This window comes from Oryza sativa, chromosome 12, assembly GCF_034140825.1.
Source record: "Oryza sativa Japonica Group chromosome 12, ASM3414082v1".
NCBI classification, from domain to species: domain Eukaryota; kingdom Viridiplantae; phylum Streptophyta; class Magnoliopsida; order Poales; family Poaceae; genus Oryza; species Oryza sativa.
The window spans coordinates 24,576,690-24,718,253 of NC_089046.1; the positions used below are offsets into that span (position 1 = coordinate 24,576,690).

The 141,564-nt window shown below is 41.1% G+C and overlaps 11 protein-coding genes, 2 long non-coding RNA genes and 2 pseudogenes across 21 annotated transcripts; 7 read left to right on the forward strand and 8 right to left on the reverse strand.

Moving 5' to 3' along the window:
* Positions 1 to 13,395: 13,395 nt before the first annotated feature.
* Positions 13,396 to 18,652, forward strand: LOC4352619 (uncharacterized). Of its 3 annotated transcripts, none has more exons than XM_015762956.3 (11): positions 13,396 to 13,605; positions 14,701 to 14,798; positions 15,304 to 15,587; positions 15,674 to 15,757; positions 15,841 to 16,356; positions 16,470 to 16,602; positions 16,684 to 16,846; positions 16,930 to 17,058; positions 17,146 to 17,340; positions 17,425 to 17,547; positions 18,215 to 18,652. In XM_015762956.3, the coding sequence occupies exons 3-11, from the start codon at positions 15,347 to 15,349 to the stop codon at positions 18,326 to 18,328; spliced, it is 1,698 nt and encodes a 565-aa protein (XP_015618442.1). In that variant the 5' UTR covers positions 13,396 to 13,605; positions 14,701 to 14,798; positions 15,304 to 15,346; the 3' UTR covers positions 18,329 to 18,652. The 3 variants fall into 3 exon arrangements, with proteins under 3 accessions (XP_015618442.1, XP_015618447.1, XP_015618445.1); XM_015762961.3 differs by having other exon boundaries at positions 13,464 to 13,605; positions 14,701 to 14,908; XM_015762959.3 differs by lacking the exon at positions 13,396 to 13,605 and adding an exon at positions 14,046 to 14,102.
* Positions 18,653 to 19,027: 375 nt separating this feature from the next.
* Positions 19,028 to 22,891, reverse strand: LOC4352620 (probable serine/threonine-protein kinase At1g54610). The gene is made up of 6 exons (XM_015763295.3): positions 22,101 to 22,891; positions 21,722 to 22,009; positions 21,089 to 21,643; positions 20,298 to 21,011; positions 20,071 to 20,212; positions 19,028 to 19,571 (listed from the first exon to the last, which is right to left on the reverse strand). Exons 1-6 carry the CDS (start codon positions 22,494 to 22,496, stop codon positions 19,549 to 19,551), a joined length of 2,118 nt encoding a protein of 705 aa, XP_015618781.1. The 5' UTR covers positions 22,497 to 22,891; the 3' UTR covers positions 19,028 to 19,548.
* Positions 22,892 to 26,343: 3,452 nt separating this feature from the next.
* LOC4352621 (uncharacterized) lies at positions 26,344 to 31,975 on the reverse strand. Of its 2 annotated transcripts, none has more exons than XM_015764916.3 (6): positions 31,543 to 31,975; positions 30,770 to 30,934; positions 30,280 to 30,399; positions 29,092 to 29,318; positions 28,228 to 28,963; positions 26,344 to 28,134 (listed from the first exon to the last, which is right to left on the reverse strand). In XM_015764916.3, exons 4-6 carry the CDS (start codon positions 29,314 to 29,316, stop codon positions 26,735 to 26,737), a joined length of 2,361 nt encoding a protein of 786 aa, XP_015620402.1. In that variant the 5' UTR covers positions 29,317 to 29,318; positions 30,280 to 30,399; positions 30,770 to 30,934; positions 31,543 to 31,975; the 3' UTR covers positions 26,344 to 26,734. The 2 variants fall into 2 exon arrangements, with proteins under 2 accessions (XP_015620402.1, XP_015620401.1); XM_015764915.3 differs by having other exon boundaries at positions 30,280 to 30,410.
* A 13,828-nt stretch (positions 31,976 to 45,803) lies between these two features.
* On the reverse strand, positions 45,804 to 48,449 carry LOC9270050 (pentatricopeptide repeat-containing protein At3g29230). Its single transcript, XM_015762977.3, has one exon. The coding sequence runs from the start codon at positions 48,326 to 48,328 to the stop codon at positions 46,493 to 46,495; it is 1,836 nt and encodes a 611-aa protein (XP_015618463.2). The 5' UTR covers positions 48,329 to 48,449; the 3' UTR covers positions 45,804 to 46,492.
* On the forward strand, positions 48,327 to 49,858 carry LOC107279691 (serine/threonine protein phosphatase 2A 57 kDa regulatory subunit B' alpha isoform-like; annotated as a pseudogene).
* A 2,686-nt stretch (positions 49,859 to 52,544) lies between these two features.
* LOC4352624 (chorismate mutase 1, chloroplastic) lies at positions 52,545 to 57,008 on the forward strand. The gene is made up of 6 exons (XM_015763692.3): positions 52,545 to 52,846; positions 54,890 to 55,127; positions 55,196 to 55,282; positions 55,763 to 55,906; positions 56,212 to 56,304; positions 56,521 to 57,008. Exons 1-6 carry the CDS (start codon positions 52,560 to 52,562, stop codon positions 56,746 to 56,748), a joined length of 1,077 nt encoding a protein of 358 aa, XP_015619178.1. The 5' UTR covers positions 52,545 to 52,559; the 3' UTR covers positions 56,749 to 57,008.
* Positions 57,009 to 59,364: 2,356 nt separating this feature from the next.
* LOC9267431 (uncharacterized) lies at positions 59,365 to 62,499 on the forward strand (annotated as a pseudogene).
* Positions 62,500 to 65,078: 2,579 nt separating this feature from the next.
* On the forward strand, positions 65,079 to 69,246 carry LOC4352626 (heparanase-like protein 1). Its single transcript, XM_015765224.2, has 10 exons — positions 65,079 to 65,320; positions 66,194 to 66,414; positions 66,511 to 66,547; positions 66,961 to 67,144; positions 67,307 to 67,455; positions 67,559 to 67,789; positions 67,894 to 68,083; positions 68,168 to 68,293; positions 68,378 to 68,477; positions 68,702 to 69,246. The coding sequence occupies exons 2-10, from the start codon at positions 66,205 to 66,207 to the stop codon at positions 69,092 to 69,094; spliced, it is 1,620 nt and encodes a 539-aa protein (XP_015620710.1). The 5' UTR covers positions 65,079 to 65,320; positions 66,194 to 66,204; the 3' UTR covers positions 69,095 to 69,246.
* Positions 69,247 to 69,670: 424 nt separating this feature from the next.
* LOC4352627 (probable galacturonosyltransferase 13) lies at positions 69,671 to 75,099 on the reverse strand. The gene is made up of 6 exons (XM_015765093.2): positions 74,338 to 75,099; positions 72,896 to 72,954; positions 72,650 to 72,805; positions 71,534 to 72,121; positions 70,858 to 71,160; positions 69,671 to 70,477 (listed from the first exon to the last, which is right to left on the reverse strand). The coding sequence occupies exons 1-6, from the start codon at positions 74,603 to 74,605 to the stop codon at positions 70,187 to 70,189; spliced, it is 1,665 nt and encodes a 554-aa protein (XP_015620579.1). The 5' UTR covers positions 74,606 to 75,099; the 3' UTR covers positions 69,671 to 70,186.
* Positions 75,100 to 77,783: 2,684 nt separating this feature from the next.
* LOC4352628 (uncharacterized) lies at positions 77,784 to 80,423 on the reverse strand. Of its 4 annotated transcripts, none has more exons than XM_015763519.3 (3): positions 80,127 to 80,410; positions 79,881 to 79,960; positions 77,784 to 79,300 (listed from the first exon to the last, which is right to left on the reverse strand). In XM_015763519.3, exon 3 carries the CDS (start codon positions 79,293 to 79,295, stop codon positions 78,213 to 78,215), a length of 1,083 nt encoding a protein of 360 aa, XP_015619005.1. In that variant the 5' UTR covers positions 79,296 to 79,300; positions 79,881 to 79,960; positions 80,127 to 80,410; the 3' UTR covers positions 77,784 to 78,212. The 4 variants fall into 4 exon arrangements, with proteins under 4 accessions (XP_015619005.1, XP_015619006.1, XP_015619007.1 ...); XM_015763520.3 differs by having other exon boundaries at positions 80,096 to 80,399; XM_015763521.3 differs by having other exon boundaries at positions 80,145 to 80,379.
* A 1,303-nt stretch (positions 80,424 to 81,726) lies between these two features.
* On the reverse strand, positions 81,727 to 85,553 carry LOC4352629 (uncharacterized). 2 transcript variants are annotated; one of them, XM_015763867.3, is made up of 5 exons: positions 85,235 to 85,553; positions 85,010 to 85,090; positions 84,366 to 84,542; positions 83,398 to 83,574; positions 81,727 to 82,871 (listed from the first exon to the last, which is right to left on the reverse strand). In XM_015763867.3, the coding sequence occupies exons 3-5, from the start codon at positions 84,538 to 84,540 to the stop codon at positions 82,066 to 82,068; spliced, it is 1,158 nt and encodes a 385-aa protein (XP_015619353.1). In that variant the 5' UTR covers positions 84,541 to 84,542; positions 85,010 to 85,090; positions 85,235 to 85,553; the 3' UTR covers positions 81,727 to 82,065. The 2 variants fall into 2 exon arrangements, with proteins under 2 accessions (XP_015619353.1, XP_015619352.1); XM_015763866.3 differs by lacking the exon at positions 85,010 to 85,090 and having other exon boundaries at positions 81,793 to 82,871.
* A 365-nt stretch (positions 85,554 to 85,918) lies between these two features.
* Positions 85,919 to 89,748, reverse strand: LOC4352630 (uncharacterized). 2 transcript variants are annotated; one of them, XM_015763523.1, is made up of 5 exons: positions 89,465 to 89,748; positions 89,095 to 89,207; positions 88,257 to 88,358; positions 87,423 to 87,530; positions 85,919 to 87,323 (listed from the first exon to the last, which is right to left on the reverse strand). In XM_015763523.1, exons 4-5 carry the CDS (start codon positions 87,526 to 87,528, stop codon positions 86,437 to 86,439), a joined length of 993 nt encoding a protein of 330 aa, XP_015619009.1. In that variant the 5' UTR covers positions 87,529 to 87,530; positions 88,257 to 88,358; positions 89,095 to 89,207; positions 89,465 to 89,748; the 3' UTR covers positions 85,919 to 86,436. The 2 variants fall into 2 exon arrangements, with proteins under 2 accessions (XP_015619009.1, XP_015619008.1); XM_015763522.1 differs by having other exon boundaries at positions 85,919 to 87,530.
* Positions 89,749 to 94,203: 4,455 nt separating this feature from the next.
* On the forward strand, positions 94,204 to 101,763 carry LOC4352631 (protein LEO1 homolog). The gene is made up of 11 exons (XM_015765111.2): positions 94,204 to 94,630; positions 95,033 to 95,388; positions 95,595 to 95,709; positions 96,197 to 96,379; positions 96,848 to 97,024; positions 97,391 to 97,522; positions 97,633 to 97,812; positions 99,162 to 99,293; positions 100,423 to 100,536; positions 100,625 to 100,852; positions 101,389 to 101,763. The coding sequence occupies exons 1-11, from the start codon at positions 94,400 to 94,402 to the stop codon at positions 101,530 to 101,532; spliced, it is 1,992 nt and encodes a 663-aa protein (XP_015620597.1). The 5' UTR covers positions 94,204 to 94,399; the 3' UTR covers positions 101,533 to 101,763.
* A 17,904-nt stretch (positions 101,764 to 119,667) lies between these two features.
* On the forward strand, positions 119,668 to 123,984 carry LOC136354641 (uncharacterized). The gene is made up of 3 exons (XR_010738204.1): positions 119,668 to 119,902; positions 122,138 to 122,233; positions 123,551 to 123,984. It is a non-coding gene; the product is annotated as an uncharacterized lncRNA (long non-coding RNA).
* Positions 123,435 to 126,419, reverse strand: LOC112937310 (uncharacterized). Its single transcript, XR_003239818.2, has 2 exons — positions 126,111 to 126,419; positions 123,435 to 124,264 (listed from the first exon to the last, which is right to left on the reverse strand). It is a non-coding gene; the product is annotated as an uncharacterized lncRNA (long non-coding RNA).
* Positions 126,420 to 141,564: the final 15,145 nt, after the last annotated feature.

Sequence of the window (141,564 nt, forward strand, 5' to 3'; positions counted from 1 at the left end):
ATCCACAACGTCGTTACCATCAGCATCCCTTTCGTCCTCGCCCGTTTGATTTCCTTCAAATCCAGCGTACTGAGCAAAGTCCGGAATATTGTCGTCTTCCACTTCATCTTCTTCCATTTCAACCCCTTACTCTCCGTGGGATATCCAACAGTTATGGCTTGGCATGAAGCCTGACTCAAATAAGTGGAAATGAATAGTCCTGGATACAGAATACTCCTTCTGATTCTTACACTTATTGCATGGACAACAAATAAAACCCTTATGCCTGTTAGCTTCGGCCACTCTCAAAAAATAATGCACGCCGTCAATAAACTCTTTGAACCGCTGGTCAGCGTACATCCATTGCCGATCCATCTACATGAGATGAAAAAAAAATTGTACACAAATAATTATTCATACAATAATGACAGTCATACAATAATTATAAAATAATTACAAACTCTTTCAACAGTCATACAATAATGACATATCATTATTCATACAAAAATTATAAAATATTACACCAAATAATTCGTATTTACTATTTCTAAAGTTTTAAACTAATATTAATGTGTTGTACTTCTTTTAATTTTTATTTTAGTTTGTTTTCTATTATTTAAGATTAACTTTCACTATTTTCCTTTTCAACTATTTTATAAAACCTTCTTTAGCAAATAAACTAAATTTCTATATATTCTTTCTTCCCCACACAAATTTTCTCTCTCATCAACTTACAACTAAATTTTGGAGATAAAAAAGTGTACAAAACATAGCTCCAAATGTAATATGACAAAAAAAAATATTGGAGGATGAAGTTGCTAACCTTTTATGCACCTCCGATTTGTATATAATCACCAAAATAAATTCACTAGAAATTTTGGCATGACCTCCCCTCTTTTTTGAAGAAATTTTGAAGCTTGCTCGGGCAGCTGGAGGAGGAAGAAAACATATATATATATATATATATATATATATATATATATATATATATATATATATATATATATATATATATATATATATAGGGGTGGGACTTTAGTCCCGGTTGGTGTTATGAACCGGGGCTAAAGTTACGATCTTTAGTCCTGGTTGGGGCCTGACAAGCCCTGACAGCATTTGAACCGAGACTAAAGATGATCTTTAGCCCCGGTTTTTATTGCAACCGGGACTATTGTGGAATTTGGCCGACCGACGAAAGATGGTTTCTCCACCAGTGAAATGCTTATATTTTAGGACGGAGGGAGTATATAATTGTGCTGTGAATGATGTTAAATCAGAGAGTAGGAAGATCTTAGGCTAAAAAAGCCATATATATTGTCTGCCAAAGTTATCGACAGGTGGGCCAGGTCAGGTTTGGGAGATAGAAAGTGAGCATGTATGCAATCATGCATGCCGACCGATCGGCTAAAGAAATTAATGGAGTTCTGTTTAGCTACCTCGCATGTGCGTTGATCAACTTATTTAGGACGAGTTTTGAGTGGTAGGAATCAACTTAGGCTGATCTTTAGAAACACTAGAATTTATTTGTTAGAGCGAAAAATGTAAATCCTCTAAAATTTTACAAAATATGCAATTATAATACAGTAGTGCAAAATTTCAGAAGTTGAAGGAGGCCTAACCCCTTCCCATCCCCGTGCCTCTAGATATGAGAGAGATATATTCAATGCCCTGGCCATGGATCGATGGCCATTGAGGAGATACACATGAATTGTGAATATATTATCAATGGTTTTCAAATTCAAATCTTAACTAATAATGCAAATTTTACGTAACAAATTAAACTACAATCCATTTCTATTATGCATCAAAGGCTTGGTGCTCCTTTGGAACAAAGAAAATATGAACAGAGGGTTTGAATCCTAAGGACAGAAATCCTATGAGGCCATTTGAAACAAAGAATGGATCCCTAAAGTTTCCTTTGAAAATCCTATGGAATGAGCCATTCCTTTGAAATTTTGGAGAAAAGCAAACATGAGGTCTTACCTCATGGTTTTCTCTTCTCATGTCTACAATACAATACCTATGTTTTTCTTATGTGACATCCAAACAATTGTTTTAAAGCATTCTTCTGTTTCTATTTTCCGGAAGAATTCGCAAGGCATGCATCTTAATTCTAAGTTTTTTATAACCCTGTGTTTTAAAATTTTGGCGTTACAAAGGAGCCCTTAATTCTAAGAACGAAACAAGTGTTGAAATATAATATCAGTTTAAGCTTTTAAATGAGTGATTTGTTCACATAACTCAAATGAAGCACTAAATAGTACTCTCTCCATCTTAAAATAAAATAACATATAATAGAATATAACATAAGTAAACAAATATGGACATTTTTCTATCTTTTGATTCGCTACTTGCATATGCATTAGGTTACGTTATATTTTATTTTGATTTTAAGACGAATGGACTATTTACGAAACACTTTTATTTTATGATAAATAAGAGGAAAGTAAGCATGCACAGTACTACATCATAATGCAATCAATGATATCACCAGTACAGGTCTTTTCATCATCATTCAAGACTTTATAGAGAGAAGGGAGCTCTCTTGAGAGGCCAGGTGGTATCAACTCTTGTGTAACTAGATCATACCCGTGCTTTGTTGTGAAATATATATGTTAGATATTGGAGAAATAATGAAATGATTTGGATTGAAATATTATGAAAATTATTTAAGAAAGATGATTTAGCATGTATATGTTTAGTTTTAGAATGAAATAAATTGTAGATATAATTACTATATGTTTTCATGTTGAGCTTTATATAGTTAGTGGGTTGATGTGGCATGCTTGCATGTAGATTTTGAAAGTGCTAATAAATACTATACTTGCAGGTTGAGCTTTAGGTGTTTAGTGGATATGAACCTTATAGAAAGAGGGAGCGTATTCTATGCACACAGGCCCTTGCGTGAACACACCGTGTACACCAACTAAAATTTATCACAAAAAATTCTATGAAAATTCATACATATACTTCAAATAGTATTACATCTATGTATAAAGTCGCATCTTCAAATTCATTCTGCATAGAGAGTAACAAAATGGACAAAATTCTAACACAATTACAACCTTAAAACTATCATTTTTTTTTGTTATAGCTAAAATATAATGAATTTGAGGTTAAGATTTTATCCCTAGGTGTAATACTATTGAAAGTACATGTATGAATTTTTTTTTCTAGATTTTGTTGTGACATTTGTTTTTTTAGTGTGTACGTGTGTACACGTAAGAGCTTATGTGTTGCAATAGAGAGAAGGGATCAGTCGCGCGGTTGCACTCGCTGCCTCAATTTATTTGTCCATGCACACGTGCATCTTGTCCACTTTCTTCTCTCCACCAACAAAAGGGAGGCCAGAAGTTATGCATGCATGAAAGGTGAACAAAGTGCACCACCCGGCTATTTTGTGCTCAATAGCTGAATATGAATAATTACTCGAGTGTACAAATGAATTAATTTACTATTATATTTATTAAAAAAGAGATTTAAATAGAATTCAAAATTCTATAAGTACAAATTTTTTATATAAAATTACACCATTTAAAAGTTTGAGAAGCATATGAGTATTTGTTCGTTCATCATTAGTTTTCATAAAGAAAGAAATGGTCTAGTATGAACTGAAGTTGGCGATGAGAATATCTATTTTTGTCCAAAATGTGAATGAGATAGCTCCACTAAGCCTATATTAATTCTTATAACGCGAAGATCTGTCCAACAGGTCCAATAAAATACAATGTAGACGGAATATGGAAGATGGACAACTTTTTTTTTTAATGTGATACAAACACAGGCACTCATATAAATGTAAAGCACAATCAACCTGTAGACCATGTCATGACTGAATAAAGCAAGGGAGTCTCTGCCCGATTCATTACGTTTTTCTCTTACTGATCTAGGATCAATGGCTCCCTTCTCGGTGTCTACCAATAAAAAAAACGACTTTAAAGGCTATATGCCGATCGTGTGTGTTCTCTCTTCCATCTCACTCTCCGCGCCTCCTCTTTACTCAGATTAGCATGTAGAGCATAGAACAAGTATATGCGAATCCGAGCAATGAGCTCATCTAGAAGATTGTTAACATTATCATCGCTACGTGCCTTCGCTACGCCCCTATTCATTTTATTTGTTTTCTGGGGATAGCTTTTCATTTCGAAATGCATATTCTCGTAAGTAGACAAGTCGATCTCGTGAGGAGGAATTATGCTCAGCTTTCTCTTCACTAGTCTGCTTACGCTGTCCTCCCACTTGCTATAAGCTTATAAAGCATGACTCTAGCAATTAGCGTACTACCTCGAAAAGTGGTACGACTATAAGCTTGCCTTTACTATAGTAATAGGCCATATCCTAGTCTACTTGACTTGAGAACTTCTCTATCCTTCTTCTCTGCCAAGCCTAGCTTGCTCTATGGGAATAAGAAAACCTTGCCTTATTAGTATCTCATGCCAAAAAGAGAAAGCTGTCCTTCCCTGGAAAATCGAGTTCTTTTTTGTTTCGTATTAGTAGAATTGCTAGAAAATGTAAGATTTCGTTGTAGAATTCTAAAAAAAAGGTAAGTACTTTTTTTAAGTACATGCCAATCTTTATGGACCTCTACATATCAAAGTCAATTTTCTTTTTTTTTCAAGATATTTAATGCAATGAAAAATTAAAGAACAATTCTCCACAGAGATATGTATATAAGGGGATCCATAGATAATAATGCTATTTGGACCTACATACATATGGATTAGGAATAAATCTATTGTCTTTTATTATGACATTAAATAGTATGTGCACACACAACTCTACCCCTATAAACACATCTAAAGACTAGACGGACATATCTTGAGATTGACAAAGTCAGCACAGGCATCTCGATATCGATGCATACATTGTCTACCACTACAAAGTAATTACTCATAAATACGAGCACCGGCGTGAAGTCTAGTATTTGAAACTAAGTGGGCAAGTTAAATTCACTCTAAGGAACTTAATAAGTTGAAGATGGACAACATTGCATATACACCATAACATATTTTCTCTGATTGTAAATATTAAATTAACCTACGGATAAGTTTATGGTGCAATAGTACCTTTTATGTAAATCTATGTATATAATTTATTTTGTTTTTAAGCTAAGTACGCGTATTTGGTAAATTGTTAATAGTTAAAATTTTAAAAGTTCGACTGAAATTTTGTCCTACGTCAAATATTTATGATTGGATGAAGTACGGATTGTAAATTTGTTTGTGGAAAAACAGTTGTATAAAAATTGAAATGATTACTCAGCTGTCCATGGTTGATCGTGGAAATATTGTAGCTACCTATACTACTCCTTCTGATTTTATTTGTTTGTTGTTTTATAGTTCATTTTTATCCAACCAACATCATATAAAAAGGGAAAGAGGGAGTATTACATGATTCCCGATAGATGGGACCTCGAGAAGATCAGATATGCATGTTTTTTTGCATGGACACTGAATCAGTTGCAGGAATGCGGGCTCTCCAATACTCCGTAGTTAATTTGGTTATTCTAGCACAGAGATCATGAACTTGTAATTATTTTATTTAACTTCCGGTGAGCGATCGACCAATGCTTCGTTAATTCTACAGCAAGAGTTTTCTAGAATGGTTACTTAAAATTCATTTTTTACTCCATAATTGTTAACGCATTTATCTATACCCTCGAATAATTAATACAAATCATTCAGCTTGGACGATGGATGCACTATGCGTGCGGCGAAATGAAGAAGGCAGTAAACGATGTATAATTTTCTTTAAAAAAAATTCTATACGAAAGTTATTTAAAAATATATATTGATATCTTTTAAGTTTAAAATAATTAATATTAATTAATCATACATTAATGTCTTAACTCATTTTCCATATATATCTTTTCAATCTTCGTCTTTAATTTCGGCCGAGTTTAGTTCTAATTTTTTTCTTCAAATTTTAAACTTTTCCATCACATCTAAACTTTTCTACACACATAAGCTTCTAACTTTTCCGTCACATCGTTTCAATTTTAACCAATGCCGTGTTTAGTTCACCCTCAACTATCCCCAACTTCCAACTTTCCATCACATCATATCACATCCAAAACTTTCCTACACACATAAACTTCCAACTTTTTTTTTCCAAACTTCCAACTTTTCCTAAACTTTCAACTTTTTTCATTAACTAAACACAGCCCAAACTTCTAATTTTGGTTTGAACTAACCACATTCTTCTTCTTTCAAACACTCGCTAGCGAGAAGATGTACGTTCATTCAGAGATCTTGCAGCAGGGTTGAATCGATCGCCTGATTGATTCAGCTTGCTTCGATTGCTCGGCCGGACAGTAAAAAAAAAAGAGAAAAAAACTTTGGTCAGGGATGAACGACTGAACATCTGACCATAGTCCAGAAGAAAAGGCATTAAAAGCGGGTAAATATTCTCAGAAGCAAAGTTGCATGCATCACACTCCTCTGGCTCTGAGATCAGGATTCATCACTAGCTAGATTTCATTTCAAAGGCCCTCGCGATAAAAAAAATTGGTATCACATCGGATATTTGACCGAATATCGAAAGGGGTTTTCGGACACGAATAAAAAAACTAATTTCATAACTCGTCTGGAAACCAGAGACGAATTTATTAAGCCTAATTAATCTGTCATTATCACATATAGGTTAATATAACATTTATAGCTAATCATGGACTAATTAGACTCAAGAAGGTCCGTCTCGCGATTTTAATGCAAACTATGTAATCAGTTTTTCTTTTTATCTATATTTAATGCTTTATGCATATGTATAAAGATTCGATGAGTAAAATTTTGCTCATGCTGCAGACAATGGTAAATGCTACTGTGTGGTTGAACTGTTGCACGGTGTCAGTTTACACACATTCAATGTGGAGCTAGCTAGTACTAGCTGGCTAATGTTGAGCTAGTGTTGGGCTAGATAGGTTTCTCTCGGTACTGTAATACTGTTCATGTAGTCGTAGTAAAACCTATAGTGGTGTACAGTTTTTGTATTGGAATGCATGTGATCAGGTGATTTTGAACTTTTACTTCCCCCGATTTTGTAATACATTTGACACTTAACTTTTATGCATAATGTTTCAAGATTCGTCGTATCGAAAATCTATCATTATATGCTAAAAGTCTATTAAATATCCTAAAAATGCTTTAAATCGTCACACGGTACTCTACAAATGCTTCTAAATCCTCACATGATGCTATAATATATTAGAGAAAGTCCTAAAAATCCTGATAAAAAAATCTAACCATTTTATCTCTCTCAAAAAAAAACATCCGGTATCTCCATCCCATGTACATACTCAGTATGCCCTCCACCCTTCGAATTAATCTCCTATCCTTTCCTATTTTCTAACTAACTTCTCATATTTTCTAGCTTAACACTTAATATATAAAAAGATAATAATTAGATAGATCATAACTCTCAAGTTACATGTCCTTTTCTCAATTTGTTTGGATTGTTGTGTTAATTATAATTAAATACATAATTCAAGATTCATATTGCCTATATTTACTACATACAAATTAGATTGTATGACTGTTCTGACTATAAATATTTGAGCAAAACTTGCTTCGGAAGCGATGAATGAATTGAAATATGTGAGTCCACAGTCTAGGCTCTATCACCATCAAGGAGCTTGGAACCGTGATGCATGCATACTCTGGGCTAGAATCGGGCACAGGCGGAGCTGTAGGAGGATATGACCATCGAGGTGGACTCCAACTGTAGCAGCAACATCGACTTCCATGAGTTCTGAGTAATGGCACGCAAGATGATAAGATGATTAGATGATCGACAAGGACCCCGGAGATGATTTGAGGGAGGCGTTCCGTGTCTTCGATAAGGACCAAAAGAGAGCTTCATCTCCGCCGTTGAGCCCCGCCATGTCATGGACAATGCATCGGGAGAGATTCACTGATAAGGAGGTCAGCAAGATGATCCGCGAGGCCGATAGTGGCAGGCAGATCAACTGCAAGTAATTTGTAAAAAAATTTCAAGAAAAAAAATAAAACAAGCAATTTGATTAAAACACATATTCAAAAAATAAAACAAAATTTTCTTTAAAAATAGAAATAAAAATATAACAAGAGTTCATGTAAAATTTAAATAAGTGTTAAAAGAAGAGTCCAAATAATACAATATAATATGAGATTAAGTACAATTTAAATTCCCTAAAAACACTTTAGAATAAAAATGATAAAACACCAATTTGATTTCAATACTATTTTGAAATTAAAATAACTCAATCACTAAGTTCACAACAAAATAAATAAGTTTTAAAGAAAATTTCTATCTTTATTGGTTCACATCCATAACAAATTGCATGTATATGAATCAAGTAAAAAGAGGGACGGGAGGATGGTACAAATAAAATATATTTATTGGCAATAAAAGTATCTCAAGATTTTTTAAGAAAAAAAAGAGAGGCAATGAACACTCAATTAAAAATAAAAATAACTAACTTTAATTTTAATTTTAAATTACCTGTCTCTAGTAAGGCAATGCATGGACTGCCTTACTAGTTTAATGTACATATTTAAAATATAAGTCACACTTAAAGGATCTTTAATAATATATACATCACAACAAAATAAATAGTATTTATAAAGTTTTTCTAAATAAGATGTATGGCTAAGCTTCATATAAAAATCACCTCTTTGTTTGAATCAATCCAATTAATACAATACATGCATCCAATAGAATTAAACATCTTGTGAGTGTATGATTTAAAAAATAATAATTTAGGAGAGAAGAGATGGTAATTAATTACCATACATGCATGCACACCTTATATTATGAAACACCTTTAAAAAGTAGTTGTGCCCTATATTTTGGAATGGAGGGAGTATTTGACATACTCATAGAAAAATGGTATGCTTCGTGAATTCCTGGATTGTATGTGCTATCTGTCGAGCGGATTGTGTAATAAGTGGTTGTAGCTTCATTGAAGCAAAGATCGGGATTTATTTCATTATCTTAAAAAAAATATATAGTATGCTTGTTTGCGTTCATATATATGAATGAGTGTGCACGGGTGTTTAATTATCTGTCTTTCGGAGAGGAACAAAGAGAGAAAGAAATGCAATGTGTGCTCTGAATTATCTGCAAGATTCACGAGCCACAATAATTATAATATAGAGTTCGATTAATTCGATAGTGACATACTAAGTGCGGTATACGCCATGCCCAACTAATCAATGATCAAATGAACCATCGTTTTCTCTCAACAAAATTAATTAAAGCATGCATTCTTTTGATGAATGCATTTGCGAAAGAGAAGCCATTTTTAATCATGTCCCTTTCCATTTAGGTACACATACATGGATGCTTAATTACATGCATGGGACCAGTGATTAGCTTGATTGATTGACTTAGCCCCCATGGCGCATCTTTGACCGTTTGGACCACATCGGACGGTCCCAATGGCACCTGGTGGACAGATGAATTACTGTTGAACTTGACTGGCACGGCTACACATTTTGCAGGGAACACCCTCTAGTTATATAGTTTAAATTTTAGCTTATTTTCTCTTCAAACAATTAATGTACTACTAATAATTGATCATCCATCTAGCTAGTTTCCATTGTTTAGAATAATGCAGTTCTGAATTTTAAAGATTGATTTTTTAGAATAATTTTAGATGAACTTTTCATTTGTGTTCTTATCAATCTTTTAAAGAGTTCTGGGCGGCTGGCCAATGAAAATGAAGAAGAAACCCCTCCCCCCTTCTTAAAATTAATAGTAAAACCAAATACTACAAATCCAAAATCAGTTATGGATTATAATCCACAAATGAGCCAAATGGGTTCCAATTGATGATTAATTAGTCAATGAGTATGATCATCTTAGTCTTAAAATCGGTCATTTCACTGCTAAGAAAACCATTTTCGCAGATGAGGGCAATCAATTTTTCTAGATGAGTAGGCCTCTCAGAGCCAAACATCTACCTACAAAAACGGCAACGAGAGGCAAGATCGTCCGCCTGTGAAGATGAATTTTTGCAGCGACATAAGGCTTTGTTTGGGACACGAGGAAACTTCCATCTCCATGAGAGCTATAAGGACACGTATGGTAATGTGAGATATAAAAGGAGATGAGAAGTTCTGTAAAAGATTAAATTTCAGGAGACTGCATATATTTTGTCAGAATTATCATTTTTGCTTCAACCTTAACTGATAATTTCAGAAAACAACGACAAAGTTAACGATCTTATCATAGAACTGCAACTTGGTTCATCTCATAGGTCCAGTCCCACATGTCATACACATGTACAGTACGCCAACTATTGCAAGTTGTCAATCGTTACGCATCAAACATTTCAGTTAAAATCATAGTTTCCCGATGAAAATATTTGCTATTGTCATAGTTTCGTAAAATGCTCCATTAAAGTTAAAGTAGAGTGGTACTCCCTCGGTCCAAAATATAAGATCCTGTTTAGATGGGATTATTTTAAGTCCCTATCACATCGGATGTTTGAACACTAATTATAAATATTAAACGTAGACTATTAATAAAACCCATCCATAATCTTGGACTAATTCGCAAGATGAATCTATTGAGCCTAATTAATCCATAATTAGCCTATGTGATGCTACAGTAAACATTCTCTAATTATGGATTAATTAGGCTTAAAATTTTTGTCTCGCAAATTAGCTTTTATTTATGTAATTATTTTTGTAAATAGTCTATATTTAATACTCTAAATTAGTGTCTAAATACAGAGACTAAAGTTAAGTCCCTCAATCCAAACACCACCTAATAAGGTTATTTTGTTGGATGTGATATATCCTAGTACTACAAGTCTGTTCAGATTTGTGCTATTAGGATATGTCACATCCAGTCAAAAATCTTATATTTTTGGACTGATGGAGTAGTAACTTTTAGTAGCACTACTTTAAATAGTTTACTTTTAAGTAATAAAATGATAGTGCAAATTCAACTGAATAGTTAAGCACGGGTACTTGTACTGTTGTACACACAGCTGGCAACAAAAGTGAACTGGTACACTCACAGTCACAGAGATCAAAAAAAGGACACAGTGTAGTGTACCTGGACCCTGGTGATGCATGCATGCCTATAAGCTTATGGGATTCAGTAAGATTTTTGTCATGATCGCGAGACACCTTCACCGGTGCGTGGTCTGCACGTTAAATGAAACCCTCTGTGTGTATCGGTAGCAGTAATAAATCCATCCCTCCATTATTTCATCCTCTCGAGCAATGAAATGAATTGCATCAGCCTAGCTGCGCACAAGCTTGAGCTACCGCCCGAGTTTATTGAACCATTGTCCATTTTCATATATTAATTATGCTACCTCTATAACATCGTTTGTTCTAATTTTTTAGACAGACGTTTAACAATTTATCTTATTTAAGAATTTACGTAATTATAAATTTTTTTCAGATGAATGATTAAATACGTGTCTAAAAGTTAACGGTGTCATCTATTAAAATAAGATAAAATATATAGGTTTATTTGGGGGGTTTTCTGGGCTGTTGATAAGAGGATCTAATTTCTATCCCAGCCTATTAATAAGATTGCTAGTTTGGCATAGGGTATGGGTACAACTGTGTGTTTTTAAGGCTGCTTTCGGGAGGAGGGGTTCCCAACCCCTCCTCCCCGGCACGCAAAACGAAGCACACGTTATTACATAATTAATTAAGTATTATGTATTTTTTTTAAAAAAGGATTAATTTAATTTTTTAAGCAACTTTCATATAGAAACTTTTTGTAAAAAAACGCACCGTTTAGCAGTTTGAAAAGCGTGCGCGCGGAAAACGAGGGAGGAGGGTTGGGAACTTGGAGATAAGAACAGATCCTTAATGTCTTTCCATTTCATAGGTTGAATTATTGGATGCAATTTATTCTTTCTATATGTGTCGCCATATTTTGCTGTATCGCGTTGTTACTTTCTCCGATCTCTGCCGGCCCTACGCACCAAGCAACTTCCAACGTCTCTATCGTGGTCTCTCCGCTCATAAGTCCTCTCCAACATCGCCTTGTGTCGTCTTTGTTGGTAAACGGGCGCGTCTCACCGCTTTACCATACCATCAACGCTTTCAAGCCGCTTGCCGGTGCCCTAACCGACTCCAGAGAGTTCGTCCTCTGCCTATCCTCTCCTTTTCTCCCTCTAAAAAAATATCATCTTGGATTCATTGTCTCCTAACTAATCTATTTGTGCATCACTATTTCTGTAATCTCATATCTTTTATCAAACCTATCATTTTAAATCCCAATATATAGTCTAAGACATCCCTTCAAATAAGTAAGTAGAAGTCTAGAGTAGTCGATTTATTATCTTTTTTAATAATAACTACTTGTGGTTTTTATTGGTGTATAAATCTAGTGAGACTAACATGGTGTTCTATAGTAATATCATATCAACCTAACAAACACCTTTCTATCATACCGCTATGTTCTCAACTACTTGTGAGTCACTATCATCACCCGTCTAATTCACATTCATCATCCCAAAGCAAATATGATCAAGGAGCACCCTTTTTTTTTGCCCCAAATGCTTAATTTCCTTCATCTCATCATAACCTTTAAACAATGAAAAAAACACACCAAATCAAGTGCTAAAATTGCATGCAAAGTTGCAATCAGTAGCCCCTAATATACTTGGTGGCAACTCCACTCCACCAAACTTTTGCCAAAACCACAACCAACCCACATTTAACATTTACACCTCCTGACCTGACCAAACCATGCATTGTCAGACTCAACCTCAAATTTCCCTCTCCACCCAAAATCCGAAGGCTCTCATTTGATGGCCTATTCAGTCAAAGAAAAAACCAAAATTTGAATTTTTAAACTTAATTTTGACATTGATTTTGAGATATTTTCAATGTAGTTTCTTTTTCAGCATTGGCTTTTAAGTCACCGAGAACACATATATAAAAATTTTATCTATAAATTTATTTTTATTCTCTAATAAGCCATTTTGGCTTATTAGAAAAAAAGTCAAACGATGGAGCCCGAACAAAACTCAGGTGGTGTTTAGATCCAGGGACTTAACTTTAGTCCCTGTCTTTAGACACTAATTTAGAGTATTAAATATAGACTACTTACAAAACTAATTACATAAATAAAAGCTAATTCACGAGACAAATTTTTTAAGCCTAATTAATCTATAATTAGAGAATGTTTACTGTAGCATCACATAGGCTAATCATGGATTAATTAGGCTCATTAGATTCGTCTCGCAAATTAGTCCAAGATTATGGATGGGTTTTATTAATAGTCTACGTTTAATATTTATAATTAATTTTCAAACATCCGATGTGATAGGGACTTAAAATTTTTAGTCCCATCTAAACAGGGCCTCAGATACTAGTACCATCAACAGTCCAAAATCCGTACAAATTTGAATCCGAAGTCGCTTTCAAAAAGCCAGAGAGAGAGAGAGAGAAAGATAGATAGAGAGAGAGAAGGGAAAGGGAAGAGAGAGAGAGAAGCAGATCAGCAGAGCTCCCCCATCTCTCGCTGTCTCCCCTCCTCCACGTGTAGACGTCGACGACGAGTTATATACGTTCGCACGCGCGCACGCTCGCTCGCTCGCTGCCACCGCCTCCTTCGCTGCCACCATCTCCTTCGCCGCCGGGCACCATCGCCGGCGGTGGCCGGGTTCATGTAATGCTATTGTTGCTCTTCTTCTTCTTCTTCTTCAGCTTCTTGTTTTGTACAGTAGTAAGAAGGGAGGAAGAAAGTGGTTGTTTTCCTTTCTTTTTTGTTCGTTTGTTTGGATGTTAACGAGTGGCGAGAAGTTGGAGTCGTCTTGTGTGCGAGAAAAAGCCTCGATTTCTCCGGGTGTTTTTGGATCTCTGAATCTCTGACGCTGATGCGTTTCTTGATGTGTCAGACTAAGACAGAGAGGCTTTGCTTGTTCTTCTGGCGCGTGTGCTTGGCTCAGCTCAAGCTGGGGATCTTCCTGTGGTGATTCTTTTTTCGTTTTTTTTCTTTTTTTTTGTGTTTTTGGGGAGGTGAGGTCGGCAGGTTCGGTTTTCTTGTGGTGAGGAGTATCTGTCAAAAGGCTGGATTTTTATATATTGCCAAAAAAAAATGTGTTCTTCAATTTTATTTGTGGCTGTCTTGCCAAATGATACTAGCTGGCTGTTTGGCTGAATAAAGTGAGAATTTGATGCAAATCCTTTGTTAGATTGTGTGTGCATTTGTGCTTCTGATTTCTGAGGCGGCTTCTTTGATGGAGTTAGTTGCAGGAAAATTGCCCCTGCTTTTGATTAGTTTGTTTTGGTTTACCTATTTGATGATCCAATTAGGATATTTTTTAAATATTTTTGGTGTTCTTCGTGTTTCATTTGAAAAGTTCTTGGCTAGGAGAATTGGAGCAAAGACTAAAGATCCAGGCCTTATGTTAGTAATTTCACTCCGACTATTTTAATCTCTGGTTCTTTGTTTTTCAATGTGGGTTTCTGTGTTCTTTGCCTCTGAGAAGCTTAAACTAGTTTTTGTTGTAGTGGCCATCAAGTCAACTTGGATGAGCCGAGTAGTTCAAGGAGCAATTAAACTTTTGCAGAATCTTCAGAATTATTTATTGGTTTATCTGGAGTGCTTGTTTTTTTGACCAAGTCCAAAGTACCTGTAATTCATTAGCTGCATTTATTTGTTTTCTTACAACTGTATTATGTGCAGACAACTGTTGGTTTGCTATTATGAGCTTTAATGGATGATGATTCTTGATGGTCAAAAAAATCGATTTGTGTGCAGGCTGTCCTGAAGGAGTGGAATGCTCGTCGGTGATTAGTAGGTCACCAGAATATCTTCTCTCCTAGCCTCCTGGGCTTGTTTACCCAATTTATCATCAGGTATTTCTAGCTCCATGTAATCAGCCAAAAACAAGTTGTTCTTCATTTGGTGGTCCCTTCCCTATGTTGGCATTGGTGCAGTAAGGAGATCTATGCTTTTGTTGCATCTTGTAAGCATTTTCCTCCAAGGTTATGCTTATTTTCGGTTGATAATCCAGTTTCTTTTTTTTACCATAAGTTCATCCTGGTTTCATATGCATGGATGCTTTTTTTTTCTCCTGCTATTTTTTTCGTAAAAAAAGAATGCATCTTTTTCCTGTTTCACTGGTTAAAAGTTCCATTCAAGTTCTGAGCATAATACACTGAAGATCTTCAGAAGGGAGAAAAATAAATTAGTTCTTCAGAAATAGATAGCCAGATTGTTATTATAACGCAAGAAGCATCACATGGATGTGCAACCAACATCTATCTAAAGACTGCAATCTAGGATACAGAATGAATTTATCTTCATATTCCGGAAAGCAGGTTTGTTAATTAATCTCTTTGGAATTTCTGTGGCTTGTAGCTTCCTGAAATCTGAAGAAAATAAATTCGGTTTTACTACCACCATGGGTGCCTGCGTGTCTTCAAGCAAAAAACGGAGATCACAGAAATTGTGCTGTATATACCGGCGTTACCGCGGAAAAGTTTTGAGCAATGCACCTATAGTACGCGCCAGTGATGCAGGGAGCCGTGCTGCTCCTGGAGAAGTTGTTCATGTGGAGGCTAAATCTGATGGCTCGAATGTAACATTTCATCTCACACAGTTGCAGTGGCATCATAGTGAGCTAGACTCAGAAAATGGAAATGGTAATTGGAATTTTTCTTGTTACTTGCATTTTTTTTTTGTCTCGGTTATCTGAGTTAAATCCTGAATTTTTGCCCTACTGGTCTAGTTGTGTGTCAAGAAGAAGCATGGTTCGACTCTCTCAGTATTTTAGGATCTGATTCTGATGAAGATTTCAGCAGTGTTAATGGAGGTTTGTATTACCTTTCAACCAATGTGATCTGCACTGTACATGTGAATTGATGCAGTATATTCAGGCTTGGTCTTTTCTTGCAGACCTCCCTGCAATGTCAAATTCAGCGGGTACACAATTAATGCACTGTGAAGATGCTTCAAGCATTGCTGATGCAATCCAGAAGTTTGAGAGGATTTTTGATGGTTCATGTGTTGCTCAAGCCATTGGACAATACCTGAAAAGAGACGCGAACAAAATGGATAGACCAAACCAAGCAGATATTCAAGAATCGGAGAAGCCTAAAATTCCAAGCCCAGAATCATGTGATGTATCTGATGTGAAGGTTGATGAAACAAAGACTAGAAATGAGGGTATAAAAATTCTGACAAAACTCAGAAGAGGCGAGGATGCATGTAATACGTTGAAATCTTCGAAAGAAGGAGACAAGGCTCATGAAAGTATCTTCAAAAGTTTGACACCAGTGTGCACGCCTCGCCATGCTAATAAGGTTCAGCCTTTGGCCGTAGCAAGTCCTCGGGGCCAAAAGAAGAAATCAGGAGTTGTCAGGCTCTCTTTCAAGAGGAAATCTTTTGATGGAGAACAAACTACTGAAATATGTGAGTTTTGTGCTCATATGTGTTCCACAGTTTCACCATTTATTTTTGCGTTCTACTGAGTTAAGTAAGATTAAAAAACATGGTTGTTGATGTTGAATGTTCTATATACATAGGCTCTTCTAGGAGGTACTTGATTCATCCAAGAGCTGGATTGTTGGTTCCTCAAGGCAGTGAGAAAATATCAGAAAGTTGTTGGTCCGTTCTTGAGCCATCGACCTTCAAACTACGTGGAGAAACCTTTTTTAAGTAAGGGTTGCTAAATGCATGCTCATTATGTTGTGTAATTAAGGGACTTAGTTTTTATTTATAGTTTGGAGTTACTTGCAGAGACAAAAAGAAGTTGCCTGCCCCAGGAAGTTCACCGTATACTCCGATTGGTGTGGACATGTTCATGTCCCCAAGGAAAATTCATCACATTGCGCAGCATATTGAGCTTCCATCTGCTGGGCCAAGCGAGAAAATTCCTTCCTTACTTATCGTTAATATTCAGGTATGATCACTAAGTCTTGCTATCTTCAGTTTTCAGCTATGCTAATTGCTCCAATGTACCAATGATTTTTGGGTTTCCTGCAGATGCCTACATATCCTACTGCTATGTTCCTTGGTGATAGTGATGGGGAAGGCATTAGTCTAGTGTTGTATTTCAAACTGAATGAGAACTATGAGAAGGAAATTTCTCCTCTGTTTCTTGATAGTATAAAGGTAAACTTCTCTTTGTTCACAGATAACCTTTGCCTACTAATTCTAAATTGAGCCCTCCTTAACCGTTGTCTTCTTGTTTATTTTCAGAGACTTGTAAATGATGAGATAGAAAAGGTTAAGGGGTTCCCATTAGATTCAACGGTTCCGTACCGAGAAAGATTGAAAATATTGGCAGGGTTAGTAAACCCTGATGATATGAATCTGAGTTCTGCAGAGAGGAAGCTTGTGCAGGCTTATAATGAAAAGCCAGTCCTTTCGCGACCTCAACACAATTTTTATGTGGTAAGTTACCTTCATGTGATAGAACTTTTTGTTGGTTTCTTTTTTTGTATCTTGACTTTTACATGACATGTGTTGGTGATGCAGGGACCAAATTACTTTGAGATAGACCTTGACGTGCACCGGTTTAGCTTCATCTCAAGGAAAGGGCTTGAAGCGTTTCGAGAAAGGTTGAAACATGGTGTCATTGATCTAGGTTTAACCATACAGGTAGAAATATGATCTTTTCTGATTTTTTTTATAGTTACGCCCTCTTGATATTTATCAATTCAGCATCCATTTCAGATATTACTGAAAGCAACTATAAGTCTGACAACAAAACTAATCTAGATTCAAGAGGCTACAACTGTTCATCATACAGCATTATCATATAAACACCTACTGCTAATGTTCCTGAATTTGAGAGAAAAAAATGTTATCTTTTCCTTAATAAATCATTCTAAAAGCTGTGGTAACAAATCCCCAATTTTCATTGGGTGTAACAGCAAGCTTATCTTAATAAATCATTCTAAACTGTGGTAACAAATCCCCAATTTTCATTGGGTATAAGAGCAAGCTTACGGTTTGCCGTGATGGCTGAAGAAACAAGGCTGTCTAATTTCATCAAGATTTGGAGAGAGTTACGATAAGTTACAATTTACATCGACAGTAGGCCAAGCTAAGGTTGACTTCTCCTTAACAGATTGTCTTGAAATATGATCACTGATGACAGCCTGTAAAACATAACTTGTCTAGACATGCTTATCTAAGCATAGCAAACAATGAAATGACTATGTTAAAGAAGTTTTGAATGACACGAGAATCTTTTCGACGCAAGATTATGTATTTAGTGACATTAGTTTCATCATGAACTGAAATTTTTGTTAATTTCATGCAGGCACAGAAGCAGGAAGAACTCCCTGAGAATGTCCTATGCTGTGTAAGGCTGAACAGAGTCGATTTCGTCGATCATGGGCAGATACCGACGCTCTTGCCTTGCGACGACGACTGACATTTTAACCGGCATGCTAATTTAACTGGATCTGATGCTTCAGTCAAGAGCAGTAGGCCAGTAGCAGGCGACCACAAGTTCTGTCCTGTGAAACTTGATGAACTCACCTTGGTTTTGGGAGGGTGAACATGGCATGGTTGCTTCTTCGCTCTGGTCCATGAGATCAACGGCTCTACTTCAGAGTTCTGTAAAAACCAGCGTACATAGTCATGCATGTTGTTTGGAAATCTGGTTTGTGGATGAATTCTATGGGAAATTTGTTCTGCAAATCAGGAATTGGCTGGTACCAATCAATCTATTCATTCAATTCATCTGTTCTCATTCCATATGTGATCATTTACATTCATGTTTCGATTTTGTGTATTGTGGAAGTTTAATCCTGTCACCAACATTACTTTGTTTGGATGACAAAAAAAAAACAGCAATTTTTTAAACTTACAATTTTCAACATCTGATAAAATCTAGTGGGGTTAACAAAACCAGGAAACCATTAAAAACAAAAAGCAGCAGTTTTCTGATGATCATAAACTATTGTTGCAGTTTTCTAAAATGTCTAATTGAGTTTGTAGTTATTATTAGTTTTGACAGAATAGTTGCAGTTTTCTGAAGTTCAAAATCTAGTGAGGGTGTTTTCAACAAAACTAGAAAGCCTTTGTCACAAAAGAAAAGTCAAAAGGTCCAATAAAACAGACAAAACCAGGAGCCTAAACCAGATTATCTCCCATATCAACAACAACAGCAACAGCAACAGTATAATCAGAAACAGGTGCCAGAGCAGAAAATGCAGCAATTGCTGTTTCCAGCCCATAACTAATGATGGAAGAAGCTAAGGCAGTGTTGCAGGTAAACTGACAGACAGCAGCATTATGAGTTTGCAAACTCTATACAATCTTTTGCTATACAGAAGTGCTTTGGACAGCATCATTTTCATCCTGGAGTTGTCCATCCATTAATCTTTTTATCTTGTTGAAGTTTTTTTTAGCACATCAAGTGTTACTCCAGATAATTCAGAAAAAATTCAGAGATGCTGACAGCAACACTGCACCACCAGTTTGTCTCCCCTGATCTGATGGCATCATGCTGCTGCAAGCCATGTCCTAACAAAAGCTTGGCTGCTTGTTCATCTTCTTCCTTGTGATGACAACAAGTACACTTGATGATGCTCCTCTTGTGCTCTTTGTGTTTGTGTGTGGTGTGTGATCATGCCATGTCTGTCTTCCTCATTGCTGCTCCTTCTTGCTGCCTGCCAAGAACAACAATGCATGAGATCCTGCTCCTTTTCGGCTACTTTATAAACACACAGTAATTTTATAGAATTTTCTTAGGAAGTTCCTCTAAAATTCCATTGAAATTTCTCCGTTCCAAATAGGCCCCAAACAAGTATAGTACGATTTTCCCGTGAACTTTTCATCAGCATTTCTTAGAAAATTATTTTATTTGTTTTCGAATTTTAATATTTAATTCATTTGATTGTGTTCTGAACTCGCGAATAATTTTCATAAAATCAGTTCCCTCCATCATATCCATCGGTCATGGCATTTCGGTTTCGGATTTAAAGAGGTCAGCAATGGCATGTGCCATGTTGTGTGGTGTAGAAATAGATCCTCTACAATACTGTTCTTTGACGTTGAGTGACTGACATGTGAACCCTTTACTCAGATGGTCCACATGTCAGGAACTTAAGTCAGAGGGCAGGGCAGTACTGCAGAGGAGACTCATCATCCGTGTGGTGTGTGGATCACCTTTGCGGAACCACGAGTGGCGGCCAGCTCGCCGGATCTGCTGCTCGTGGTTCTGGAGGAGCTCCTCGATGCGCCGCGGCTGCGACAGCAACGGCCCGGAGAATCCCACCCTGTGCAACCTCCCGCCGCCGACCTTGTGCTTCTGCCAATGGCGGGAAAATCGTCAGTGAGATGGCCGGTGAGGAAGGATTACGACAATGGTGGAAGTGATCGGAGGGAGACGAGACCTTGCTGCTCTTGACCTCCTTGGTGGCGGCGGCGGCGCCGGCGCCGGCGGTGGCCGTGGGCTCCTTGAACCGGTTGTTGTAGGATTCCGACGAGGTGAACGCGTCGGCGACCTGCGCCCACTGCTTCATCGCCTCCTGCTTCTCCGCCTCGTAGGCGCCGCCATTGCTGTTGGTTCTTGGCACCTTGGAGGAGCTCCGCTTCGCCGCCGCCGCCGCCGTCGTGGTGGAGTCTGGTCGTGGCATCTTGGCCCAGGCGAAGCCGGTGGAGGCGGTGAGCTGCACCGGCCCGGAGAGCGGGAGGCGGTCGCCGGCGTCGTCCTGGTAGCTCCGGGACATCGGCGGCGGAGGCGGCGGCGGCGTCGGGTCGTCGTGGCGCTTGCTGGCGATCACCGGCACGGGTTGCATGTCGACGAACAGCCTCGCCTCGCCGCCGTTGGCGCGGGGGAGCGACTCCTCGGCGTGGACGTGGCCGTGGCCGTGCCTCTGGCTGGCGACGACGGCGGCCGCGGTGGCGGCGGCGGTGGTGTCCTGCATGCTCTTGTGCCCCCGTGACAGCCGCTTCGTCGCCTCGCCGCCGCCGACGCCGCCGTGGTTCCTGCCGCCGACATTGACCCTCCTTCTAGAATCTTCTCGAAGCTTGGCGTCCATCTCCTTGTTGGGCGCGTACTTGGGCAAGCTCGATGGCTCGCAGGCGTACGGCTCCGTCCTGAAATACTGAGCAAATCGACACGAAAAAGAAAATTCAGCCACGAATGCCCACGGACGAACACCTTGGCGGCATGGTCACCTACCTCGGAGGCGAGGGCTTCGGTGGCGGTGCCACGGGCGGAGGGCTCGACGGAGAGGAGCTTGGAGAGGAGCGCGAACGCGTCGTCGCCCATCATGCCCCCGAACGTCTCCCTGAGCCGGCTCTCGTACGGCTGCTGCGGCCGGAACCCGGCGCCGCCGCCGCCGCCCGCCGCCGCGCGGCGCCAGTACGCGTCCCCCGGCGAGCCGCAGAGCTTGAAGATCCTGTGGATCTGCTCCACCTCCGTCCTCCCCTGCAGGATCGGCCGCCGCGCGTGCATCTCGGCGAACACGCACCCGGCGCTCCACAGGTCGACGCTGGCGTCGTACGCCGTGGCGCCCAGCAGCAGCTCCGGTGGCCGGTACCACAGCGTCACCACCCTGCTCGTCATCGCCGCCGCCGACGACGCGTCGAACACGTTGGCGAGCCCGAAGTCGGCGACCTTGAGCTCGCCGCCGCCGCTCACCAGCAGGTTCGCGCACTTGATGTCGCGGTGCATCACCCCCCTCGCATGGCAGTGCTCGAGCCCCAGCAGCAGCTGCCGCATGTAGCACTTGATCTGCACCGTCCACGTGTCGGTTAGAGCCCACGTGTCGCGATCTCAGCCGTTGAATGTGTTGGGGGGGTCGTCGTCTACCTCGGGAAGGGAGAAGGAGAGGGAGGGGTCGGAGGAGAGGCCGGCGAGGTCGTGGTCGGAGTAGTCGAAGACGAGGTAGAGGTTGGGGGAGGAGCGGGAGGTGATGAGGCCGTCGAGGGAGACGACGTTGGGGTGGCGGTGGAGGCGGCGAAGGATGAGGATCTCGCGCGCCATGAACCGCACGCTCTCCGGCTCGCCGCTGTCGAACCGCACCTTCTTCAGCGCCACCATCCTCCCCGTCTCCACGTTCCGCGCCCTGAACACGCTGCTGTACGTCCCCTGCCCAATCTGGATCATGGACGCGCCGCCATTGCCGCCGCCATTGATTGTTAGCTTAATTGAGAAGGAGAGGTGTTCGACGGTTTGAGTTCTTGCTTGCCTTGTCGAGCTTCTCGTAGTTGGCGGCCTTGAGGGGGACCCAGCCGTGGACGGCCTCGGCGGCAGCGGCGCTGAGCCACGACGGCCACCCGGCGGCGACCTGCTCCGCCTCGACGTACCTGTGGATGTTCCCGAGCCGCACGCCACCGCCGACGACGACGACGGACGAACACTCACCACCCCCACGCGCCGCCGCCTTCTTCTTCCCGTCGCCATCATCCTCGTACGCGTCGAGCCGCACCGGCCGGCTCCAAATCGACGCCACCTCCGCCGCCGCCGCGCCCGTCGACGCGCTCCTCGACACGCTGTACGCCGCCGACGCCGACGACGACGACGTCGTGGTCGCCTCGTACGCCGGCGACGCCACCGCCGCGCCCTTGGACGCCGCGCACCCCATCGCCGCCGCCGGGAACACAGGGGAGGAGCAAGAAACAGGGGATTGCCTCCTCTGTTTCCTCCTCCTCCACCACCACCACCACCTCCTCCTCTTCTTCTTCCAAAGCAATGGAAATGTAAGCTCGAGCTCCTCCTAAAGATAGCTAAGCTTAGCTGCTTCTGCTTCCTTTAATTGGCAGAAAAATATATATGTTTTTTTTTTACTTTTTTTTTGTTGTTGGCAAAATTTGTCCTTCCTTTTGCTTTAATTCTTGTGCTGGTATTGAGCTAGGGATTGGGCTGGATTAGATTAGCCAATAAAAGATTAGGGAGGAGTGTAGTGTAATTATGGGTTATGGCTTAATTGCTCTCCCTAATCACCTTCTAAAGATAGCCAAAAAGGTTGTTGATGTGCTCTGGTTAAGTGCAATGCAACTACCTCTACATAAGCTGAACAGGTGCAACTGATCCAGCAATGATCAGGCTATTTTGACGTGTTAATTTTTGGGGGTTTTTTAGTTGTTGTTTTGATGTAACTTTTTTTAGAAATTTGGGAGAAATTTAAAATATGTTTTGAAAAAGATTTGGATAGGAGAATATACTATTGATGTGTGCATTGGTCAAAGAATATTTGTTTTTGGAGAAAGTACATCAGAGGGAATTGATGTGCATGCAAGTATAGGAACATGGTGTCCGGGTTTTAGGCGGGAAAAATGTTCATGTGATTTTATTATGGCGCTAGAGGAGTACAAGTTTGTACTAGCCGTTCATATTTAAAATCCCTAGCCGCCTTGTGTGTGTGTCTCTCTCTCTCTCATTTATCCGTATATTTGTGCTGCATTTTGAATGCTTTGATTTGTTTATGGATAATGCATGGGTTTAGCAGCACTGTTTGCAATGATGTTGTTGATGCAAAGATGAGCAGATGAACAATGATGGTTTGTTTGGGAGAAACATGGCAACTACTATAAAGTTGCCAGTTAATTAGGAACAAGAAAGTGGTGATTAAGCACTTTAACTGGCCTTGTGTTTTTTTTTCTTCTCTTTTTTACTTTTCTCATGTCTGGAGAAAGGGATATATGCCCACTATGTTGCATGCTACCCCACAAATCAACTGCATGAGAAAGGGAAATGTGTGAGAGAGGGAATGTTTGACTATTGTAATACCTGTGGATATTTGGTGAGGGGATTTAAGATAGGGATTGTTCATTGTTTGTCCAATGCATAGTTAATTTCAGATCCAGTTTTGTTGGTAGAATTTGCTGTTTTAATGACTAGCAAATCTGTACTCCCTTTTATTCTCTTGTTCTGTTTGACTCTCTGTTTTCTACCATACCTCCTATTTATTTTTGTAAGGCCACGGGTTCTTTTAACTCCTATTTACTCATAATTTCTTCGACAACTCTAACATCGCTTCACAAATATTGACTTTAACAAGAGAAATACTATCTTCGTCTCATGAAGACTTTATTTCTAGTTACGAATTTGATAAATATTTGCCTAGATGTAGCTCTTTTTGGGAGGGAGGTAGTAACAATGTGAAAGGTTGTATGATGTTATAGGGCATGTGAAAATTTTTGAAATTTTGAGGAATCAAATGCAGCAAACTCCAATTTGGTGTGATTTATGACCTGCATTGCATGCATTGTGCTTTCATGGTTGGTTGGCTAGCCAATGCAGCAGCATGTTCATTCTTTCTGTAGAAAGGAATTTATGTTGGTGTTGACTATACCAATAACCATGCTGTCCCTATTCTCTGCCTCTTATAAAGACAGTACAATATAAATGGGCCCATTGACATAGAGAGGTGTGCAATGGACCACAGGATGACCCCATGGAAATTCATCACTTTCTTTTTGCATCCAAGGCAAAAAAGAAAAAATATGGCCAGAGAAGAGGAAAGAAAATACTAGCATAACAAAAGTCTACTCATTATATGAAGTGGTTGGCAGTTCTTTTGAGGAGGTAAGCTGTTGTTGCCTCTTTGCTTTTTGTAGTGTATCCTATGGCTGGATTATATTGTGTAAAATCAATCTTTCACTACAATTATATGTTTCCTAAAAAAATTCTTAAAAAGTTTATTACCACTGTAAAGTTTCATGATGGAACTCCATTGCATTTATGAGATTTTTTTTATGTAAAGAAGGACAAATGGTTACTGCAATTGTGTTGGAATAGTGTTTTCACTGTTGCACTAAGCATTTCATATTTGGCTAAAATTTTCTCTTGGTGGGACCTAGTTGCACGACTGTAAAAACAAAAAAGAACTTGCCTAAAGAAAAAACTCACACCAATGGGCACTAGTCTATGTGCATGCAGATCCATGGGCAAATGCAAGGAGATAGATAGGATCATAAGATGATCTTTTCCTGCTTTTTGCCTTGCTTTGGCACTCACATATTCCTTGCTACCTTTGATGGAAGATATGCTTCATCAACCATCATGCTGTTCTGATTTCTCTTGCAGCAAATTGAGCTCCCTATCAATAATTAGCCATTTTAATATCCATTTGCCAGGTTAAAACATTGTACTGTACCAAGAATCGGCTAGAGATCAACAGATATCATGTCATCAGCATGGCTGATCAGAGACCAGGTAGAAGCATCTCAATTGTTTAGACTGTCACTGGTCTCTCTGGAAAGTGTTGGTACTGGCTGTCATAGCACAGGTAAAAATGCTGGTGGTACTATTTGTCATAGCAGACCAGTCATAAGGCTAATGAGATCTAGCAGTAATAAAAATATGTTCTTTATAGGATCAAAAAGATTAACACATGCATTCAGATCCCAGATGCTTTGCTCTTCTCTTTTGCTATGCAAATGCAGTCTTTTTACTGACCAAAAACAAAACAAACATCACATAAGGCTTGATTGGCAAGACAGCAAGTCTTTATGCACGGCCTGGATTGATGTGTTGCATCTCTGTTCTCTTTACCTTTCACTGCTGGGTGGGCCCCCCAAAGTGTACCATCAGCTTAAAAATCTTAGTGAATCCTAAGCCGTGTAATGTTCATGAATGCTGCAGTTAAGACTGTTAGCAGAAGAGTGTGTGTATGTGCTTAGTAATTATTAACAGGGGCAAATGCTCTTCTATTACAACTGCATAATATTTAACAGCAGCATGTGGTTTGTGCACTGTGGCATTTACAGGCTTTATTACCACATGGTCTTTGATTGAGCCCATCCTCTCTCTTTTGACAAATTACATTGGAATGTTCTTTGGCATTGAGTGGCTTTCTTGTGAGGTTAATTTAAGTTAGCTTGATTATGATGTTTTGGGGGATAATTTGGCTAAGCCATATAGCTAATGGCACATGATCATTAGCCAAAAGAAATCATAGCTTCTAACTTTGATTTACTCTAGAATGGGCAATCTTCTCAACTAATCCAAACCAACCAAATGTCTTCTACTATAATTTTTGGGAACTAGTGGCCAGCCGAATGACTGAATGAGACATCATCTTTTAAACTAGAACAACAGTTTCTTGAACCAATCTTGGAAAAAACACAATGTTACCTAACGTGGAGTACAAAAGATTACAAGTTCAGATCTCATTAATTAATTAAACCTTGAGTCCTTGAGAAACCGAGCTTGCACTCTGAGTTTTTTTATTAAAAAAAATTTGAAAGGCTAAAGGCAGGTTACTTTACCCATGAAGCAGAATGGACAGAAAATATAGCGGCCAAAACACTGCAAATTTGACAAAATATGAAGAGCATAAAAATGTCAAGATTTGTTTTTAGGCTTATTCAGTTTGTTTCAAGTTGTTCAACAACTTCATGGGCAAAACATGGTTCCTAACAAGTAACCACAACCATCAAACTTATGAAATGTTTGATTATGAGAATTAAGTACTCAAAAAGTCAAAATGATCACTTGACATCATCAGTGAGCATTAGTAAATCTGCAGGTCACCCAGTTCCAGCAATTGTTTCAGTTATATTCTGAACTCAGAACATGACATCACAGACTGATATTCAAGGAGCTAAATCTAATTACAACTGATATTCCAGGTTTCACAAGGCCTGTTCTTCAGGTGCATTGCTATCTAGAATCAGAGTTTATACCGAAACAAAGAGATGTACACCATGTTTTTTTATCCAATGCAGGTTTCTGGAGCCCCAAATTAGGGGCTGAGCAGCATGTACAATGTTGATTGATTACTGTCAAGCTACCAAGGACACAAATTTCTCTGCAACTCCACCCAAAAATACAGTTTCAAGATCATTTCCCGTCAGCTAAGGCACCTAAAATTCTCTCTCAAGCTAGACGCAATGACGCATTGTTCGCCGGAGGGCATCTCGGTCGACGGCAGCGCCTGGTTGTTCTTCCCCACCCAGTTATGCCGAGAGCATTAGCGTCCAAGTCAGCTGGGGGAGGAGGTGGCGGCGCTGGAGCTGGAGGTGGGCTTACCTCAACTTCCTCAACAGCGATAGCCACGCTTCTTGCTCGGCGCCTCCCCCTGGACTGCGATCCGTTTCGACCTCCCCGCTTCGATGGCGTTGACCTTCCAAGGGTGTGAAGATCCTCTGACACCTCGTGCTTCGACAGCGAAGCGAGGTTTGGTAGAATGTCCTTCTGGAAATCTTTCTTCTGGGGACGCTTTCGTGCTCGGCCTCTTCGAGGTTTTGTCTGAAGCAGTGAGGCTGCAACAGAGCCATGGTCTTCATTGCTCTTATGCTCTACTGGTGTTTTCGGTGTTGAGTAGAGCTCATAGCCTTTGGTTTCTTCTAGCTGCAGTGTCAAAGCTTCAAATTCATCATCGCTGTCACTTTCGCTACTACAGACCACTGCATCCTCCTTCGATGCAATAGCGAGGTCAGCGAACCAATGCAAAATGTCAGCAAGGGGAGACCCTGCTTGAAAGACATCTTTACACAAGGCTACTAGGCTCTCTGCTGCAGTTCTAGCAAGAGAGTCCTCAGAAGGATCATCTGGTTGCTGAGGAACAGTGCCACCTTCTGACTGATGGACATCAATGTCTGGCTCATCCATGGAAGGCGCGGCATTGAGGTCAATGAGATTCCTCGCATTTGCATCATCTTTCTTGTGCATTTCCATGTCAGCTTCGCGCTTGATCAATGGTTCGGTGTTTCTTTCAGCGGCTGCATTGATAGGGAAACCGAGTACTCTTGTGCTACCTTCTGAATAAGCTGTGGAACCTAATGAAATCTGGGATTGGCCATTTGCACAACTTGGTTGCACTTGTGACTTCATCAGATCTACAGGGTCCTTCCTGAGCCAAGATATATCAACCGGTGAATTCTCACTTCCCTGTTCCTGAATAGCAGTGACATCTTGAGGGGTATCATTCAGATTCACACCATGGAGTGGGGAATGCTTTTGATATTGAGGTTCTCCTGGAAACTTTGAAGAACGTTGGTTATGATAATGATTAGTTGCCATTGGAGTATTGATAGAATCCACTGAGAAGCCGTTGAAGAAACCATTCTGAGCAAAGGGCGTGTAAACAGAACCATAGTAACCATTAGCAGTGTAACTTGTGTTGCTGCTTTGCCACGGAGACTTGACTGCAGCGTTGGAGCTGGTCGGTGCGTCGATTAGTTGATTGAAGGGATTACATCTAGGCAGGTAATGCGCAGCAGAGAAATTAATACCATTTGGCTCTTGTTTGAACCATCCCATGCTGACATTTTGATCTGGAAAAGAAGAGTAAAATATGCTCAGTGTGCATTTGATGGCTACATATTGATTCAAGGCATAAAGCTAAAAAAACAAGTTAGGAATCTTACAATCTGTTTTATTGTTGAATGAACTGTTACGCTTTACTTCCTCATTTGCACCAAAAAAGTTTGAACCAGATGCTTCACCAATACGCTTTTCTTTCATGGTGTCTTCCAAACTTAGGTGGTTCAGGTTCACCCTGCCCGATGAATAACGTTGGCTTTGAGAAGTGGAGGTTCCCACACCAAGGAAGTCTGGCATTTTCATGCTAGAAGACTCTTCCACTGCTTTATTTAAAACGTTTACTGTAGAGACATGTTGAGGATGTAAACCAGCGATCCAGCTCTTCTCCATGTGTGAAGAGCCCTCGCTATTTCCGACGTTGAGCTTAACAATCCCACCAACAACGGAGCCATTTATTCTTGGCAAAATCTTTGCAGGCTTCTCCTCTAGTATTTCCACATCATCATCATCGTCGTCGTCATCATCGGCATACGCATCAGCTGGAAGCTGAAGGTCCAACATTTTCTTTGTGGACCTGCCATTATTATTATTCATCAAAGGAGCTCCATTTCGAGCATACTCCGATCCCTTAGCAAAATTTATAGATGATTGCTTAATATCATTTCCAGATGTAGGAGGCATAACTTGCCAGACTCTTTTTACATCCCGTGATGTTGCCTGTGATGAATAAGACCTTGCTTGTAACATGTCTGCAGATCTAGGATATCCATTGCACTCTTCTCTTTGGAATTGTGCCATTAGGTCCTTCTGAGTTTTATACAATCGATGAAGCTCATATACCTGTACAGATGTTAGATAGTAAAGGAAATAAGAGATAATTTTAACTAGAGTATAGAAACGTAAAAAAAAAAAAAGCAAAATTTATATACTAAATCGATCCTGAAGCTCGTGGTATCATCAAAATTTACCTGTTTCCGGAATGTTGCTTCATGCACCAGCATTGTCCGCTTTAGCATTTCCTTATCATAATCTGGAGATGCATTCGCGGTTGTTATTGTGAAACTGTCACTAACATGCCCGCTGGGTTTGCTCTCCTCATGATACGACAACCAATTGCCGTTGGAATTTACACTAGAATCTGCCATGGTGAAGTATCCTGGAAGATAAGTCTTGCTTTCAACTTTCGTTCCCATCCCTGGCACATATAAACAACATTCTGGGTCACTGAGAGATCATTCACATCTACCACACTTACAAGGACATAAAAAAAATAAAAATCACACAAGCAGGGTTCTACTTGCAGGGTAGCTTGGTATGTATGATTTGATATACATACTGGATCATTACAGTCGATGAAACTAGACATCGCCCAACCAAGTCCCAATCAAACCAAACAGCGTAACCTTTCAACGTGTAGTGCTAAGTAGGCTTGCACCACACAGTAGCGATTTTGTGGAGAGATCATGACCATATTGTACAAAAAGATCAACTTATGCAGTAGTTATGCTTTGGAGCTCAATCTGAAAAAAGCGTCTATATGAACGAAAGCTGAAATGGCCAAACCGAATATTTAACTGAAATTACTACACAAAGCGCCCTAAAGCTATAAACGACATTACTATAATAATGCCGTTTCTGAAGTTTCATTAGCTAGAAGTCATTAAATGATCGTATTTTAACAGTTTTCTACAAAGAGTCAACATAGGAACCGAATAAGTAAAATATCATCATCAATTGGTGCAAGACAATCAATGTGGAACGTAAAAGGTACAATTCACGTTATGTTCTAATCTGAATTTTACTCAGGACCATAATTGTCATGTTCTGCAAACTCGCAAGTCTCAACTAATCCAATATTAATAGCTTCTTATTAAAATGTAGAACAGTAATCTCACAATTCAAATGAAGAACCTCACAGAATCAGTTTTCTCCATCCTATATATATGCAAATATCAGTTATAGTCGCTAGTTCTCTTCCTTATACTAATGAAAGGTGACTCAAATGGCATCTAAGTAAGTTAAGCACTTCAGCCAAATCCTCAGGTTGCACATACAGATAAAACAATTCCATAATTCACATCATCCAAATAAATTCTGAAGCACATGGAACAATCCCTATATTTAGAAGACCAGTACAAAGATTTTATTGTACTTACGAAATGTTCAGATGTAAACCAGTGCAGGAATCAGGATGACAATATCTGCAGACCAAGTCTCCCGTATTGCCAAACTTATCTGTTACGGCCAAGATGCTCCAAAAAAGAGGTCGCCACAACCTGGAAGAGACCTGAAAATTAGCAAATACGGAAATTATTCCCACATGGAAAACAAAAGAGGATTTCTTGGAAATTCTGGAAACCAATGTGGATAACCAGATTCAGAACAGGGAAGAAAAAAGATTGGAAGTTCCGAGGGGTTCGCGGATTTGCTGGGGACTAAAAAAAATCAAAATCTCACCAACCAAATGCATGAAAGAAGATGCAAGAAAACACGGTAGATTGAATCAAAAATCACAGAACAAAACACACATCTCAAGAATGCACATCCCTTTTGCTCCCAGATGCAAGAATTGAAAACATTATCCAGATGAACCCAGAAACAAATTCTGAAAACCAAACAGAGATATCTCCTATTACTACTACTTACGATTGTGAAGCGATGGTGGATGAGGAATTCTTCTTCTTCTTCTGCAGCTGCCAAGAAAATCGAAGTGTGACTGCCAAGCCGATTCAGTTCATCTTTATCTAACGCCAGAGGCAGAGGAGAAAGGCCACACACACACACACAGAGGTTGCGTCACCAACAAGAGACCTGGAAATTTGGCATTTGCTGCGAGTCAGGACACGGAGAAATGAACGAGAATACGAAATAAATGCCAGGGACCATGAACAAAAAAATATATATATACAAAAAAAAAAGCAGAGAGAAGATCAAGAAACCGCAAGAGACCGTGACGCAAACAAGGATCCCAAAGATCAAAATGCCAAAGAAACAAAAAGAAAACCACAGCTTTCCTCAACAATTCATCAAGAACATTCGACCAGGAATCGAAGCGAGAATCAGGAGGCCAGGATCGACAAGAAAGGAACATCTCGACGATCAAAAGCTCCCTCCTTTCCACCAACGGCAAACCAAAAAGAAAAACCATCCAAGAGAAGAAAAGAAAAAAGGAATATATTTATACAAAGAGAAAAGAATTACTAGTTAGTTTCACACAAGCAAAATCCAAGAACTGCAACAGAAGGGAGGGAGGAAACATCCAAGAACAAAGAGAACTCTGTGGACTCAAAGTACTCCTAAACTGAAAGTCTGAAACAAAACAGGAGGCACCACCAACAACAACAGCAGAAGCAGAAGCAGAAGCAGGAACAGCAGCATGAAGAAGCCAAGAACACAACAGGGAGAAGAAGAATTCTCACCTCAACCGTATCACCAGCTGGGCTGGGCTGGGGGGGAGAGAGCCTCCAAAATCCAAGAAAAGATTCCAACCTTTCCCCACTTCCTCAAGCCAGGAGACAAGGCCAACCAAACAGACACCAGCAGGACACATATACAATAATACTATATATATCCATTTTCACATGGACAACAACAACACAAACAATCCTTCCTTGCTTCCTTGTTAGAGCATGCAAGGAAGAAGAGAAGAAGAAGAGAGGTGAGATGAGAGGAGAAAACCCAGATGCAGATCAGAGAGAGACTAGATAAGGGAGAGCAAATCTCCCATCCTTTTCTTTCTCCCTCCTCCCTTGCAATAAACTCCTCCTATTCTCTCTCTCACTTTCTCTCTCTAGCACTAGCTGCAAAGAAGCCGAGGAGGAGAGGAGCAAAAGACCTTCTTAGAAGAGTGACAGGAAAAGTTTGTCAACTTCTGGTCTTTTTATTCTCTGCCTTCCCCCCTCTTCACCCCCCCCCCCCCCTTCTTGTTGTATTCCCTCTCACTCTCTCAAACTCAATACAACTTCTTGGGGTTTTTTTTTCTTCTCAGTTTGGTTTGGTGGTGGATGATAGGGAGGGAGGAAAAAACCATCACTTTGCATTGGATTTTGGGGGAAAAGCCTCAAATTTGGGGTTTCTCTGTACCTTTTTCCAATTCCTCTCTCTCTCTCTGTGAGTTCAGTCTATCGGACAATCAGACCTGGGAGATTCTCCTCTCTCTATATTGGCTTTCTCTCTCATCTCATTGTGCCTCTGGATTGGAGTATAAAGAAAGGAAAGGAAGGAAGAAAAGATCATAAATGTATCAGCCCCTCCTGCTACATGCACACCAAACCGCATCCTTGTCCATCGCTGACGGGTGACAAATGGAAGAAAAAACATATTTGCTCCGTCTCATAATATAATATAATATAATAGATTTTGAGTTTTTTTTATACTGTTTGACCATTCGTCTTATTGAAAAAAATTATGCAAATATAAAAAGCGAAAAGTTGTGCTTAGAGTACTTTGGATAATAAAGTAAGTCAAAAATAATAATAATAATTTTAAATTTTTTTGAATAAGACGAGTAGTTAAACAGTACAAATAAAAACTCAAAATCCCTTATATTATAGGACAGAGACAGTAATCAATGATGATAATCACACGCTGTTTTCTTCCAAAGCATTTTTTTTCTTCGAATGTTGTTGCTGCTGGTGCCGATGAAAGCGATGCTAGTGAGAGAGAGAGAGATTGAGAAAAAAATGTGATTTTTTTTTGGGTTTCAAGATAGGCATCTCTTGTTACTATTTGGATTGGAACAAGAAAATCTGAACAGGAGTCAAAGAGGCGGTTTCTTGTGAGATCATATTGCTATCGATTTCATTTTTGTTTAGTCTTGAAAAAAAAGATCATCCTTTTTTTGTTTCTAGTGCCTTGTAATCGGGGGGTGCTTTCATGAGGGCATTATGTCATTATTATTATTTAGGTGTGGTGTTGGATTTCAAGGATTTCAAAATGTACTTGTAGCACATTCAATTCTCTAACTGACAGCATGACTCAATTGATGTATTTATATACTATTATTTCTCATCTACTACTACTAATTTCTTTATTAGTCCTTGCACTGTCCCAGTCAATTTCTTCAAGCAAGGACAAAATGCATCTACTCCTAACAAGTATTATTACCACAATTGAATAGGGAGTACCATACTCTAAATTGGATCAAAAGTACCAAAATTCACATCCCAAATTTTCCATGGTGCACACACATTTGGTACTAATCTCTTTGCAAACTTTCAGTACTGTTCATAAAGCACATATATGTTTTCCTTGTACCAAAATAAATAATTGTGCTGATGATCATGTTCTTGTCAGGGGACTAGTAGCATTATGGTGTAGTAGTAGTCCCCCTTTTTATTTCTACTTGTGCATTTCTTAATTCTTATTTTGTTCCCTCTCAATGGATTTACAAAAAGGGCTTAAAAGATGGTTGGCAGAGGCACCAGTGGGCCTCACACCCTCTGATTTTTTTTTTTTGGCTGCTGCTGCTGCAATGGAACCATGGAAGGAAGGAAGTAGCTTGATGCTGTTGTTGTTGTTGTTGTGACACCATAGATGTACAGTTATTACTGCACTAGGAATGGCATGAGCCACCCCATGTGCTGTCTGCTCTCTCACAACCCTAGTAAAGTTCATATCTGAATCCTCAGCTCTCACAAAATTCAGACAAAAAGAAACTCTTTAAGAAAATAAGGCAAGGTTTTGATACAACAATAACAAGGATATAATACTATATTTATGCTTCATTTCAGATAATGAGATATATATGGGAGATGAATTGAACTGGTGATGCTTCATTTCTAAGCAACATGTGTGTGTCTCTGTGACTTGAAGAAAGCACTGTTGCAATTGCAAGGGTTGCAGAAAAGAGGGGCTGTGACTGACCAATGACCAGCAGGTTTAGCCAAAACATGGCAACAGAGTGAACAGATAGAGTACTAGTAGTAGTAGGGTTTGGAGTTTGGAGTACAAAGGTGCTCCAGTGGAGGCAAAGATTCCTAATTTCAGATTTTTTTTTCTGTGGCTGAATTTTTATATTGTTTTTTTTCCTGTGCCAAAGATACTCTTGTGGCAGACAGAAACAGGAGTATACTCCCTCCGTCCCGAAAAAAGGCAAACCCTGAATTTCCATGCCAATGTTTGACCGTCCATCTTATATGAAATGTTTTTATATTTAGTATTTTCATTGTTGTTAGATGATAAAACATGATTAATACTTTATACGCGACTTATCTTTTTAATTTTTTTCATAATTTTTTCAAATAAGACGGACGGTCAAACATTGGACACGGAAACCAGGGTTTGTCTTTTTTTTAGGACGGAGGGAGTAGTAGGGAGGAGAAAACATTGGAAAATGGTTTCATATTCTCATGGCCATCTCTTGTAAATCTACTAGTACTCCTGAATTTTAGAGAATCCATTTTTAATGGTGGAATTTAGGGCCCGTTTAGTTCGTGAAAAGGAATTTTTTTAGATGTCACATCGGACGTTTGACCGGATATCGGAAAGGGTTTTCGGACACGAATGAAAAAACTAATTTTATAACTTGCTTGGAAACCGCGAGACGAATCTTTTGAGCCTAATTAATCTGTCATTAGCACATGTGGATTACTGTAGCACTTATGGCTAATCATGGACTAATTAGGCTCAAAAGATTCGTCTCGCGATTTCCCCCCTAACTGTGCTATTAGTTTTTAAATTTATCTATATTTAATACTCCATGCATGTGTTCAAAGATTCGATGTGATGTTTTTGAGAAAAAATTGGGAACTAAGCAGGGCCTTACTAAGAGTATTACTACTATAAAACAATTAGGAAAGGGAGTGGAAAGATCTGAAATTTGACAAGTTCCCTGTTACCTTGCTATGGTCTAAAGCTATGAATAAAAATCTAGAACAATTTGAAATGAGAAGAAATAACAAGGAACAAGGACACAATTATTGACCATGTCCTAGTATTAGTCAACTACTGATAACCATTTTGGAAAAAGGTAACTAATGATCATCTTGTATTACTGGTTTGCATCACAGATCAATGGTCAGTGACAGTGGGCCTAGGTTCAATCCTCAACAATTGTATGATTACATAGCGTTAATCCCTAGATTTGTGCTATTTCAGTCGTTGAATTTCGGAATTGCCATTTGTAATGCATAGAATAGATTAATTAAACCAGATAACCATACAAATGGGCATATAACTGCATGACGTAAGGGGATTAAAAAAAAGTCAGATGTGTTTACTGCACTTTGTGAAAGCTGCAATGATGCTCGTCATAGGCCCTGGATCTAAAACCGTACCACTTTGTGACATTATTAATACTAGTTATTTTTACTTTGTGCTTTTTCTCTTGCTACTTTTTCATGTGGTTTTTTTTTTCTGCCACGCCCAGACAAACACAATTTCCATTTCCTTCTGATAAACAATTCAGTTGAAAAGATCCGCATTTTGTTAGTTGTTTTCTTGTTTAACTTTGGTCAGTGTTTGGTGAGTAGCAAAATAGCAACATATTTATGTAGTAAATGCATTTTAAGATAATGGGAATCCCGAGTTTTGCCTCAACAAAAACTACAATCAATTATATATTACAATGTTTGTACTGTACCATATAAGACTACGAATAAAACTTGAAAACATGACAAAATACACAATAAATTATAACACTAAGAGGCAACGTTTATTCAGGAACCTAGCCTATGTAATAAACCTTCATCCATGGTTGGCAAAAATTTGCTTCACCATAGTTTCTAAACTCTGGCATACGAGCTACTCCCTCCATCCTACCGAATATGATACATCCTAGCACTACGAATTTAGATATACTACCATCCAAATTCGTAATACTAGAATATGTCACGTCAGTTTTAAATTAGTATTTTATGGGACGGAGGGAATACAAATTAGCGAGGCAATAAGTCGATTAATTAGCAGACCCATGTCATGACTCTTCTATATCATCATTATTCATATCAGTGCTAACAACCCATATCACTTTGGACAAAGGCTACATTACATGTGTGTGTGCTTTTATTTTGAAATTGCATTTTTCAGATTGTACTTTTGTACTGAGGAATATTTGCTATACATCCAGCCGTGTGCGTTTATTAGATTAGCAAGGGAAATAAGAGCAGGAGCAAGAAATGGGTCCAGTACTGCTGGAAACCTCATAAGTCATAACAAAGGTATGATGTGCATTTAATCCAATGTGGGGTTTCAGAGCATTTGTAAGGTGAGTAGATGATGCCATTGCTTCCAATGTCTCCAATAATACAATCTCTCCAATTATAACCTTAATCACTAGGGAGAAAAACTGTCAAGAGATATTTAGGAGAATACATAATCAATCGCTCACCATCAATATTAATTGATTGTATTCAAGAACATGATCACAAAGGTGAATAATTAATCCAAAAATCTTCTTTTGTCACAGCTAGATTAACAAATACTCCAGTAACAACCAACAGGTTACTAGTTGTAGTACTAGTACTAGAGAATAAAAAATGGAAATAGGTAGGGGGTTGTACTGCAAATTGGGAATTTATTATGTGGGGCTACGTGGATGGGAAAGCACTATTTATGACTTTATTCTGCCCTCTGTGTGTGTACCTCAAAGTCCTTTTCAACTCTGAGCTCGCGATCTGTTGTTACTTGAGATGGCTCTCCTGTGGACCCACTCTCACTGACAGTGTGGCCCACAGCTCAGAAGCATCCAAGTAGGAGTATATTGTACTACTCCAAGTAATATGTGATGCCTAGAAACACCTGTCTTTTCATTTATTTTCTAGTGCTATATTAATTTGGTGCAAAATGAGGGGTTAACCAAAATATTTTGCGCATTAATGCTGAGCTCTGTTCATATAGGCCGTGTTTAGTTTCAAAATAATTCTTTAAACTTCTAACTTTTTCATTACATCAAAACTTTCCTGTACACGTAAACTTTCAACTTTTCCATCACATCGTTCCAATTTCAACCAAACTTTTAATTTTGATGTGAACTAAACACAGCCATAGTTTGAGTGTTAACTGGAGTAGTATAAATCAAATATAAAAAAAATGTTATAGAAGTATAATATCAATGCTATATATGTGTAGCATCATAACCTTTTCCGCATCTTTATACTCCATCCATTCGGAATGCTTTGTTATTGGGCACTATTCACATTTAAACATTGACTACCCATGCATGTTTCATTATATATCTATACATATAAACATACATGATGGTGTATAAGTGTATTGCATCCTAAATATAAGCATTAAAAGATGGTTTCATTTTAATTCAACCATTCACTCCCTCTGTCCTAAAATATAAGCATTTTTAGCATAGTGCCAAGTCAACCATGTTTAACTTTGACTATTAATAGAAAAAAATTAAAAAGATCAATCATGTAAAATTGATGTTATTAGATTTATCATTAATCAAACTATCATAATATGCAACTTTTTTATTTAAAACATTTTATTTTTATAGATATTGTTGGTCAAAGTAATATCTCGAATACTGTGCCGAAGTAAAAAAAATACTTATATTTTAGGACGGAGAGAGTAGAAAAATGTTGGTAGTCAAAGTTGAAACAGCGACGTATATAAATACAGGATGTGTATAAGTGTATTCATCCTAAATATAAGCTTAAAAGACGGTTTCATTTTAATTCAACCATTCACTCCCTCTGTCCTCAAATATAAGCATTTTTAGTATAGTGCCAAGTCAACCATGTTTAACTTTGACTATTAATAGCAAAAAAAATTAAAAAGATCAATCATGTAAAATTGATGTTATTATATTTATCATTAATCAAACTATCATAATATGCAACTCTTTTTATTTAATTTTTTTTTATTTTTATTGATATTGTTGGTTAAAGTAACATCTTGAATATTGTGCCGAAGTTAAAAATGCTTATATTTTAGAACGAAGAGAGTAGAAAAATGTTGGTAGTCAAAGTTGAAACATCGACGGACACCAATTACAAGTATTGGGAATAGAGTAGGTATATAAAAACAAGTTTGTTGGTTCGTAACAGTATACTCTAACCCATCATCTTAATTGGGGTGTGTGCATCTTAAACCTCAGGTGGAAAATATATGGGGTGTGTGTCCCACTTATCATAAGTAGTCCATTATTCAGCCAACAAATTTGTTTTAATCTAATTTTTAGCTAACAAAAGTTTAATAATAAGCTATAAATCAACTAAAAGATTATGTGAAGTATAGAGATAAAGGAAAATAAAAGATGTTAACTTTCATGCAAGAGCTAGCAATCACATGGTTTAAGATAAATACATTAATTATATATAGATGCGTGAAAGAGATGGGAGAAAAAATTTAAAGACAATCTTATAACTCTTTTATATTATATAAGTTAGCTCTAATATGAACTTATAGTTGATAGTTAACTCTACTATTCAACTTGCTCTAAAACAATGAAAATTATATCCAAGCACGTGCCTACTTCTTTTAATAATGGAATTCAACACAGATTTTGCTTCAAAGAAGCTATATATTCCAATTACTATAACTGTTACAGACAAACAATACTAGTATGTACTAAACAATGTGCATACCGTTCAACTTTCAACCTATTGCAAAAAAAAAAAGAAGAAAAACATGTATTTTATCCATGACAGAAAGAAAGCGAAAGTAATTAATCAAATCAGGAAGCTGGTGTATATTAATCACCATTATGCATGTCACAGTACAAGGTATACATGGACCTGCGTGGAATAGTCGCCGGGATTTATGAAGCAGATTACCAGTGTTTGATGGTAGACTTGTACTAGTCTATTACTCCTATCGAATGGAATTGATATATTCAACTCAAATGGATGTCTTTTTAAGAACGAAATGGGTGTTATTTTGTTTGTTTAAGCATGAACATCCTCTGAAAAAAAAACATGAACATCGAGCTGATTTGACATCCTCGGCCTAAATAATTAGGATTTAAATTAATTTGGAAAAAAACAAAGTACAACTAATTCATAGAAAAGTAATATTGATTCGTGGATATGCAATATGTATTGAACCGAAAGAATAGGTAAGAAGATAAAAAAACTTGTTTTAAGACAAATTTTAGAGGTTCGAGATAAACTTATTATGAAATGGAGGGAGTAATATTCATAAGAAATCATACAAAGTGTGCTAGTTATTTATGGTTAATTATATCTCTCTTGATGAAAATTATTTTTCTAAGTAAACTTGACTAGAAAACCCCTGTGTGTTCGATGAGTTATAGTGATGGGTTAGTGTGGTTTCAAGGGCTTGGATGAGTTCTATCGTAATCTTTTATGTTTATACTTATAAACTAAAATTTAATTTTAGAGTAAATTTTATGGTTTTCTCATCGTAGTTTATATTACAACATTTGTTTATTAATCGCTAAGGACATGTAAAAATAATTTCATACATATTTTTTCTGATAAACCATTCGGATAAACATAAGCAAACGAGTAAATTGCACCCATGGTACAACAACTTGGCATGTGTATGCGATATAGTGCAAGAACTTGAGAATTGAATGTCCGAGTGTAACAACTTCACAAGTGGGTGCGTTCTAGTATAAGAACTTGACAATTTAATATTTTGGTGCATCAAATTGGCTAAGCATATGCTAGCTGAGTTTTTTTCACGATGTAAATATGCCGTTACACAGTATTCCTATGGATATTACCTTATAATATTGAATTTAATCTTTAAGAATTATACTGCACATACAATTTACATCCAATTACCTTTAAGATTTTTTTTTATTTTCTTCACCTTCTTAAATATCAACCGAAATATAATAATTTCTACATCCAGTTTAATTGACTTTAAGTTATTAGTTATTAGGATAAAAAAAATAAATACGCTTATACAAATCCACGCTAGTATATTGTCAAAATAAGTACTTAAAAATTGAATTTATATAAAAAAAAGCTCCAAATAATTAAGTTGTCACGTACTTCTTAATTTATTGTATCAAAAATCGTGACTACCTTACAAGTTATTGTATTTATACGATCACTTATAATGTTTTTATACTAAATTGCACCTTCATGCTAAGTTATTGTATTAGAACGCTCATTTCTTAATTTATTGCACCAAATTACACCCACATATCAAGTTGTTACATCGTGGGTGCAATTTACTCTAAGTAAAATGATTGAGCTTTCCATTGCATGCTCTGAGAAAACGGTACAATGGAAAATTCTTAAACGGTACGTACATTTTCCAAACATGCTGAACATTAAAAAAAATCTTTTATGCTTGCATAAATGAACACACTTTCCAAACTCTTAAACTGTATGTTTTTTTTTTTAAAGATTCTACATCTGAATTTCTTATTACAGCGTTTGTCAGTTATAATGGTTAATTCATTAACTTGTAAATTCAGTTAATCATCATAAATCATTCGTCTATCCATCCTTTCAACCATTTCATCAGACAATTAAGGGGTGCTTTCGTTCCTGGGGGATTGGGTGAGAAAGCCCATCGTATTCCGCACGCACGCTTTCCAAATTACTAAACGGTGCATTTTTTGCAAAAATTTTCTATAGGAAAGTTGCTTTAAAAAATCATATTAATCCATTTTTAAAAATTAAAATAATTAATACTTAATTAATCATGCGCTAATTAATCCCCTTCTCCTAAACTCACTCTTAGCTGGGTTTCGAGAGAGAAGGGACAAGCAGCCAGTCCTAGCAAAAACATGAAGTCATGGTCTTCAGAGAGCATAGCATGCAGAGGCTGTCAAGAAGTCGATCATGACGTGACATCACAGCGAGCGATTCAACAATAATATCTCATGCAAATCAAATCAAACAAAAAATCTGTGTCGTTTGCCTCTGCTGACCGGAATTTACTCACACCGAACCTTCCCACCATAAATAAACGCCCGTATACGTGTCTCTCATTCGATTATTCAACCAGCTGTGGTTCAAAATTTTGACCCCCCCTGTATGGCTTTCGAACGGCCAAAATTTGAGCCCTATCAAACTCAAATTGAATATCGCACTGTTCGAATATCAGATTTGCTCGGAAGATGGAGTATATTTTTAGGATTGGATTCACAATCTGAAAATATTAATTATATGGTTGTTAGGGCATGTTTAGATTGTAGCCAAAATAATCCTTACCAAGTTTTAGCAATGCCAAAATTTTGGCAAGTTGGCACAAGAATTTTTTATGTATTGACCAAGTTTGACAACATACTAAACGTAAATATTTTTTTGGCAACTTAAAAAAAAAGGTATGGTTAAAAATGGCATCAAAATAAACAGGCCCTAAGATTTTTGTATTTCTATAGCTGCTTCATTTGGGGATTTTGGGAGGATACGGTTTCCTTGCGCCTTTCCCCCTTTGTCTAGGAGTAGCAGCTTCTAGTTTTATCTCTTTTTTTCAATCCCTACTGTCCCTTTCTTGTATGTTTGCAAGGGCCGGTCCGGGCCGTTGTGTTGTCTAAGTAAAACTTTATTTCTTCTAATATATTAGCGTGTATTCCTTTTGCGTGTTCGCGAAAAAAAGAAAAGATTTTTTATTTTTAGTGGTCCAAAAGGGCAAGATTAAGCAATGAAAGTGATAAAAAGAATACTCTTAAGTGCAAAAAGAATTTAAAGTTGCCGGCATGTATGCATGTGTTATTTGAAGTGTGGCTCATAAGTCATAAACCATACCAACTTTAAATTTTTGCACTTACGATCAATTGTTTTTTTCATTGTTGTAAGAGTTTTTTTCTTTTGCTGATTGTCGTAAGAGTTATAAATGTCGGTAACTAATTACTCCTACATTACTAACCGATTAACAAATCCTAGATCAACAGCCACTGTAGCAAAAGAGAATTGGTCGACTGCAAACTTTAGGCTGTTGATCAATCCATTTCGTAGAATTTGCACATCTTCAAACTTCCCAAATTTTGGATTAGTTCAAACTACAACGATGTTAACACTGTATTCTTGCTGGATAATACCACAGGAGAAAGCAGACAAAACAAAGGAATACCGGTACATATATATTTTTGACATTTTGTACTCTAGCTGCCTCACAGCCTTCACAGCTGTCTTAGGGAATGGCAGAATCGTAATAATCTATTTAACGAGGGGCAAATTGGGAGAGCGATGAGCACAAGAAATTCCCTGCGGCCCACCATCCCGAGGCGGATCGGTTCTACCGAGAATCTAGGATCCACCCGGTACACCTCCCCAAAATTACATATTTGCCCCTCGTTTCTGTACTTTTGTGTGTAACATTAGAGCATGTATAAACTGTAAGCCAACGATAGACACATGTTTAGAAGATGAAAGAGGAGATAGAAGAGCAGCGTATTACAAATTTATACTATCTCCGTTCCAAAATAATTGTATTTCTAGGATTCAAAATTCGTCCTAAAATAATTACAATTCTAGAGTACTAATTGCCCCATCAATCATCTCCCATTCAAATTTCTCCCTATTTTACTCTCAACCATCCTCCCACTCTCATATAAACACCATTTAATGAGGGGCATCATAGTCTTTCTTCTCAAACCTTAATATATGCTAATTATTTTGGGACGAAGGTACTAGCCAGCTGTAGCACAAACTCAGAGATGTAATGTGTGCATGACAGGATTAGGTATTAATAGTGTAGTATATTTTTATAGGTAACTATAGGAGTATATGAAAATTGACTATACATGATTTGGAGTTCGTAGTTGTCTACACTATTAAACTTGCTCCTACTCGTCAATTCCAATGGCCTCGAACATGTGAAGGAGGATGGCATTTTGTTCAATTTGCCGGCTGTATGATATGAATCGATTTTGAGGATGATAAGGATTTAATATGGATGTATAGTTAGCTGATTTTACATATGAGAAAAAAAAAAGAATGTTCCTACGACATGTTGTATTTTTTTTCTAAAAAATGGATAAATTTGAGATTGTGTGTTTAAAACCCTTTAGGTTCTCTATTTGCATGCTTTCTCTAAGATAAGAGTGGTAGTGATTTAGTTAAGTGATGGTTGTTGCTTGGGACTTGTGGGTATGCTTCGAGTTTGTCTTGGTCACCATATCTTTCTTTGTGTCGGTGGAATTGTATTATTAGTTGTTACTCTGAATTGTTGGTTTCTATATAGATAAATATATCTATTAAAGAAACCGGCAACACCTGCCTTTTTCTCCGCCAACTTCTTGCATCGGTTTCCCCTTCTTTTGTGTGCGGTGTTGACTCTATAAATGGATCCAGACGTACTAAAATGTCTTGATTATATTTCATCCATATGAAAGTGTGAAGATTTTAATTTTAGCAATTAAACTTAAATATGCGCCTTGTATAGAAAAAAGTAAATATGACAAAGAACATTGAATTTCATAAAGACAATACAAGCATCTAAACTCATGGTTCCAACCACCTCAATCTTTAGAATATGTTATCCATCACAATTTTGTAATTTACCACTAAAAGTAGGTGGTTGGTAACTAATGACTTAACAGAAGATGTTAAATATTTATATATATAATTTTTATATACGTGTCTTTAATAATAAAAAATGCTGTAAAATAAACCAATATAAAAAATCCACAAAATCAACTTTAAAATTAAGTTTATAAAATATAAAATAGTATCACAGTGACAGGAAGAGGTAAAACACTCAAAGATTCTCAATGTGACCATTCGATTGGATTAGTTAATTATGGTGTTAATTGGGTCGATGTGGATGGATTGAGGCGAGATGGTGGTTGGCGTTTGCGTTTGCGTGGGTCACGTGACGGATGGATGTCTCGATTTGTTTATATAGTTTGCATCTCACTTCACTCGCTAACGATGAGCTCAACTGATCGACGACCAAGCAAAGGAAAAGGACGGTCTCTAAGATCTGCTTCTCTGCCGTTTCTTCCTTTCTGATACCGACCACGGCCCCCCAGATCAGCATGGATCTTCTGTGCCCATTCGCTCCCGCGTGCCCGGTTTGAACCGGAAATGCGAGGCGAAAGGGGAAATGTGTATTCATCGGTTTTTCATTTTCATTTTCTTTAGGGACTAGGAGCATTCGAGCGGTTTACAATGATATGAATTTTGTGTCTATCTAGATTTGGTTGATGCCAGGGGCAGAGGCAAGATTTCATTGAGAGTAGGGATGAACCATGCTGTTTTAAAATTTTCACTGAAACTGTATCTAAAATTTGGTATTTTCGCATTGAAATTATTTGTCACGAGTGGGGGCTTAAGCCCAAGTTACCCCACACATGATTTTCGTCCCTGGTTGATGCTTCGTCATGCTAGAACAGAGAAGATATGCCGACCTTGGTTATTCAACCGTGTATGATAGCTCAGCGAGATTAGTGTGATGCATCACATTCGGATGATATATGTAGGTTTTTGAATTATAGGCTAAAGGCTAATATTAATGTGTAAGAGTCTTTTTATTGCCGTTAATTGGGTCCATTTGAATTTTCTATTTGGTTATGTATCTATAAATAATGAATTTTTGGAAAGATTAATATCTATAATATTAAGGAGCTGCAACTTTTTTTTGCTTGTCTATTTGTCATATAAATATAATCTTACGCTTTATGCCTAAAAAGTATACAGTTAAATATATGTTTGCTAAATTTTAATCAAATTCAAAGATAAGTTGCTTTAGACTTGATAGTCTGAAGACTCTGAACAAGAGGAGTGAAATATCCTCACAGAAGAAAATAGTAAAGTGGGGTAAAAAAAATAGTACAATCTCTACCAACTTCACAAGTAATCACCATTGAGTCTCAACTAATGCAGCACAAGGGGGTTACACAAGGCTTACGTTCATAAGATCCCCCAGATTGGATTCCTTGGCCTGAACAAATCTCGAAGCTTTAAAGGCAGAAGCTGGTGGGGTAATAAAGTCCAACAGTAAATAAATCAACGGTTCAAAAACATGGGGCAGACATCCCAAACTTTGCATGAAAAACAATTCACAATCAACTGTTTAAACAAACCATCTGAGTCATTTTTTCAGATAAACACAATTGTTCTGCTTCTTGCCTTGCAGATGCAGCTGATGCACTTGTCACCAAAAAAAAATTCTCATATCCTTTTCTGAGTAAAGAAAATGTTCTTCTCTTTTCTTCAAACTGACTAGACATCTGAAATATTCTTGTCTATAATAGTATATGAGTCCAGTATACCTTTTCAAGATTGTTTTTGATATCTTCTCTGTAAAGGAGAATATATAATGTTCCATAGAAGATATCTTTCTTTAGGGCCAATGGAACTGCCTCCTTAGGTATCTGATATACTGTTAATCCTTTGGTTTAGAATAATATCTCTGTTTATTTTCCAGGTGCAGAGTCAGCTTAGGGTCATGGACTCGTGGTATATTTTAAAAGCTTATTTGGATCTTGATTGTTGTGTAAACTTACTAGGATCATATTTAGACTGTTTCTGTTACTTTGAAGAAATATTAACCGGCCAGCACATTTTATTTGAGATCCTTGGAACATATTTTTAAGCCGCACATTTCGTTTTCTTTTCTTGATAGCATCGAAGTGACTTTTCTTTTTAAGAAAATGGCGAATCTTGGAACAGTCTGAACTTGGTTAACTGATTATTGGAGCTCCAAACATTCCACTCGATAACCTAAAATATTCAGGTTAGGTACATCTCCAGAGTCACAGATGCCAATGTTTTTTTTTCCCCTTTAGAACCAAATGATAATGATTGACCCAGCTTTCAAAAGTTGAGAAATACTATTGTGTTGAATACTTAGCATCACAGCAACATAAAATGTGATTCTTTACAATATACAAAAATTTGAATAGATGGTCTACATGTATTTATGTGAAATACCACAAATATGTTCTCAATGCATGAAGATATCTGCATTGAAATTTGATAGAACAATATATACTTCTTCATTCATACGTTCGTTTAGAAAAGGATGATACATGTAAAATATGAAGTCAAGAACTGTAAAACCTCCAAAATATACTATTCTTATGCGCTAACATTGTACTGTTGCAGTGGAAAGAGAAAAATGCTGCTCTGTTGAATCTTGAGTTCCTGTCTTCTGCTTTTTCAGAAGGCCCTAACCATAAACCTTTGTTTCGGTTTTGTCTAACCAGATGAAGTGAAGGCCCTAACCATGAACTATCCGACCATTGTCAGTGTTTTGTCAGTCACCCCCATCATCATCTGTCGTCATGGTAACAGTCATTAACAGAGCAAACCTGATGGCAGATGCGCAGAAGCTGATGAATGCCTCAAGCTTTCAACACATCCAAGGCTGTTCACTCAATCAAAGAAGCTTCTGTACCATGTCCTACCACCTTCTTGATTGCAGGCAGTACAAGGAATGGTGCTTCCTTTCTTCAGATCACATGATCTGCAAGGTTAATGACCAGGCAGAGGTTCCCAAATTTGCAATAGCCTATAAGCATGCATTGCCCTAATAAACGACTCACTGCACAAGCAGCTCATGGCCTGCTGGAACACAGCCAACATGCTTAACATGCGAGCTCAATCTGTCAACCATCTCAGATATCTGGTCTGAATCTTGGTGCTTTCTATCCCCCACGGTGAACTCATGGAACGTCTCATTGAGTTCGACCCAGCTTGATCCTGCTGTTTTCTGCGACCCAGTTCCTTTCATCTGCATCCTTGCCTTTGCCATGTCACTCCACTGCCCAGCCTCAGCATAGATGTTCGAGAGGACAGCATAGTTCCCTGCATTCGACGGCTGCAGCTTGCTCAACTCGTTCACTGCTATTTCTGCATACTCCACATTCTTATGCAGTCGGCATGCACTGAGAAGGGATCCCCATATAACCTCATTAGGCTCCCAAGGCATGCTTTTGATGAGGTCGACAGCTTCCTTGATGAGCCCTCCACGGCCAAGAAGGTCGATCATACAACCGTAATGCTCTATCTGAGGCATGATGCCATAATCCCTCTCCATGTTGGAGAAATGCCGGCGGCCCTCATCCACAAACCCCATGTGTGTGCATGCACTAAGAACATTGATCATTGTCACAGCATCAGGGTTAAATCCCTGTTGCTTCATTTGAGCAAAGAGCTCCAGTGCCTTGTCTCCATGCCCATGCATTGCAAAACCTCCAATGATGCTGTTCCATGACACCGAATCCTTCTGAACAGTCTCAGTGTCAAAGACATAATCCGCTCGGTTCACACACCCACATTTGCAAAACATGTCAATCAGTGCATTGCACACATGGGTTGATCTCCCTAGATTCCTCTTTCGCACGTATCGGTGAATCCTCTTTCCAAGTGAAAGAGAGCCTGACTCTGCACACGCAGCCAGGATACTCACAACCGCGGCAACATCAAGTTCCACGGAAGCCTCCTTCATCTGAGCAAACAACTTACCTGCCTCATCAACAAGCCCTTTCTGTGCACATGCCGAGACCATTATAGTCCATGTCACCAAGTTCTTGCTAGGCATCTTGTCAAAGATCACCCGAGCCATCTCCAGGTCACCCTTCTTGCAGTAACCAGAAACCATCGTCGACCACGACACGACATTCCTCTCCGGCATGCGCTGAAACAGCTCGAAAGCCGCCTCCACCTCCCCTGCCTTTGTGTAGCCATCCAGGATCGTGTTCCAGCTCACCGTGTCCTTCTCTGGCATCTCGTCAAACAACTTCCTCACGCCAGCCAGCTCCCCCTCCCGCACCATCGCCGCCATAGCCGTGTTCCAGGACACGACATCCCGCTCCGGCATTTCGTCGAACACCTTCCGGGCGTCCGAGAACCCGCCGTTCTTGGAGTAGGCGTCGATAAGCGCGTTCCCGACGAAGGTGTCCTCGACGGACCCGAGCTTGACGACGTGCGAGTGCACCGCGCGGACCGGGGCGACGCCCGCGGCGGAGAGCGCCTTGATGAGGAAGGAGTAGGTGAAGCTGTCCCTGCGCGGCATGGCGGAGAACGCGGCGAGCGCGTCGCGCGGCGCGCCCCCCAGCGCGTAGGCGCGGAGCATGGTGTTGGCGAGGAAGGCGTCGGCGTGCGGGTCCCGGATCGCGTCGAAGACGCGGCGGGAGGACGGGAGGAGGCGGAGGAGCGCGTAGGCGGACACCAGCCTCGCCGCGGCGCGCGGGTTGAGGTGGAGGCCCTGCTTGAGCACCTGCGCGTGGAGCTCCCGCACGTGGGCGGCCCGCGGGAGGCCGCGCGGCAGCGACGCCAGGTGCTGCTCCACCAGCCGCCTCTGCGACGGCGCCCCCCACGTCGGCGGCGGCCGGACCGCCGATGCCGACGACGACGCGGCCGTGGACATGGACATGGACCACTTCACGAATCCTCTTCGGCGGCGGCGGCGGCGGTCGCCGGAGAAGAGGCGTGGCGAGAGAGGCGTGGCCGGTGAGGAAGGGGAAGCTGGAGAAGGGGCTAAGGTTGTTGTCTCCGGGTGGCTGACAGGTGGGCCCGGGCAAAACCTCTTCCAGGTGGACTAGGATTAGACGTGTAGTGAGGCGTTTGGTTTGGTTGGGCCTGACTATATGTGGGCTGGCCCTATGCAACGATGCATTTAGCCTCGGAAAAAGTCCACTTAGACTCCCTTAATTGTTCACCGAATCTAATTCGTCACCCTTAACTGTAAAACCGGATAGGACGACTCCCTAAATTATTGAAACCAGTGTAATTTGACTCTTCCAGCGGTTTTGGAGGGTGGTTTTGCTCACGTGGCGCTGACGTGGTGAGCGGGAAGAAGCAGCCGCCGCAGGGGCTAGACCACCGGGTGATGGTGGCGCTGGTCAAGATGGTCGCCGCCAACTTGTTCCTGCCTCCGGGCAATGCCGCCGTCCGCCTACCCGTCGTCGCTCCCGCCGCCGTCCGACGTGCTCGACGACGAGGTCCCCGTGATGGTGCTGCTCCCGTCGATCGTGGCCGCACCTCCACCTCGTCTACGACGTGCTCACCGCCGCGGTCGCCGCCGCGGACACCAGGACGCTCCGCAACCACGTCGACCGGAGCTTCCTCGTTGGCCTCGTGGCGCTCTTCGCCTCCGAGGATCCGCGCGAGCGCGACCGCCTCAAGACCGTCTACCACCAGCTCTACTCCAAGCTCACCGTCGAGCGCGCGTTTATGCAACGCACCATGGCCGTCGCGCTGCTCCGGTTCGTCTACGGCACGTCCCCGGCGGAGCCCGAGCGCCATTGCGGCGTCGGCGAGCTGCTCGAGATCTGCGGCAGCATCATCAATGGCTTCGTCGTGCCGCTCAAGGAGGAGCACCGGGCGTTCATGGCGCGCATGCTGCTGCCGCTGCACCGGACGCGGTGGGTGCACACATGCCACCGCCAGCTCTCCTACTGCGGCAGCATCCGTCGTCCGGGACATCTTCCTCCGCCACTGGTCGGCGACCAACTGCCAGAAGGAGGTGCTGCTCATCGACGAGCTCGAGGAGATCGTCGAGATCCTCGACCAGCACCACTTCGACAAGCTCGTCGTCCCTGTCTGCTCCCGGATTGCCCGCTGCGTCAGCAGCTGCAGCTCACAGGTTTGTGTGCTTCTTCCTCCATTTTCACAATCGATTTCATTTCAGTAAAAAAAAATCGATTTCATCTACATTTCCACATTCAATTAAGTAGCACATGCATAATTACTGCTTGCTTCCAACATCCGGGTTCGCGCTGGATCCGAGCGCCGGCCGGGCCTAGAGGGGGAGCGGCGGTGGGACTGCTTGGAGACGGGGCAGGCGGTGGCGCGGCCGTCGCCGCTCCAGCCCTCGCCCGCACGCTGCCGTCGCCACTCCAGCCCCCGGCCGCCGCCGCCATCGATGCTTCCGAAGGGGGAAGAGAAAAGGGGGAGAGAGAAGAGAGAGAAGGGAGAGAGAGAGAGGGAGGAGGAAGAAGAAGGGAAGGAAAAAGGATGACACGTGGTCCATATGTAGGTGGGTCCCATGATATATTTTGTGTTTGAATGGCAGATGGGCCCCACATATATTTTTTTAATTCTAAATGCCACATAAGTGCCACGTGTAATGAAAACCGGGTTAGCACTGCCACATCAACGTCATGTTAGCAAAACCGCTCTCCAAAACCGCTGGAGGAGTCAAATTGCACTGGCTTCAATAATTCGGGGAGTCATCCTACCCGGTTTTACAGTTAAGGGTCACGAATTAGATTCGGTGAACAATTAAGAGAGTCTAAGTGGACTTTTTCCTTTAACCTCCGTCCCTCGCGCCACTCCCCAGTTCGCTCCCCGACCGTATCCCGCCGCTGCTGTGGGAGGAGGCGAATGGAAGCGGCACCGGCCCAAGGAGGAGCGGCGGCTTGGCCGTCCGCGTCGAGGCGCCGAAGTTAAGGCTGCGGCAGCCAGCGCCGCTTCCCATCTCACTCCCCGACCGCATCCCGCCGTCGCCGTAGGAGGAAGCGGAAGCGGTGCCGGCCCAAGGAGGAGCGGCAGCTGCGCCGTTAGCGTCGGGGCGCAGAAGCTAAGGCTGTGGCGGCCAGTTCCGTCCTACACCGACATCGCGCTGCTCCCCCCTCTCCCGACCACATTCCGCCGTCGCTGTGGGAGGAAGCGGATGGAAGTGGCATGAGGCAGAGGAGGCCGACGGCGATGGCTTTGTCAATTGGGCAAACGGGTCCTTCCCCGGGCTGCCGAACGTCGTCCCCACCGCCGGATGCCGACGCCGCCGACTGCCGCCCCTAGTTCCGCTGCGCCCCGATGCCGCCAGCCGCCGCTGCCAACGAGAAGAAAGAGAGAATATAGGAGGGAGTCATTGACAGGTGGGTCCCACTTTATTTTTAAAATTTATTTGATGACTGGAATGCCACGTAGGTGCCACGTCAGCGAAACCGCCCTTCAAAACCGTTGAGTGAGTCAAATTGTACTGGTTTTAAGAGTTTGAGGGTCGAGATATCTGGTTTTGTGGTTTAGGATCACGAATTAGATTTCGATCACTTTTGAGGGTCACGAAGTGAACTTATTCCTTCTTGATGGGTCTGACGGTTTGGGCCCGTTTGGTTATGGGCCTAGTTGAGCGATCATTTTGAGTTGGGCTTAGCATGGGCCGTCATTGTACTTGGGCTGCTAGAGCAAAAGCTATCATAAACATTTTTGTCATTTAGCAATTTTAGTACTCCTTTTCTTTTTTGAAACGGCAAGATAAATGTCATGAATGCGAGAAGATTAAAACGGCTAATGCCAGCTGCATGCCGGATTTCAAAGCCAGAAAAAAATTTGAACGAATACATGCTTTGGATTCCATCAATGTGTTTGTACACATGACCTTTTTTTTTTCATCAAATGAAAAGTTCAAAACAAATATGAAAAGTAGACGGAAGAAAACAAAAAGGAAAAAAAGAAAGGAAGAGATGCTCTGCTGCTCTGGTGGGACCCACCTCAGGGGAGGGGATCAGCTTGACTCACCCTGACACGTCCTGACTCGCCAACCGCCTCTGCCTCCAAGTGCGTGCTAATCCTAATCTCTCTCTCGTCATTAGCAGCGCTAATTAACCCAAAGTACATAAGATTAGCAGTAATCCGTAATTAGTGGAGTAATTAATCACCAAGCAATGGCGCTGGCTTGGCTTGGCTTGGCTTGGCCCGCGCGCGAAGAAGAAGATTCGTTCAACGATCGGACGGCCATCCGGAAAGCAAGGAGAAAAATGGAGGGACAGGATCGCTGCTTAATTAGCTGGCAATTGCTTTCTTCGCCGCTACGTATCATGCATGGACAATGCATGTGCTTGTGCTTCCCCTTGGTTTAATTCTCGCTTCGCTTTTTTACTCCTCCCTTTGGTTTACTCACAAACTTTTTTTCAAAAAAGAAAAATCTTGATGGTTAGGAGTATTTAAGATACTTGGTGATTTTTTTCATACATGGTATAATACTATAATTTGGATATGGAGAACTCATACACACTACGCTTTGTGCCAAATACAATAAAAATGAGACGATCTAGATCATGTTGTTTATAGTACGTAAATAGAAGAGATAGATATGTCAAGTTATGATGTTTGTATATAGAGGAGGAAAGTATATGATATATTTATCCTACACATTGTTTCCTTCTCGCTTTACACGTTAGTATTTTGGTTCGCTCGCACCTTTTTCTATCTTAATTATTACTTATCCACACATTGTCGACGTGGTTATGTATGTATACCGTTTATTAGAAAAGCATACCGACAATGTAGCGTTCTCGATATATTTTCCAGCATTGTTTCTTTCCGCCTTTTTACGTAAGGTATTTTCGAAAACAAATTATACACAATCAACAACATATGTGTCGTTTATCGCGATGGTAATGGATACGTTTAATCCTTTTTTAATTGCTTCCAAGTACCAATATAATCACACTCTTCACGACCCTCCCACATTTCTTACTCATCCTTACACCATCTCAGCCACCCAACGCACGATCCGACGGTCCACAATCCATCAACAGCACAAGGTGCGGTTCTACCACAGCCGCAGAGGCATACAAAGCTCATCACGGCCGTCCAGATCCGATCGGACGGTGGGGGATCGCTCCAACCCCAACCATTTCTCTCTATAAAAGCCGGCCATGGCGGCCACAAGCCAAGCTCACCGCCACCACTCCATTGCCATCTTCTTCCACCTCCAGCCTCCTCCTCCGCCTCCAATGGAGCTTCCCCTGGACAAGGCCGCGGCCCGCTCCACCCCACTCGCGCTCCCCGCCGCTGGGGCGGCGGCGGCGGCGAACCAGTCCCCGGCGTCTCTGCCACTGGGACCACCCGCGGCCGCCTCCGCCAAGCCCCTCGTCGCGGCCGCCAACCCGCCGCTGCTGCCGGTGGTGGCTCCGGCGGCGGCGGCGCCCAAGTCGTCGTCAGGGTGAGCTGTGTGTGGTGTGGGGTTTTGCTGTGTTCTTGTGTGTTCTTTGGTGGTTCTGAATTTGCTTGGTTTCTTGGAGGAAAAACTTGTGAGAAAATTGCACTGCGAGATGGGGGCAGGTTTGGATGTTTTGGTATCCAAAGCTGCACTCCTCTGTAGTTCGCAGTTAAAGTTGCAGCAGAATACTTTGCGTTTGCATTTCTTTTTCGCTGATCGAAACGATCTCATGTGTTCTTGGTTGTGCTTGCTCTTGATCATGCCGATGATCCTAGTGACATCCAGGGGTAGAGATCTATTTTGGCTTCCTCGAAAGCCCGGTTGATGATCTCTCGGTGTCTTGGAGAGGCAACCATGCTGCAGAGTACGTGTGTTCTTGGGTTTCTTTGGATGTTCTTGGAGGAGGAGAACTTGAGAAGTTGTTGCACTGTGAGATGGACAGCTTTGGGTGTTTTAATATCCAAAGCTGGACTCCTCTTTTCGCAGTTAAAGTTGCAGCGGCAGATGCTCTCTCTTCGTTTGCGTTTCTTCTGCGTTGAGATCTCGTGTTCTTGGTTGGGTAACGAAGCTGCATATATATGCTTTTCATGCCGATCCATGCATCGAACGGTAGAGATCTCTTGGGTTCATCGGAAGCCCGGTTGATGTGATGATCTCTCTCGGTTTCTTGGACGCAAACGCGTGCATGCAGCGTTGCAGTAGTACGTGTGATGTTCCAGGGTTTCTTTTGGTTGGTTTGAGTTGAGACTTGAGAACGATCGATCGACGACTAAAGGCTTGAACAGGTTGGATTTCTGCCGTCTTTTGGTTGCATGGAGGGTGTGGATGTTCTTGAACTTTTGGTGTTGGATCTTTGTTTTTCTTGGGAGGTTTTGGTTTGGCTTCTAGGTTTCTAGGTAAAGGTAACCATAGATCCAGAGTTGAGCTCAAAATGTTCGTCTCAAAGCTGCATGCAAGAGATCAATAGTTTTTGCACAGCTTGACGACGAGTTCGACGTACGTGCTAGCTTTTGCTTTTCTTGTTCGGACGATCAAAAGCCTGCATGCTTTCTTGGGTCTCGAATTGCTTTACTTTCTTTTCTGATCGTTTTATGCATGGCTGCTTTTAATTTGATCTTGTCTTCACTCCAGGGGTTCATGCCTTCTCATGCATGATCTACCCACTCACGTTCTTTCTCTTTTTCTTTTTTTTTGTCGTGCCATTTTTTTTTCCTTGATGACAAGCAATATTATTCGGTTCTTGGTTTCTTGAGTAGTATTTCTAGGTTTCTTGATAAGTATGTTTCAATGATTTTGGTTCAAGAGTTTCTGGGTTTTCTTTGGTGTTTTACTGCCAGGAGGGGTCAAAAGTTAAGCCCCTTTTGCTTTTTTTTTAGCTTCTTTGTTCTAGCTTTGTGTTTTTGGTGTTTTTTTTTTTGTCTTCTTCTTGTGGATGAATGCCTCGGTTCTTGTACTGATCTGCCGGTATTTTTGTTCAAGCTTTGGTCCCCCCTTACTCCATTTAGAGATTTCGGTTGTTTTATTTATGATTATTCATCGTGTGCAAGTTGATAACTATGGTACTTTGGATCACTTTGTGCTTCACCTTGATCTTGTTTTGTCACAACATGAACTAGTGCAAGGTGTTAGTCCCCCCTTTTTTAGCTTTCTTGAACATCTTGAAGCTTATTTCTGGTCATGCGGGTCAGGCTAAAGTTTCATCTTGAAGTTTGTCTGAAATCTTCAAGTATATTTGTATAATAATATACTGTGTAACATTAGTTCACTGTTCCCGTATTAATTGCACTGTTCAAGTATATTTTAAGTGTAACATTAGTTTTTAGCTGTGTTAAGAGTTCACTGTTCATTTATTGCATTATTCATCATTTAGTACTACATTAAACCTTGACATATACACAGTTGTACCAATTAAACCTACTGCATCGTTTGAAATTCCGTTTGGGTTAATTCTAACATCACACCGTCTATTAGATATGATCAGGTTTACTGCTTATTTAGCTTTGTTCAACACCCTGACTCTATTTATCTCTAATCATGTTGTTGTAGGGCCGTGGAAGAGAGCAAAGAGGGTGTGGAAGAGAGCAACAAGAGCAATGTGTTGACCATTGGCAGCATCAGGAGCACGCTGATGAAGCATGAGGACACCATCATCTTCGGCCTTCTGGAGAGGTCACAGTTCTGCTACAACCCGGACACCTACGACCCCAACGCTTCCAGGATCGTCCGGTTCAATGGCTCCCTGGTCGAGTTCATGGTTAAAAAGACCGAGAAGATGCATGCTAGAGTGAGTTCATTCATTTCTGCATTCTGAATTTGTGACAGGGACAGAATAATGTTGTGACATCCTTTCAGATGGGGAGGTACAAGAGCCCGGATGAGCATCCTTTCTTCCCTGAGAATTTGCTGGAGGTGGTGGAGCCATCTGTTGAGTATGAGAATGTAATATATATATCTCACTCCCCCAATTTTAGAGTCACTTTGTGATAATGTGATTTATGTGTTGACTGTTAAATCTGTCTGTGTTTTACTCTTTTTGTGCCATGCTGATGTGCTGTACTTTTTGACAATGTGATTTATATGTTTAAATCTGTCTGTCTTGCCATGCTGTTTACTAGCTCTGCAATTCCAGTTCTTTCGTGCACATGCTGATAATGATATTGGTATTAGGTTCTTATGATAATGTGATCATGTCACTGTTTCCTAATATAAATTTCTGAACTTACTACTTATGATTGGTGACATTTAAAATTAGAAGTTTCAGGTCAACATCTTAGTAACCATCTATATTCAGTCATCTGCTACTCTTTATTCAGAACAAATTGTCTGTTACTGTCTGTCTCCAAAATCATGTCATCAGCAAAAACTGTACTATTTGATACTGAACCTTACAAAATTGGCACTTGTGTACACACTACACAGGTTCTGCATCCAGCTGCTGCTAACATCAACATAAACAAAAGGATCTGGGATGTGTACTTTGGTGACCTTCTGCCAAGGCTTGTGAAGGAAGGAAGTGACGGTAACTGTGGATCGAGCGCATGCTGGGACATGTTAATTCTGCAGGTGATTTTGTTTGATAATCTGATCACCTCACATTTAAACTCATGTCACAACTTAGTCTTGAAACCTTGAATGTATTATGGGTAGTCCAAATGACAAGTGATTTCTTGTTGAAACAATATTATTGTGCTTATGATCCAATGTTGCAGTTTACACAGAATTTCTTAAACTCTTAATGTGGCACCCTGCTCAAAAAATGAAATTAGTATGTGAAACATGTTTTGGGCCTCATGAAAATTTGTGCAACCAGAAGTTCACTCCTTTTTTCTTTGGTTTGAACTGAACTTGGGAAACTCTTGCAATTGCAGGCACTCTCCAAGAGGATTCACTATGGCAAGTATGTGGCAGAGGCTAAGTTCCAGGGGGCACCTGACACGTACACGCCTGCAATCTTAAACAAGGCAAGGATACAGTTCTCTCTCTTTCTTTTTTTCTGAAATGGAACACAGTACAGTTCATCATCTCTACTTCATTGTACATTATCTGCTTGAGTTACTTACTAACCAGTAATCACACAATTAAGCACAACCATCTTAATCTCTAGTACTACATTGCAATCCTGATCTATCAGCATTGTACATCTCACTGATCAAACCTTTTTTTTTGGGTGTTTTCAGGACAGTGACAAGCTGATGGAATTGCTGACGTTCGCGAAGGTGGAGGATGACGTGAGGGCCCGCGTGATGAGCAAGGCCATGACCTTCGGCCAGGTGGTGAGTGAAGATCTGGAGAACGAAATTAAGCTCAAGATCGAGCCGGAGCTGGCCGTGGAGCTGTATGACAAGTGGATCATGCCACTGACCAAGGAAGTGCAAGTGCAGTACCTCCTCAAGAGGCTGGATTGAGTTTTGAGCCCCAACTATCCTTTGCCTGTCCATCTACAAGATGCTCTCTCTCTCCAGTTTCAGTTCTGAACTTGAATAATTAGGCCCTTATGTTTTGTTTTACCAGATACTGCTTTGAGTTCAGTTTTAGTTTCAGTAGTTTGCAGTTTAGTATCTTCATGTAATCCTGTAGTTGAAAGTTCAGTTCTCAGCAGAGCATTTGGTACTGAATTGCAACTTGAATGGAGGTTGTCTGAATTGAAAAGCCAAGATTTGAGCTATTTCTATGGTGAAACATGATCTTGTTGTCAAATGCTTATCTTTGATCTGCTCCTGTCTCTTTACTAGCTTGTCAAAACTATTTCTCTTTTCATTCTTTGCTTGGCCTTTGCCTGTCTTATCTCAAGATATTCACCAGTTTCAGTTCTGAACTGTGGACAGCAGCTTACAACTCAAATAATTAGGCCCTTGTTTTGTTTCTCAGGTTGTGTTGCAGTTCAGCTTTACTTTCAGTAATTGCAGTCTGGTACCTTCATGTAATCATGTAGTTGCAGTTCAGTTTTCAGTAGAACATCAAGTGATTGCAACTTTACTGAATTACAACCTGAACTGTGAGCATCTGAACTGAAACTCAAGATTTTAGCCCATGCTTTGTTTGATCTGCTACTAGTCTCCTTATACTTGATATTTTCATTGCTTTGTCAGTGTCAACATTTGGTCTACTTATACTTTATGTTTATGTCCTGGAACTCTGCTAAAACCTACTACTGGTTTAGGACATCTTAAACTTGGCCAGTTTATGTGAACAGAAAAGCCTAGAATTGGCAAAGGATTTCAGTAAAAATTTGTCTCACAATCCATTTTCTGACACTAGTTGCTTGTCCTGCCTTGTTAGGCAAAAACTACCACACTAGCAATCTAGCATTGTATACCTAACCCAGAATATTCCAAGAGAATGAACTCAGACAAAATATAAAATTTAGTAATGTGTTTTTGCATTTGAGACCTATTGCCATTGCCATCACTAGTTCAGTTGATCTTGGACATTAACATAATAACATGTGTGTGTGTGATCACTGATCAGTAAGTAGTAACATCTGTAATTTCTGTTAGAGTTTTCACAGGAGCATTAGGCAGCTAAATGACAAGCTCAATGAAAGCTCATTACTAATAATCAGGGTTGGATCCAACGTGGGTGCAAGAGTCCCCCCTACAACTACAAGACCCATGGATACCCTCGGAGCACCCCCTTCGATTTTTTCACCATAAATGATAACTAAAGGTTCTTAAATAGCTAGAGGTTGAAGAAACTGCGTAATTGAGCCCCCTAATTTTTTTTTGTTCCTGGATCCGCCCCTGCTAATAATTGGACTGATGGCTGCCACTCGCGGTATATGTCATGTGGGCCCTCATGTGTCTATGACATGTGGGTTCGGTGGTAAATTCTTAATTACTATTTGTAAGAGTGACAAATAGTTAAATATCTTGTTTAATTAAGCAGGTCGCTATCAGAGGCAGAAATGCATAAGCGGGTGCAGATAAACAAACACTAGGCTTGCATGCAAGAGCTGTTGGTCTTGTTGTGAGAATCACATGATGGTGACATGCCAAATTGTCAATGGGAGAGAGAGAGAGAGAGAGAGAGAGAGAGAGAGAGAGAGGAGTTGGGTTGGATGGAGGTCGGTGGTTTAGTTGAGCAGATGCCATCTAATTTTGCTTGTCAACCATATCAGAGATGGGGGCCCTTCAATTTTGCGTGGACCCGTTTCATGCACCATGGGAGGTGTAGAGTACTAAATCCCAACAAAATGACATGGTGTTGCCTTTGGTGAAAACGAAAGTGGCTTCAATATTTTGTAGGTTCGAAATGAAATCTCAAGTGATTATCTATTTCTACTTTTGGTCCAATAGTTATTGATGGATCAATCTTGTAAATTGATATATCAATTATGACAAAAAAAAATGTCTCTATGCCGATTGGACCCATTATCTAAAAATGTGTGACACGTCATAGTTGACAACAACCAAACAATAATTTTGGTCCCTAAAACATAATTAACAACAAATTATTAAATAAGAATAATATTAAACATACAAAATTCATTAACATGAAAACTAGTAGCTAGACTAGAAAACATAACCCATCCTAAAGTTGCATTGTAACTATGGTGTAGTCTTATTATCGCTCTTTTCTTTTTATTATTTTTTCATAAGTACGATTTCTGGTTGAGTAACAATGTGTTGGTAGTGTGGCATGACTTGGTTTCATTTGCACGGTAAAGGAAACGAACTTCTAGAGAAACCAATACTCCTATCAGTACTACCACTATATAGATGACAAACGCTAGCTAGATCAGCACACAAAACATGGATCGAGAAAGTCAGGTGCCAACGGAGAAAGCAAAGTCATGCGCGGATCTCAACGTAAATCCAACGAACATAACACCGACTACTTTTTTTTTAGCTAAAAATTTATTAAGAAAGCCGAAACTCTAACAAAGTTGGCAACAATTTTAGAAGGCAAAAACATAGAAGGGAAGCCATGGAAAAACCATCCTCGGTGGTCCATGGACCGGGTGCACCCCAAACCACCTCTGCATCTCCATTCTCCACCTTCCTCGGTTCCAAATTCCACCTGCATCGCTACTCCAACTCATCATCAGCAGCAGCAAAAGCCAGCCAGCGACCTCTCCATTCTCTCCAAATCTCTCTCGCTTTCCATCTCCATTTTCCTCGCAATCATTCCGTTCAGTTATATCTGCTCGTTGCTCGTTGATTCGCTCGCTTTCTGTCCCTGCGATCTGTCGCCGCCGTCGTTTTGCCGGCGAGAACGGCGGCTAGGGAGGCGGCGGCGGTGAGTCTTTGGGTTTCTTGCCCGCTGTGTGTGTGTTGTTCTTGTGTTCATCAAGTACTCAAAGTTTCGGGGGTTATTTTTTTCTTTTTACTGATGAGATGGTGTTGATATGATAGCACTGTTTGATCACGATTTGATTGAATCAATTAGTAATTGATTATTAGTTATCACTATGTTTTATGTATCCTGGAATCTTGGAATGGATCGCTTCGTTTTATTGATTACTGAGCGAGATTTATTATGTTTTGAGGACTGGATTTATCATGCCATTCACTCATTAATTATCTGATTAACTTGCATGTCCTGCTGATGAATTATGTGGCTCCTATTGTCATCAAGTAGGCAACCCAAACCTACTGTAGTGTTGCATATGCAGCAATACAATATAAATAGAAGATTAAAGTTCTGTATTTATCATGCTATGTATGTTCTGCGATCTCCACATTTTACATTGTTGTGTGCTTGTGTCGGATGTAAGTATGCTAGTTCTTCATGTGCTCACATGTGTGTCTGCATTGTGAAAAATTGCAGCATCTGTGCTCCTAAATGACAGAGGAAGTGGTCAAAGAGGTTATCATAGTCTCAACTCCCGAATCATCTAAATCGACAAGCGGCGATTTCCCGGTGAATTCTCTTGAAAATGTGGATGTCAGCAGTGTGCCATCTGACCTGAAGAGGAAGGAGAAGTCAGTGCCACATTACCTGAGAGCATCCACTGGTTCTTGCCATGACAGCTGCAAATTTGGGGCACATCATTCCCCTGAACCCAAGAAGTACTGGCCTGTTCGTCGCAGGCGACATCAGGACCGTGCCAATGCCGGGTGCGGAAAGCAAGGCCAGGATGAAATCCAGACACAAAAAGGCAGATCCAGAAACAAGGACCTGGAGCTGAAGATTTGTCTTGTGAAAGATGGTAATGTTCATGACAAGCCTGAATTCATCGAGGTGAAGAAGCCGCCTATTGAAATGGCATCTGACAACTCTGAAACCTCACCATGCGTGCAAGATCAGTTGTCATCAGCTGAAGAATCCAAACGTGTTGAGGATGGAGCTGATCTGCCATGTGGTGATGATAAATTCTTGATCCCTGATGGCAATGCTGCATGTTTTGTGGATGGAGAATCATCAGAGGGAGCTGTAAGCATTGAGCTGGAGATGCCGTTGGCCATCCAGGACAGTGACGCGTCTGACGATCATATCGCAGATGCCATTTCGCCTCCTGAATGTGTGTACAAAGCTGGTGAACAGTTACTTGTGGATGACATGTGTGATGATGGATCAGGAAATGAGTGTGCAGGTTCAGAGAAGAAGAGCACTCAGATTGTGATGGCCTCCGAGAAGCGTGAAAAATCTGGGCATGGAACTAAATCGAAGAGTTTGTATAATGTTTCAGTAAAACCGAAGGTGAAAGAGACATCGACTGCAACGCGAAGCAATGCGTCAAGCCAGAAAATTGTAAGAACATTGGATCGGAAAGCTTCAGGTACAACAATTGAAAGCTCCAATGGATCAAAGGTAGTGAGAGCCACCAAGTTCAATAGGGACAAGAAATTCAGATCTACCGTCGCATCGAATGTACCAAAAGTGAAGGAGATCAAAGTTACATCACCAGCTACTGTGATGGATCAATCTTCCAAACCTACTAGGCAATCAAAGCTGAAGTCCTTGGTTGCAAATGATGCTCCATCTCCATCAGTTAATTCAGAGAAACAAACTGACAGAAAGATGACAGTGATGAATGTTGCCAAGAATGCTCGTGTTTGGCAAAAGAAGGAAGAAGAGAAAATAAGTCCAGTGAAACTGTCTCGTTCTATAAACTTGTCATCCAAGTCCCTTTTGAGCATAAAGATGAGAGCAGTCAAGAAAGAAAAACCTGCTTCCCTAGTGAAGAGCAACAAGAAGGTGTATGGAGCAGAAAATGCTGTTGCTGACGTTAAGGAGAAAAACCTGAAGTCAGCTTCACCAAAAGTGAGAAAAGTAGAAGTTAGCAAGAAAGAAAGCCGTTCTCAGAAAGGTACTACATTTTGTTTGCCCCCCTGTCAACACCATGTTCAAAGATTTGCTTAATTTACATTCAACATTACTACAGATTTCACATGATAATCTGTCTGTTTATGTCATGATTGACAATAAGGTTTACCTTCTTTTCTCCCCATCCTAATTCAGTAATCTTGCATCCAACATTACTACAGACAATTTATGCAGAAAACACTTGTTTCTCAAGCAAACATTGACATGTGCTCATTCAAATTTAGCAGAAAATTCTGCCACTCCAAGAACTGAAAACACAAGGCAGCCAAAGTCCTCAACCATCCCAGCGCAGTCGCCTCGCAAGCTAACTTTCCGACGAGGAAAGGTACTGAACCTACAGAGCAATTCAGAGTCGAGCAGCACGCCGAGACGGCTCCGGTTCAGGCCTGCAAAGACTGTAGAAGACAGCAACAGGAGCAAAGAATCCACCAGAGGGAGAAGGAAGAGTGACAGTGCAGCCTCTTCCGGGTCAAAAGATTCAGGCTCTTCGAAACCTGAAGTTGTCATCCTGAGGCATCAGGATGTCAGGGACAAGAAGAAGAACGAGCAGGGATTGTTGAACAATGTGATCGAGGAGACAGCGAGCAAGCTTGTGAGACGAGGAAGAGCAAGGTGAAGGCCCTCGTCGGCGCCTTCGAGACAGTGATCTCGCTTCAAGAAAGTAAGGTGGCTCCAGTTACAGCTGCAGCTCTGAGCTGAATGATGTGTGTTTTCGTTTTGGAGCTTGTGAACTTCCTGTAAATTTTGGAGTCTTTGAAGTTTGCATGTTTGAGGTTTTTCTCATAGTCATAGGACTTGGTGCTTAATTAGTGAAATACAGGACCAGTACCTTTTGTGTTTGCGCAATAATTTACCAAATACAGAAAATATACAGTGATTATAAACTAGGAAAACTATATTCATCCCTTAAGGGGATATCCCCTCGTTTTTGTATGCCACTTAAAAATTATTAATTTTTTTTTAAAAAAATTAGTATGATAGATCAATATGTGATATATCACTTCACAAACATGCATATTCAAATTCAACTTATACAAATAAAAACAAAAATAACAAATTTGACTATGAAAAGAACGTGTAATTCACGGTCAAATTTGTTGTTTTTGTTTCGAATTGTATATGTCGAATTTTAATTTTCATGTTTGCGAAAAGATATATCATATATTGATCTATTTTTACAATTTATTTCAAACTTTTTGATAACTTTTTAAACACCATACACAAAACGAGGGGATGTCCCCTTAAGAGATAAAAATCCACTTCTTATAAACTATGCTGAAGTTCATTTCAGTGGCTTAATTCCTAAACTGTGTTAGAATCTGCCAATTTTGATTCTTTTTTTTTTGCTTCATTTCCTGTGCTTGCTTCCTACTTGCAGCAGGTTCAATGTAATTTACGTATGTTGAGTTCCAAGGACGATTTGATCATTCTTGGTGGCTTGACTGGAACGTTGACCATGGAGTCTAAGCTGAGGTGATTTAGTTGAGCAGGTCAAACCCATCAAAACCACCATTCATGTATGGATTCAGGGGGCTCCTGCAGTAGCATCAAAATTGAAAAGTATAAGATGTGACGCCCAAATCCAATTTGGGTTTATAAATTTCATTTGGCATATCAATTGGAATTCAGAGTCAACATTTGAGGGAAGAAGCGGCCAGAGAATTCCAACACGTAATCAGTCCAATGATTTGGACCAGTTTGTGACAATATGATACTATGATGACACAATGAACAACGGAAGCACCCAAAAGGATGTAGGATATAGATAAATATTATTTGAATATGAAAATGAAAAACAAAGTCTTGGTTTGAAGTAGTTGGATGAGCATGCCTTGTATGACATACTCTTCATCTAACCATTTCTAATATTATAATATTGGACTTTAGGACAAGAACGAATCATGCCATTTAAAAGGATACCACATTATCTAAAAAAAAAAACAAGGGTATCAATATCACTGAGTTTTTTTTTTATTTTGGGCAAGCAATTTTTCCAGTGCTCACCAGTTACTTCATGTTCCTGGCATCTCACAAATTTACCTCCAGCATTTGTGAATCATAATACGGTAGATTTGCAGCAGATAATTGGAAATAAAGATGTACAGCCAATTACTGATATTAACCAGTGCCATTTTCACAGGGCAGGCAGTTATGTCAAATTGTCAAGTGCTTTTACCCTCATTCATTCTAGAATCATAGGTAAATAGTATCAACTAATTGCATATTTGCATTAGGTGACCATTGACTACTGAGATCCTGATAGCAATAAAAAGGAATAGAGGATGATGATTGTGAGTTAGTAGTATCCCTCAGCACAATCATGATACAGTTGCAAACATTGATTTAATTAGGATAGGTTTTTGGATCAATACATTGGATGGAAAGGTTTGTTTGTCTAAGCCTACCCACTCAACAAGTGCAAGTTGCATCTCAGAGGAAAGTGGATAGAAGCAAGGTCACCTTTTTCTCTCCACTTTGTTTTTTTTTTGTCCTTTTGAAAACACGCAATTTGCATTGAAATTGTGATGTGGATTGGTTAATCTTTGACTTGCATCTCCCCAATCCTTTTCGTCCTGTAAATCAAAACTTAGTATTTGGACTTCTTGCTGAAAATCACATCAAGCCATAATTCCTTGCTCTTTCTTCAAGCCAAGAATTAACAGCCCTAATCACTTTCTCATGTGCCATTTCATTAACTTTGATGTTCTTTTGGCACCAAAAAAAAAGTATAACAGGTGTTTATCTTGGTAAAAAAATCGTTTTTTTTTCACAGAGACTCTTGCAGCTAATTGGAACATTGTCGTCAACTTATGCCCATACTTTACCCGGTCAACAGACAACAGCTATGATATGCCTGCTGCTGAGTAATGGGCCCCACATGTCTGCCATTCATCTCACACCAACTACACTACACTATTTCCAGATGAGAAAAATCCAACACGTAAATGACTCTATATCCTACATGTGAACAAAATATTTCTACAAAATCCAAGATACTCATAATTCTTTTACCCAGAAATCAAACTAAAATTCCTCAAATATCATGCAGGAATCAGGATGTAATAAAAAAGTTGTTATTTTTATCAAGCAGGAATCAGGATGTAATAATAAAAATGCAGGAATCAGGATATTATTTTTAATACAACCTGGAGTCAGAATTTTTTTTTTGTTTTATCATGTCTCCTCTGTTGCGGCTGTTGCCTTCAGATTTATTAGACCAGTTCATCTCAACCCAGAAAAGAAAACAACTGAGGCAGTAACTTTCCAGAAGCACATGTAAAGAACAAAAACATCACTGTTTAAAGGTTAGTAGGAGCATTAGTACTTATTTTTTAAAAAAGATAATACAGTATTAGTACTCTAAATCTAATTAGGAGCACATAGCTTTCTGTACTATAGCAAGGGAAGAGTGAGAGTAGCTTCCAAGGGAGACATAAAAGAGAGGCAGCAACTACCACCAATACTTCTACTTCCTCAAGAATCTCTCCTCTTCTTTTCTATCCAAGAACCGCTCAAAAGCTCGAACCTTGCGCAATCTTTTTAAATCCTCCCGACCATTTCCTCCGGGTTTGATTCTGGGCAGAGATTGCGAGGGGAAAGATACGAGCTTTTCTTGGCTTCTTTCCCCTGCATTGGGAAAGATACGAGCTGTTGCTGTTCTTGGGAAGAACAGCTTGGGACATTCTTGGGTTGGGGTTTGATTCCCAGGTAATGGAACTCTTCTTGGTTTCTCTTGGATTCCGTGCAGTATTTCTGCTGTTTTTAGTATATAAATCTGTGGCAAATTACGCTGCGCCTGTGTTGGCTTTGGTTGTGGTTGCTTCATTTGGTTTCAGTTTGTTCGAGCCTTCGAGGATTTGATTCTGTTTAGGTGCAGTTTTGGAGGAAGTTGGGTTAGCGTGTTCCATCAGCCAGTTTGAGAAGTTTTTGTTAATTCGATGTTCAGATTCTGCTGGGTTTATTTTGGGTTTTGCTGAACTTTATTCTATGTCAGAGAAACTTTGATCTTCAGCTTTCTCGAATTTGAGCAGAAATGGCGTGCTCAGGTCGATCGTTTGCATGTTGAAAAGGATTCCTTTCTTCAAGTTTCAGGGTCCTCTTTGCAGTTTGGGATGATTTTGCCAACTGCAGAATTTCACCCTGCTCAACTGATAAACTTTCCCCTTTCTTCAATGAAATATCCTTTCTTTCTTTCTTTCTTTTTTTTTTTTGCATTTTGTTGTTTAGTGCTAGTTCATGGATGATTTCCTCAAATGTTAAAAGAATTATATTTCTCTGGATACTGCATTTGGAGATGCCTAAGTTGCTCCAATAATTGAGATAGTAACATAGTTGTTTACTTGCATGGAAACAAAGTTTAAACTGTTCGTTTGTAATTGATTTGACCTGTTAAACATGTAAATATAGGACATATAGAAGATGATGATAGGGCAGGTGTCACTTTCATCCATGTTGATAAAATTAAAACTTAAGGCCTTCTCCTTAGTCCTTACCAACTAGTAGTTGCCTTATTTAATTAGCACAATAAATCTGAGACATTTCTGGTTGTCTTTTGGGTTGGGTGGACAACACCATTTGCAGGGGAAGAAAGCATGAGGCTATGGTTTCTCATACCTCTTCTTCTCTGTTTCCCTACATTGATTCGATCCGAGGATTACTCGGATGTGACCATCGTCGTTCGGGGTGCTGAGACGATCGCTTCGACCAGCAACGAGTTCATTTGCGCCACCATTGATTGGTGGCCTCCAGAGAAGTGCAATTATGACCAGTGTCCATGGGGGCAAGCTTCTATCTTAAATTTGGTAAATTGCTAATTTCCCAAGAATGTGTGTGTTTTATCATGTTGTAATTGATATTTTTGCAAAGAACTAATTTTGATCCTTTTGTGAATTTCCCAGGACTTGACTAATCCTTTGCTAGCTAAAGCTATCCAAGGTGAATATTATACCTATTTTCTGCGAACAATTTTCTACTGTAACTAAAAAAAATGGACAACAGTAGGGAATTTCCATACTAAATTGCAAATAGGATTAAAGTTACAAAGTCAAAGACTCAAAGAATTCTTGTCAAAGATTTATCTGTTCCTTTGCAACTACATATGCCAGCAACTGTGATCAATTTCATTCTACCGTGTGGAGGTTTACTTGTTACACTGACTAATATAAGATATTAGAGGGTAAATCCCGTTTTAAGAAACATATTGACATTTGTGGTTCATTCTGTACCTTTATTTATTAAGCTTGGAATTTGTTTAGAGCTACTTTCCACAAAATGTATTTGCCTTCTTATGGTTTTCTACACTTTCCCATGATTCATGGACTTTTTTTCCCATTTATTTGTTTTTGTAGCCTTTAGCCCTCTACGTATCAGACTTGGAGGTTCCTTACAAGATCAGGTGGTGTATGGCACGCCGAATTTAGGATCTCCATGCACCCCATTTTCAAAGAGTTCAAGTGGCCTGTTTGGATTTTCTCAAGGATGCATAACCATGGAAAGATGGGATGCTATTAATAAGATCTTTATGGATACAGGGTAAGGCCTTCCTTCTCCAGTAGTTTCTGATGTGCATTCTTTTTTCTGTAGTGAATTCTGATATATTATAAGATAAATTGTTGACCACATCACAAATCGGAACCTATCATATACCTTCATTAAGTGTGTTTCCTGACCCATTTTTTCATTTAATCCCTTCAGTGCAGTTGTTACATTCGGCCTTAACGCGCTTCAAGGGCGACAGCAGATGGGCAGAGGTGTTTGGGGAGGTGCTTGGAATTCCAGTAATGCTCGGGAGTTCATGGAGTACACTGTTTCGATGAACTACCCTATAGACTCATGGGAATTTGGTATGAATTATAAAAACTAAAACCTTCATTTGCTGCCTACAATGAGTCAGAAGCATCGGTCATTTGTGTAATCCTTACATCAGTAGTTGTGCTTATGTACTAGGTAATGAGTTGAGTGGAAGTGGAATTGGTGCAAGTGTTGGAGCTGAACAATATGGAAAAGATATAATTGAGCTCAAGAACATCATCAGCCAGTTATATGGAAACTCTAGGAAACCATTGGTGGTTGCCCCAGGAGGATTCTATGACCAAAAATGGTATGCTCAGCTTCTTGATATCTCTGGTCCAAATGTTCTCGACACAATGACTCATCATATTTACAATCTTGGTGCTGGTAAGTACTTCCTAGATATAATGTTAGAACCACTCCTTAATTCATCTTTGTTTTTAGGTTGTACTACACATTTAAGATGACTGACATAAACCAAATTTTATTAGGTAACGATCCGCAAGTTGCAAATAGGATCTTGAATCCGCAGTATTTGAGCCAGAGCTCTGATACATTCAGAGATCTCCAAATGACGATACAGCGGCATGGACCATGGTCTGCTCCCTGGGTTGGGGAAGCTGGTGGTGCATATAACAGTGGCAGCCGAAAAGTGTCTAATACTTTCCTGAATAGCTTCTGGTAATTACTTGCCAGTTCAACAGATAATTATTCCAACCATGGGGATTTTTCTTGTTTTGTTCGTAAACTTGCTGTTTCAACTAGGTATCTTGATCAGCTTGGTCAGTCAGCAAAGTATGACACAAAGGTTTACTGCAGACAGACTTTGATTGGAGGCAACTATGGCCTTCTTGATACCGAAACTTTTGTTCCAAACCCTGATTACTACAGGCAAGTATTCCTATACTTTGCTCTGCCACAATCATGCTTTACTACCCTATATACCTTTTGTACTAAACCGCGGTATATGTTCAGTGCCTTGCTGTGGCATCGGCTCATGGGGAAGGGAGTTATTTCCTTAGACACCAGCGGTTCTTCGTACTTGCGTGCCTATGCGCATTGCGGAAAGCAAAAGGTATGAACCATGATGAGTCCAAAGAAAGAATTCGGTTACCTACCCATTTACTTCCAGATACCTGAAACAACCTAAGATGAAACTGTAATGCTGCCATGTTATCTTTTTGGTAACACAAGCATAGTACTACAGTGTTCTAGCATCATATATTCATGTGGTTGATTAAACTGAAAGTGAAGATAGGCTGACCTATATGCTCTCGAAATGGTTTTTCCGTGCTACAGGGCGGCGTCGCGCTCCTCATGCTCAACCTGAACAAGAACATGGGATTCATGGTCTCAGTCAGAAATGACCTCAACATTAATTTCAGAGAAATGGCAGGGATAAAGAGGGACAACTCCTTTGTCCATGGCCTGAAGAGGACAGTCTCCTGGGTTGGGAGCAAAGCCTCGGATGGGCTGGAGAAGAGGGAGGAGTACCATCTGACTCCACAGGATGGCAACCCTTTTGCCAGGACAGTGCTGCTCAATGGAGCTCCTCTTCAGCTCACTGGAGATGGTGACATCCCTTCACTGCCACCAGTGATGGTCTCAGTCAATTCCCCAATCTATGTCGCCCCGCTGTCGATCGCGTTCGTCGTCTTCCCAGATTTCGAGGCTGAAGGTTGCGAACGATGATTTCGAGTTTAGATAGAAATATCATGAGGTTTTTCTTTTCTGATGTGATGATATAGGTGTTCTCAGGGTTACATCCACTGTAAAGATTTTTCTGTGTTTCTAGTTTTTTCCCCAATTGGGCTATATATAGAATAACTTGATTCCAGTGTTTACTGATCAGTATGTAGCAAGCCTGCAGTTCCATTCCCTTCTATGTTTGGTTGGGTCACAATGAAGCACATTTGATGTAGTGATATCATGCTCATGTTCCGCATACTATATAAAAAATGTACATGTGAAAGAAAAATGTCGTCCTTGATGTTTTATGCTGGTATGAGTGAATTATGAAAAATAAAGAATTACATGCAGATTAAAAGAAGAAAAAGAACACCCTCTTAAGAAATAATTAGAACTCAAACTAGTCCAACCAGTATTGTTTTAGGAGTACCTGCTAACCATAACCAATATCCACTGAAGTTCGTCTAAAGAAATTCATTTAAGTTCTTATTTCTTGTAAACAATGTACAATAAAATGATCAATACACACTGATGTATGTACTAAACTTGAAAAGGTTATAGATAGTCAAAGACCAAATATGACAGGAGTTACAAATTTACAGTAAGTATAATAATCCAATTCTGATGACACCAGTGACACCAGAGTATCATACCAGATGACCACAAAAAGATAAAGAAAACAGGAAGCAAATGTACAGGGCTTGCTTTGCAAAATCAAAATCTGGCCCATGTTGTTCATGTGGTGAACTGGATACCCAACAATTACAATAACGATGGGCCTACCATCAATCCCGCCAAATCAGGCAATTTATATTGCTCCAATAAATACAAAAGAACCATCCTAAACAATACTGTAATTTCATGAGCTATGATACAAATGGAATAAATAAAGGGAAAGAGATCCTAGTGTATAGGAAGAAAATATTTCCTTTGTGTTCATTAAATATTCTCCATCCGCTCGTGTACCAGCTCCGGGTTACTGTTCAGAGAGCATTTCGTGGGTATCCTTCTGGACTATCTGGTATTGGTCTCCAAAATAATGAATTTAATTCCATAATTTACGCCAATATTTATAGAATGGTTTATCTAGCCAATCTATAACTGGGGCTCCATTATATGACAGTTTCTTATGAACTCATTCGAGTAGTTCACATGTCTTGTCCAAAATGGCTGGAGATGCTTAAAACCAATATCCAGCCATGGTTTACTTTGCCCATTGTAATGTATGACTGCTGCTTTCTGAACACTGGGGATATCTGTCTTTTCCTGATACCCCAAGCCTAAAAGATGCCATGATGGATCAATAGGATGAACATGACCTCTAAATGCTATAAGGCCAGGTGGTAATGTTCCAAGCCTCCAAAGTGTGAAGTTTGAGCTCAGATTCTGCAGGGAAAGAAGGTAGCATGAGTAAGGTAGGTAGCTCAAACTCATCAGAGCTTATTTAGAACGTTAAAATTTGGACCAAGCATTGGTCAAATATATGATCATTAAAAATAGTGTCCAGCATATTTCCATATGCCTTTTGAAGTGATCAAGAGAAATTCCCTAGTTTTTAACATATCAGCAGCTCTGCATTAATTTTATATAGTTGCTTTTAGAACGTTGCCACAAACAAAAAGAGCGTTATGTTTAAACAAGGAGCCTGTTAGACTTCCAAATTCCAATATCAGAAAATATTCACTTAGTTACTATAAAATGGAAAAAAATGTGTAGAACACAACTGGGGGTGTGCAGATGAAAAGGTAGTGGCATCGATGTTTTACCTCCCTGACCCAATGGTGGTATTTATCTTTAATGGATGTCTTTCTCCATGCACTCAGGTCAAATATATTCATGCCATATGCCCATGCACACTCCGAAGGGTCGAAGTTATTGGCAATGAGGGGATGGGAGAAATTGAAATAATTTCTGAACCTCTTGGACATCACCCAAGTATCTCCACCTCTGCAGGTCTCAACAGCTCCATTTACCTTCCCACCTAGATCAATATCCCAAAGTGATGACAAGTCCCGCTGGACAACAACGTCATCATCAAGAAATACAACTTTGTTGAGGTTTGGGAACAACTGCATTTCACAAAGTGCAAGTTAGAATAAATTTGCACAACTACAAATCTTTCAGGAAAAAAATGAGGTAGATTGAAAAAATAAATGATGCAGTTAGAATATATTTGCACAACTACAGATGGGAAAGTCCAACTAACTACAGAACATTATAAATTGTTGCACAATACAGATTTCTGCAAGAAAAAAAATTATGCAGAGTATATACATATATATTATTTACATTTAAAACAAGGAAAGAAACTTCAAATCTGTTGTATTTCGATTGCTTAAACTCAGGTTTCTATTACATATGACAACACATGCTTAATTGTTTATCAATTATGCCAAAGCTGATGAAACTGTACTGAAAATAAGTTAGAAAAAATTATTGTACCTCAGGCAAGTATATTCGAATATGATTGAGCACTGAAGTATATGTTGGACTCCCTGCCTGCAGCTTGGCAGCAAAAACCCTTGGGCTATCACCTGCACTATTTCTTGCAAGGTGATTTCCATGGAAACGACTTCTGACAGTGTGCTGAGTTTCTATAGCTTCAAGAACTGGCACGTTTTCTCTTGTTAACCAATCAAATTGGTGAACACCTTTCACCTCAACAATGGCAGGAGAAAGAGTATTCAAAGCAAACCATGAGTGCATAGCAGGATAGGTCTTCTTGTCAGTGATGACATGGAAAACTATCCTGCCAGGTTTTAATGATGACCTAATAGTTGAACTGACCACAACTGAGGCTGCAAGGATGTTATCTGATGCTAAAACAAAATGGAGATAGGAATTGTCAGAAAGACGAGGGATCAACTCAGGTGGAGGGAGTTGTTTCCTTGCAAGAGCATTGGATGAGTATTCATCAGTTAGACGCAAGGAAAGGCAATGAAGGCCTTTGGGAATAGCAATTGCTGCGTAGTGTTTGTTTAACTGCTCTGATAACCTTGATGTTCTCAATTCCCTGTCCATGCTCTCCATCTGCGTAATGTTATGCAGGCAATGAAAATATTAGTGCTTGCTGAACAATAGAAGCATATTAGCATGATGTTAGGGACCTTCAAGTCCATTAGTGTTCTGCTTGGCAACTTTAGAAGGATGAGAATCATTAAATACTACCTGTTGTATACATGTGGTGTAAACAAGATATTTATTTATTTTCATCACTACTATAGTGAGCCTTGATATTTAGAGTTTAGCTATGTAGAAGCTACCAGTTTAGCATGTAACGCTTGTAAATAATGGCAAGAAAATAACAGTTTTATGTACAAGATAGCTTGTCCATCACCATCCAACACAATAACATAACTGCTATAAAATAATATTACCCAAGAAGTGACACAAGCTTTACAGTGGATTCCAAAGTAAAAACACACTCAAAGGAATCATGACGTTCATTCTCAAGCACAAGTCACCACCAACATAACCTACTGAGAAACTTTGCAATTCACATGCTTGGACAGAAATAGAAAATATGGACAGTACTTCAAAACAGGGAAAGAAACTTACTGTTGCCTTCAGCCTAAAAGCAAATGACCTTAAATCATAATCATTATTCTTCATGTCCCAGATGAATTCATCAAAAGAGTCTGGGACCTTCAAATCAACAGGTACTTCTTCAGAATTTATTTCGTCAAGCATCCTATACAAATCCCTCATGACCCTCTGCGCATTAGAATATAGAAATTAAATAAGGAACTAAGCAAATCCACAAAATTGAAAGGAGAAGGGTAATATCAGAGGAGATGTGAGTACCATGGAGCCATCGTTGCCCCTACCAAGAAGCCGTGGACCTAACCGTCTGCCTAGACAATCTGATAGTAACAACTCATGAATTAGTAGCAAGTCATTGACCACACAAATTTCAACTATGAACAAATTTGAACATGTATAAATTATGATGGATCAGGCAGCACAACAAAGAGAAAGATAAGTACATAAAGTATCATCGACAAAAGATAGGATAACAACATAGGCACCAACTAAAGTAGAGTTAAGGCGAAAGTCCAGATAACCCCCCTGAGCTTTAGAACAATGTCTGCTTAACCCCTAAGATTCCATTTGAGAAAAATAAAACTAAAGCTTCTACTAAATGCTGTTACACATTTAGAACTGATAAGATCAGCAGTCTCTTTTCTCCAGACAGGGGAATTACCACTATTTACATTTTTATGATCAAAGACAAACATAGTCTGCTGCAACCTTGAATCCAACATATGAACATAGGGCAAGATTTCAGGTCCATGTACAGAAAAACAACCAAGGGGGGTGCATGTAACAGATTATTTAGCAGGATCATGATGTAATAGCAAATTAAGTGGATTAGATGATAGGGAAATGGGCCTTGTTTATAAATGTGTACATTATGATTAGTAACGTAACTTATGGATTGGAATTTGTCTGAGGATAGTTTAGGCTAAAGTAATGACTTATTCGAACAAAATAAAAGCATTCGAGGGGCACACTTTGGTATTCTGGCTGGTTCAGTATGAGCCTTCATAGTAGCTCCAACTCACCAAGTATGAAGTATCGGAAGTAACAATGGAGAAAAGTTGTTTCATTTTCTAACATACGGAGTAGAAAACAAGTGATGTTACATATATTTCACATTCATAGTTTACTTACGGAAGTGTTGGTCTACCGTGTCAATGTGATGTGCCTAATTTCTCAATGAACCATCAAGATATCATTATCATGAACACCTTAACATCTAAGAGTGATAGAAGCAGCCATTAAGTTGCCACATAAGTGGTAAGCAAAGCAACCCCATTTGTACTAACCCTTTCTATAGGAGGCCAAAACGAGCAGTTTTGGAACATCAGGTGAACCAAGAAAGCAATTAAAGCAGCCAACTAAGCAAATAGTATGCAACAAAAAAAAAACAATGCCACTATCATTATCATGCCCAAATAAGCCCCTATAATCTAGTGACGGCAAGTGATCATAGCACCAAAGCAGGCGTGTAGTACATTTCATGAGTTTCGGTTAAAACACAAGAAAATTATGAGCATCCCAGCGGTTGTTATCTACCGAAACGTGTAATTCACGCCGCCGCGGCATGCACATTGCACATCCCTGGTCTGGTATACCACCAGTAAGCTACATAAACTACTCCTGAAGAACTAGCTGTGCAGGGGCACAGTAACACCATTTCAAGACCATTTGAAGAGCATTTCATGAAGAGGGCGGCAAGGTACCTAGGGAGGAGCACTTGTTGAAGCCCTCGAGGGTGACGAGGGCGGTGAGGATGAAGACGAAGGGGAGGAGGAAGGCGAGGATGAGGACGGTGTGGAAGACGGTGCGGTAGGAGAAGTGGCGGGCGGCGGCCTTGAGCTTCATGAGGTCTAGCAGCCCGCTCCCCACGCCGCCGCCGCCGCCTCCGCCGCCGCCATTGCCGCCGCCGATGCCGATGCCGCTACTGGAGATGGTGATGCTCCTCATGCTCGGCGACAGCCGGATCTGCATCGTCGCCGCCGCCCCCCTCCCTCTCCCCACTCCTCCTCCTCAAACCGTCTAGACCCGACGAGCATTCACACGCGCCGACGACGCGGCTCACAGACGCCGCAGCCATGGCAGCCCGGCCGGATCCGGCATTGCCGCCGGCCAAACCAGCAATCAAGAAGGGGGGGGGGGTCGATCCTGCTGCTGCTGATTGATTGCTTCCACTACGGCACTACCCCGTGGTTTCTTGGACTCCGGATCAAGAGAATCCGGGGTGGTTTCTCCTCCTCCGCCTCGTCCTGAGCTCGATTGGATTCGGTTCCTCGCGGTAGCTAGCTAGCTGCGTGCGCGCGCGAGGGAGAAGAAGGGGGGAGGGGGTAGGTGGATCGTGCGGGGGTGGAAGGGGAGGGAGGGTTTGATCTGGGTTTCGAGGTGGTGGGGGATTAGGCGGCGACGAGACGGAGACGGAGACGGAGACGAAGAAGAAGAGGAGGGATTTGACCCGACGCGATGAACACGAAGAGGAGGAGAAGGGTCGGGTCGGGTCGGGGTCGGGTCGGAGTCCAGCGTGGCATGGTTGGGTCAAACCAAACCAAACCGCTGGCTGGCCGGTTGCTTCCTCCAGGAAGCAGAAGACACAACACAAGCATCCCAGCCCACTGCCCACGTGTGGTATTATTGCTACTCCTACCCTAGCCTTGCTAGATTTTTTTTTACTCTTTTTTTAAAATATTAGTATAAGTCATTTTGATTTTTTTTCTCTCCTTGTTAAACTTGTTTGAGTTTGAAAGTCTAGAGAAAAAATTTAGCAGCATCTAGAATATAAAATTAGTCTAACTAAAACTAACATATAATATAATTTGATAATATGTTTGTTTTCTGTTAAATATATTGCTATATTTTTGTATAAACGTGGTCAAACTTTAGAATGTTTGATTAGGGAAAAATATCAAAACGACTAAGACGGAGGGAATATTTTGTTCTGGTTAACATGCACCGTTGTATTAATTACTACTGATTGCTAATTTTGATGAATGTGATAGCACAGGGGTTCGCCTTTTCCAATTTAGTGTTGGCTCCCCCGATCCTTGGTAGTAGTATGACAGTTCTCGACAAATTTTTGATTTAATTTTCTATTTAAATTTTGAATTCCTGTACCGTTTGAAATTTTACTCTCCATCTACTTTCGTCGTGCGTCGAAACCTCCAAATTTCGCGATTTTTTATCGGTTCTCGTGGAAAGTAAACCCAATGGTAAAAAATAGCTCCATGAACGTCATGATCGGAAATAAACGTGATACTCTTTCTAGTCATAAATATTTGGCTGGAAGTTTTAAAATTTGTCGGAGTCTCTTGCTCAAAACGTTACATAAAGCCCCATTGTTTAGCGTATTCATATACTTATCCAAAACACTTATTACCAAAAAAAATTGTGAGTAAAACTTTTATAAATGTATCATTAGCGACTCAAGAGCAAATGTTGTAAAATAAAGTAGAATGAAAAAAACCAAGAAATCAAATTCAAAATTAAGTTCTAAAATTTAATTTTGGGTTATAAGCATAAGCATAAGCCAAACAATTAGCCCTTTTTTCACCAGAGGGCGCACTTTTTATATATGAGTCGTCGAATGAAGGATTCTTTTTTTGGAGCATTATGTGTTGTGTTCTAGTGCAAACTCATATACCGACTCATGATATTTTGTTTATTTTTTTAAGGGAAATATTTTGAGAAATTCAGGACGATGGATGGCATAGAGCCACACTCATGTTCCTAGAGGACCCATCCAACACCAATCATGGAATTGTAGGATTAGGTGTTTTGAATGATGCACTCACAAAATCTGACTCGTTTTCAATTGGGATCCCCTAGAATTGAGTCATTGGCCCATGGTGATGATCTATTCTCTGGATTGACCAGTAACTTATTGACCTCAGAATTTTTCTTTTAAAGAAAAATGTCAGATGTATGTAATATTTGACATATATTCCTTTAGGGGGGAAAAATTATCACATGGCACATGTGAAGTTCTAACTTAATGCAAAGTAATTAGTTTGGAACCTCCTTCTGGCCTAACTTCAGAGAACATCATTACTTGGAGCAATCCAGCACATGCTGAGAGCATCAGCTCTTCCTTTTCTGCTTACACTCTGGCAAGTCAGCATCAATTTATTTCTGTATCTGGGTAGAAAGCAACCATATGCACTCCCTGCAAAACTGCATTTGCATTTGACAGGCAAACAGAAATATTTGATTCTAAGAGTGGTGGAAGAGGATGGAAAAGGCATTCCATTTTGATCTAATTTTCATCTTTCATTTAATTCTGTCAAATACAGTATTAGGATGATTACTGCATACAGGGTTGTTCCTTAAAAAAAAGACAAAAATATTTCTGACTTCAGTTCTGTTCTTCTCTTTCTAGAAGGTAGGATTACAACTTGAAATGAGCTTATCTCAACTAATTGAGTGCCTTGGTAACTAATGAAGTTTGACAAGAAAGCACCTAAGAGGAAAAGGGACCTACTGCAGAGACATTATCATGATAAGCATACAAAGTGCCCCCAAATTAAGCTCTCAGCACAAGTGCCTTTCAGAACCGACGTAGCAGAAAAATATGGCCAGCTTTTTTTTTTTGAAAGAAGAAAATACGACCAGCTTTTAATGAGGCCAAAATCACATCATAATTACTGGATATTACTAATTGGTAAGTATATACATTACCAACTGCACAAATTGGACCTAAACTCCCAATTTGAAAGCATAGTACTAACTGTAGGTATAAGCAAAGCTACAAATGGATTCATTTCCATTTTCCGCAAGAAACACCAAAGTGCAAAAGAACCAGAAATCTGCACCAATTTTAACTGGCACCGAATATATTTACCCAACAATCATTTCAAGATATATCAGCATATACAGAACATGAAAAGAAAATGCTAAGGAAAAGTGATTTTCAAAAACTGAACAAGACTGCTCCAGCATGCATCCGAGCAATACATTCAAATTCAGAACCATGGCCTTTCAACATCCAAACAAAGAAAAAAAAAGGAACATCACATTCATAGATCAATACATGACATGGAAACCATGGAGTCATCAAAGCTGTCTTAATCCAAGCAACAACCAAATTACACAAACATTAACTAGCATCATTTTGCGCAGGAACCGTGTCATTACTATATCACCATTTACAGAAACGGAGAAGTGTAAAGCCAAAGTAAAATGCATTAGAACTCCACATCATTAGTAGTAAAATGTTCATCACTTGCATCTATGTGAACAACACAGCTTCACTATGGAAGCAAGTGTGGAAAGAATACAGGAACTATATGGACTTTGCCATTCATAAAAGGTATGTACATTTGTTGCTTACGAAACAAAAAGATAGTATGAGTATTATAGCCTGTAACTATATACCAGTAGACAAAAATCATGTCTTTCACCTCAGACCGATGAATATGAAGACCAATGAATCAAAAAACCATCATCAGTTAGACAAAACACAAAACGTAGGCGCACACTGAACCACCCTTCATTGCTGCAGTTCAGAATTCACCCTCAGGTTTCACTTCAAGAGTTTGATCAGAAACACTAGGCCTGCACCTCCTTTTTCACCGCAACAAGGACTCCACTACTACTCTTGTGCAGGACAGTGGCCTAACCTGTCTGCTACATTTGAGTTTGTATCCTTATCTGAGCTTGTATCAGTGGGAATCAGGGAGTTGAGATCATCGGTAGAGCTAACACTGAGGATTGGTACCTCATGACCTGAACTGTCATTGCGAGGCAGCAGATTGAGACCAAGCTTCTCGTTTTGCATCCGCGTCACTGAAGATTCTCTCTGCTCAGGAATATTGATATCAATACCAACATTGACAGTCTCCGTCTCCTTATCTGAGTTTGTATCAGTGGAAACCAGGCCATCGGGATCATCCATAGAGCTGACACTAAGGGTTGGTACCTCGTGATCTGAACTGTTCTTGTGAGGCAGTAGATCAAGACTAAGCTCATTTTTTTGCATCTGCATCACAGAAGGATGTCCTTGGTCATGAATATTGGTATCAGCCTTCATGTTTTGCTGTTTCATCTCAACAAGGTCCCTGAGATCGGCAACGCTAAGATCAGGCTTCCTTTTTTGCTTTTGAATCACATCAGACTCATCAACACAATCGGTGACCCCTCGACAACCAACATTTGGGCTGAGATCATCCTCCTCCACCCCCGCAATGGCGCACGCACCGACCCTCCTCTCATCACCTCCATAACATTCCACAGGAGATGAACCCTTGTCAGAGCACATCTTCAGCACCTGATCTGGATTATTACTAGCAGCTGGTTCATCGTCTACATTACCAGCACCCGGTTCATCATCAGAAAATGTCTCTTCTCCAGGATAGGCAGGTTGCTCCCTGAGAAGCAAGAGAGCCTCTAAAACATCAGTCTCTTCTTCGGGATCCCAATCCACTTTCACTTCACTTGTTGCACCATTGATGCCACCCTGAGCATAATCAGAAGCTGGGAATGCGGGAACTGTTCGCTTTTGCCTTGGTATATGAAATCCCAAAATATCCTTGCGAGCCTGAGCATCTCCTGAAGATTCTGTTTGCGGATGCACATCCGAAATGTACTTGCAAGTCAACTCATGATTTAGCAGATCACCTCTTCTCTTGAAGTTCTTGCCACAAAACTGGCATGGTGAGTCCCACTCAGAAGCCATTTTTTCTGGATCACAGCAAGGTCGCATTGCAGTAAGCAAACACACATCATGGAGAAGGATAATTAAACAAGCAAGCCACTCTTTCATCAAGCAATAACTTGCAAATGCGAACATTACCATGTGCTCAATTAAGAAAGACAAGAACTAGCATGTTTGCTCCAGAAACAAGAATAAAGAAATGGATCAGCAAGAACTCACAGAACCAAGACAAATTCTTGGCTGATGGCAAAAATATTCTTGCCATCGACAGAATAACTGAAGAATTGAAACGCCACCACAGAATCATTTGTTAAAGGGTAGTATATCTAGGGGCATTTAGATATTTCCCGTCTCTCTCTTTGAGCGTAATCAAAGAGTTGATTCCCCAAATTCTCCAAATTGCGACATCATTAACTAACTAAGAGCAACAGACTTTTAATCAGGAGTTCCTCTCGCTAATTGTTGCTTTATCTCAAGCATTCAGCCAAACACGGAGACACCATTTGATCACAGAATCAAGAAAAGGCAAGACATAGTCACATAGCCACTGCAATGTGGATTGAATTTACACGGAACAGACTAGAGCTTTGGGCACGGAATCTGTACCTCTGAATGCGTGAGGGTTTCAGAACGCGGGAAGGCGATCAAATTCGTCAGGGAAGGCGAAATTCTTGCAGGTCGAACCGCTGAAACAATGAATGCAACCAATTCATTAGCATGAAATCATCGAATCAGGCAAACAAACCAAGAACCCAGAGACGAATCTCGCATCAGATTCTCGGCGGGAAGACCAAACCAAGAACTGTGGAACCGAACCACACCATGAACAGCACAACCAAGAACTCAAGAAACCTGAAGTCCTGAACCCACGTCAGATCGGTACACGTCCAGGTCGTCGTGGGGAGCGATTCCTTCACGAGCAGCGAGGAATCGAGCTTCTTGTTAATCCCCCGTTCCCCACTCGCTTCTTGCTCTTCTTGGAGGTCGGTCTCTCTCGGTGGACGCCGCGTGTAAACTGAACCGAGCGCGGGGGGGGTGCTCGTGCTCTTATAGGCCGCGCCATTCTACGAATCTGGACTCTTCAGCGTACTAGGTTCATCGCGCGGCGTTGCGCGCGGCGCCGGCGAGCAGTGGAAGCGGGGGGGTTTTGGGTTGCGGTGGTGGGAGAGGAAGAGTAGAAGGAGAGAGGGTTTCTTGCTGGGCTACAGGATGACGACACGTGTCATGATCGGACGGCTATGGTGTTGCCGCGAGGAGAACCTGTCACTGCAGCCACATTATAATAAGAGGTCCACATAATGCAAGTAATCATAGTTTGGTACTCCTTACGTTTGACGTTTCAGACTACAAGTCGAAACTACTTTAAATTTAATTAAGTTTGTAGAGAAATGCAGCAACATTTTTAACACAAGACAAATATATTATAAAAATATATTCAATTATAAATTTAATGAAAATAATTTTGTGTTATAAATATTACTATATTTGTCTACAAACTTGATTAAACTTGAAATAGTTTAACTTTGACCAAACTCAAAATAACTTATAATCTGAAACTTAGGGAGTAATTCTTTATTATGGGCATAACTTGACAAAAGCAGAAATACTTGAGGAATCTATGCACATATCAGGCTGAGCATAAGAGCATCAGTTTTTTTTTTCTGCTGAACTCTGAAAAAATGAGCATCGATTTCTTTCTGCAAATGCCACTCCTTGCAAAAACTGTATTTGCAGTGTAAATTTGATTCTGACAGTGGTGGATGCAAAAAGGCAGTGTTGTTAATTAAAAGACACAATTACTGGACTGACTTCAGGTTGTATCAAAGCTTCATTTATGTTCTTGTCTTTCTTGAAGGTAGAATTTTCAACTTTAAATAAGCTTATAGTATGTATCAACAGGTTGAGAAGTGAACCTTGGCAAAACTAATGAAATCTGACAAGGCAGCAGTGACTCCATGAGGAGAAGAGAGCAACTGCAGATTGGCACCAAATTAAGTTCACAGAAACTGATCTCAGAAAAATGAATGACATTTTCTTAAAGAACAAATGTGACTAACTTTTAATGAGGCCAAAATCACATCATACTTACCACTAACTGGTCAGAATATACAGTACCAACTGCACAAAATGGGAATAACCTCAAGTTGTGCACATGCTACTAACCGGTAAGTATAACTGTATAAGCAAGCACAACTGGCCACCAGGCTCAGTTTCACATCAAGCCATATTTCGCAAGAAACACCCAAGAGCAAAAGGGCCAGTGCACTACTGTCTGCACCAATTTAACTAGCATTTATTTACCCAGAAATCATTTCAAGATATATCAGCTATATATAATGGAACAGTACATTGCAGGAACTGAGCAAAACTGCTCTAGCACACACATCCAAGCCATGGCCTTTCAATATTAAAAAAAAAAACAGCAATAACACACTCATAGATCAGTATGGCATCACATCAAGGCTGCCATAATCTAGGCAACAACCAAATTACACAAACATTAACCAGAATCTTTTTACACAGCAATCATGTCGTTACTCATTAGTATATCCATATTTACTGAAACAGAGAAGTGTATGCATTAGAACATATTGTTAGTAGTAAAATGTTCATCCATTGCATGTAACTGAATAACACTGCTTCACTATCGAAGCAAGAGTGCAAAGAATACAGAAGTATGGACTTTGCCATTCAGAAGAGGTTTGTACACTTGTTGCTTCTGAAACAGAAAGTCGTATGAGTATCATAGCCTGTAACTATCTACCAGTAGACGAAAATCAAGTCTTTCATTTCAGACTAATGAATCTGAACTGTCATTGCGAGGCGGAAGATTGAAATCAAGCTTGTTTTTCGTCTGCATCGCAGAAGGATCACTGTGGTCAGGAATATTGGTATCAACACCACCATTGCCGGTGTTCGTCTCCTTATCTGAATTGGTATCAGTGGGAGCCAGAGTTTTGAGATCATCCATAGAGCTGGAACTGTCGTCGTGAGGTGGCAGATTGAGATCAAGCTTGATTTGCATCTGCATCCTAGAAGGATCTTTGTGGTCAGGAATATTGGTATCAGCAACACCAGTGATGGTATTTTTCTTCTTGTCTGAATTTGTATCAATTGTACTGAGATCATTGATAGAGCTGAAATTGTCGGCCTGTTCCTCCTGATCTGAACTGTCACTGTGAGGTTGCAGATTGAGATCAAGCTTCTTCTTTTGTTTCTGCATCACAGAAGGATCTTTGTTGTCAGGAATAGTGATATCAGGAGCATTGACAGCAGAATCCACTTTCACTTCACTTGTTGTTGGCTTCGGTGGAGTCTCTGGTGCATCACTGGTGCCACCCTGAGCATAATCAGAAGCTGGCTTCTTCAGATGTTGTTCTGGCAGCGGCTGATTTCTGGCTGTTCGCTTTCGCCTTGGTACATGAACATCCAAGCTGCCTATGCCACCCTGAGCATTGCCTGAAGGTTCTGTTTGCGAATGCACGTCGGGATTGTTCTTGCACTGCAGCTCATGCTCTGCACAAGAACTTCTACCCTCGAAGTCCTTGTGACAAAAACTGCACTGACAGTTCTCTTGAGGACCATCAGAAGCCATTTCTGGATCACAGCAAGTCGCAGTAAGTAAACACACATCATAGAGAATCAGAACTTAGCAAGCAAGCCACTATTTCAAGTAAATAGTTGCAAAAAGCAAACACTAATACCATGTGATCAATTAAGAAAGACAAGAATTAATCAGATTCTTAATGGTAACTACTAACAGCTTACTCCTAGAAGAAAAGAACAAAAAGATGGATAAGTAAGAACTTGCGGAATTATCATAAGAATCATTAAGGCAGACACAGGGTTCGGCCAAATTCTTGGCAAATGGCAAAAATTCTTGCCATCAACAGAACAATTGAAGAACTGAAACACCACTGCAGAATCATGAACTAACCCATAACTGGAGAGTTTTGTCTTAGGATGATTATTACTCTTGCTAACTTCTGGTTTATTTCAAGCATTTAGGGAAATAAAGGGACATCATTTGATCACAGAACTAAGAATAGCCACTGCAATGTGAATTGAATTTACACGGTAAAGACTAGAGCTTCAGATCATAGGATGGGCACAGAATCTGCACCTGAATGCGTCGCTCTTCTAGCAGATGTTGGTATCGAACTTGCGGACAAATTCTGTCGCGTAAGCGCATCCGGATTGTACATGCAACGCTGCTGATGCTTCCTTAAACTTCTTGGCCTTAAGTAGGTGTCACAAAAATGACATTGCACGTAACCTTGAGGAACATCAGAAGCCATTTCTGGATCACAGCAAGGTCATATCGCAGTAAGTAAACACGCGGCATGGAGAAGGAACAAAGCAAGCCACTCTTTCAACTTTCAAGCAATAACTTAGAAAACGTAAAAATTACCACGCGATCAATTAAGGAAGACAAGAACTAATCAGATTTCTCAAGGTAACAATCAACAGGTTTGCTCCGGAAACAAGAAAAAGTAGTAGTAGTAGAAGAAATTGAGATCACTGTACTGAGATCATTGATAGAACTGAAACGCCATCAGAAGCCATTTCTGGATCACAGCAAGTCGCAGTAAGTAAACACACATCATAGAGAATCAGAACTTAGCAAGCAAGCCACTATTTCAAGTAAATAGTTGCAAAATGCAAACACTAATACCATGTGATCAATTAAGAAAGACAAGAATTAGTCAGATTCTTAATGGTAACTACTAACAACTTGCTCCTAGAAAAAAAGATCAAAAGGATGGATAAGTAAGAACTTGTGGAATTATCGTAAGAATCATTAAGGCAGACACAGGGTGCGGCCAAATTCTTAGCAAATGGCAAAAATTCTTGCCATCAACAGAACAATTGAAGAACTGAAACACCACTGCAGAACCATTAACTAACAAATAACTGGAGAGTTTTGTCTTGGGATGATTCCTCTTGCTAACTTCTGGTTTATTTCAAGCATTTAGGGAAATAAAGGGACACCATTTGATCACAAAACTAAGAATAGCCACTGCAATGTGAATTGAATTTACACAGTAAAGACTAGAGCTTCAGATCATAGGATGGGCACAGAATCTGCACCTGAATGCGTCGCTCTTGTAGCAGATGTTGGTATCGAACTTGCGGACAAATTCTGTCGCGTAAGCGCATCCGGATTGTACTTGCAACGCTGCTGATGCTTCCTAAAACTTCTTGGCCTTAAGTAGGTGCCACAAAAATGGCATTGCACGTCATCTTGAGGAACATCAGAAGCCATTTCTGGATCACAGCAAGGTCATATCGCAGTAAGTAAACATGCAGCATGGAGAAGGAACAAAGCAAGCCACTCTTTCAACTTTTAAGCAATAACTTACAAAACGTAAACATTACCACGCGATCAATTAAGGAAGACAAGAACTAATCAGATTTCTCAAGGTAACAATCAACAGGTTGCTCCAGAAACAAGAAAAAGAAGAAGAAGAAGAAATGAATCAGCAAGAAGCCTCAGAATTCTTGGCTGGTGACAAAACAACTCAAGAACTGAAGAAACGCCATCATAGAATCGTTTACTAACCAAGAGCTAGAGATTTTTAATCATGAGGAATTCCTCTCGCTATTTGTTTTGCTTCATTTCGAGCATTTAACCAAACAAGGACACACCAGAATTTACACGGTGCAATGCGCAACGAATTTACACGGTAAAGACCAGAGAGCTTCAGATTGTAGGATGGGCACGGAATCTGCACCTGAAGGCTTCTAGCGAATGTGGGTAGCGAACTCGCGATCAAATTCGTGAGGGAAAGGCGAAAATCATGCAGGTTGAACCGCTGAAACAAACAACACAGGAAATGCACTCATCGAATCAGGCAAACGAAACCAAGAGCCCATATTCTTGGTGGAAGACCAAATCAAGAACTGGAAAAACCCGACCATGGACAACAAACCAAGAACCCCAAGAACCTGAAACCCACCTCAGATTGTTCCAGGCCCGGGGTCCTAGCCTCCTAGGCCGCTAAGCAACGGTTCTTGGGGGGGCCAATTGACCAATGCCTTCACGGGCGGCGAGGAATCGAGCTTCCTAAACCCATCCCACCAATTCCGATTCTTGGAGCTCGATCTCTCGGTGGACGGCGCTTGTAAACTGACCGCCGCGCGTGCGAGCCGCGCGGGTGCTCTTATAGGGCGCCGCATCGTATGAACCTGGACTGTACCGCGTCCTAGGTTCATCCTGCGCGGCCGCGCCAGCGCCGCGGCGAGCTGTGGAGGTTTTGGTTGCGGAAGCGGAGAGAGGAGGGGAGAGAGAGACGCATCGGGGAAGAAGAGGGGGTTCGTGGTGAGGCGCAGGATGAGGACACGTGTCATGATCGGACGGCTGTGATGTTGTCAAGAAGAACTTGTCACATTACTATCATGAGAAAAAAAAACATCATATACTGGTTTTGCTTGAAAAATTGAGACTGTAGTTTAATATTGACTGATTAGTAGAATATATATCAAAATTTAGAATTTAGTGTACAAATTAAAATCACCTCATTCTGACCACCATTTCTTTCAGCAGACAAGCATTTACAGAAACACAGAAGTGTAGAGCAAAGTAAAATTGATCTACAGATCGTCAGTACAAAAGAAAATTTGAAAAGCTCCTATCACTCAAGTGAAGAGAACTACTCCTATCTCACTTCTCTTTTTCTTGAAAAAAAATGTCACTGTACTTTAATATTGACTGATCAGTGCATACAATGAGGATATCACCATTTAGTACAAAAATTCACCTCATTCTGACCAGCATTCCTTTCAAGAATCAAGGTACAGACATTTACAGAAAGCAAAGCAAAACTGATTTTACAGATTGTTGGTACAAAAAAAAAATGACAAGCTCGTCCATTGCATTGCATGCAACATGGAAATCAGCTTCACTGTTCAGTAACCAAGCTATCACTCAAGATCCTGGCCTTTGCTATCCATGGAAGTTTGTCAGTCAAGAGAACTACTCCTATCAGTATTGTGAGCTTGTGACTATCTATCGGAAGACAACATGGGTTTTTTTTGCTTCCTGGCTGATGAACTACCTACAGTCTACAGACAGCTCAAGGAACTGTACCAGTTTCAGACAACACCCCAGATTTCACCAAAAGAACAGAGAGTTTCAGACCACATCGAGCACCGGATTGGTTCACTGAAGATTGCTCGTGACACACCACAGCTGAGGTTCAGGCTTCACACCCACAGAAATGCAGCAGTCTCCATCAGTGAGAGCTGGAAGTGTGACATCAAACAAGATGGGGTCCAATCTAAGCTTCAGCTTTTGCACTTTCATAAGAACAGAACCAGCGTGGTCAGCAACCCCCCGTTGACGATTGCACTTCCGAACATAATGACGTCGCATGTGGCCTCCCAGTGCCTGCCCTGATCCAAATGACTTTCCGCAGGTATTGCAACGGTGGCTGTTGTCCTTCATAGCAGCAGCTGGAAGATCACCAAACTTCATCTCCTCATCTGAATTGTCGGTTCTTGGTTTCCTGAGAGCAGCATCTCTAACCAGCTCATGATCAAAATCATTTGGATCCATCTCCTCCTTGGGAACGATCAAACAGTTTTCCTTGTCACTTTGTCCATAGCAATCCTTGTAACCTGAGTTATTATCATTTATTGGCTCCTTGGAGCCAACAGATCGAACCGAACAACGATCCACGGCATTCATGTTAACCTCTGTCAGCACAATGGATCTCAAGCTACTGTCTTCTATATCTCCCAGATAGCAATCCTCATAAGCTGAAGTCTTGTCAAAGCACCCTGAAAGCAGTAGGAGAGCATCTGCAGCCTCTATCTCCTCCAAACTGAGTGCTGGTGTCTGCCTCTTTGATCGGAATGATCGCTTACGCTTCACTGAAGAAAACACCATTACATCTTGCATGCTATCAGCAATGCCCAGTGCTTCAATCAGCCCGGCAGCTTCTTCCTCAGCCTTGACCACCACCTTCTCCCCACCGTGCATCATCATGTGCTCCCTCAGCGATCCGGAGGTGGAGAACACCTTTGAGCACATCTGGCATTGTGTTTCTGGGGGCAAAAGCAAAAGATTATCATCACAGGAACTCAGCAGTGGCATGTGCAGATCAACAACAGTGGGTGGGCTTGACGTGCTCTTTGGCTGATTACCAACACTCCTGTGGCAGGACATGTGGCCTCCAAGAGCATTCCCTGAACGGAAGCTCTTGTCGCACTTGTTGCAACAATGCTTCCAAGGCTTTCCTCTTGGTGCCATATCTGTATCATTGGAAAGTTACACTAAGTTAGAACATAGCATAAGGAAGAAAACATGGATTCACTAATTGCTGCATCATACGCATTTTATTGTCAGATAATTTTAAAGCTTACTGAGTATGTACAATATGAATGTCAAAACAGAAATTTTCACCAAGATATATTTATATTAACAACACAAAACACAATATTAGTAAGAACTAGCATCACAGGCGCATATAGTACTAGTGACAAAAGAAAAACTACATAACTGCTCTGCCATGGAAACAAACAATGTATCCAGAACCATGGCCTTCACCACTCAGGGGAAATCAATCGTCAGTTTTCTTTATAAAACCGCAGAATCACTATCTACTGTAAGCAAAATGGATACTGTATTTAACACCGTAAAACAAAGCAACAAGAACTCAGATATTGTTGCTTCCTTGAAGCACGTTTGCAACCACTAAGTTAGCATTTGAAGGAAAATTTCAGGAAGTACAATAATAACATACAGCAACGAGTCAACAACCTTACAACCAGTGAAGAAGTTATGGCTTCAGCCATATCTGGATGGCAAGAACACAGTGTGACACAAGATGAAGCAAGCATGAACTTAAACCACTAATTTCCTGCTCCTTTGAAGCATTTGCGTGAACACAGAGATGGCATTTCATCAGATAGTACAGGGACAACAGAAAGGGCCCTAATGGTTGCAACAGCAAGTGAGGTGAGCATGGCGTTCTTTACCTGGATGCTTCTTGCTTCTTGTCTCGACGATCCGTGTGGAGAAGAGGAAGCAGAATAGGTGGGGCACTCCGGGTTGCTCAGGGAAAGATGACGACTCAATCGCTGAAAAAAGAATGCGTGAAGTGAATTAGCCCTCAAAGCAGGTGCAAGCGATCAAGAAAGCTCATTAAACTGCTCCAATTCTCAACCCAGAGGTAAAATTCAGAACCACATAGGATAAGTGACTGAACAAACTACAGAACTGCTCTGCCATGGAAGCAAACCAAGTAATGCATCAAGAACCATGGCCTTCACCACCAAGGGAAAAAAAAAAGATCTGCAGCTTGCTGTATGGAAAAGCAGAATCACTTTCTACAGTGGCCAAACTGGATATTCTATGAACATTGTAAGATAAAGCAAACATGAACTCGGCTATTGTTTCTTCAGCTTGCTGTATATAAAACAAAGGCAGAATCACTATCTACAGTGGCAAAAAAAATTGGAAAAGCAAATATGAACTCAGCTAATGTTGCTTCTTTGAAGCATGTTTGCAATCACCAAGTTAGCAATTGAAGGAGTAGTTCAGGAAAGACAATAATAAACATAAAAAGCAACAACTCAACAACAAGTGAAATGGCTATGGCTTGTGTTATAGTAGCTGGAATTCCAGAAAACTGCAAGGTCGGCAAGAACGTTTGTGAGACGCAAGATGAAGCACACATGAACTGAAACCACTAATTCCTGCTCCTTTGAAGCATTTGCGCGAACACACAGATGGCGTTCGATCAGATAGTCCAGGAACGACAGAAGGGGCCATAATGGTTGCAACAACAAGTGAAGTGAGTCTGGTGTTCTTTACCTGGGTGCTTCCTGATTCTTGTCTCGCCGATCCGCGTGGAGAAGATGGAAGCAGAACAGGCGGGGGGCGCGTGCGTCCGGATTGCTCAGGGGAAGACGACGACGACTCGATCGCTGAAACGACAACCAACAACTCGAATTAGCCCTCAAAGCAAGACGCGGATGATCCAAGAACACTCACCAAAACACTCAAATCCTCACTCGAGAGGAAGCAAAACTCAACCGAAACCGGAAGCAACACCGAGAAATTAGCCACGAACAGCACCAAACCAACCAACCAAGAACAGAGACGCGAACACCAAAGAACCAAAAACCGCATTGCCCGATCAAAAACCAAGAACCCCCCGCAATCCCCACCCCAAGAAACCCACCTCGATTCCCTCACAATATCCAGCTCCCGCGGAGGAATTAATCCGGAGGTGCCTCTCCTTCCCACCCTCTCTTGCTCCTCTCCTCTCCGCCGACGCCTACCGGTGGCCGTTTATCCTGCTTGCAACCGCAATCCTCGGAGAGAGAGAGAGCGTGCCCCGCGAGTGTACTTATAGGTCGGCGCGGCCTATGAATCTGGACGCGACACTGCGCCAGGTTCATCCTGCCTCGCCGGCTGCTGCTCGCCGCGCCGCTTGGGTGGAAGAGGAAGGAAGGCGAAGGCTTTGAGGGGGAAGGAGGGGGGGGGGGGGGGGGGGGGGAGTTGGTGGAAGGGTTTAGGCCGCTGGGATCGCGCCACGTGTCGTAATCGGACGGTGGGAATGGAACCGCCTCGCTCAACCGCAGTTCGGTTGACCTTGGTCAAAGAGAAACGGCAAAATAATGAAGTGAAAACTGAAAACCCAATGAAACTTTAGTGCTCCTGGTCAAACTTCGCCAATTTATATGTTTTCACTAGCATATGTAAGTAAATCACAGCACTGCAAACAAGCTGAGTAAATCATCACAATTAAATTATCAGCTGACAAACGAGTAATCATCTATGAACACTTTCTCGAGTTCTATCTTCATCATCAAAAGCTCGGAGATTGTAGCCAGCTTCTGAGAATCTGGAAAAACTGAGTTTTTCAATTTTTGGTTCTATTTTATTTTCTGGATTTTACGACTATATCTTCTCGGAATCTGAATAAAAAAATGAAATGTTTGAGGGAGCTTCTAATTCTGGGAGAAGCTGCAGCAGCTAGAAGCTCTCTCCAAACAGGTCCTTAGTCTCAGCTCTCGTCGTTATTCATCATATCAGCTTCAAATTTCAGATCTGCAATGCTCGTAGCAGTGACCAACATGTGGATACATGCCAACACACAATTCTCGATTCTAATCCACCACACAACTCAATTGTAATCACAACAATTCCAAAAAAATAAATGTAATGCCAGATAAAAAAAATTAGTATGCAATTGCAATTCCAAAATATAAGATTTAACATGCAATTACTTCCAGTAGACCATACAGTAATAGGGTAAGAGACTGCTAGATGCATATTATACCACATATGCTGGGTGAGAGACGAAACATGCAAACTTTGGCATAATTTGTTCCTAAAAAAGGATCAGCTGCAAACTAAAGCATAATTCTGTTCCTACAGCAGTATCATCCCAGTTCCAATTTAGTCTCGATTAGATTACTTGAGGAATTTGCTACAAACTAAAGTATAATTTGTTCCTACAGAAATGATAATATCTCAGCTGCAATACTAGGCTATAGATTAGACTAATTGAAGAATAACACATATGCGGGCAATGTCAGTCGCCATTAATTTCATCTCAACTTCTCCAGCCATAGTAAGTACTCTAATTGAATAGAGGATAGCAGATGGATATCTCTCTTCATCGCCATTGTTGTTGACCTTTTCTCTTTCAATGAGGAACTTGGCGAAGATGTCGACGGCAGCCTTGGATGTTGATGGTATGTTGATCATGCAGTTCTGGAGGATCTTCCATCTCATGTGCGCTACCATCACCGAGAGTAACTTGTATCTTTCCATCCTCCATCGGAAAGCTGAAAAGGCATACATTGATACATAGATCAATTTGCCACCAACATAGTATAAGACAACCACGACTATGTTACCTAGATACGGGGATACATATATGGATATGCTATACGGGGATACGAGGATACGGCATTTTCTGAAAAACACCGATACGGGGATATGTCTATATATATTTAAAAAAAATAAAAAACATAGAAGAAAAACATAAATAATTACAACACTATAAATAGAGAAAAAAGATATAGCATTACATGGCATGAACTAGTCAGGGTATCAAATTCGACTCAATGGCTGAATAAGTTTAATTGGTGTTAGCATCATTGACAGTGCTATATCATCTAGCAGGTCTAATGCACCAAAAATCTTTTAGCGCTATCACAGGAAATCTTGCCCATCAGGTAGATCCCATGGATAATGTGTTGTATGTAGGAGAGAAGTAGTTGAGCTTCCAATTCCAAATTTCACGGGATCTAAGAAAAGAGATAGCACTTGCAGTCTTGCACTAAGAAATTGAGAAGGGAAAACACATACAGTAACAAAACTCAAATCAGATCGAGACTTAGCGGTGGTGACGGGCTTGGAGGCCGGCGGAGACGCTTCGCCCAATGGTTGTGATGCAGAGACCGCCGACCAGCAGAGGCCCTCCGCCGGGGAGCGGCAACAACGACGCCTAGATGCCGGTGGACATCCTGTAGCTCAGATGGCGAGACGCGGCGGAACCCAACAGCCGGCTAGTGGAGGCCCTGCGCGGCTGCGCCTGCCTCGGACTGCTTCGGGGATGAGTGAGATAGCAGGCGGTGAGGCAGCGCATTCCCGGCGCCGCGGGTGGATTGGGTCGACGCTTCCGTCCGTGTGATGCGGAGCAGCATTGCTGCGTTGGTTTGGCCGTATCAGGACGGGATACGCACGTATATGAGAAGTATCCGAACTACTTTCTTTTCTTTAAAATCACAGTAATCAGGATGGCGTATCCGATACGGATACGTCACCCATCAGCCGTATCTGGGCATCCTAGAACCACGATATAAAAAGACATTGTCAAAAGACAGCACATTGGGCATCCCACATCACCAATCATGAAACAATTATTGGCATAGTAACAGAGGGTAATCGGTGACACCAGAAAAATATATACCTATATTCCAATCACCACACAATTTGGCATAGTTACAGAGGTTAAACAACGACACAACAAAAAAAATGAACCATATTCCATTCACCAAACAATTATGTCGGCATAGTTACATAGTTTAATGTACTTGGGGACTTCGACCTCATTAACATCACTTCAAGAAAAACAACCCCGGCCCTTTGATCACTCATAGGCAAACAAATTCAATGATACTCTTCACTCGCTAGCTATTTTCGAAATTCCCCTGATTTACAGCCTATACATTAAACCCTACCCTAACCCGGATCGATCAATCGTCTTCTTCAACACTCCATGGAACTCTATCCTACCAAACTCAGCACTTCAAAGCCTAACTCATACAACTTCAGACCATGTTCCCCTCCTTGTTACCGTCTCCCAAAAGCTTTTTTTTCTCCGCTTCGAGAACTCCCGCATTTCAAACCCAGACCTCCTCACATACATCACAACAAGCCGCATGAAAAAAACACAAATGTTACTGATGTTGCAGGCTTCCTAGCAGTCAAACCTAAAAGGAACAAGGCTAGTTGCAAGAAGAAATGGAAACCCCTAGAAATCCAAAAAGATTGGGAGCTCATCATTGACCTAATGGATATCATAGAAGAAGAGATGCACCTCACTCCAGTGGAACAATGCTTACATGAACTAATTCGGAGTAAGCTGAACACAATCCTTCATAAACAAGAACTCTACTACTGGAACCATAGAGGAAAATTTAGACGAATTAACTACACATGGCCAAGAACATCTTTAATATGTATATTCAAATCAACAATTAGCATTAACCTAAAGATTGGTATATCAGATAAGAATCTGCAGCAAGTCAAAAGGCAAACTTGGTTTCATAACGTTGAAAGATATCAACTTTAGAATTATATCACCCGAACATCCTGATAAATGCATCCAGACCTATCTTGTCGTCCATAGACACAAAGAAAAATATACTATGAACAATTTTACAGAAGAAGTAAGCAATGGCCAAGAAATAGATGCCTCACCTCCAACTCCCTTTTCCCTTCAGCAGTATGCAGCACGGTTGATCCACAGAAGTCGAGATACTCCGATACATCGGAGCAGTGGTCGATAATCTCCAGCCGAAACATAGAGGAGCGACCACAGCCGTGGGCGTGTGCGGCTTCTCCGTATAGGCAATTCTTCGAGCACCTCGGCTACATGGCATGACCGAGCAGCAGCCTAAAGATTCTGCACGAAGACGAGCGGGGTCCCTGACTCCCCCTGTCCATGAGCCCCTGCACGAAACTTGTAGAACAGCAGGCTCCGGGCTACCATCGCGGCGACGAAACGTGCATCATCATCCAGAGCACCTTGAGACGGCGGATTCGGCGGAAAGAGGTTGGTTGAGGTGTAATAGCTGCGGGGCTATGTCGTAGTGGTCGTCCGCCATCAAACAATCAAGACTCAAGAGGCTTCCAGCTGGTGCCCGGTCCTTCCACTTTGTGCCAAGCTTGACCGACAGCCCATCGGGTCGAGCGCATCGGCATGGAGGGAGGTGGATGGATTGGAGAGGGGAGGCACGGAAGCAGACGGGTTGTGGCCGACGAAGAGGTGGCTTGAGAATCGCCGGAGGAAGTCGACGGAAAGGGCGGTGGGCTGGATTTGCACCGCCGTCTGAGATCGTCGCCACCACCGAGCTCCTTGTCCCCATCCAGCGACGACGAGGAAGGGACGACATCGGACAGGGCGGTAGGGACTAGGCACTTTTGCAAAAAGGACCCTTAAATTTCACATATTACAACACGATCCACCACCATCGATCCCTCACCGTAGAATAGGAGAAAATGGACATTATGCCATCGTCAAAATGAAGCTTCGCTATAATACCATTATACAATTTGGATTCACCCAAATACTACTCTCAACTAGAACCAACCAACCCTCTCTAATTCACCCACATCATTTTTCACTAAATTAGAAGAATTTTAGTCATATTTTTCAGTAGACTTGACAAAATTACCGCTGGAATCCTATTCATCCGATTTTAGTCTCACGAACTGCTGGGAGGCTAGGGTTCCCGGCGGCTCCCCTTGCGCCACCGCGCCGCGGCCGTCTTCTCGCCGCCGACGCTGAGACAGGCCGCGCCGCCGCTCCTCTCCACGCGCCGGTCCGGTCCGGTCCGTCGCCGTTCGGTGCTCCGAGCTCGCTCAACCAGCGGCGATGGCGGGCGGCGACAGGGAGAGGGATGTCGAGGAGGAGACGAGGAACCAGATGATGCAGAATCTCTTCGGCGACCAGTCGGAGGAGGAGGAGGAGGACGACGACGAGGCCGTCGATTTCGTCGACGAGGACGACCACCCGCATCCGCATCAGCAGCAGCAGCAGCTTCGCCACCAGGTGGTGGATGACGACGACGACGACGACGCCCACGCCCGCTCCGGCTACCACTCGGTAAACAATATACAATCCGAACCTCAATCTCCCCTCCCCTGCTTCCTGGGGCTGGCTAGGGCTTAGGTTTAATCTCGCGATTGGGATACAGCAGTTTGATGAACCAGTAGATTTGTGCTTCGTTGATCCCCAATCACCTGTTTGAAATTTCTGAGAGATAACCTTGCTAGTAGAAAATTCTACTTTGTAGACCAAAAGTAGTATTGAAGTTTTTAGTGGGCAGCTGTAGCAAGTGATTTGGAGACATTTTGGACCTATCACGGTGTAAAAATCCAACCATTCCTTGCCATAGAGTTTAGCTCTTGTAGGTTTTTCTTGTGCCCGAGTTCTTCGCCAATGCATGCTGTATACTTCTGCTGCAGCTGTCTGATGTGATGCTTGCTGCTTGATTTGCTTGTCCAGGAAGAAGTGGAAGGTGAGGCTGATAATGGAGGGGAAGGTGAAGCGGAAGGAGAAGGTGAAAGTGAGGGGCAAGTTGGGATGGAAGAAGAAAGTGAAGCTGAAGCTCATCGTGCTGATCTTGATCAAGGAGAAAGTGATGGGGAAAAGGTCCAGAGCTCCCCAGGAGAACTTAGTGACCGGGTGATGCAAAATGATGCAGCAGGCATGGATAGTGAAGATGAAGCCTATCAACAGCGGCCAGTAGCTAGCAGAAGAAGAGGAGTTGTTGCCTCTGAATCTGAGGGGTCTGAAGATGACTATTATGCTGGTCGAGCTCATGAAGATGAGGAACCTCGTCAAACAAGGAAAGCATCAAGGTTAAGGGGGAAATAAAACCAGGATCCTATTTATTATCTGTGCATTATATGCTTTCCAGATCTGACATTACGACATAACAATCTATCCACTGATTGATTGACTGTCTTAGTATTTTGCTAGTGACTCAATATGCATTCTTTGCCTATGTATATCCTCCCTACCTTTGTAGTAAGTAGTAACTCGTAAGAACCATAATCTTATGCAGCTCGCCAGTTGAGGAGGAGAGAGATCAGGAAGTTGTCCGTGATGTATTTGGTGAAAGCGATGAAGATGAACCTGCTCCATATCGTGATCAACAAGAAATTGATGAAGATTCCCATGTGAGATTTTTATGCTCAAATTACCTACCATTCTAGGTTTAAAGTAGGAATATCTTTCGTCAGGCTTAAAGAAAACCAGCAAAGATTTTCACGGAAGTTCTAAACAGAGCCATTTTTTTAATACATTCTGCACTGAGCAAGTACAGTATGCTATCGATGACTTGGTGGCATGTTGTTTAAACTGAATATCAGCACAAGTATTCATGTAATTCAATACTTAGATAATTTTGTGTTTCATCTTCTTTTAAATTCAGAGTTACCATTTGATGCTTAACTATGTAACAAATTTATTAATGCAGGTAGCATCTTTGGCTCTTTGCTAATTGTGTATTTATCTAAAAATCTTTCTCCCTATTCATTTCTTGTATGTACCCTGCATGAATATTGATTTGTGCTCCAGTCAGTATTGATCAACTTTCACACCTATTACCTGTTAACTTTTTCTGGATGCAATAGGTACTCAAATTTCCCTCCTTTTCTTTTTCAGAGATCACCCATGGAAGATGAAGGTCACTATGAGAAGGATTTGCAGCCCGACGATGTAGTGGCTGATGAAGATATGAGATATGAATCAGATGAAAATCGTGAACTGAAACCAAAAGAGAAACCAGTTGGTCCACCGCTGAACCTGGTGGTTCCACTTAAGCAGCCACCAGCTCAACCCGAGAGAGTGAGTTGACTACCCCTTTTTAACCATCTATCTTTCAGTCTTTGACCATACAGCACTGTTATCTTTTCTGCCAAGATGATTATATATTGGCAGACATCAGTTATCTTTGATGGATATTTATTGCGTTGCTGCATATGCACCAGATTTTTTATTATTAATTCTTTGTATCTGTTACTGTTTAATTGCTGATGTTCTGTGCTTGTGCGTAAATGTTGTTGTGCAGAACTGCACAATTGACTGGTACAGCACAATGTAAGAAATAAAGAACCTGTGTTGCTATTAACTCTTATGTGACATTGGCACTTTGGTAGTTGAAATTTCTTTTTATGCCATGGTATTATTGAAGAGAATTTTGCTGTCTTGTTCTGTAGGCTTTACTAGGAATGTTATGATCGATGCTTAAATGTTTTTGTGCTTTTGCAGCTATTCATATGGTTATTTGTTACTGACTAATTTCTTAACTTGTAGATGAATGTGATCAAGGTATCAAATATTATGGGGATTGACCCAAAGCCTTTTGATCCTAAAACATATGTGGAGGAGGATGTATTTGTTACAGATGAATCTGGGACCAAAAAAAGGATACGACTGGAGGACAATATTGTGCGGTGGAGAACCGTTAAGAATGCTAATGGCACTACATCTGTAAGTGGAATGTTTTTCAAGTAGCATTTTGAAATTCTTTAGCATTGCAGACTCAGTTATGCTACGTTGCCATCTTCTAAATTCCCCTCCCTGAAGATGCTGTGGGAAGCTTCTTAACTTTCTTACTATAATCTAGTTTGTAAACTAGCCCTTGGTGATGCTTGCACTGAGTCTTCTCTCATACTAGTCAACTTGCCCAACTGTTATGTATTTCCCTGCAAAAAAAATGCCATTATATATACCATAAGATGCTTGCTCCGTTTCTTCTTCCTCCTTTTTTTCTGTCATTGTCTTTTAAGTAGTTTGTGACAACAGGTGGTTGGTGCACTATGTGGCTATCCATATGATATATGAGCATTGTTGCAGTGTGAAAGTAATGCGCGCATTGTAAAATGGAAAGATGGGACCATGCAGCTGCTGATTGGCAATGAAGTTCTTGATATATCTGTTCATGAAGCACATCATGATCAGTCCCATCTGTTTCTGAGGAATGGGAAGGTAAAGTACTTCTTATCTGCAATTCAACAATGTTTGCTACCACCTCTGTTCATTCATGCTCTTACTGCATAGGTGTCACTAACCTGATATAATTTTGAATTATAATGCAGGGAGTCCTTCAATCACAAGGAAGGCTCTTACGGAAAATGAGATTCATGCCATCTTCCTTGTCTTCGAAATCACATCGTTTATTAACTGCTCTTGTTGATTCTCAGAATAAGAAAACGGTTAAGATGCAAAAATGGATCGAATCTAAGGATCCAGAGAGAGTGAAGCAGGAAAAAGAAAGGGTAACGAAAAACTCCATTTCTTAATACATTGGATGTATATGCAACACTGAATGACATGTGCATGACTTACATTTGCCCCAATGCTGCTTCTCAAAAACAACATGATTTCTGTTGTGTTATATTCTCACTTTCCATTTTGTTTCTATAGGGGCCATTGGGCTTGACAAAATATGTACATTTATATTTTTTTTCACCTATTTCTTTAGATTATAGGAGTTGGATGCATGTAATACTTAATAGAGTAGAGTAATCAGTAAAATAGTCAGAATGCAAACTTCAAATTAAGTAAATATAATTTCGTATCTGACCATGAGAGATTTGAGCAGACACTGAATTTGCACCAGATAACTGACAAATAAGTAAATAGGAGCATAACTGGTAAGCTAGTACCATTAAGGAAATGCTACTAAAGTTCTAATGTTGCAAACTACAAGAATGGTCTTCTTCATGGAAATATGAGCTTCAAATTTGGTTATTCTTGGGCGCATAGCTAGTCAGGATCACTATTTAAAATGATTGAGAGGACAGTTGATGCTTTTAGAGCATGATAATCAGCAAGCAAATTTAGAGCATGGCAATCAGCAAACAAATTGTTTTTCTTGGAGTACAAACATGTAATAACATTTTTAGCTATATAGTGGGGGTAAATAGATGATTCTCTAAAAACATTATGTGCAAATCTTGGCATGTTGATTGTAAATCTCTTGAACGGTAAAGTGCAAGATTTTCACCATATTTATCCTAAAAATAAAGATGTAATCATTATGAAGTCATTTGTATGAGTTACACGATCTTGCTGCTTTCTCTGTTTTTTTTTTCCTTTCATGATGAGAGTATGAGTTCTAAGATTAAGAAATTTATGTTGTCAAACCAACAAATATCAATGTGATATCAGAGGTCCCATTATCCAACAAGACTGCAATTTGTATTCAGAAAATTCTCTTGTTTGTGTGTTTTCTGTTTATCCTGCATGTTTTTCTCCAGTGCATAAGCAAGCATTAATTAGCATGTTGTTTATGGATTTTAAACTTAATTTTTGTGGCAGTTAAACACACATTCTAGATCCCGTGAATTTCAGCTTTGATCTGCGGGTCTAAAAGTTATTGTAACATGATTTGTTCTTAGTGCTACGCTGTATAACATTTATTGTGGCTTGCTCCAGTGAACTTTTCACAAAAAATAAATCACATAGGGTGAAGTTTCCTTTTATGAAGGTGCAATAACCAAATAGTTGACATACTGATTTAATAAATGCATTTAATCCTGTTCGTGCTTTGCTGTATTTCCTTTCTGTTCTAAACTTGTTATATATGCATTTTGAATGAAGTTTGTCCCTTTTCACTATGCAGGCCTTGGGCCAAAATATTCGAGCCCATTCAATTCTTCAACGCAAAAGAGAAAAGGTTAGCCGCAAGTACACACAGCCCGCCAGGCAAAGAAGGCAGCTTTCTCCCGGATTTTTGGAAGATGCATTAGATGAGGTGGGTTTCTTGTCATTTCTCTTATTTCTTCCGCTTAAGGTCATTGATACAATTAGTTATTGTTGTTCATACTGTTATAGTATTAGTGATAAATGATATTTAGTCCAGACGCATCCTATTAAATCTCACTAGTAAATGCCATTTGAATGTTTGCCAGTCTTTGGGGCCACTTTTGGCTGCAATATAATGCTGGTCAAGTGCAAGACCCTCCACACCTTTTTCTTTTCTCGAACACGCAGGAGATCTGCGTAGGGGCGGCGCAGCACAGGGGAGTTTAGAAAAAAACCCACTCTGTAAACACCGTCATGTCTTACAAAAGAACCAAACAAACCGAATGACCTAGTTAAGCCGCAAGGGCTATCGACCTAGCAAACAGTTTTCGAAGCTTTGAAACCCCAGCCAAACACCAAAGTTCACCTTCATTTGCTACTGATTGGATCACCGCTGCCACATACAGAGTAGAGTTGCACAGTGCCACAAACAGTCGTTCTATGCTTCCAAATTTCCCTCCACATCTTATTAACACTGCATCACTGCCCACTCCTTATTTGATTTTAGCAACTGATTTGAGTTCAATTTCACTCTCCGACCTAAAGCTGTTGCATGGTAAAAACTTTGTTCAGTGAAAACTGAAATCCTCTTCAGCCCTACATGTTATTTACGCGATGATATCCAAAATTTTCTTGTCTGGTTAATTTTATTTCCTTTTTTGAAACCATGTAGGCTGCTATCGTATGCACATGGCACATACACATAAATTGTTTATCTGTAAATTCATAGGGGCAATATGGACTTGTTTAAGTTTACTGTAAATGACTCAGATATATAGATCATTATGTTTTTTTTTTTGACAGTTATAGATCATTATGTTGGCAGTTTATTTCTGTGTTTTTTGAGACAGTTTATTTCTGTGTGAGATTTTATTCTGCTGTTGTAGCTCATGATGTTTTTTCCTTGGATTTAGATGCACATGTTCAATAGCTGTTTTTGTAGTTGTAAAATGTGCTGTAATGATTTGCAACTTGTCCTTTTGGTGCGTTCTGGCGGGAGATTGGATTCGGCGTGACAATTAATAAGACGTATAGTACTGGTTATGCCCAATGATTTATTCAATGCCATATTTTGGCAGGATGAGGAACCTGACCATCAATATGGTTCTCGCCGAATGCCAGCACGTAGTCGTTTTGGGGATGAACTGGAGGCTGAAGCACTAGCTGAGAGGCGCATAGTTAGTGCAAAGAAGGTGAGCAACTCATCAGCATGTAACCCTTGTTATTTTTATCCAATATATTGCTGTTTATACATAATCTGTATTGTTTGCACATTTTCAGTCAAGTATGGGCAGAAACATTCCTCGCAAACCATCCTTTCCTGCTCGTCCGCCTAGACGACAGGAAAATGAATATTCTGAGAGTGAAAGGGAGGAGTCAGAGTATGAAACTGAAGGAGAGGATATTGAGCACTCACCAACCCAGGGGAGGGAAGATGAGCTTGATGAAGAGGATGAATATGAGGAAGATGTGGAAGAAGAAGCAGCTATGTCAGATGAAGAAATCGAGGTAAGACCGATGGCATGGCCTGAAAACTCTTGGTTTTCTTTTTCACAAGTTAGCAATGTGAATATGTGATACGAATGAACATTGTCGTAAGGTTCCAAATTTGCAAGTCAGGTTCTTTCTTGGATATGCCCAGTAAAGAGATTAATGAATTAAATACTTTTGCAGCATATGTGAGGGCAAGATGTTCAAGAATCTTGACAGTAACCACTAGGAATATATGATTAAATTTGATATTTTAGTTTACAATGCTGGCATTATGTAGATAGGTAAGTTTAAGTTCAGTAGTTCTGCAAAAGAGTAACTAACAGGTCAGCGGGCAGGCTTGCTGCCTTGTAAATGTTGAAGTGAAACAAAAGGAAACAGAAAAAAATGTATTCGGTTTATGTTTGACTACTTGTGCATACTTAGTTAGCATATAGCTGAAAGGAATCTATGATTGGTTTTTTGTTGTAGTTAATATATAGCAAACTTGAAAGAAAAACATGATGAGGTTAGCTGTATATAAATCGAAACTGAAACTGAAGCCTCTGCTGCAGGAACCAAAACGGAGGAGAGAATCTGGGGGTGCCAGTGCCAGCCAAAGGCGCAAGGAGATCGACTCGGATGATGATTCTCCTCCAAGAAAACAACAGGCAGTTCATCGTCGGAAGGCAGTCGTTTTTGACAGTGATGACGAATGATGAGAAGAAAAAGGTTGCAAACACCAATATTTGCTTGAGGATTGTTGTTTAGAAATAACAAAAAAAAATGTTGTCAATTGTTAATGTATTCGGGATGCTGTCTTGAAATCAAATGTTAGCTGTGCTACCAGTTTTCCTACACTAATATAGATGATATAGTAGTATTATTTTCTAAAAAAAAATACAGATGATCTGGTAAACCATCACCAGTGCGTGCTGTTTTGATGCTTATTCCCTTGCAAATATCTAGGTTGAAAATAGCCAAGAATATGATAGCTTAAGGGCGCAATGTACTGGATTACCGTTTTTCTTTCTTTCTCTGTTCTGTTCTTTTTGAAAAAGCGAGAAAAGAAGAGTTGAAAGCATGTGTTGCGAGCAGAACAACTCAACAACTCTAAACGTTCGGGCCTCGTTTAGAGTTGTTCTGCTCACAACATACTTTCAACTCTTATTTTCTTGCGTATTAATTACGAGTACTTGACTTGGGTCAAGTGATAGATACTATATTAAGACAATGTTTGGCAAATGAGAAAGGGAAATAATTTTCCACTCATCTTTAAATCTTAACCATTCATTCTCCACATCGTCCATTTAATTCTAACATTTCATTCATTTCCCAATCCCAATCCTAATCTCATCCCCCATTTCCCATTATCCAAACACACCCTAAGTCCAGCATCCCACAATCATGCGTCTTTTTCTTCAACCACGCATAGCACATTTTATGTTTTGAACCAAGCCGTTGCTTTCCATCCTTACATATTTGGTGCCAGCCTAGCTATGCTCCCAAACATGTACCTCGCTGCTGTCCCTCGCCACCACCGTAGGCCCAGGCGGCCCGGGAGGCAACGGCTTGTTTGGGTTCTTATCCGTTCTTTGCTTTGCCAAAATTTTGACAATGAAAAAAAATTAACATTGTAAAAAGAAATTATTTTGGCAAAAGTTGGTAGGGCTTTAATCTGTTTGTAAAATTTGATGATTTGACAAATTTTTTTTTGCTGTTTTGATTGTATTGATATTTTCTATTCTGACATGTGGGATCATTTGAGTCTATGACGGTGGGTTATTTGGATGTCAATTGTCAAATGAGTATTAAAAAAATAATCAAACTTCTCCTTTATTTTCCTTACTAATATTGTGTTTTGGCTATGACCCCAATTGAAACAAGACAAATATTTTGGCAATGCCAATTTTTTTGCCACAAACCAAATGGGTGACTAATTTTTGAATGCCCATTTTCCTTTTTTGTTTGGTTGAGTTTAGCTATAAACCAAACAAACATTACATTCATTTTTATATGTCCTGACACGAGCTTATAATATTTTTCCAGGAAGATTTCCCTTTGAATTCTTTCAAGGTTATGGTATTCTAGTTCTAAGCTTCGAACCATTGAGAATTAAACTTCATAATAGGCCACTCGATTCACAACACTTTCAACTTTTGCCACTTAATTTGTAACACCTTCAAAAAAAAAATGTCGTCAAAAACACGAATGGTTTCATTCCGTGTCACTCCGTCCATCCAAAGCCGCATTCGTCAATGCAAGGATATACATTTTTTCGGTGTATAAACCAAAACGGAAAAGAAAAAAACACGATGAGAAAAGAAAAACAAAATCGCGGACGAATATATATATAGCCCAATCACTGTAAAAGCCCTCGATCGATTAGTTGCCCGGTGATCTGGTGTAATGTTGTGGTCGGATGGTGATCCGGTAGATGGATGCTAGTAGGTGAAACTAACATCCAAGAGGTCGATGGATCATGCGTTGGGCCTCAAGACTTTTGAGGAACGCACTGTCCGAACATAGGAACATGCCAAATAACGCCAGACAAATTTATATATGCAATCAACTTTTTGAGCCTCGCTCCAAAATCGATGCCGTGAATCTTGCACCTAACATGTATATTGCTCTAATTTGAAGACTACAAACTTATTAATCAACCAATTAATCTGCAGCATATATACATGGTAGCATATGTATATATATATATGCTGTGTGCACCTGGATCCTCATGTATGTGAAATAATGAGGATTCACTCATTCACAACATCCGACGGTACTCCTGCTATTGGCGGCCGCCCATTATAGGATAATTGGTACCCTTTCTTTCTGTTTCATATTATAAGTCGTTGGATTTTTTTTTCAAACTTCTTTAACTTTACCAAATTTATAGAAAAAATATAATATAGTATTTTCAACCCAAAACATACATATTATTAAAATATATATTCAGTGTTTGATTTAAGGGGCAATTTCGTTTTTGCCCCCACTTTCATCTCTAATATTGAGTTTGCCCCTACTTTTTAGAGTTTTCGTTTTTGCCCCCACTTTTTTGAACTGAAAGATGCTTTTGCCCCTCCTTTGGATGGAAGAGTTAACGGTGTTAAATATGACATTTATGCCCTCTCCCAAATCTATTTATTAATTGTGTTTTTGCCACTATTATGCAATGGATTTGATTTTTTTTTCTGGTGAATATGTTTAAAACTAAATGACAGATTTGGACATTACAATTTGGACAAAATTTGAATTTGAAGAAATTTTGGCAAAATTTCGGCAGCATTTTAACAGAAATTGAACAAAATTTCAACAACATTTTACACAATCATATGAAGTCAAATTGTACCTCACAAGTATCACAAAGCATGACAACATAATAACCAACACCAAAATAGCAAAGTTTAGTTCATAACAAGCACCAAAATAGCCAAGTTCACATCATAACCAACATAATATCACATATTACAGGTTCAAATCATAGCCAACATAGTAAGAAGTAATTGTCCAGATCATGCATTGAAACAAAAGCACCAATAGAGCTATTACATATGAGGTCCAAACCATTGAGCTAGCCTCCCTCCTCTTCCTCCCCTTCCCCTCCCACCACCACCACCACCACCTCCACCTCCACCAGGGGCAGCAGCAGCACCTGCTCTTCCCCTCCCACCACCACCAGCAGCACCACCTCCACCTCCACCTCCATCTCCATTACTATTAGGGGCAGCAGCAGCACCCACACCTGCACCTCCTCACTGAAGGATGATACCTACGTTTTGTGGGTGAAAATTGCAATGGACCATCAAAATCAATTATTTGGGCATCAATGCATACATCCCCCTTCTCTAGGTTCAACTGAAACCAATCTAGCAATTGTTCGTCTGATGTAATCTCAACAGAGTCACCATCCATAGAACACCACAAAGTCATGTATTGCTTAGAACCCCATATGAAGTGTTCAGCTATGAAATTTACTAATTCTAGCAAGTCATAGTTATGCATGTCAACAAGTTGGGTTGGCAATGTTTTACCCTCCATATAGGTCTTTGGCCCTTCATCTGGCAAGCTGAAAAATGACCCAACTCTAACAACTAATTTCAACTCACTGTGATTTGTCCTACAAATCATAGCAACAAAAATATACATTTAGCTAATTGTTGCATGTTACCAATAGCCACAAAAATACAATTCCAAATATATAAGTTTGTTTGAGGGGGAGGTTTAGAGATTTCAACATTGCAAACAACATTGGTAAATTATCTCAACCAAGTCAGCACAAACAACATTCACATTTTGTATTACTAACAGAACAAGGATGATCTCAACCACATTGGCACATTGGTAAATTATCTCAACCACATTGAATTGTATTACTACTAGCTAATTCGTTGTACAAACCAAACTGAGAACAACTACACTCACAAAATTAGCACAAAGGTATGAAGTACTACAGTCACAAGAATAGCACAAAGGGGTTACCTGTTAACCTCTTCCATGAAAATCTCCTCCATTTGCAAGATTTCCTCCGTGATTCACCAATAGCTCACATCACAGGGCCGACGCCAGCCGCATCCGAGGCCCTGCTGTTCGACACCGCCCAGCCACCTCCCCCACTGCCTACCCCCTCCCCCGCCGCCTACCCCTCTCCCCGCCGCCACCTAGGGCGCCACTTGGCCGACGCCCTCTCCCCGACCGCTCTCCTTGACGTGCCGGGAGGAGCGGCCCCTGGCCGACGCCGCGACCGCCCGCTCGCCGCCGCCTTGGGCGCCGCTGGGCCGCCGCTAGGGCCCCTGGATGACGCCGCGCCACCCTCTCCCCGGCCGCTCTCCTGCACGCGCCGGGAGAAGCGGAGCCTGGGCGACGCCCGCTCTCATCCGCCGCCGCCGCCCGCCGCTTGTTTCTCGCGGTCACAGCGTGCTCGCGGTCTGGAGTAGTATCGCCGCCGCCGAGAGGAGTAGTATCCCTGTTCTGTATGGTTAACATTTCACAGGGGTAAAAAGGTAATTCAATAAATCGAAAATTCTTTATTTTCTTCCAAAAATTCGGTCCCACTAACCTCCATCCAAAACAGGGGCAAACACCTCTTTCAGTTCAAAAAAGTGGGGGCAAAAACGAAAACCCTAAAAAGTAGGGGCAAAATCAATATTAGAGATGAAAATGGGGGCAAAAATGAAATTATCCCTTGATTTAATGAAACTAATTTGACATTTTAGATGTTACTTTTTTTATAAATTTTGTCAAACTTAAAAAAAATAACTAGGAAAAATAATTCAAATAACTTATAATATGAAACGGGATGGAGTAATAATTAATAATGAGCCTACTCAGCTTGGCTCGTTAACTTTAAAGAAGCTAAAAGCCTTTCTCGAGCCCGGTTTATGACGGGCTCGGTAATTAGTTCCGTCTCATTTATATCACTTAACTACAAATTATAACATTTACTAATTACTTACTTCCTCCATTCCATTTTAATCATCACATAAACAAAGAGCGCAAAGACCAAGGACAACTAAACATTCATTATACTGTAATTAATTCTTACCGGTTAAGCTACTACTCTCTCCGGTTCTATAATAATTGACGTTTTCGATAAGGTTGAGGTCAAACTTTTATAACTTTAATCATCAATAACTTTAAAAATATTTAGTATAAATAAACTAGAACAACATATATAGATTTGTCTTTCAAAGCACTATAATAAAAGTAAACATACATTTATTTATTATATATATTATAGTAGAAAAATAAGGTCAAAGATATATTTTGTAGACCGTGTCATTATCCAAAACGTCAATTAAAATGAAACCGGAGGGAGTACGTTACTTCGTATCTCATGGATTGCATCAAGTTTTAAATATTGCACGTAGTTATACCAATAGAAATTAATCTTAGTTGAGTGCATGCATCGCATTTAATGATGCTCATTTACTCTCTACACAAATAAATAAAGAATACTCTCTGCACAAATAAATAAAGAAGCACTTGTTAGGGCACCCATAATGGTTATCTATATGCTCTCTACAAAAGATCCATGTCAGTATATTTTCCTACTTGGAAGATATTAAATGAAGAGATAGAGCAAAGCTATCTACTAACTTAGAGATAGTCTATAGAGAAAAATGAGGCAATACATGAGAGAGCTATAGATACCCATGTAGACATACTATTGAGGTGGTTTACTATTAATCTAGTCTATTGCTGAGATGTACATGTTTTATAGAGAGCACCTTACTTTACCATTGCGGGTGCTCTTAGAGAATGATCATTTTAGGTAGACCTAAAAAATCTTAGATGATTATCAAACTGGATAGAGAGAGTATATATTAACATAATTATAAACATGAACTACTCATTAATTGCAAATAGTTTAATTTGGAATTTCGTTAAGTCCTAGTTAAGAAACTCTGAATATAAAAAGATATGAACACATATGGTCACATTCTAACTAATATTAGCGGGGAACGTATTTTCTACACCGGGCTTCATTGTTAAGTGAACGAGCTAAAAGTCTAATCTGGCTCTGCTCGTTATTACTACGATGTCAAACAGCTCAATACGAATCGATCCGAGCAACGAGCTTTGAGCTTTCCTATACCACCCCATGGCTGCAAATTACATATGCTCACTAGGTTTGGATTTCCCTTTTTCATGATGGACGATGTTTAATTAATTTCCTATCATCAACTTGTTGTAGTAGAGCTGAAATAACACTGGTGGAGAATTGGTTTTTACTCCCGGTTCGTAACCCCTGTACGAATCCGGGACTAAAGATCGCTATCTTTAGTCCCGGGTGAAATAACCGGGACTAAAAATGATTAAAGATTGAGCATTTTTAATCCTGGTTAGTGTTACCAACCGGGACTAAAGAAGCTAGATCCGGTTGCTTCTTTATCCTTTTTTTTCTTCATTGTTTTTAATATTTTGATTTCACTCCATCCCGTCCCCAAAATCTCAAATCAATCATCCTCAAATTGCCTCCAAATCCACAAATCGATCATCTCAAATACATCACAAAATCTTAAAAAAATTACATCGCAACTTCTACAAATTTCATCACATATTCACATCACACACAAATAAAATACATCACACACCAATTTTAGATCCGAATCACAAGTTATCAAAAAAGAAAGAAAGAAAGAAAAAAATGCCGGCGCAGGCCGTCGCCTCGCCGCGCGGCGCACCGCCACCGCGACGGCCGGCCCTCCGCGCGCCCCGCCGCCGCCCCGCCGGCCGACCATCCCTCCGCGCCTCGCCGCCCTCACGCCGGCCGCCAGGCCGGCCCTCCGCGCCCCGCCGCTGCAGTAGAGAGGAGGGAGAGGAGAAGGAGAGGAATAGAGAGGAGGGAGAGGAGAAGGAGAGGGATAGATAAGGAAAGGAACAGATAAGGTTGAGGAGAGGAGGAGAAGAGTTAAAGGAGAGGAAGAGATACCTCGATCCGATCGCGCACGCCTCTCCGATCTCCGCGCCGATCTTTTTTCTCGGTTGGTGTTACCAACCGGGACTACAAATAGATCTTTGTTACCAACTGGTACTAAAGATTGAAAAGTACCCTGGAGCTTTTAAACCGGGACTAAAGATGTTTTTAGTCCTGGTTTTTAATACAGCTGGGACTATTATGAAATCTGGTCGATCGACCAAAGATGGTTTCTCCACCAGTGTAACTGATCAAATTATTACTCCTTCCTTTTCACTTTCATTAGTATTTTGATTTTTGGAAAATCAAACTTGAAAGAGTTTAACCAGTAATTAATTAATATACAAATGCATTTAGCACATAAAATTTATACCATGAGAGTCGTCATACTTCAAAATACTTTCACATAATATTTGGTTTAGTACCTATACAAAATAAATTTTATAAGAAATTAATGGTCAAAATTTAGTATTAAATAATTATTTGTACTAGTCCATGCATGACTTGCTTGGTAGGAGTTTGCGACGTATGCTATAAATACAAATACAGTTATACAGTAATCAATTGCACTACTGTACTAGTAGCAGCCAACCCCTAGAACCACACGCTTCAAACATACTTTCTCCGTTTCAGGCTATAATAATTTCTAGCATTGTCCATATTAAATATATAGATGTTAATAAATCTAGACACAAATGTCTAGATTCATTAATATTTATAGGAATGTGAATAATGCTAGAAAGTCTTATAATATGAAACGGAGGAAGTAGCGTAAGAATAAAAATTAGAAATTATACAACTCTAAATTTGTCATCATCTCAAATACATTACTAACATACATTATATTTCACCTTCAATATAGCATCAGCTTAAAAGCTTAAAAGCTTTTGACCTTAGGAACATTCTCGTCTTTTCAAAGAATTTCTCTCTCCAACCGAGTTGAAATTGCCCTTCAGCAAATTACCAGTTTTTTATACATTTTTACGATGTCTACCAACAAACTACACAAATTTTGAGTGTTCTGTAGCAAATTTTGCCAAGTAAGACATACGGATGCATATATAACAGAAGTTTATTTTTCCCCTCTATCCAGCTTATATATAAAAAAAACATAAAAAAATTAATAATCTACCACTACATATTTAAAAGAGTAAAATCCATCACCGGTCCCTAAACTTATACCGCTGTGTCATCCCGGTCCCTAAACTTGCAGATCACTCGTTTAGGTCCTTCAATTTGTTCAGTTGTATCACCCTGGTCCCTAAACAGGACGGTCTAAAAACTTTATATCAAAAAATAATTCATAATTTTTTCATGTGAACTCTAATGAAGACAAATTTTATATCAAAATTGTAGCCCTCGACGCGACCTACAACTTTGTAGTTGAAAAGTTTTTGAATTAAAACTGTTTAGGGTCCCATAATATTGTTGCATGTTTATAGATTTTGAAATTTTAATTTTAAAATTACATTTTGGGACAAAAAATGACTTAAAATAAAAACAAATTCAACTACAAAGTTGTAGATCGCGTTGAGGGCTACAAGTTTGATATAAAGTTTGTCTTCATTAGAGCTCACATGAAAAAGTTATAAATTATTTTTAAATATAAAATATTTAAACCGTCCTATTTGACCAAGACGATATTCAAATCCAAGTTTAAGGACCGGAGTGACACAACTGAACAAGTTGGAGGACCTAAACGAGTGATCTGCAAGTTTAGGAACCGGGATGACACAGTCGAACAAGTTTGTAGCGCCCGTTCCGTCGTGGCGCCTAGCGGGAAAATTATCTCCGAAAAACCCTAATTGCGAAATCTGTTTCTTTGATTGTTGTCTAGTGTCCGTGCCATCTCAAGATCTCAATCCCCGATCTATCGTCGAGTTCAACCCCGAATCCAATTCCTTCCAAATCGAATCCCTCCGCAAAAGTCTAGTTTGCCTCCCCAGGTTCGATGGGCCGAATTCCGCTCGGCCCATCTCTTCCCCGGCCCCCTCTCTCCCGGGCGTCTCCCCCCCTCTCTCTCTCTCTCGCTCCCTCCCCACCCCGGCGCGTTCCCCCCCCGCTCGCTGCTCGCGCGTGCGAGAGCCGCGCCGAGCGCCCCCATCTCTTGCGCGAGCTCCCCGCTCGCAAAGCCGGCCCCGCGCGCCGTTGCTCGCGCGCGCGCCCGCGCGGTTTCCTGCCCGAGCCGCGTCGTCTGCGCCGTCCGCGTCACCCGGTCCCGCTGCCCAGCCGCGCCGCCCGTTGCTTCCCACGCGCGCGTGCCGAGTGGCCGACCGCCTGGTCACCGCCGCCGTCACCCTCTGTTGCGCCAGCCCGCGCCTGTCGCTAGTGTCGTCGCGCCGCTCCAAACCATCCCACCGTCATCGCCGTCGTCATCGCTCGGCCCCCGCCACTCCGCGCGCTAGCCTCCAAGGGACGGAGGCAGAGAGCCCCTCTCCCTCTGCCGAGTCGCCCCGCTCCCTCCTCCTTTTCCTGAATCGGCAAAGGGGCGAGCCCCCTTTCTCTCCCTCCTTTTCCTCTTTTTCTCCCCTTTTTTCCCCTCTCGCCGGCGTCACCTCCTGTCGCCGCTTTGGACGCTAGCCGGAGCGCCAGCTCGCCGGCTTGACCGCCCATGTCGGTTCCCCTCTCTCAAACCGACATTGCCGCCCATTTAAACCCGTCTTCCCCCTCCCTTCCTTTCCTCTCCCATTCGCCTCCTCACCGTTGCCGCCGCTCCCGTGCTCTGCCTCGCCTCCGCCGTCCATCGCCAAGCGCCGGGAGAGCCGGTGCGTTCGTGGACGCGGAAGGGGACTCCGGGCGCGCCCTCTTCTTCCTCTTCCTCAGCCCGAGGCCGGAGAGATCACTCCCGCGCCGTCGGCCTCTCGTCACTGCGCCCCGTCCCGCACGGTAGTGTCTCTCTCCGTTCTTCCTCCTCGCTCCATCTCCTCCCCCTAGCTTTCGGTAGTAGCTTGAGTAGACTCCCCGTAGTTAGCCGGCGCCGCCCCGACCGTTGCCGTCGCTCGCCGTGTGCTCGCCGCCGTCGCCGCCCGAGCTCCGTAGCACCCGCTCGTCGCCGGCCTCGCTCGGCGTAGTTCCACCCAATCCGACGCTAGCGTCGAGTTCCCGAAGCCGCGTAGATGCTCTCACCGCCGGGAATCGACCTCTCGTGACCTCGTCGCCGTTTCCCTCTTCTCCCGCCGCCGGTTGCCGCCGCCGCAATCCGCCGCCGTCGAGCAACCTCCGGCGAATCCGAGCCGATGGCTTGCCTTCCCTTGTCACGTGCAACCGCCCGGTGTGCTCGCTGTTGCCCGTATCGCCGTGGTTCGCTCCGCCGCTCGCCGCCACCGCCCGCCGTCCATTCGAGGCCGGGTCGTCGTCTACCTCCCGCCGGCCCGCGTGGCAGCCACGTAGGCGCCACGTCGGCGCCAGCTCAGCCAGACCGGGTCGGGCCGACCCCGGTCGGTCCCTCCGCGTGCGCGCGATCCACCGCGAGCCGTGAGGCTGCGCGTGGGCCCGCCGCACCTGCGTCCACCGCGGACCGCGCGCATGCACCGCGTCCCGTCCCCGCCCACGCGCGTGCGTCGCATGCTCCCTCCGCACGGTGAGCCGAGCCGCTGACAAGCGGGTCCCACCCGGGACCGCGCGTGGTGAGCCCGGTCCACCGGCTCTCTCTCTCCTCCCTCCCGCGCGCGCGCGAGTTTGGGCCGCCTTGGGCCGGCCGGCCCATTTAGCTCGGCCGGACCGCTCCATTTCTCTTGGGCCGCGCCCTAGCTGTCCAAGAAAAGTCTATATTTCCTCCCTCCCTTCTTTTCTTTTTCTTTTCCAAAAAGGATTTAATTAAATCCTTTACCTTTAGATCAAAAATTCAATAATCTTAGAAATTCAATATCTTCCCAACCGTAAATCCGTTTGACTCCGTTCAACTTCTAAAATTCCCCAAATCTCGAGATCTATCTTATGGCACGCATAGAGGTCGTTAATAGGGCTTTATTTTCGCCGTTTGTTGAGTTGTCCCGTTTCGCGTGTAGTTTCGGAGCCCGAAGACCCGCAGTGCGAGGATTTCGAGGATCAAGCTCCAGATCTCGAGCAAGGCAAGCCACCTTTGAACATCTTGAGCCTATATTTGAAATTTAATTATGTTGCTTGCAAAATATTATGCATTGATAGGATCGCACTTAATCTGTTTGTCCCGTCTGCAAGGCAGATTGGCGGACCTACCTAATTTGTCGCATTTGATCCTTCCTTTGTTAATTGCTATACCATGTCCCCTTGTAACCACCCAGTTGCGCCTCGATACTCGCGCACTCTGTGCGAGTATCGACGGTCGCCTTCAAATTTAAAATCTGAGTAACAACTTGGGTAAAACTGGAGTTTTACAAAAGACTTGGAAAAACCCGACACCTGGGTCGGTGCTTGCGAACTAAATGAATTTCCAAAACCGCGGACCGGGGAACGTACCGGGTGTACGGTTTCCCGCTCTTGCACCTAAGGACCGTTTCCTTGGAATTTCATCCGAACATAAGACAAGGACGACCACACGGGTGGAATGGGACACCCCTGGCTGAGTAACTAGCTTATCAGGGGAGCCTTGATGCCGAGAGACATGTGGATTCGCCGGGGTGGTGTCGGGGAGGACCCCTGGGCTTCCTGGCACAGTATGGTCTGGGACCTAATCTGTTGTTGGTCTGGGACCCCTCTCGTCGGCATATGGTAAACCTGTGTCGGCTTTCGAAATGCCTTGTCATGAAAGCTTGGAGGTCTCCTGACGTGGCTGATCCCCACGGGCTGGGTGACCCGGGTTAGTAATGTCGTGTGGGTAAAGTGTACCCCCCCCTCTGCAGAGGTCATTGAACTGTTCGAACAGCCGTGCCCACGGTCAAGGGCGGATGTGAGGTGATTCCTAGCGTAGTTTTGTTTGACTACTGCTTGTGAAATTGCTGTTGTGAAAAGGGGTTCGATGTTTGAAAAATCTGTAGCTGATGGGATCAGCTAGGCCCGGGTGGCCGTTTGAAAAGTTGTTGGCCCGGGTGGCCGTTTGAAAAGTTGTTGGCCCGGGTGGCCGTTTGAAAAGCTGTTGGCCGGGTGCCAACCTTGTTGCAATCCTAAAGACTGATACATTGCACATACTCCGACCGGACGAGACGCACTGTCCCATCCGTGTTGTTTGAGAAGCACTCACCTAGTCGTTTTAGAAAAAGAGTTCAAATAAAACCAATTGCAAAAACAACAGCCTTCCCTTGAAGCCTGCATTAAACACTTATTTCCCCTGGCTTGCTGAGTACTCCCGTACTCACCCTTGCTCTATATAAATATCCCCCCCAGTTGCTGAAGAAGATGAAGCGGATCCTGCTGATGAGGAGTTCTTCCAGGAGCAAGCCGGCTACGATGAGTTTTAGGGTTTCGGCCTAGTTCCCAAGTCGCGCCTGTGATGAATGGTCCAAGTCCTGGCTTCCGTTTTCCTTTTGTAATGCAGTTGTGAGCTCGGGATCTGTCCGCAGCCCAACATGACTGTACTCCTACTCTATAATAAAGAGACCTCTGTTGCTGTGATATTCTGTCTCCCTGTGATACCAGCACTGTTTCCTGGGACTGGTATCGATTAACAGGTTAAATTGGAGCGTCACGGGCTAGTCCCGGTCGGGACTAGTTCGGGGCGTGACAAAGTTTGAGGACCTGAACGGTCGATTTGCGAGTTTAGAGACCGGGATGACACAACGGTACAAGTTTAGGGACCGGTGATGGACTTTACTCTATTTAAAACATAAATGCGCGCGTTTATAGAATCTGCGGAGGGACTGCACGCAACATACACAGTGTGTGATTTGTATGTAGCCATGTACCTAGCTAGCAACATTTTGAAACGGAGAAAGTAGTAGAAGCTTGTTTATATTAATTAACTTAATTAATTAATAATTAAGGCCCGCTTCCACTATGATCATGAACTAGCTGAGCAGTGGATCGACGACGCAAACGCATCAATTTAAAGGAGTATATAGTCTGGGGGTGCCCAGGCCCGTCGTCCAACTAACTGAGATGTGATGTGAATTACTGTACTAACACTGGTGTTAATTTGTCAGTTTATCGATCGATTGATCGATCGGGCCGGGCCACCCGATCGATAGATCCTATAATATTTAGCTATTGCATGCAACAAGTCATCGATATATGAAACAAATTATAAATGTCCGATATTTGTTCATAAATTAAGTGCCACTGCCATGCCAACACACTAACATATATAGCTAGATCTATCGAGGTAGCTAGAGAAGCTGATCGTGATATCGAGAGCTAATTAAGCTAGCTGAACCAATCAATGGAAGGCCTCGCCGGCCATGGCGACCTCCCGACAGCCGCCGCCGGCGGCGGCATGCTGGCAGTTGATCTCCTTGGCCCAGCTGCAGGTATTGTATACACTCTAGCTAGCTATAACATGTCTGTTGGTGTCATAGTATACTAATTATATTTAGATCATGGTGTTATAATATATGAATAAGTAGTTTCGCTATAAATTTTATCAAAAGTCGTCGGTACGGTGTCGACACCGGTCATTACACTGTAGATCCGTCTTGGGCATGACTACGTAATACTCTCTCCACCTAAAAAAAAGAAAATCAACTTTCTGAGAATGAATTTGGATAGACGACAATAATTTATCCATATTCATTTTTAACAGTTGATTTTTTTTTGGAGAAAGTAAAATCGTTCATTTTAGAACGGAAGGACTACGTTACTTAATGTGTGATCTATATATCGCATGCACGCAGATGCAGGAACAGTAACAGAGGAGGGCTACTTCGTCTTCGTGCAGCAGCTGGTAGTGCGCATCACCGGCGGCGGCGCCGCCGCCGCCGCCGGCATTTCGTTGCCAACGTCGTCGTCAATGCAGGAAGAAGCATCTGCAGTAGTAGACGTTACAATTGATGGATTAGCATCAGCTACTACCCACGGCAATGCCATTGTTGCCGACGACGACGCGGGCGATGACGGGAATGTGCGTCGTCCGCCATCGTCGTCGTCGAGAGGAGGAGGAGGAGGAGGAGGAGGAACAATAAGGACATCAAGATCAAGAAGAAGAAGAAGGAGATCGGTGGTATGGGAGCACATGGAGGTGGATCCGTCGGGGAACGAGGCGTCATGCAGGTACTGCACCAAGACGCTGTCGGCTAATTCCAGAGGCGGCACGTCTCATCTCAGGAGGCACGTCAACCGATGTGCCCTGCGACAATTGGCACGTGCGTTGGACATATGATGAAGAAGAAGAACATAGGTGCATCAGTGCATGATGATCGATCGTGTTCCCTTTCAATGCTGTCTATATATAATTCCACCCATTCACAAATTAAACACACAGAAGTTTAAGGTTAATGTGAAGTTATTACTTTGATGCTATTTGTAGAGTTTAAGGAATTAAAGATCACGTCTAGTGATATAACTGCTATTAGCTAGTATTAAGAACAGTTAGCAGACTATAAACCAATTATAACCAAATATTGAGGAGATAAATAAAAAGAGATAAGAGCAGCGAGCTACAGATTTGTAACCAGCTACAGCACATACTACAAGAAGCAATGTGTGTATGACAGTCAGGGGCGAAGGCAAGCCTAGGGCAACTAGGGCTTGATCCCTAGGCTTGCCTCCAAAATCATGTATAAATTATGTTAAATCACCAAGTAATTTTAGAGAAAAATCAACAACTTATTAGTTGAGCCCAAGGTTAGCCCTACTATTCAGTAATTTCTAGCTCCGCCACTGATGACAGGTGAGACCAAGTATTACTTGTGTATTATATATGTTTATAGGTAACTATTGTATAAATTAGCTACTAAATTAACGATTTGGAGCTAATGGTTCACTATACTATTAAACTTTCTCTAATAAGTAATAAATATATATAGTGATGATCAGCTAGATAGACTAAAAGTACTCTAAAACCGATTATACTTATATATAAATTTGAAGTTAAAATTGTTCGTTTATATTTACGGACCGAGAGAGTAGCGATAAGAGTACTGCATAATTTGAAAGTGATCGATCGAACAAGCGATATATAGCATACGTACGGAGCACGTACGTAATGCATGCTTCAGTTCTTTTTTCATGCACATATATATAGGTTACTACTAATTAATTAGGTGCTCCTATATGTTGGGGTTTTGTTCATTATTGTATGTGTGCTAGCTTGCGTGTTTGTGATGCATGGTGACGATATATATTAATTGCTGCGGATATATTGTACTCCAGTACTCATGCTATATATATATTCGATCAAATGAAACAAAAGTCAGCTAAAATTTCTGTTGATGTTGAAGTCGATACGATGGGTCGAATTCGATCCAAGATGAGCTTTTTGGGTGCCGATCGATGGTGCAGGTCACCAGCATATATGTCGTCCTGAACCTCACGTGGCGGCGAAACTGCACCATCCGCTGCCTTTTTTTTTTTTTCCGGTGCCAAAGGCGCAGAAGTACTACTTATATAGTGTGTGTGTGAGATATATAGGAGAAATATATAGCCCTCAACGATTCCAAACCGTATAAAAAAAGACCCCAAGGCATTATGGACAAATTTAACCCTGGTTTCATTGACATGCACTACTGGAGAAGTGATCTTTGATGGGTGATGTAAAAACCACATTAGTCCCGGTTTGGATAGGGACCGGGACTAAAAAGACACGACGTATTTAATGCCTCGCACTTATCCTCTAGCAAACTCCTCCTTAGCACAAACTCCTCATCCCTTATCCTCCTTGTCATTTTAACTTCTTCCTCCCTTTTCTTATCCTGTCTCTCTTATCTTCTCCTTTTGTTGCAGCGAGCAAGCCGGCCGAGGGCTGTGCGGCGGCCTATGCCGCGGCGGGCAGCGCGGATGTCTGTGGATTTGTTGACTTATACATGATGTATGTGGATCTGTAAATTTGTGATGTAAATCTGTGAATTTGTGGATGATTTTCTAATGTTTTTGTTAATGTGGATGATTTTGTTTTTGAGTACGTTCAATTTGAAATCAATATGCAAACAGTAAAAAAAACAATGATAAAAAAAAACCTCTAATACCGGTTGGTATCCTTAGTCCCGATTATTTTACCCAGAACTAAATATACCCATCTTCAACCCTGGATTTGGGGTTCCGGTTTGAAACTCGGGACTAAAGGGGTTGTAAACCGGGGCTACAAAGGGTTTCCCCAGTAGTGATGGCATACAACGGGCCCCACATGTCAGTGTGCCGTTGAGGCGTTATTACATGGAGTCATCATCATCTCTCTCGCTGGGCTGGCGACGCCGCGGCGGAGGTGGATTCGCCGCTGCTGTTCCTCAACGGCGCACAACATCATGACACCGTGGTTCCCGTTCAAGCAGTCCAGCATCAGGCCCGCCTTCGACGTGGCCACCGGCGAGCACAAGGTCGATCGTCAGGCCCTTCAAGAAACCGAGCGGCGAGGCGAGCTACGAGCTGAGGTGTACATGCGAGGGGGGAGCAGATGGTTGGCACGCGCCGGCCAAGTGATGCTGCGCGTCGCCAGCTTCCTCGTCGGCTTGCCGGCTAGCTTGCCGCCGGTGTCCCGGCCTCGACAGATTTCTTTAGGTCTTGTTCGGTTACACCCGAATGCAATCCGGACTGGGAATGACAAATATAGTAAGAAACTTATGATAATACAATGAGAGGCCGGGATTTATTCAGGGCTGGTAACCAATTTACTTATGATAGGGACAATAAGAGACCGGAATCGATCCATGTAACATCCTGAAAATTCCTGACAATAAAAATTGCTAAAATTTTGAACTTTTTAAAACTTTTGCATCATGCTGGATGTTATGGTTGTTATTACTTGCCAAACTGTAAATCGTCTCAATAGAAAAATCAAATTAAAAGATGCACATCTAAGTAATAACTAAAGTTTACGACAATATATTGTTAACCCTATAAGTATTTATGCACAAGAACACAAGCCAAATAAAACACAAGTCAATTATTAATTTCTATAATGTAAATTACAAATTGTATGTTAAATACTTGAACCATGTCGACAAGTGTCATGACATCTAAGTAACCACGAAATAGTCGCCACTACAATGATTCTATATATATAGGAGTGTTGCACTGGAATAACTAGATTAATATTTATAATGTTCATCAAGTCTCTCAGGGGATAAATTCACTCATGTAAAATAATTTGTCATGTAAATAAATTGAGTTCTATGTATAAAAAGAGCTTATGGGAGTATTCGATTCAATGTTTAAGACCAATATTGCACCAAATCTCATAATACCTTTATAGAATAAAACTTAAATAAATTAAACATATGTATGTAAAATATATTGCTATACAAATAAATTCGACCAATATGCCATTGTATTAGTAGGGACAAGTTGGAATATTTAATTCAATCATATTCTATAAGTCTCCAAAATATATAAGTTCACCTTGAGTCAAAATCCAAGTTAATCAAAACAATTCAATTGTGAGAAATACATAAATATTCAAATCAAACATTTGAATTCTCAAAGCCCAAAATGTATAGATTATATTTCAATTCAATTCCAATCCCATTCACTTTTGCAGTTTAGCCCCTCCCTCTTCCTCTTTTTCCTTTTCTTCCTTCTCTCTCTTTTTCTGTCTGTCACTGTTCATGGGCCATCATCTATTCGATCCGGTCCCATGACCGCGCCCGCGTCCTACCCGCATGCCGCACGCCGCGCCTCCCTTCCCTCACGTCGCATCCATCCGCTTCCAGGCCGTGCGCCGCTTGTGGGCCATGCGCCGCATCCCTCCGCATCCGCGCTCGCGCCCGGACGCCGCGCACGCGATCGACCGCGCCACCTCCGCATCTCGCGTCGCCCCCGTGCACCGCATCGTGCCGCGCCCTAACTCCGTGTCGCGCCAAGTCCGTCCTTCCGCCGCGAATCCCGGCATCCGTCAGCGCCACGCTAGGTGGGCCCGCGACTCGACCCCGGTCAAGCCGCCATCTCCTTCAGCCGTCACTCCAAGAGATGAGGAACGAAGCCGATTGGATAAGCGCGTCGCCATTGCCACGTCCGCCAAATTATCCAGACGCATGACGTCCCGTCGCCCCTCCATGCACCCGCTGGACAAAACGATGCGCACCCTCTCAAGCTAGCGCCGAGGTTCACAGGCTAGGAGCTGTAGGGTGATGATTAAGCCACAGAGACTTAATGGAGAAGAGGATGGAAACCTTAGGGCACCCACAATGGTTATCTATAGGCTCTCTACAAGAGATCCATGTCAGCATATTTTCCTACTTGGAAGAGATTAAATGAAGAGAGAGAGTAAAGCTATCTACTAACCTGGAGATAGTCTATAGAGAAAAACGAGGCAATGCATTAGAGAGCTATAGATACCCATGTAGACATACCATTAAAGTGGTTTACTATTAATCTAGTCTATTGCTGAGATGTACATGTTTTATAGATAGCACCTTACTTTACCATTGCGGGTGCTCTTAGCCGCGTCAACCTCCCTAACCTAGGCCGTAGACAGCCATCGAGTGCGCCTGTCATCGACCTCATCCTCCACGCCATCCTGGCTTATCCCCAAGCCAAGCCCCCATAAAAACCCCAATCCCCTCTGCCTCTCCCTCGGATACACATTTCGTCGAACACCTAGCATGCGTGCCGGCATCGTCTTCTCTACTCCACCACCGTGATATCAAGCATCGCCATTCTGCATTCTCTTGGTAATTCCTCGCTCCTGAGCTCCTATTAATCCCCTAGGAACTAACTTCCCCATCAATGTCGCCGATCATGGCCATAACCATGCCGAGTCCGAGCTCCAAAGCTCCACCCATGGAGGTCACCGTGGACATGCTATCCCGGGGGATCTCCCTTCTATTTTACTGGAAAAACGGAACCCTCATGCGCCATAGATGCTCACGCCCTCACCAATATGGTCGCAAACCATCCCGTTCGCCGTAGCTGCTTGCAGCCGAGCTCGGCCATGGCGTTGCCGTGCCGCAACGCTCGCCCCTGCTCCGCCATGCACCGCCGCCGCCGGTGGAGGGCTGCTAGAGCTCCTCCGCAAACCCCCCTGTCCGCCGCCGTGCCGCCCCGGCCCCGTGCCCGTCGCGCCCAGCCGTGTCCTGGTGCTGCCTCCCAATGGCTGGAGGTAGAAGACGACGGGAGGAAGAAAGAACGACAGAAGAGAGAGAGAAACCGTGTGGGACCCACATGTGATTAGCGCACAGTAATCCTATCCCTAACGGTGATTAGCCCACTCAATGGCAGGTGGGGTCCCTATAGTTAAAATATAAGAAAACACAATTATATATTTTGTTCCTATGACAGGCGGGACCCACTGGTAATTAAACAAGCAGGTTTGACCCTAAGTCAACCAGGGCCGGTCCCACATGTCAACCACAGTGGGTTTTGGATAATGTTTCCGATTAAAGATAAATCATTTATGAACAGTACATTTTTACAATTTCTCGGATTAACTCAAATTTGAATCTTTAAACTAGCATAACTTATTCATTTTAGCTCCGATTTGAGTGAAACTTGAACCTAAATTCGTCTAAATTCATAATCTTCCCAATGGTATATAACTCACTATTTAATAAAATATATTTATAATTATTAAATAATAAATATCAAATGATTAGATAATGATTAAACTAAAAATGTGCTAGCAAATAAAAATTATCATTGTACAGTGAACTAGGTAGAGGAATATTTGTTGTTAACATGTTCTGTCACTATGGGAACCATGTGTAGCTATATGTATTAGTTCAGTTTAAAGCAAAGATAGGAGATATTAGTATCATTTACTATTCCATGATTATATATAGTCAAGTTCATGATTCAGTCATTGTCTAAATAGAGGATTAACTTAATGAGTTTATAACTGAAAATCTAAGTACACACATAACAGTCCTTAGTTTGTCTATGAGGTATAATGACAGAGCTGGGTGTGATGGAATCAATCGAATGATAGATTTAACCGGTGCAATATCCTATATATATATATATATATATATATATATATATATATATATATATATATATATATATATATATATATATATATATATATATATATATATATATATATATATATATATATATATATATATATATAATTTGGTTGACACCTATTATTTAACAGAACAACAAATAACTCATGTTCGGTAAATAATCCAATTAACATATTATTGAACTTGCATGTACAGTACATCCATTTAACACATACACAGTAAGTCAATCACCTACTGTTGCACCTATTAAACTATGAATTGTTTGATAAACATCAAAGTTAGATAAAACACTAATTATAAATCTTGACCTCGTTACGAGACCACACAGACAAATAATCTGTACCTATGACCTCACCGATCTAACATATAGAGCGTGTATGATTATTAACCCTTTTATAATTTATAATGACAAGTAAAATATGATCGTAATTAAAATAATGCCCCATTGGTAAAATAATAATATAAATGATTCCCTGTGATTGCTTGTTGATCCTAATTAAATTAATCCATCCAACAACAGAACCTTTAGTATAAGACCATTTATCTGAATAGATGCATGCGTAGTCATATAACCCTCCCATAACCCTGTAGGTAGACTAAACCACATATTAGCAAAATGTGTATATCATATATTGTGCTAGTTAGTACCAGTAGAGCCATAATGATTATATAAAATACTAAGAAACCTTAGCCCATAAGCTTTCTTGTCTCATCAGCTTCTTATCTCATCAGCTACTTGCATGCTATGTAATTTAGAGCCTAAGCTACCTCCATTTTCCTTACCTATATAAACAGTGCAGCCATAGTAGAGACTTCGTAGCACCTTACAATCCATTAGCAAACACAGTAATGTGAGCAGCCGTAGGTTCAACCCCAACATTTATATTTTGTTTGTGCATATGTGACTGTTGTTTGAACATTGATTTTTCTCGCGTATTATAGTATTGGTGTATCGATTAGTCGTGAGGCAACGTATGCAGCTTCCAGGAGGTGAAGGTTGATCAAGATTATATCAAGAATAAGAACTATCCTGAGCAGGCAAGTCATCACCCCATTCCTTGAGCATGTTGATCCCAATTATGAAATTGTTTTGTTTATAAATAAAATTGCATGTAGTGATAAATGTCCTACTTGTTATTATGCCATGCCTTTGATTATTGGTTATCTAATTATTCCCTTGTACCCATAATTACGTATGAGTCCCTAGTCACTTATGACAAATGCTTAGTACTGCTAATTTAGATCTATGCATTCTCATATTTATCAAATGCTTTATGTTTGGGTAACTACCTTGGGGAAGGTAGTTGAGATACGGCATGTGGAGATATGAGCGCCACATTGCCATGACATTGATGAGATGATTTGTGAAAGAAAGTTAAAACTAAAGAAATGTTTTCGACTGGGGCGGCTGGAGGACTTGGGTGGTGTCCGGTAAAGGCTAGTGCCGTCCCTGGTCAATTAAGGACCGAGCCATGAAGCTAAGCATGAAACGACTCCAGTACAACCGTACTTCTCGTATGGGTATAGACCTAGCGGAGTAAATAGCCGAGCGGAGGCAGTATCTCTGCATAGTGGTTTTCTTGATGTGTGTGAGGCAGGGCCTACGGTGGGGCAGCCATTGGTAGGACCGCGAGGGGCGGGTGCCTACAGTGGTGTCGCCATCGGTAGGACTGCCATGTGTAAACCTAAACTTAACTATAACTTAATGCATGTGTGAGTCTTCCCTTCCCGGGAGCGCCAGAACTCCTCTCACTGCTAGAAACCGTGTACGCCTAGAGTGCATGAGGACTCAAGTTCATGGAGCGGGTACTGCCAAAGTGAGGTTATTGAAAGGCTTTGCCATGGCAAGTCTCATCCGTTGGGACGTAGGCTCATGTGTTGGGCAAGTCGCGGAGTAAGGGTAAAGTGTACATCCACTGCAGTGTGAGTAAACCAAATCTATTCGAATAGCCGTGCTCGCGGTTATTGAGCACCGGGACATGTATTACACTTGGCTAGACTCTAAATTCTTAAAATGATGGGTGGGATGTTGCATGATGATTTTGTACTGGTGGATCAACTTCTCGAGAGGCGAGAAGGGGTAGACCCTAGAAAACCATGACGACCAGTGGCGGGAAGCTATCCTTGGGAACACAATGGATGGTGGACAGAACCGTCGCTGTTTAATGAACAATGGAATTAAAACTTGACCAGTTTATGCTAGGTCTTAGGTTTGTGAAATGATATTTGAAAACTCAGCTTTACGCAAAGTAACCATAGCCACTCCTTGTATTATCCTGTACATTACTGCATTTTGTGTGGTGGCTTGCTGAGTACTTTTGTACTCATTGTTGCTCTATATATATTTTTTAGCAGAGTGTTGAAGAGAAGCCATTGTTAGTACGCTTGCGTACTTAACAAGATGATCGGAGTGCGATTCCATTCTAGATCTCGTTCCCCAGTCGACTGCTTGTGGCATGTCAACCGGGCCCTTGTATTATTTTGTCTTCCGCTGTTGTTCTCTGATAGTTGTTGGCCTGCCTGGCCCTAATGTAAGCATTTAACTCTCTTAGCCTGAATTCATTCGTGATATGTTGTGATTCGGCTATGTATGTGTGTACCAACTACTGATCCAGGGATTGGTACTGATAAACACAGAAGATTTCCGATTTCCAAAATCGGGGGTCGACAATCCACTAGTCAAGAGGTGTGGAACCAATCCGAATGTTTTGTTGTCCTTATCATGAGTAAATTGGTTTCCGGTCTGGAATAAATCCTGGTCTCTTATTATATATATTATAAATTTCTTACTGTGCTTGTCATTCTCGGTCCGGATTAAATCCGGACGTAACCGAACAAGGCCTTACTGGTTGCGCAGCTCGCTCAGCTACACGGAGGTGGTGGGGAGCCCATCCTGTCGTTCAACGTCATGCCAGCACAAGTGTTACAAATAATCTTGTGTCGATCTGCTTTGTGTTTCGTTTTTCTGGTAGTTTTTGACCAGCTACGCATCTGGCTTTGCTCAAAATTAATTATGTCTTTCCATCATATGGTTCACCGGTTGTATATCGATCTCCATATTGCAGTCCACTACAATACAATACATGGAAGGAAACGAATACAAATTAATATGATTGATGAAATGATATATAATACTGTGTAATGGAGTAATAGTACTGATACATAATGTAACTCAGTAACTTCTACATATTTACATATATTAATATAGCGCAGTGGGAGCCTCTCCTGCTCTTTAAATATCAAAAAAAATTAGAGTAATACTGAATTTCTTTTTATTAGGTACCTAGAGACAGTGAGGACGACGTACGATTATCGAGCTGATTATGATGGGGATGGACCAAGTGTAAACCAATCGGTGACTAGGAGTAGCCCACGGTGTGTTTGCGAGGACATGGACACATGAATACTACATGCTGTATGCATGCGGGGGTGACCGTTGACCCAGAGTTTTTATTTCTCTCTTTTTTTTTAGAACGACCGGACATTGTCAATGTTGGGCCGCCGGCAGCCTCAGCCGGTTGATCAAATTTAGCCCAGCCCATCTAACAAAAATGGCCCGAAGCCATATCTATAATTACTACTTACTACTCTATCCATCTTTAAAAATATAGTAGCACTTATAAATTTAATAGTTCGGCCCCTTCTCGCTGCTTGGAGTTTGTGTTTAGCTGTCGTAGTTTTTTAAGCTTCAGCTTCTTAGTTTGCTTTTTCTCCCTTCTCCTGGCATAAACCGGTCTGTCTGATCGCGTTGCGTAACTATAACTCTTTTCTTCTAATATATTGACGTGCAATCCTTTTGCACATTCGCGGAAAAAAAACTTATAAATTTAATAGTAGAAAACAATTTCTCAACCAGTGGTGACGTGACAAGAGGCAGCTATGGCAGGACAGCACTATCATGCTAGCTACACGTGACGTGATAGAGTTATTTGGCCACGCCAGGCGAACTGGTGTGGCCAAAAGGTTTAGATTTGAAAGTACTTTTGAAAATGGTCTATTAATAAAATTAAAACATAAAAAAGTCAAAAAAAAATCTTTCATCTCTTATCCCTAGCTCGGCTCTTTTAGAACCAATTCCATCTTTCTACTGACAGCTGTGAAGTCCAAAGTAGTACATGTTGTAAAACCAACGTAAGTCCAAAGGAATTTAATTTCCTTTTTCGCTCCAATGGGAAATGTTTGGTCTACGAATTATACTAGCTGCCCTGCTTTCGCTACTCTTTGGGCTAAAGAGTCCGAAGGTGGATAAAATTTCTTAGTTTCAACAAGTAAAATTGGAATAATTAAGTTGCTTTTCTTTCATTAAAAAAAACTGTTCAAAAACATCCCCTTTTACCATATGGATGACCAATAACAAATCCACCTGTATGGTATGCCTGGGCTCATGGTCATGAACCGTGTAAAGCCCCAGGTCCAAAATGGTTATAGGTCAACTCAATTTGCAGAGAAAATCCTTTCTATACCAATGAAATTATAGCTAATTCTTTTTATGTTTATGAATTTTGCTTACTTTCTTGTATATCTAAAAATGATTTTGATCCCTTCCATGCTTCTCCGTTGACCATTAGTATCAGTGGTTCTCCCCGGCGTCGATCGGGAATGAAGACGTCGATGTAAAATTAGGGTGCGCACGGCGTGCAGCACAAACAGTAGGGTGGGTGTAATTTTCGTCGGATTGATATGGGAAAAATCTAATCCATATATATAGCAAACTAGCAACGTCTAAAAAAAATCGCATGTTTTAGAGGATAAAACATTCAAATGATGTTTGGACAGTAAAAAGAGAAGAATAAGACTAATATAACAACAACTGAGAAGAAAATAAAATCAGCCAAAAAAAATCAAATCATCTCGTAAAATAAAATAAAAGAAAAGAAAAGAAAGAGAGCAAATGATCCATTAAACAACGACGCACCGTGGAGTGATGTCCAAGAGGTAATAGCCTCTCCTGCGTCGTCGACCTCCAGACGGCTAGCTCCTCCCCGGCCGCCGTTGAGCTTGGAGGTACCGCATGCAGCTAGCTTTCCTGACGGCCGGCGCCGCTGGTCACCGGCGCACGGCAGCTGCATGCGCCTGCGACAAAGGCCAACAGATATCTCTCAGTTCACCACCCGCTGGACGTAATTAAGGGAGGCATCTCTCAGTAGGGCGAGGATCAGATCTCTCAGTGCATTATCGCCATTAGCAGTAGAGAAATTAAGGGGGGAAGAGATACCTTAACGACGAAGGAAGAATTAGCTAGCTGCTTCTTATATATCTCCGCTGGTGGAGACTCAATCCACACACGGCTCCCGTGTAGTTCTCACTTACAAAGCAATCATATTAATTAAGCGAGAGAGAGGGTTTGTACGTAACTATCCATAAGGTGTAGATTGGTTTAACCAAACTACTCCATGGTTAAACCCGACTAGCTCTTTGCGTCATTTAAATGTGACGTCATGTCTGAATTTAAAATCTCTCCGGTCCTCTCACTTTTATCGTAGTTTTATTTATACCTTTCGCGCTTGTCTAGCTAGATATGATTTTGTCTGCCTTTTCCCATAGCAACGCACTGGCACTTTGCTAGTTAGGGGGTGTTCTAGATCCCACCCCCAAAATTTTGCACCCTTTTAGATCGAACGTTTAAACACCTACATAAAGTATTAAATATAGGCTAAAAAAATAACTAATTACACAAATTACGACTAATTTGCGAGATGGATATTTTAAGCCTAATTGCTCCATGATTTGACAATGCTGTGCTACAGTAAATATTTGTTAATGACGGATTAATTAGGCTTAATAAATTCATATCGCAATTTACAGGTGGATTTTATAATTTGTTTTGTTATTAGGCTACGTTAAATACTTCAAACGTATATCCGATGTGACACGGCAAAAATTTTTACCGCTAGCTAGCTGGATCTAAACACAGCGTTAACCATATAAAATTCCACAAAACTCCTACCCCCCCCCCCCCCCCCGCGTTCTACTAATCGCAGTCGCATCCAAAGGTTTGAAACCCCTCGCGCCAAATGCGAAAAAGGCACCCCGCATATCCCCACGTGCGCTTTCTCCTCCTCTCCGCTTGAGCCCTAGCTCCTCCCTGAGCTCCCTCCCCCGCGCGAATTGAAAACCCTAGCTCCGATCTCTCTCATCCACTTCGACGCGGAGGCCAACGATCGTAAGCAGCTTGGTGAGCAGGGGCTAGCTAGCTACGACGAGCAGCCTCTGGATGTACGAGAGCGCGCGCGTGGTCTCAGATCGTCGACTGAGGGCCTCGATCGTGATGGCTAGGGCGCCGCGCGGTAGCGAAGGCGAGGGCGGCGGCGAACTGGGAGCGCCTGGTGCGTGCGGTGCTGCGGGGAGAGCGGTTGGCAGGAGGCGCGCCGCCGGGAATGCGCCGCCGTCTCTCAACAGCAACGTCCACATCGACGAGGCGCTTCCCGCCGCCGACGAGAACCAGCTGGACGAGGACCCTACCGTCGCCAGGATTCGTAAGTTTCGTCACCATTTTTCGCTCCGTTAGGCTATTGACCTGCTGTATGGCCGGGTCGCCGCGGCTCAGGATTGCCCTACCCATGAAGTTATTAGTGGTGTTTTTCCTAGTATTTTATGCAGTTAGTATCGGCTACACGAATTGACTATGCTAGTTCATTAGGAGTACTTTTGCTTTTTTTTTTCTTACAGCCTTCTGTACTACTAAATTTAGTCAACAGTTACATGATCAGGCTAATAATATCTTTCATAACACACTCATAAATAATATTTATGATAATTTATTTTTAGATATGAGATAAAAATAAAATTTATTTATTACTTATTAAAAATTATTTATTTACCATATAAATAGATTTATCTTAAAAATATTATTTTTTTGTTATATCTAAAAATAAATTTGTCATACATAAAATTTTGTTTTGCCTTCGCGGGGGCGGAAATAAAATATTATTTTTGTTAAATAATATATCACAAAATAAACTACATCAGTATACTTAATAAATTTATATTTTTCTTGATATCAAAGGACAAAATGGATTTTACGATAGGAATTTAACGGTCATCTAACGAAAGAGGTATAGAAGGGATGCAAACTGAAATTTAGGGGTATGAAAAGGAATAAACAAATCTCAGGAATATAAAAAGGATTGGGTGAACTTTCAAGGTACACATGGAATTTTCTCAATAAAATTTGATTATACCACTCACTAACAATCTGGACCACTAGTTAATGACCAAATTGCCGACTGGGTGGGGCCCATGAGGTAAATTAATTATGTTGGGGAAAAGGGGAGAAGAGAGGAGGAAGAAAGTTTTGGCCTTGGTCCATTTTTATTTCTTATTCTGGCCCGGCTAAATCCTAGTGGGTGGTATCCAGGCACATAGGCCTTCTGGCCTGCCGGCTACATGTTCCTTTTGTTTATTTTCAAATTCGTGTGTGTATAATTTTTTTTTAAAGTTTACTTATGCATCCAAGGTTTATACACCAACAGTTATGTGTCTTATTTGTATTTGGATTTGAATTTCAAATTATTATACATAATGTTGTTGCTATATTAAAAGTTTCTATACAAATTAAGTGTTTGTGTATAAACTTTTATGTACTATTAATGTTTGTTTATATTTTTTAGTGAAAGTTTTAAACAGATTTTTTAATTGGGCTGAATTGGTGTATGCATGTAGGCTAAGGACCCGTGTACACTGGCTGAAACTTACTAGCTTCAATAGCTTCAATCAACTTTTAGCTAATGTTGATGCGCCTGTTTTAGACAAGCTAGTGGCCATAACTCGAGCTTGAATCATCCAATCAGTTATCCATTTTAATTACAAGTGAGTGTGCGTGGATCTTAATTTAACCCTAAGTTTACTCCCAGGATCCACCTAAGAAAGAGTCAGTAGCTAGAATTTATTATTGTGCCATGGAGTTACAAAAACTAATGTGTAACTTTAATTAGTGAGTGAGAAGAGAGGAAAGACGTGAGCCACATACAAAGCGAACACAAGTACTGACCAAATCCAAGACGGTTAGACAGAGCACTCGTGAATATCGAGTACTAATAAACCAACAAATAGTTAAGCAAATTAATTAAGTCTCATCGCCGATGACAAAAGATCGTCGATCGATCGGGTCGGGTGCCCCGCCCCTGAGCTTAGCTAGCTAGCTCGATTAATTGAAGCTTGCACTGGTGGAGAAACCATCTTTCGTCGGTCGGCCGATTTCCACAATAGTCCCGGATGCAATAAAAACCGGGGCTAAAGATGATCTTTAGTCCCGGTTCAAAAGGGTAACGGGCATATTTGATCTTTAGTCCCGGTTTGTGTTACAAACCGGGACTAAAGATCATCTTTAGTCCCGGTTCGAATGCTGTCGGGGCCTGTCAGGCCCCCCCGGGATCTTTAGTCCCGGTTGGTAACTTTAGAAAAGATACGAGAGGCTGCGCGACGACTAACAAATGCAGTGGAAGCCTCCTCTCAGGGCACGTTCCGACCAGACAGAGATAGGGACGAGCTGACACTCGCCCTGCAGACTCCAAAGCATCCAGGACGAACACGAGGGAAAGGGGTGATTCCTTGGAAGATTGGTTTCAAGGAGGACATCCACACGTACAGGAGTCGGATGAGGAGCAAGAGAGATACCGAGGCGAAGATTGCAGACCTAGAGTTCCGGGTATCGAGCTACGAACTCAACATGCAAGAGGAGGTGGCAAGGAAGGTTGATGAACGCATGGCCGCACATCGGTCCCATGATCCCCAGCCGACCATTCCTCCTGCAATGGTGAACCCGTCAGGAAACCGTAGCAGCTGCGCCTCAACGGGGCAGGTAGGATCACAGAGCATGGACGCCATGCAAACACAGGACGAAATACGAATCGACCTGTCCCGTTGATGACATCACTCAGCGGACACCATGTGAGCTGCATATTCCTTTCAAGAACTTATCAATAAAGGTAAGATTTAGCCATTCCGCTAGTTGCTGCTTATATATGTTGATTACTAATAAATAATCTCTCACAACATGAAGGTGGCGTCGGGCATGGCCATCCCAACGGACCCTTCAGGTACTTACCACTGCAGGCCGATTCCAGCAGGATACTCGAAGGTCGAAGTTGAGTTGGTCGAAGGCGCGTACGAGGACCTCGAGCTGGATTACCCTGGAGGAGACGGTGAGACGCATCTACGAGACACAAGCCATGCCATTATTCTATGGCGCAGGCGGTACATCATCCTCCCTGGGCGACAAGCGGCGTCTCGTGCACCATCTCCTCCGGCTCCGCCATCTCCTCCTCAGGATCCTGCACCGTCTCCTCCTCATGCTCCGCCAGCACCGTCTCCACCTCAGGCTCCAGCACCGACTCCTCCTCAGGATCCTGCACCGACTCCTCCTCGGGCTCCTACACCTACTCCTCCGCAAGCTCCTCTTCCGGCACCTTCAAAGTCAAGGGCCCCCCCAGCTCCATCGCCTGCCCACACAAGGGCAACGAAGAAGGCGAAAGTTGACGCCGCCAAGAACAAGGACCCGGGGTACGATTGCACGCAAGAGGAGCTTGACGCTTACGTTGCATCAGAAGTCAAGAGACAATTCAAGCCTCGAAATCCAGAAAAGAAGATTCCTATAGACCCCAGTGTCAGGAACTTCTTCAGGGGTATGTCTGCATCTGTCAAGGAGGCCATCAAGCTATCGGACTATGAGCGAACGCTGAAGAAAGCATCTTCTGGAAAGTCCAAACCAGTCCCTCAGCTTGGAGAGCAACCAAACCAGGAGATCGAGCCATTGGTGACCGGTAAAGAAATGACGATAGAATAATTTATTACTGACACCGGTCTAACTACGGATCAATTGCTAGGAGTCGCACCAATCGAAAAGGCGGAAGTGAAATACATGTACGAACTCGGTAAACCGCTTGTCAAGCCTGAGCTGCTGCAGTCCCTACCCACACAAATGTACAAGTTCCATCAGCTGTACATGGAGATGAGCGCCACCGGTAGAGAGATGATCGGAGCGAGGATCAGGGACACGGACTTCTTGCAAGGAGATGACATTCTCTGGATCAATTTCAGGGGAATCTACGAACTATACCAGCTGGACGCCCTCGACGTCTCTATTATGAGTTGCTGGATTTTGTAAGTATATCGTTCAGTTAGATTTCTTACTATACGTCTCATTTAATTAATTAGGTCCTTGTATATAAGTAGACTATAGAAAATAATATACTCCCTTTTATCGTTGTAGAATGGAGATTCAAAGGGCCCGACGGCGGAGGGTTTTCGATACTGGATTCATCGACCCTCGGAAAGTAAACGTCGCAATGCTCGACTAATATCCACAAGAAACAGAGGACAATCTCGTCCATCTCCTGAAGGCGCAGCATTACAAGACGTTCATACTGTTGCCGTACAACACAGAGTTAGTTTAATTTTACTGTCTTCCTACATACCAAATTTCATTCCCGTACGAACTTGCTAAGTGTTTCATATGTAATGCATCCCACGCACATTGCAGATTCCACTGGGTGCTTTTACTCTTCGACCTGGAGGCCTGCACCGTCAACGTCTATGACTCAATGGATAAAAAAGAGTCTACGTTTGACAAGGTTTTCGAACTTATAGACAGGTACCGTCATAAGTTCCTTTGTTAATTAAGAAAATCTTGTTATGTTAATTGCTACTACGAATCATAGCTTTAGACTCCATGTAGGGCTTGGTATCGGTTCCGTCATTTGGTCCGCGGCAAATGGAGAGAAAGACTTAGGCGGAAGTTCAAATTTCCTGTGAGTACACATGCTCTACATTTATATTTCTCCGATTCAAATACACATACAAGTGTATATTAATTAGATCTCTCGTTGTTTGTCATTTATTTGTAGTGCGCAAAGCAAAAGCAGGGAACTAACTTGTGCGGCTATTACATGTGTGAGTATTGCCACTGCCTTGCAGACCAAATCATCACCACAAGAGAGCTCGATGTACGTACAAATAAATTCAAAATTTCATTACGTAGCGATTTCTTGTTTAATTACTAATCAATTTCATACATTCATATAGTTTATTCGCATGAGGGATAACCTGACCACACACAAGGAATTTATCGCGGCGGTTCAAGAACAACTCATGGGATTCATCAACGAAGAAATCCTTGATCCCAAGGGTGAATTCTACTACGACGGAAACACAATTCACCGGTCCTTAGCTTCTGAGCTAGCAGCGAGTACTACTACGTCGAAATCGTAGCTAGCTAGGACATATAATGGATTGTAATTAATACATGACTACATATGTTTCTATATGCATGTGTACACATTTTCTATAATGTAAATATATTTTGGTCATATATATATCTATATACATATGCATTTGCATAACATATATATGTATAAATACATATATATTATGCATGTATATACATATAATATAATATAATATATATATATACATATATATATGTATGCATATATATGTATTGAAACATATATATGCATGGTTTATATATATATATATATATATATATATATATATATATATATATATATATATATATATATATATATATATATATATATATATATATATATATATATATATATATATATATATATATATATATATATATATATATATATCTACTACTTAAAAAATAAGAGGTGCTTCCATCGTCCGTCAAAAAAACCGTGTAAAAAAACCGGGCAGAAAAAACCAGGTTTATCCGATAAAAAAACCGGAACGGAAAAAGAAGTCCGATCCAGAAAAAAAAAAGGGGGCGAAAAAAACCAAAAAGCAAAACGGACGGAGTCCGATCCAGGAAAAAAAAAGGCAAAAAAAAACCAAAAAAAACCGGACAGAGTCCGATCCAAAAAAAAGCCGAAAAAACCGACAAAACAAGGGACGGAAAAAGCCATGTTTGTCTGATAAAAAAACAAAAAAAATAAGTCTGACTCCTATATCCTTAACAGTAAAAAAAAAAAGTTCGACTCCTATATCAACCAAAAAAAAATCTGACTCAGATTGGTGAAATAAATTGATGTGCCGGATTGAAGATCTGTTTGCAAAAACGGAATCTACATGTCGAGAGCATTCCATTTTTATATGATTTTAATTTTTGGATTTGTAATTTTATATTTGAGTCCCTGTAATTTTTATATTTGCATTTGAGTCCCTATAATTTTGCAACAAGCTACTTGAGGTTGTTTTTGTTAAAAAAAATAAAAGAGAAAGAGAACAAAGGCAGAAAGGTGCATAAAAAGAAAAAGAAAAGCCAAAAAAAAGTCTGACTCAGATTGGTGAAAAAAATTGATGTGCCGGATTGAAGATCGGTTTGCAAAAACGGAATCTACATGTCTGAGAGCATTTCATTTTTATATGATTTTAATTTTTAGATTTGTACTTTTATATTTGAGTCCCTGTATTTTTTATATTTGTCGTATATTCTCCTGTATTAGAAAAAAAGCAAAAAAGAACCTTCGAAAAAAACAAGCAAAAAAACGTGTGAGAAAACAAGAAAAAACACACGAGAAAAGAAAAGCAAAAAAAGGAGAAAAATATGGTTTTCTTCGTAAGTGAAAAAAGCGAAAAAAAAAACATGGTAGGAGAAAACTGTTAGAAAGAAATGCGCCTTTTCAAAAAATGGTTTGAGAAAATCGCGCAAGAAAAAAAACATTGTTTATAAAAAAACAAGCCGCTCATTAAAATAGAAACATTGTCATTGACATGATTATGCATGAAAAACGTATATTATTATTAGAATTTTTTTACCCGTTGCAACGCACGGGCATTTTTGCTAGTATATATATATATATATATATATATATATATATATATATATATATATATATATATATATATATATATATATATATATATATATATATATATATATATATATATATATATATATATATATATATATATATATATATATATATATATATATATATATATATATATATATATATATATATATATATATATATATATATATATACTTATATGGTACTAGTATTAATATATATACTTATATGGTACTAGTATTAATTAATTTCTTGCACTGCAAACATGCATGTGCATTCGATCATGCACGTGTACGTAGAACAAGCGGACTCCACGATGTCGGTGTTAGCTGGGTTACTAGCTCAAGATCAGGATGGTGATGATCAAGAGGTTACTAGTCATGCAGCAGCTGCCTCCACGCAGGGGGACGCGAACTTCACCGGCGGCCTCGACGGCGTCGATGATGCAGCCAGCCTTTGGGTGCAGCCGAAGGCGAAGAACCCTCTTGTTGATGACCCCGACTTGATACGCTTTGCTGACGACCTCCTCAACTTAACCGGTACGTACAGCTACGGATGTTTCTCCTCACCGTCATTGGTGATCCGCGCAGACAGCATCATTATATTTTTTTATATAATAGCATATATGTTTTCGTAGTATATTATTAAAATATATTAAAATAATAATTTATTTTCTCATATAATATAATGAGACTCTCCCGCTGGCCTAGTATGGATTTCACCGGTGCGTACAAACGAGCTTGCTACGTACTCTCTCCGTCCCAAAAAAAAGATAAACTTTAGGTTTTCGTGTCCAATGTTTGACTGTCCGTCTTATATGAATTTTTTGTATAATTAATATTTTCATTGTTGTTGGATGATAAAACATGATTAATACTTTATGCGTGACTTATCTTTTTAATTTTTTCATAATTTTTTCAAATAAGACGGACGGTCAAACGTTGTATACGGAAACCCAGGGTTTGTCTTTTTTTTTTGGGACGGAGGGAGTAATGAATAAGCATCATCATTGTGAATTGATGATGATTATATATCACATGTGCGATGATGTTGTTACTATACATGTGTTAAAAAATATGATGTGCATCCCCTCCATGCAGCAGCTGCCATCGGCGCCGCCAGTGTCGAATATGATGTGCATCCAAACGGAGGCCAGGGAAGAAGAAGGTCAACAATAAGAAGAAGAAGAAGAAGAAGAAGAAGATCAGTGGTATGGAAATACATGACATTAGATCCGTCGGGAAACGAGGCATCGTGCACCTACTGCACCAAGAAGCTGTCGGCTAATTCCAAAGGCGGCACAAGTCATCTCAGGAGACACGTCAACAAATGTGCGTTGCGACGACTGCAGGCACTCCTCATGGACATCTGAACGCGTACGCAACGTCTACCATGGACTGCCGTTGCTGCTAAATTGATCGATCGATCTCATGTTTGTTTTCATGCATGCATGTATAGCTCAGATCGATCTGTAGTACTACTTGTAATTAGCATATGCGTGCTAAATTTGTGTTGTGTGTGCGTGTGCTCGTTTGTACGTGATACATCGGTACTGTACTCCTTTTTTATTCCCCTAATTGATTGTGCTATGAAATACTCCCTCCATATTTTAATGTATGGCGCTGTTGACTTTTCGACCAACGTTTGACCATTTATTTTATTCAAAAATTTTATGCAAATATGAAAATATTTATATCATACTTAAAGAACATTGGATGACGAATCAAATCACAATAAAATAAATGATAATTACATGAATTTTTTGAATAAGACGAATGGTCAAACGTTGGATAAAAAGTTAACAGCGTCATACATTGAAATATGGAGGTAGTAATTATTTATTCACGCTTGATTAAATAAAGAAAGAACATGTGTAATGTACTCCTTTTTTATTCCCATATTCGATTGTGCTATGAAATAATTATTTATTCATGTAATTTCCCCCTTTTTCTTAAAGCCTGATTGATCGAGCATCATGTTAAGCGGGATGAGGCGTACGCGAAGGTTGCTGATCGATGCAATATGGCTACACACACGCACTTTTTTTTTTTGACTAAAGGGCTTTTAGTTGAAAGCCAAATGGCAAGGTCCGCTGGGGATCCCAGCTACATTGTCAGCTTACAAACAAGCAGCAGGTTAAGCATGAAAAACTTTAAACATAGAAAGAGGCAGACACAAAAGCTACCAGCACCAACATCTACCACAAACTGCCCTTAGGGCTTGTTTGGGAGAGTTTAATATTCTGAGAAGCAGATAGTTGGTAGACAGCTTCTGAGAATCTAGAAAAACCGGGTTTCTCAGCTTCTGGCTTCTAGTTCATTTTCTGGATTTTAAACTACAACTTCTTAGAACCTAGATCAAAAGCTGGACTGTTTGGGGGAGTTTATGATTCTGGGAGAAGCTGTAGCAGTTATAACCTCCCCCGAACAGGCCCTTAACATCACAGCTACCAAAACACAGGAAAACAACACTATCAAAGCTAGCCCACGCCAGCCCTTGGAGGTGTCAAACTTGTCACCAGCATCCTCAACTTCTCTACCAACGCTTCCAGCTTGTGTTCTTCCTCAGGTCGAAACAGTTTCCTCCACTGTAAAAGATTGGAAATGATTTGAAAAGGAATAGTTAGTGGAGAATAAACCAGATTCGCTCTAAGCACCATATTATTGTGAGTGAGCCAAAGATTCCAATAGATTGCAGCTAAAAGACTCAAAGTGACTCTAAAAGAAGTATGGTCAGAAATCCCTTTGCACAACAAGAAGAAATCTTTGAAGTTTCCGGGCAAGGTAATCCAATTAAGAGCATCGGCCTACAAATACACCAAATCAGCCTCACCATGTCACAGGTAAAAAGGATATGATTAGTTGATTCCAGAGCTCCACACAGTTGACAGAATTTTGAACCCTCCCAACCTTTTTTCTTCAGTTGTTCAGCAGCCTGAAATCCTATCTCTAAAAGCCAACCATAAAAAATGTTTAATATTCATGGACAAGGACAAGTTCACAACTCAATGTTAACCTCCCTAATCCCTCTAAAGGTTAATTAAGGCTCTGTAGAGAGATCTAGTTGTATATTTTTTGTTAACTGTCAAACCCCATACCAATTTGTCACTAGAGTCCGAGCTCTCTATATTCTCTATGACACGCACAGATTGGGCGGTCACGGTCGCCCGATGACAGAGTCAAGTTACAGCCCATTGCCACATCACTGTATGATGCGGCCCAGCCCATCGATTTCACTGGTATACGGGCCACACTAGCCGATAGGCTACGATATGAGCCTTGGCAGCCGAGTACACTCTAGAGATGGGATTCTTCGTGTGATGACGCATAAAGCGAGTGTAACTGGATTCTCAGCCTTCTTCTTCCTCCTCTCTCCCCATCTCCCCTCTCTTCATCTCTCTCCTCTCTCCAGGCGCCGGGGAGGTGTCCTGGGCATGCGGCGGCGGCGGCGGCGCTGTCTCGGAAGGGGAGCGCAGATTTGGCGCTGCTGCTACTGCGGTGGTGGCAGGCGTCGGCTCCGGATCCGCAAGCTCCCTGCCTCGCCGGTGACCTCCTCCTTTGGCCACCTCCACCGCCGCTCCGCTCGCCCCTCTGCTTTGCCGGCGACCTGCCGACTCCCCGCCCCCTCCCTCCCCAAGCACTCCCGCTGTCGCTGCCGTATCGCCGGCCAGACGACCTCCCTAGCCCCTGGAGAGAGGAGAGGGGAGAGAGAAGTGAAGAGAGGGGTGAGGGGAGATGGGGAGAAAGGAGGAAGAAGAAGGCTGAGAGTGATATTTTTTTAATTAATTCTTTTAGTGCAACTGACAAGTGGGGTCACTGTTTTTATTAATTTTCAAATCAAATTGCCACGTTAGATGAAAGCCGGGTCAATTTAGCCACGTAGGCGCCACGTAAGCTAAAACCACCGTCTTATTCGCCATGGAACCTATATTGCACCGGTTTTAACAGTTGAGGGACCTGTTGTATCTGGTTGAAAGACGAAAATCGGATTCGTTGACAAGATAAGGGACCTCAGATGAACTTGTTCCTAGCCATGGCTGCGAACTGGTTGAGAGGCCAGTTTACTTGTTAGATCGGTGGGCTGGGCCATATCATATGGTGGTGTGGTGATGGGCAATGAACTAAGAGTTTTCGTTTTATGAAAACTAAATCATTTTTTTATAAAAGCAAAATTATTCTGGCAAAGTCAAATTAACTAAATTAAGGGACATGCACCTCAGCCTAAGGTTTTCCGCACCAAACTTAATTTACCACACGTGTTTGCCATGCTTCTCTATTCTGCTTTTTTGATCTATCGATCACTCGACAAATATGTTGTGTAGGATCGAAACACAATAACTATTTAAGCCTACCGCGGGTTGTTCAATGGTAGAAACGCCCAGAACCAAAACTTTAAGTGGCACTAAAAGCTACCCTCAAAATCCGATGGAGATTGGTCTGATCGACCTGATTACTCCAGCCTGACCGCACCAATACCTTTGGTCTGAATAGTGTAGATGCCCTATTCCAACTGCCCTTCACTCTACTGTCGATTGATGCCATTGCTGGTCTAATTGGAGTGAAGCCATCGGTCTGACCACGCAGTTGCTGCCGGTCTGAGTACTGCTATCTAGTTGGTGTGACCACCAAACCCAAGCAAATACAAATTGAAGAATTCTTGAAAGTAGATCAAACTTCCTTACCTTAATTCATGTTTACAAAATGCAACAACAACACTTTTCTCTCAAAATTCGACTAAATTCAAAACCCTAACTTTTATCTCAACTCAACTCTCACAACCCCTCTTGTATTTATACCTAGAGGTAAGAGCCTAAAGCCACGAATCCAACCTATACAAGTCTATCTAATCCACTAGGAAACCTTCATGTACAAGTATCCAACTTATCTTATTATAATTCAGACTCCAATCTTCCCAAATTTGGTCTCCTTCCAAATTCGATTTTGCCTTTTCATACGCACACACTCTCCAATATCGTATGCCGCATGAAATCTTCACCAACCACGTAAATTGTTCTTTAGGATAAGCATCCCTCATGTATCCCGATCGTCCAGATGTCATCATATCCCAAGTTGACCCTCGATTATCATCGACAACACTCTCCCGGGGTATCAAGACATACCTACACATGAATCAAACAAGAAACCATATCCGAGCACAAGTTTTTTCCCAACTTAACTAAACATTAGAACACAAACAATATCTCATAGTATATATAGAAATCATCTAGAAGTCATAATCACGAGATAATCACAAGTATCCAAATAAACAACCTGAAACCGACTTCAATCAGGAATCAGTAGGTTAGACTGCCAGGCTAGTCGGTCTGATCGCATGCTACACGTTGGTCTGACTGACCTTCTCCACCTGGTCTGACCGGTCCCACGTAATCCACACCACTTAACTAATTATTCACCAAATATATATCAAAACCAATTATCTCATATGCCTATTGTTCATCACAAAATATCTATGTTAATAGAAAACACTTTGATTTCACATATGCTGCTGAAAAAAATTATAGAGTAAATTCCATATTAGGCCAAATGTTTAAACCAACATTTCACGATAGATTTGGGCTTAGCTCACCTTTTCACTTATATAACACCATATGTCTTTGCATTTGTTAGCGATTTGGACTAGGGTTGAGTAAAAAAAAATGGCATATGGGCCGGAGAGAAAATATAGTTCAAATCACATAAAACATTTTTTAATCTAATAAGAAAACGGTTCTTTTAGCAAATCACAAAAATTGGAGATGATGCGAAATATGTTCATATGTAAAAAGGGCACAAGTATTGATCCGCACAACAAAGATGAAAATTAGCACAAGAAGGGAAATAGAAATAAAAGTAGCTGGCTAGCTAGATACATTTCACACTGAAAAAGAACAAAGAAATAATACACGATATCATTTTGCCTTTGTAAAATGCGTCGTGGACTTGCCTTTGCCATGTGCTTTCTGGACAATCAGATCGACGGCACGTACGTCTTGGACTCGATCACGGTAATAAAGCACAGTAGCTTCAACGGCTGAACTGCATGCATTCGAGACTGGCTCGGGCCATATGGATCCCGATGATCTCCGATCCCCCAATGCATCGATCTCTCTGCAGCTAGCTGGTGCTTGCAACCTAAATATATGCCCTGGACCATCACCTGCACAACGGCACAAAATGATTGAGATTGCATGAAAATGAATTAATGGAGGAAATAATGTAGAAACTTTTACATTTCTGCTAATATATATGTATATATTACTCCTACCACATGGTATATATATGGTGATATATAGTTTTCCTTGTTAGATTTTGATTAATATTTAGTGTCGATCGTTTTCTCTTAAGATAAATACGTACCTGTACGTTCTTTATATACGTGAGGCAGTGAAAATGTGCCCAAAATACTACTAGTACTACTACTCCAGCTACCTGGCAAACCAACATCAGTTATACATGCTCCACGTTAATCCGTACGTTTTTATATTGTAGTGGAGTACTATATATCATAATCACATCTACCAATACACTGTCAGTTGTTGTTTAATTTGCTGCATCTGACAGTATGTTTTCAATCCTTTGCCAGCTAGTATAAGCTTGTGTGTGTGTGTGTGTCCCCTTTAATTTGGCCACTTAATTCGGCTGAGTAAACAAGCATATATATAGAGAATAATCGTTACTTGTTTCTTCTTCTGCGTCCGATCCCGTGGCCCGTGATTGCTTGCAACGACCAGCAGTACTGGAGGGAAAGTATTCTAATTCCTCGAGTGGATGTTTTCTCGTTTGCTCAAAAACCATTTAAACGGTTATGAAAAATTTTGGAAAAAAATTGACAACATTCATACAACACATATATACAACTTTACAGAATTTTAAGTCTAAACTCAACTCACACGTCGAGATATAAAAAAGACAAATTCAGCATATGAATAGTAGCATACTGTTTATATCTAAATTTGTCTTTTTTGTTTCTCGATGTGTAGATTGAATTTGAACATGAATTTTGGTGGACTAGTAGGTATCATTATACTCTACATTGTCAATTTTTTCAGAATTTTTCACAACTATTTACATCGAATTTGGAAGAAAAATGTATACTAGGGGATATCCCCGAGAGATTAGAATCCACTGCTGGACCACACCAAAACGAGCGCAAGATCGATCAAGCAAAAATTATTGGCCCGGCCCGGCCACGCTTTGGCCTTTCGATTAATTGCCTTTCAAATTGCGGTTATTAATTTTTTGTTTTCCCGGCGGTGTCTAACGGCCATAACACTAGCTCCTATATTAACAGGAAGCTAGACACGCGTAATAAAGCTATAGCTAGCCATCAATTAACCAACGTAGAGTGTCAGAGTGAGGAGGCAAGGCCGGGCGGGCGGCCACTACCTGCACCATGGACGATTTCTCTTCGTCCATGGAGGAAGCTGGCCACTGCCACCGGCGGCCGCAACGAGGACCCCTCGTCCCCGTCGCCGCCATTGCCGAGGATCATCATGTCCCCGACGCCCCTCCTCCTCCTCCTGCTGCTGCAGCAGCTGGTACGTATATATATCACACACATCTATATATCTCCCTCTCTTCTGTATAATTTTCTTCTTATGTTTATGTG

Excerpts from the sequence above, each read along its gene's own strand:
- LOC4352620 (XM_015763295.3), bottom strand. The coding sequence starts at position 22,496 with ATGGGGTGCGCGGCGTCCAAGGGCGCGGCGGTGGCGTCGCCGGCGTAC. Across the intron at positions 21,644-21,721 it reads TCTCCTTCTCCCTTCCCGAG|ATCAAGTGCTACATGCGGCA; the intron begins GTAGACGACGAC and ends TGGACGGTGCAG. Across the intron at positions 19,572-20,070 it reads CCACTCGTGGTTCCGCAAAG|GCAGCAAGAAGGAGCAGCAA; the intron begins GTGATCCACACA and ends TGTTCTTGGCAG.
- LOC4352627 (XM_015765093.2), bottom strand. The coding sequence starts at position 74,605 with ATGCAGATCCGGCTGTCGCCGAGCATGAGGAGCATCACCATCTCCAGT. Across the intron at positions 72,806-72,895 it reads GGGGCAACGATGGCTCCATG|AGGGTCATGAGGGATTTGTA; the intron begins GTACTCACATCT and ends TCTAATGCGCAG. Across the intron at positions 71,161-71,533 it reads TTCGAATATACTTGCCTGAG|TTGTTCCCAAACCTCAACAA; the intron begins GTACAATAATTT and ends TGTGAAATGCAG.
- LOC9270050 (XM_015762977.3), bottom strand. The coding sequence starts at position 48,328 with ATGTCCATGTCCACGGCCGCGTCGTCGTCGGCATCGGCGGTCCGGCCG.
- LOC4352624 (XM_015763692.3), top strand. The coding sequence starts at position 52,560 with ATGGCGGCCACAAGCCAAGCTCACCGCCACCACTCCATTGCCATCTTC. Across the intron at positions 55,128-55,195 it reads CCGAGAAGATGCATGCTAGA|ATGGGGAGGTACAAGAGCCC; the intron begins GTGAGTTCATTC and ends ACATCCTTTCAG. Across the intron at positions 55,283-55,762 it reads CATCTGTTGAGTATGAGAAT|GTTCTGCATCCAGCTGCTGC; the intron begins GTAATATATATA and ends CACACTACACAG.
- LOC4352629 (XM_015763867.3), bottom strand. The coding sequence starts at position 84,540 with ATGGCTTCTGATGTTCCTCAAGATGACGTGCAATGCCATTTTTGTGGC. Across the intron at positions 83,575-84,365 it reads TACAAGAGCGACGCATTCAG|AAATGGCTTCTGATGTTCCT; the intron begins GTGCAGATTCTG and ends GCTGTGATCCAG. Across the intron at positions 82,872-83,397 it reads TAGAAGAGCGACGCATTCAG|AAATGGCTTCTGATGGTCCT; the intron begins GTGCAGATTCTG and ends GCTGTGATCCAG.
- LOC4352626 (XM_015765224.2), top strand. The coding sequence starts at position 66,205 with ATGAGGCTATGGTTTCTCATACCTCTTCTTCTCTGTTTCCCTACATTG. Across the intron at positions 67,145-67,306 it reads AAGATCTTTATGGATACAGG|TGCAGTTGTTACATTCGGCC; the intron begins GTAAGGCCTTCC and ends TAATCCCTTCAG. Across the intron at positions 67,790-67,893 it reads TATTTACAATCTTGGTGCTG|GTAACGATCCGCAAGTTGCA; the intron begins GTAAGTACTTCC and ends AAATTTTATTAG.
- LOC4352619 (XM_015762956.3), top strand. The coding sequence starts at position 15,347 with ATGGGTGCCTGCGTGTCTTCAAGCAAAAAACGGAGATCACAGAAATTG. Across the intron at positions 16,357-16,469 it reads AGAACAAACTACTGAAATAT|GCTCTTCTAGGAGGTACTTG; the intron begins GTGAGTTTTGTG and ends CTATATACATAG. Across the intron at positions 16,603-16,683 it reads CGTGGAGAAACCTTTTTTAA|AGACAAAAAGAAGTTGCCTG; the intron begins GTAAGGGTTGCT and ends AGTTACTTGCAG.
- LOC4352630 (XM_015763522.1), bottom strand. The coding sequence starts at position 87,528 with ATGGCACCAAGAGGAAAGCCTTGGAAGCATTGTTGCAACAAGTGCGAC.
- LOC4352631 (XM_015765111.2), top strand. The coding sequence starts at position 94,400 with ATGGCGGGCGGCGACAGGGAGAGGGATGTCGAGGAGGAGACGAGGAAC. Across the intron at positions 94,631-95,032 it reads CCCGCTCCGGCTACCACTCG|GAAGAAGTGGAAGGTGAGGC; the intron begins GTAAACAATATA and ends TTGCTTGTCCAG. Across the intron at positions 95,389-95,594 it reads CAAACAAGGAAAGCATCAAG|CTCGCCAGTTGAGGAGGAGA; the intron begins GTTAAGGGGGAA and ends AATCTTATGCAG.
- LOC4352628 (XM_015763518.3), bottom strand. The coding sequence starts at position 79,295 with ATGGCTTCTGAGTGGGACTCACCATGCCAGTTTTGTGGCAAGAACTTC.
- LOC4352621 (XM_015764916.3), bottom strand. The coding sequence starts at position 29,316 with ATGGGAACGAAAGTTGAAAGCAAGACTTATCTTCCAGGATACTTCACC. Across the intron at positions 28,964-29,091 it reads AAGCAACATTCCGGAAACAG|GTATATGAGCTTCATCGATT; the intron begins GTAAATTTTGAT and ends ACATCTGTACAG. Across the intron at positions 28,135-28,227 it reads ATTCAACAATAAAACAGATT|ATCAAAATGTCAGCATGGGA; the intron begins GTAAGATTCCTA and ends CTTCTTTTCCAG.